Source organism: Pelodiscus sinensis, chromosome 16 (genome assembly GCF_049634645.1).
Source record: "Pelodiscus sinensis isolate JC-2024 chromosome 16, ASM4963464v1, whole genome shotgun sequence".
Lineage (NCBI taxonomy): Eukaryota > Metazoa > Chordata > Testudines > Trionychidae > Pelodiscus > Pelodiscus sinensis.
The window spans coordinates 31,395,812-31,517,707 of record NC_134726.1 but is presented as its reverse complement, the minus strand read 5'-3'; the positions used below and the strand labels follow the sequence as shown (position 1 = coordinate 31,517,707).

Below are 121,896 nucleotides of genomic sequence, written 5' to 3'. Positions count from 1 at the left end.
GTGGCTTTGTAAAGCCAAGCTAAGAAATGCCTGTTTCCAGACCCTTTCACTGTCAGCTGCTCTGAGTCTCTCTCCCCTGCACGCTGCTTTGGCTGCCCCAGGAGCTAAGCCCCAGGATGTGTCCAGCGGCTTCCTGGAGCTTCTCACTGCAGCTCCCCCAAATGTTGCACAAAAAGCTGCTTCTACAGCTGGGGAACAGCCTGGCTGAGCACACCCTCTCCCTGCCTCCTGGCTGCACCTCCCCAGCTTCCGGCTACACAGGGGCAGGTAACTGGATGGGACTAGAACAAGAGCCTTTTGTGTAGGACATTCTGGTGAGCAGGACCACGTGGGGGCCGATGGCCTGCGTAGGGCAGCCCTCAGCCAACCGAGCTGCTACTAGGAGCCAGCTGCTTTAGCAAGGCTATTGCTGCTTCAGAGGAACTCTTGCCTCTGCCCCGCGCTGCCTGTATTTTAGTGTCAGGAGGAAAAGGAAAAGGCTGCACACTCACCACAGCAGGTTAAAAGCCATTTGTGGCTTTTCCCATGAGATCAGGTAGTACTGGCTGGGGGGAGGGGGCACCTCTAACAGCACCAGGCACATGAGGTGCTAGGCCACAGCAGGCAGGCCCTTAGAGCAGCGTTTCTTAAACTTAAACACCAATGAACACCAAACTTTTTTTTTAAATGAGGAACACCAAGGATTTTTTTGAGCCCCCCCCCCCCCAAAGTCAGGGAAATGGCCTTTTAGGGCAGCCATTTTTAATTCTGTTCTCCACAGCACACCTCCAACTGCCAACATGGTTTACAAAACACTGCCTTGAGTGCTTTGAATTGAAGCCCTCATTTGAAGGGAGTTTTGCAGAAGTGAACAGCCACACAAGTCTCTGCACTGACTCAAAACCTGCCTCTGCATTTGAGGGTGTAGCTGCTCTAACAAGAGACACAGGATACTACAGGCTTAAAGCTTGGAATGAAACCCTGCCCTGGTGCTTCTGGGGGTGGAGGAGAGACCGTATCACACAGTCATTCTTCCTCTAGACTCCTGCTCTTACTGAGGGGTAGTGGTGTCAGTAACTTAAATAATCCTGTGGTACCCTTAGTGATTAATCAAAATCTTTATAGTATCATGAGCTTTTGTGGGCAAAAACCTAGTTCTGACCTGTGTGCACAGCACATTGCATTAGGGTGTGCACCCCAGGGAATTTTTTTTTTAAAGCAAACATTTATTGAATACTCAGAGGACATTATTTTTATTCAAACAAAGAAACTAAAAAAACTAAACTTAAACTTAAAAAATACAAACTTAAGCATGGGGGGCAATGGGAGGGCAGCCAACAGGAAGCAGAGCTGGTCAGCTGTTAGACCTTGCAAAAGGAACAGGCAACAAGCCAGAGCCAATCAAACTTCTTCACCCTCACATCAATGCCCTAAACCAATAAACCTTAACACTAGGCTGCTGTACCCTGCTCCCACCTGGCTGGGAGTTTCCCCTCTAGCATGAGTTCTCTGCTCAGAACAGTTGGTCCAGGACCCACTGGATGCAAGCCAAGGTCAAGTGAAGGGGGGCTTAAAGCACTCTTTGCAGAGCTGGCAGTACCAGTGATTGCTTTGGGGTGATGAGAGGGGATGTGGTTGTGCATTACAGATGGATGTTGGCCTCTAGCTAGAGGCCATGTCAGAGAATCAACAATTAGGCATTAAGGGCAGAACAGGTGACTACACGGCCATCACCACCTGCTCATGCTGAGCAACATGGTGGCCTTACTGGCACATACACATGGCTGAGTTGGCATTACTCCCACATCTAAGCTTTGCCATGTGTTTGACTAGACAACATGACAGCTTGGAGTGTTTCCCCTGCAGGTGAGACTTACCTAGTGGCCTTCCTACTCTTCTACAGCCATTGGGTGTGCTTGCACACGGAGTCCACCTCCAACAAGGCAATAGTACCCTTCTCCCCTCCATCCTATCACTGACCTAAATAGTCTTTTAGACTCCTAAAGGCAAAACAGAAGGTCTTAAGCAGCTGGACAAAAGCACAAGGATACAATGAGGTCTAGTCCAGGCAGTTACTTGGGTAGCAGAGCTGGATTCTACTTAGGACTCCTTCTGGGCCTTGAAGGTTCTCCATAGCCAAGGGCAGGTCTGAACAGAAGCAAGATAGGCTCAGTGTTAGGCTGGTCTGTTAACGACCCAGCCTCCTGTCTGCACAGCGCACCCAGCAATGTGTTCCACTGAGCTCCTGCAGACCATGTGTTGTCCTCTCCAGCCCTTTGTTGCTAACACTTGTCATTGGGGGGGGGGGGGGGGGGGCAGGGTATTCACACCCCTGAGCAACAAGACATAGCATAGACATTGACTTCATGTGTTCTGACCCCCAGCAGGATGAGTTGGTGGTATCTGCTATTTAGCAAGTTTGCATGAAACTTGCCATTTCTGTGTGCCAACCCCTCTATCTTGGTCCTAAATAAAGGCAACTCTAGCTACCAGAGCCCATTCCGACTGCATGTTGCAGAAAAACAAACCACAGAATCACAGTCACAAACAAAGTGCTCACCAGTTTCCTCATTTCCAAATGCAGGTTTTTATTTGTCTGTTTCTCCACTTCAAGCTAGTTAAGTTATACAAATGGCACTTACAAAAAATAAAAAACCAAAACTGTTAACAAAATTTCAGAATGAGATGTTTCCAAAGCCACGACACCCGAGAAAGGAGACTGAAAAATTCTTGATCTACTGTCACATGGAAGAAGCCCAAGTAGGAGTTACATGGGTCAAACCGCAGCGAGAAGTGGGGAAAGGAGGAACACCGTGGATGCAAAGCCAGCAAGCAGGATGTGCCAAGTCTCAGGATTTCAGCAGGCCACTTGTTTCTTTAGAGGTTCTAGAATCCACTTTGGGGACAGTTTTTTTTTTTTTAACCTTACAAGTCTGACATTTAAGATCACCCCTGAATTTGAAAGAAAAGATGAACCCAGAGTAGAGTCCAGACATCAAAATGAGAGCAGAGATAATGGTCAGGAGCCCATCCCATCCCCACTCAGATTGGGGGCTGCAGTTGCTCTCTGAAGAGAGTTTAGCACCAAGCTCCTATGGTAAGAGCCCATATATTGGCAACAAGGTTTTAAGGCTGATAACCCCACCCCCACCCCACCTTGCTACTAGCCACTGGTAGCGGCCCTTTGTTTTGGCACAAATGTGAAGCCACAAGCACCAGGCATGGTTCAAAGCTTAGCAAGGCATGGAAATTGGGATGGACCCATTGAAGCCCATGGCTGGAAAGCAATCTGTAGTGGTGATGCAGCACCTTAAGAGTTGGAATACACCCACCTATCTTGTTTCCCTCCCCCCCAAAGCTGGAACATCAGGTTGGCCAAGCACAAAAAAAGGCTACTTGGGTGGTCAGAGAGAGTAGAACTCCACCCCCGGGGAAGCCTCAAAGGGTAAAGTGCCTTCTGATACCCTGAAGAGACGTTTAGCATCATCTATTACAAATGCACACATTGTTATAACTCTAATGCAGACGACAGCGGATAACATAGTGCCACGGAGAGCATATATAAATAGACATTTAAAAAACACTGTTTTGGTCCTTTCTGCTTCCAGTAACATCGCTAAGTGTTCATGCCATCAATGCAGACGTAAGCACTTGGGTCAGAGAAACCAACTAGTCCTCCTGCCCCTGCCGAGGTGGCAGAGAGGAAATAGCTGCATCAGACCTACACTCTACAAATGGGCATTACACACTTCACCGCCATGCTGCTGGGTGGTGAGGGGCTGAGATTCCAGTAGGGCATGAGAGAAGAAATGAACAAATACCACTGTGCAAAAGTTGCTAATAAGGTTTCTACTCTAAACTGAGATTTGCAATTTTTGCTTCCAGCCACTGTCCAGGGAATGAGAAGTGTCAGCCAGTTTACATGGCTCCTGTAGCCCTGAAGACTTAATTCTTGGTCAGGCAAAAAAGACCCACAGATATGGCAGCTGCTGGGGCACAGTCCTGCTGTGTGCCAGGCTCCCTCGCCTCCTCCTGAAGACACTGGGAAAGGAAAAGGTTCCAAGCTCCAACAGCTTGCTCACCACAAGGTACCCTGTTCAAATTCCACCAACCCTTTTGAACAGCCACAGGGGAAAAAAGATTCCCTACCTGGCTGGCAGAAGCTTTGTCATGGTTGTACATGGTGGCAAGCCAGAGGGTCGCTACTAGTTTAGCTCGGGGAATCCAGCCACAGTATCTGTTTATAGCCAGGAAAAACCCTGTCCCCTTCCAGGAATCTGGGATTAGTACTAAGGCAGTTTCATGAGCCTCTCAGCTGCACTTCAGTGAGAAGTGCTAAACCTGCTGAAAAAAGCACCTTCAACATTTTGAAGCACAAATGGGGCAGAAGGTAAATTCCATTGACAAAGCCAGGACTCCTATTGATGGGTGTCTGAAGCTTTCTAGACTGGCCGGCCCTAGGAGAGTTTCTAGATGGCCCACCTGCCTGTCTTTCAAGTTCCGAGAGCGAAGCTTGCCAATCCTGCAGCTGAATTCTGGGCTGCAGGCTGAAGCCAGCCCTTTGATTGCAAGGGGGGGGGGGGGGGGGGAAGAGGGAGGGGCAGACGAGCTAGATTACCTCTTCTGCCCCCCACTTGGGACCAAAGTGATTTATCGGTCAAACCAAATGGAGAAAGAGAAAAGGTTCCCCCCCCCCCCCTCCCCAAATGCTTGGAACTATTGAGATTTTAATCATAGCAGAAACAGGGATTCAAAGTAACCCATCCTCCCTCCCTTGATCTGAGCAAACATCATGGGTCTTGGGCACTAGCAGATTCTCCAGCTTTGTTCAAGCTAGTCTTTGCTGGATAAAAGCATGGATTTCGCCAGTGGACAAGAGAGCAGAGGTGATCTTATTCCCTTTAAGTTTAGGGGAAGAGAGAGGACGACATAGGTGATGCTCAGAGCTAGGGTGGAGAATGGCAACTAGTTTCCAAGCCCAACACAAACCCAAGGAAAGACACCACTAGCTCTAGAGAGACAGGTTGCATTTTTCCCTACGTTATATCCAGTTTTAAGAGTTAAGGAAGACCAACCTCCAACAAGTGACATTGGATTCTATGGCAGGAGGGAGCAGCAAGCCAGTCTGAAAAATCCTTTACAGAGAAAAGAGAAACCAAACAAAAAAAATTGGCAAGGGTGGAGCTAAAGTGCATTTAATATTCCCAGAGAGTGGAGGGGTCGATTGCGTCGGTGGAAGCCTTGAGGACGCCAGCATGGTCACCCTTCAGGTATTTGCCGTTGGTTTTGATAGCCACTTTGTTATAGTCGCAGAACTCAAAGAAGAAGTCCACGGGTGTATCGCTGCTGCTGGTGACAGAGGACTCGCTCCCCACCATCCAGTACTTCCCAGTGGAATCTGCAGAGAGTGTGAGGACAGAGAAGAAGAGCCACGACCTAAATGAGTGACATCTGGAATAAGGACGTTCAATCAACTAAGTGAATAGTCAATGCCAAGGTACATTTCAAAAGCAGGGAGCACAGGGCCAGCAGGGGGCACTGTTTGAGCCCTGCTCTTGCTACATTTCAAAGGCAGAAGCGCCACAAGTTCCCTGCTGAGCCCCTGCCCATGGAGATGGTGCTGGGGGGGGAGGAGGGGGGTTGGCTTTTAAGACTACTTCCCCTCCCCCCCCCCCCCCCCGCACCAGCTCCTGCTCCCCTCCCTTGCTGCTCTGCGACAGAGGCAGTGGGGGGGGGGGGGGGGAAGAGAAGTGACCAGTTGAATATCAGATAAGCATATTTATCAGATAGTTAGTCGCTTACATCCCTAGTCTGGAATAGACACCAGAGGGTAGAGAACACTTGTCCCCCACACCCATGATATGCTGGGGACAGTGGAGAGCCCCCAATGCAAGCTTTTCCCTTTGTGCCAGTTACTAAGCTGAATGGAGAGGGGTGTGTGGTGAAGTCTCAGACTGGGTGGGGGAGCATTACAATCCCCACGGAGCTGTGATCCACCGTGCTGGAGTGAGAGAAGGCTCTGTGGTAGCCAGCTCCTTGGAAAGGGGGCTCAGTTTAGAGATCAGGTGAATATCCACAGACCTTTCGGACATTGGAAAGGCAACCCAGTTTTGCAGCTCAAGGCCAGCCTGCTTGTTTCCTGTGCTTGCTTCCTGACCCTGGATTCTGACAACTTAGGGCAGACACAAGACCCCCAAGGCTCAGCAGTCATTGCGATCGTGGGGAGGAGCAGCAGCTAGGCAACCCAACACTCAACTCAGCATCTTGCTCCTAGTGACTCCAGCCCAAGTTCATCGGCAGGGACCAACTCGCCCCCATCCAGAGGCAAATGCAAGCTCATGGGCAACCGAGGCTAGCGAGCAGGCTGCCTGAGTGACCCTCCGGACATCATAACTAAGGTGTGGTCTCTCCAGGTCAGTGTTCATTAGTATTTTCCACCCTGTGGAGGTGATGTGCCTGCATCACCTCCATATTGGCGCACATAAAATTTGTGGGGCAGGCATGGGGCAAGGGGCTCAGTGTAGGAGGGGGCTCTGGGCCGGAGTTGGTGTATAAGAGCAGGGTGCAGGCTCTGGGCACGGGCTTTGGGGTTGTCAGGGGCGGAGTGGGGAGAAAAATGAGGACATTAGGGGCAGGCAGGTGCTCTGAGCTGGGGAGCTCAGGGTGGGGCTTGGACTTACCTGGGTGGCTCCCCGGTGGGATGGTGAGGAAGGGCCGCTTTCCTTCAGCTGCTGCAGCTTCAGAGTTTGGGGGGGGAGGAGGGGGAGGGAAGGGAGGGAGAAAGTTTCCCCTTGCTGCAGCCATGAGGCTCTGGGCAGCACTTAATGGGAAGCTGTGCAACTTGTTGGGGGGATGGACTTACCTCAGGACAGGGTAGTTTTGCTACCTGTGCTTGGGTAGCTAGAATTTATGGGATGTGCCAATTTAATGGTAGCCACGCTTTGATTAGCTGCAGAGGGAGCACACGGCTCTCCTAGTCAAGGTTTTGTGCAATCAGCACACGCCTCACTTCCATTTGCCTGAGCTTTATGTGCATACCACTTTAAATACCAGTAGGGGGGAAAGCCTGCCACTGGTTTCTGGGTGCAGTCTGGCAACCCTGCACAGGGGTACGACTAAAATTGTCTCACTGGCCAAGTGTAGAACCCAAATGGGATGCAGGTGGCCCACCACTACGCTAACTGAATGTGGTCCAAACGGTCTGGTTGCTGGCGCTGTTGCCAGTCTCCAGGAGGCCAAGGACTAGTGGGAACACAGAGCCGTCCCTCAGCCCTGCGGCAGAGCATTTACAAGAGCAAGGAGGTTTAGGCTTTATGGATGATTGACTCAAATGCACCAGAATTGCCACTGCTTAGGTTGGTCACAGAGAAACCAGAGCCGAGCACAAAGAAGTCTCCTTGACTGAGGCCACTCCAGCCAAGTAGAAAGCCAATTGTCACTACAGCACTAGCTCTAGGCTACTGTACCCCTTTTCAGGAGCCTGAGTTTCCTTGCATATCCCCCATTTACATTAAAAAACCACAACTGTTACATAAGTGTGTCACAGCACACTCTCACCGAGTAATTCAGTACTCATTTTTATCATGCAATGATAAAATAGATAGCAGTGTAAGCTAATCATGGTACAAGGTTCTCATCCATATTGATTTTGCTAGCACTTTTTAATATAGCCTGTTGTAAAACTAAACAGTAATCTAGATGTACTCACGGCAGACTACTCCCAGGAATGATACCCGATTGCTTTCTAAAGCACTGGTTCTCAGCCAGATCTGACTGCTTAACTTTGTAATTCTAGGGGGCCTAACCACAGAAGAGAGTCATCCAAAAAGCCTAGGTATTTTGCTCTATGGAAGGGTGCCAGTGTCTTGGTCTGTGCTGTTGGCGTTCAGAGGTGTGAACCCTTAGGTGAGTATCACAGCTAACAACGCTCATGGAAGATCGTTTGGTCACATGTTACCATATGAAGAGCAGGTGGACCAAGGCTGCATGCTAGCAGGACTGACCTTTGATATTGTATGCACCATCATTGAACTCCAGTTGAAAGACATCATAGGAGGAACGGTTGCAGTCCAAGGTCCCAGTCACCTTCCGGCAGCCAATGAAGCCGTGTTCCCCACGAAGGACAATAATTGGCCGGTTAATCAGCTTCATCACAAAGTGTTCTGTCTCACCTGCCCAGCAGAAAGGTGGAGGGAAGGGGGGTTAGGTACCTGGCTAATTAACACGAGAGGTGTGCCATGGAGATCCCGCTTGGGGGTCCCCACCCACCATCACCTACCCCTGCCCTTTAAGATGTTCCAAGCTAGCCTTTCACAGTTTTAGATTAGACGGGATGGGTTACAGCCGCCAAGGGAATTCACGTCAAACCAGTTTATCTCCTCCAGTCTGGTCCACCAGAACCAGGGGAGGAGACAGCCACCCTGGAGATTTCTCTTGCTCACCACCTTCATGCTGAAACACGCAAGGGAGGGCAGCACAGAATACCCCAAGCAACAAGGTCCAAGGTTTATAGCTCTCCCGGCATCATCCCCAGCCTTGGTTTCCCAGAAATCACTAGGCTACTGAGGCCAAGGCAACCTCACCTGCTGCCTCAACAGTGGCTGCGAGCTGCCCGTTCTTCTTCGCCGTGACATACTTGCCATTCGCTGCCTTCAGGGTGATGCGCTTGTCGCACCACTCGATGTCGAAGTAGCAGCTGGCGTTCCTGCAGCAGCCAAGAGAGCAAACAAGCCATTGGGAAGGCAGGAGCCACATGGGGGGAGGAAGGGAGAAGAGACCATTCTCCTCCAGACAGAAGAGCAGCATGTAGCTTGGGGCCCACAGAAGAGCCTATTCTGCAAAGGCTTATGCAGCCAGCCAGGCCAGCTGATGCTGCGATAAGTCCACCAAGCCTCCCAGCATCTTTTTCAGGCTGATAATCCCCACCACCTATTGGGCAATTTAGGTCTGAACGGCCAGCAGTTAGCAGAGCAGACTATAATCTTGGCAATGGGCTACGTTCACCTTCATTCAGCTCACTGAGCCCTGGTAATGGCAGGCTCAATTAAGCTCATCCCTAGACATTGGCTTCCATTTTCTTTAAACAGGGCAAAAGCCTTGGCATGTCCCAAACAGCAGCTATTTAGGTTTTCCTTGTGTGCCCAGGAAGATGTTCTGGGTAGGGGGAAAGGGAGCAGGCATCTTTGCAGATCTACTTTAGGTTTCCAGACTAGACATAAGACTCCAGAATCTCCATTCTGTTGGGGCACTCAAAATGAATGGATGCCCCAAGGTCCAGATGCCGTTTAAAGATTATGAAATCAAAGGGGATTCCTTCAAGCAGTGCTTGAAGACTAACTGGAAGTGGATAACAGGGATGGCTGGTCCATTGTGTTACTAGGAGAGGTTTCTAGAGTGCTGTTACAGAATCTCAGGCTCACTTGCCTAGAGATTTTAGTTCCTCTGTCTAAATTCTCCCCTGAAGTCAGAACGACCCTCCTGCTAGGAGAGTGATGTTCCTTGGCACGTGAGGGAGGCCACATCCCCTTGGATGCTGGTTACAAAGGGCAATGAAACACTTATCCATGAATCCCATGGCCTAGAGTGTTGCCTGCAAGGCCGGCTGTGGCCCTTCACTAGGGCCCAGAGTCCTCCAGCTTTGTGCAGGGTTTAAATCAGTCTGATGTGACTAGCCAAAGTAGTGCAATGTCCCACTTGATGCACCAACACTCATTTTTGGCAAGGGTGGATCATATGGCCAAATGCACCACTATTTATCAGGCCTAGCTTCAGACACACCAAGACTCTGCTGCACAGATATGGATGAAGCCTGCTGCATGGAGTCTTGGGGCACAAGGAAAGGGACACAGGATGTTGGGATCTTGCTTGGAAAGGTGGGAATGCCCAATTTTTTTTTGGGGGGGGGGGGGAATGGAGTAGGGCCTGTGCAGATGGCACAGCTGTTAGAGGACCTAACAGTGGTCATTCTCTGGAATGCCAGCTGTGCTACAAGGGCATGCACGCAGCCTAATCAGGACTATATTTATAAGCAATAAGGTATCTGGGGTGGGGGAACTTATGGCCCATGGGCTAGGTCTAGCCAGTGAGGCTGAGGGTGCTCCATCCCCCACACTCCACCTCCTGCCCAGACCCCCCCACCCTACATACCCTGCTTCCCAGCAGCACCCTCCTGCACAATGAATCCCTCATTTGAGCCTGCTCCCAGAGCCCTGTGGGGCTAGTAGATTGAGCCCCAGGTCCCCCAGAAGAGTTGGTCTGACCTTGGGAATAAGACCTGAGCCTTGACGTCTCTTCTCCCTCCCTCCCCTCCCCCCCACCACCACATGGGGCTGGAGCTTCTCCCCTCTCCCCCCCCACTCCTTGGTTGGGGGCCAGACCATAGAGTGATTTTCATCTCACCCCCAGCCCTTGACTGATTTTTCCATGGGTCAGTGGCCCCGACTCAAAAAGATTCCCCACCCCAACCTGTAATTTACATCCAATGTTCACATAAAACCATCAGAGGATTATTCATTCCTGTTGGCCTCTGAAGCGCCTTATTACAGCCTCCTCTGAAGTTTGGCAAGGTGACTGCTTCAGCTACCACCTGGTGGTCTCTATACGTAACAATGGACAACAGTTACTATTTGCCTCCACCCCTCCAAAAAGGCCATTTAGACCAAGTCATTTAAAGGCGACGCCTGCAGAGGGTTGAGGCCTTCACCTAAAGAGGCCTCTTTACCAGGCATGGTATGGCCACCCTCGTAGGGCCATGCACCCTCACCTCAGCAGCATATTTTGCCTGTGCGCCCCTCGAATGCATCTGTAGTTGCAAATGAAGACACCGGCATTTCAGCCTCCCATGGGGGTGGACAATCTTGGGGGTTACCAGTTGTTTTGTTAGACCCTGGATCTGGCATTTCCACCCCCACATTGGGATCTCAGAGCTGCCTTAGAACAGCCGTGTACGCAGGGTGCCACAATTCTACACACAAGACAAGAGCTTTGGATTCTTCAGCCCCAGAGACATCCACCAAGCAGAATGCCCTGCCTACTTCAAGAGATTTCAGACTTACTTTGCTGAGGCAGTGGACTGTATCCCGCCGTTGGAGGTGAGGGTCCAGTATTTCCCAGTATAGGTCCTGAAGGCACACTTCTTGGTGTCCTTGTTAATCTCCAGTTGGAAGGTTTCCTGGTCAGTCTCCTCATCCTGATTGGCTGAAAGGTCCATCCCTAGAGGAGAAAGTCAGGAAGTTCGTCTGGTGGCATGGAGCTCCCTCTCTCTGAGACTGGCCCCACCCCCAACAACCTAGTCCAGCTCAGACTGGACAAAGGAGCAAGCAAATGCGAGGACAGCCCCTCACGCAGAAGTGTAACGTGTTTAAGATCCTTCCACGTTATAATTGAATCAGCAGCAAGGTAGAAAGTTGGGCACATTCTACTGAAAAATTCTGCAGCCATTTGCATATACTTAAGTGAATCCCCCCCGGCTGGGCTAGTCCAGAGTGCATAGGCTTTCTGCAAAACAGACAAAGATTTTTATCTGGATGCTAAAGAAGTTTGGAGCCAAAGAACAGTTTGGCTAAGCCTGCAATAATCCCCCAAAATCACGCACGCCTCTCAGCCTGTCAGATGAAAACTAGAGTGAAGTTACAATTGGCTCCTAGATGTTCCATGTGTAAGAGATTAGAGCTAAACTATTCAATCCACACCCTAGTATAAGATTAGTCTCTCCCATCTGACTTTCCACCACATCTGTAGCGTTAGTGAGTGCACGTTTTAGTCAAGCTGCAGTATGGATGAAACAGACATTTACTGTACAAGGGAGGACAGAATTCAGGTTAGGCTCAGAATTGGAGTCATTGTGGTCAGAACAGGCAAAAAGGTTTTCAGGGAGGCCACAGAATTTGGGACCTGGTCACAGGCTGCACTTTTCTATTATATTATTGGAGGGGATGTGGGGTCTGGGACAGAGTTTGGGTTAGGGGTGTCAGCGTGTAGCCCAGTTTCTATCAGTACATTTTGTTGACCACAAATACTTTCTCCCCTTCCCCCTCCCCGGCTGTTTCTGTATCAGAGGCAGCAGCACAGAGGGTGAAGGGGGCAAGCTGGAGCGGATATGCGTGCGGAGCTGGCTTTCAGGCAGGCACATTTCAGCTCTGCAGACCTATCTACCCCCACACAGGCAGCAGCACGGGGTGACAGGGGGCACCCCAGGAGCAGGGCCAGGAGTGCACTGGCTGCCAGCTCTGCCCCCGCAGGGACTACTGAATAGTTGTGTAACTGCTAAGATTTAATGTGATTACATGATTCAATTACACGATATTGAAAACATCCCTAGTTTGGGTGCAGGAGGGAGCTCTGAGTAGGGCTTGTGGTGCAGGAAGGAGTTCTGCTCTGGTATAAAGGTTGGGGTGCAAGGGAGGTCCCAGGTGCAGGATCTGGCTGGCAACCTAGGCAACTCCTGACTGGAAGTGCCCTCAGGCTGCCCGCATGCCATGGTGGCCCTATATCTGTGTGCCCTGGGGGAGGAAGGGAGTGACCATACCTGCAAACAGTACCAATAGAAACTGGCCAATGGGAGCGTGGACTATGGTGCTGAGGGCTGGGGCAGTGCAGAAACATGTTTGCCAGCAGCCTCAAGCTAAGGTGCTTCCCATGAGCCGACTGCCTGAGCACCCCACAGGGCAGTGGGACATGTTCCTCTGGCCTGGAGGAAGACATTTGGTGGGCCAGACACAGCTCAATGGGCTGTATTTTGCTCACCCTGGTCCTATCCTGTAACACTACATAGATGGGACAAGACACTACCTACTCTTCCATGCCTGCTGGAAAAGGTCAAGAATTTCAACTGGCCTAGATTAGCCTAGTATCCTGCCCTGTTTTAAAACTAGAAGTTCAGCATACTGCTTAGAGACTCCCCCTCTGCATTTCACCCTAGAGCCAACTCTCCAGCCTACTCCTCTCCCACTGCACTTCCCCACACCTGCCTGTACCTCCCCCGTAGTTCTAACCATGCTGCTTGTACCTCCCCCGTAGTTCTAACCACACTATCTGGCCTATCATGCTAGTCGCCCTGCTGCTGTGCCTGTGCAAAAGTGCACTGCTTTCCCTCCTGTACACTGCTACCCACACACAGCTAGCTGCCCTAGCACCCACACTCAGCGAGTCTGGCCCTGTGCGATACCGAGAGGCCGTACTTACATCTGACCACAGGCATTTATCCTCAAGAAAAATCTGCTGAGTCAATACATGCGTGGGCCAAGTATCTCTGCATGGAAAGAGAAACTCACCAAGCTTGGCAGCTTTTTTCCTAAAAATACTTCTGGGATGTGAGTCACAAGCAGCACTTTGGAGCCAAAGCCAACCCCAGAGTAAGATTCCAGGGTCATACTTCAGAGAGCTTAGCAACCTACCACTTATTTCTATTCCTGGAACCTGCCACTCTCCATTGGGCTTTGGACTCAGAACTACGGGGAGAACGGTTGAAGCGAATGCTTGTGAGCGAGGGGAACAATCAGGCGGCCGCAAACAGACAGGGTTTTTCCAGGACAAGAATGGAAACGGCGGGTTATGGACAAGTGACTTGCCATTAGCAAGAATGGAGGAGTGCTGAACCAGACAAAGATTCTAGAGCTGAGTTGAAGTGGGAGCATTCGGTGTAACTTCTGTGGCACATGTTTTAAAGGGCCACTGCCTAGCAAAGCCAAGCCAGCATTAAGTTCTGTTCATAGTTCACTTTAATCGGATAAAGTAGAATATTTTGTAAGACTTTCTACTCACTCAGTGTTGATGTTGGAGGGTCTGAACAGAACTGCTCTCACCTCCCAGTTCAAAGCCTGCCAGTTGCACAAGTTAATGGTGTTAGCAGAGCTAAACTGAAGACTTTCAGAGCTGGAAGGACACAGCATGCCTTCAAATGCACAGGCCAACTGACCAGAATTTTTCAATAGTCTTCTGTCTCTTGCTACCTTGAGGGTTACACAGTAGTTGGTAGAGTTTTCCTTGATAGGTCATGTGGTAGCCAAATACAAAGGTTAAAAACCCCACTAGAGTCTAGATAGAAGAGAACAGGGCTAGACCATGGTCTATGGAAGTTTAGCGTTGGGCCCATCTTGTCTGATCTCAGGTTGAAGGAATTTCGCTTTGTGAAAAGCTGATGGGTGCAGTGTTAGAGATAAACAAGCCCTGGTAGCAGTTGAGATACTTCTGAGCAATCACATGAATTCATTAGCTAAATGACGACGCCAGTGAGGTCTGATCTACAACTGATTAACTGGAATAAGCACAGCGCTTTGCTTACCTGCACGTTTCACTTTTGTATTTACCTGGCTTTGTTATCCATAATCTAAATTAGCTTCCTATCACTTATCCAGGCACGTTTCTGTCGTTTCACTAGTGTGGCTGCCCACAGCCAGAGAATGCAAAATGCTGCACACAGTGAGGAGCAGTTTGAGCCCCCCCCCCCCCCCCCAGGGGATTCCACTTGATGTCCATGCTCTGGTCTAGCTTCCAAGCTCTGTTCTGCACAGCTCTCATCTTGCAGGTGTCTCAGGGCCCCCCTTTGGTTCCCTGAATTCTGGAGCCTTGTGGGAACTAGTCCAGTCCCCGGCTTAAGGGAAACTAGCTTGTGAGGTGGTTTTGCAGATCAGAGTAGCTTGAGCACAGCAATGCACTGGCTGGAGAAATCCTTCAGGGTTTAGAGTGACTTTAGCCTGATTGAGCTGATGTGAAGGGGCCCAGAAGAATCAGCATCTTCAGCTCTGCTCCCTAAAACCAGGGCACTTGTGGTGCACCTGCTATCCAAACCTACCTCACTCACCGTGACCGACGTAGCCACATCCAATGCTGTGCACAGCACAATTCCATGCACACCAAGCAGACCGAATACCAGGCATTCGGCGCTGGTGGGTAGGAACCCACCTATTCCAAGAGGAAGCTGTGGGGTATGGATGTAAATTTTTTTATGGTGCTGGCTGCATGAATCTGTTTTGCCAGCTGATTAGCAGAGCCAGATGGGAACATCTCAGGAAAGAGGGGGTTGGCTCCAGAAAGAGAGCTCTACCAGGTTATGGGACAGTGTCTTTTAATCAGATAACTTCTAGGAGGAGAGAGGCAGGGTCCTGACTGGATAAGTGTTTTAGGCAAGGACTCTCACACTCCCCAGCTGTAAGCCTACCTTTGAACAGGAAACAGGACACAGATTGTCCTTCCTTAACACTACCCCCTTCGCCTGCAATTTTCCATGCCTGCCATTTGGCGTTTGTGCCTCTGTGCTCAGGGCTAATAGAAGCAGCTGGGGCTCACTCACATCTGGCAGTCTACTTGAATAAGCCTATACATAGTGGCCACACACTGAGGAAGGCAGTGAGTCAGAGGCTGGCTCTGGCTGGTTTCCCCCTTTCAGGGAAGGAGGGGCAGAAAATAAGGCCTCACACAACCAATGAATGAATGAGACTGTACAAGATCGGAGGAACAGGAAAAGCTTGGCTTGAGCATAGTCCTTGAGGACAGTTATCCCTTTAACTCCAACTTGCAGTTTGGGGGGTGCTGCCCGCTCTCCTAGAACACCCCCCTCTCAACCAAAGTGTGAAGGACACAGTGTGTCTTAGATAACTGACATCATGGCTCTCCCTGCTAGCGGCCATCTGAATGGAAGGAGTTTTGGTTTCCTGCTAAGTTCCATGGGATTTCTCAGTTCCATTTGATAAAGCAGAAACATTTAAGGTTTTAGTTTCCCCCTCCACACTAGAAGGGGATGTCCTCTTCCACACCAAGGCTATGGCTACACACGCAGCTTCTTGTGCAAGTATGCCTGCTTTTGCGTAAGAATCTGCAGAGCATCCACACTGCCCCGCCCGCTCTTGCACGAGGAAATTTACAGTACGGTGTGGTAAGAGAGGGCTTCTTGCGCAAGAGCTACTCTAACAGGTGTAAGCCCTCTTGCGCAAGCGGGCAGTGTGGATGCTCAGCAGGGATTTCCTGCACAAGAAAGCCCTATGGCTAAAATGGCCACCAGAGCTTCCTTGCGCAAGAGCGCGTCCACACTGCCATGGGCGCTCTTGCGCAAAAGCACAGCTCGCACATGGCAGTGTGTACGTTTTCTTGTGCAAGACTTCTTGCACAAGAACCCTTGCACAAGATGTTCTTGCATAGAAGCCGCAACGAGTGTAGACATAGCCCAAGTGTTTTAATTTAGGAATTGTTGGGCATTTGGCTGTGAGTAGTTTACATGGAAGACTTAATACAACGATTGGGGAATTGTTCATTCAAAGGTATTTTGACCAAAAAAAAAAAAAAAAAAAAAAAAAAAAACACCACCACACACCTTCCACTGGTTCTATTCACAGGGATGATCCTATTCCAGCAACAGAGTCCCCTGCCACGGCTTCTGTTTCACAGACAGACAGACCAGCACAAAACCGCAGTGAGCAGCCTTCCTACAGCTGAGTAGCCAGAGGAAACTGCATGGAGAAGCCTGCTCTCTCTAGGTCTAGGCCCTCTGTTTAGCATTCTACATTTGACCAGTTCTTCTCGATCCAATAGGATTCAGCCCACAGAGGCCACTTGCTGCCAAACAAAGCGTCAATCTAGCTGACCTGGGAGTAGAGGGAAGGTCATGTGTATACAATAGTCCCCACTGCCAATTCCCATGGACAGGGGGTGAAGCCAGCAGGAATGCCCCTCCCCCCCCCCCCCCCCCCCCACAACACACACCTCCCACCCACTCCTTTCCATTATGGAACAAACCAAGCAGAATGCTGTAGACTGTTACGGAGTAGGCAATGGTAAAAGAGGAAGCCAATGCTTGATCTACTGCAGGTTGTTCCGTTTCTAGAAAGAAACCTCAGTCTGAGAGACCTGCCATAGAAAACCACTTGCGTATTGACAGTGATTGTCCATTCTTTAAAGCAGTTTCTGGACCAGAACTATAACACATTGCAACATTTCATACATTTGCAGAGGACAGTTGGCTGCAATTTTTTGTAAAGCTCCAAGCCTGGATTAAGTGCCAATTTGCCGCACCTTGTATTCCAGCTTGGGGACGGGCTACGTTTTGTCCGCACCCAGAATGGAATTGGGCCTCAGACCAGCTGAATCAAATCTCTTCTTGGTTCAGCTACACATGTTCCACTAAACGTGCATTTCACCTATACGTTGCATCCTGCAGAACCAGCATGGAGATCCTTTTAAGAGGATGCCTTCTATGGGGAAAGCTGAGCACTACAAGTTCTCTCCGAAGGATCAGAACCATTTGTCCAATGTGTGTTCTGACAGTCATGCTGCAGTGCAAGACCAGGAAGACAGACTGACCTTGTCTGTAGAATCTTATTGGATACACATCTTATGTGTAGGCTAAATTAAGGGCTTCAAGGACGAAGCCACCAGAGTTTAGTGGTAAGTGAGCCAACGTATCCCAATTCCCAGTCACTCACCTGCTCCAAGACCCATGTGCCACCATTTCACTCTTTAGAAGTGGGCTGCATTATGTCATAAGGTTGTTTTGGTGGCATCTCTGGAGGAATGGAGTTATCCTACACTGATTTCTATGCAAGTGCTAGAGAGATATTGATTAATTGAGGGGGGGGGGGGGGGGGGGGGGGGGAGGTGTGCACAAGATTTTGGAAAGAGGTCGAAGGCTCCACTCTCCCATGATATTAATGAGATGGCAGGGTCTGGAATGGAGGTTGGGTGCAGAAGGGAGCTTGGGCTAAGGGACTGGAGTGCAGGAGAGAGACTGGAGTCGGAGGGGGGTACAGGTATAAGAGGGGACAGAGGGGTTAGGTTATGTTCAGTGGGGGAGGGGGGGCAGAGAGGTGGGGCAAGAAGGCTGGGGTGCCAGAAGCAGGCTGTGGCCAAGAGACTTACTTACCAGCTGCCTAACTAGCCTGCCTGAAGAGCTTAAAAGGTTTCCCAGCCAGCCTGGCCAGCCATGTGCTTCATGAATAACTGAGCAGGGGAGGGGCATGCGTGATTTTTTTTTTTTAGCTGCCTGTTATTCTAGCATGCAACTCCCATTGGCCGGTTTCTGCCAGAAACTGGACAATGGGAATGTGCTGAAGGCAGGGTGGCTCCTAAATCTTCCCCCCTCCTTCCCGTTTTAAAACCGAAACAGAGCCCTACCCGGGGCTCCCCATCGCTTCCGTGGGCCAGATCTGGTAGCTTGGTGGGCTATATTTTGCTCATGCCTGATCGAGACAATCAGATTAGAAGATGGCCACTGCTCAATGCTTTGAGCCTTTAACTCCCCCCCCCCCCCCTTTCTCCCTCCAACCTGGCAGGTTCTAGGTAAGCTAGATTCCACCTAGACGAAGGGAAGCAGTCTGCACGCATGCCAGCTCCTTCGCTACAAGCACACTTCAGCTTGGACTGGATGACTGCAGGAACAGGAGGCCAACAAGAAGCAGAGTCCCAACTCCTGAACTAAATATGGAAATCCAGCCCCCTTCCCATGTCTCAGACCTGGGACATCAGTTGGTAGCTACAAGACATTTCACATTTGAAAGGCTAGAAAGAAAGGCACCTTCTTTCCACTCTCCCCCATTTTCTGGAATTTAGCTGCCACCAGCACGGGCCATTCCACAGCTTGCCTCTGAGCAGTGGAAGGCACCCCGGGCCAGTGCACAGTGGTGGGAGTCAGCAGACCCCGCCACCCCATTCTCTGCTACTCCCCACATCTTGCCTAGAAGTTGAAAGTTATTCCAGCTCAGGCCGATGTTCCTCCATGAGCTTCAATCCAGCCAGCCTGAAGTGAGGAGGGAGTCAGGATCGCACCGGCTCAGCTAGTCTGAGATCTAGGCCAGTCAAGCTCTAGCATGGCCCACCACATATGCTGCTGCAGCCATTGGCATTTAAAATAGCAGGGCTATGCCTACACTGGCACATTCTCATGCAAAAAAAAAAAAAAAAAAAACCCACCTCTTGTGGAAGAGTTCTGCAAAAACTCTTCCAGAAGAGCGCATCTACACTGGCATGTGCTTTTGCGCAAGAGCATCAATGCCAGTGTAGACGCTCTCTTGCGCAAGAGCTCTCTGACGGCCATTTTAACCATAGGGCTTTCCTGCGCAAGAAATTCACATTGCCTGTCTACACTGGCTTCTTCTGGAAAAGCTCAGCGTAAGAAGCCCTGGTTTTATACATTAGAACATCAGCGTACTTGCACAAGAACACATGGCCAGCGTAGACAGGCAGCAAGTTTTTGCGCAAGAGCGGCTGCTCTGGCCCAAGATCGTGCCATTGTAGACACAGCTCAGTATTGGTTCAAGTTCCATAGAGCTCCCAGCTGCAGTTGGAGATGTGCTTGGAGTCATTCTGCACACTCCTATCTTGCCACTGGGGATCTAGGCTTTGAAGGACCCTATTACCAGCTGGGAGAAGAGAAGGAAAGGGAGCTACTAAGAGCTGCCAGTTCAGAACAGAGCAGTCCACAATCCTCTAACAAGTGATTGAAGGGGACCGTGTCCTGTGCACTGCATCTCAAGCGGCAGGCACATCTGACCTGCCACTACAGTGTTGGTGTCTGATGGGAAATGTTAGTGCACATCAGTGCTCCCAGGGAGCACTGTTCTTGGCAGCCTTTCATCTAAAGTCAGTCATTGGGAGGGATGCTTTACTCTGTTTGGGGAAGACACTGCTGGATTGGATTGAAGAGGAAAAAAAGCAAGACATGCAAGGAGCTAGACTACCCCTCCACTGGTGCCTGCTTCATCTTTCACCCTGTGGGAGCAGAATGCTGCTAGTCTGCTCTTGGGAGAAGGGTTCCAAATGCCACTTCTTTAGATCTGCTCTTTTCTGGTCAGAGAAATAGGCTATGCCTTGTCCTCCTCCAGCTGCCCTTACAAACATCTGCTTACATGCACTGACCTACACACACTGACCAGGCCTTTTCAGAACGTGGTCTGAGATCACTGAACTTCAAAGAGTCATCTAACCCTTTACCTTAGAGTTAACTTGAAAGAGTCACGGTTTCCCCATCCCTACCTCCTAAGCAGAGGTGGGATCTGCACCGAAAACTGGAATGTAGGGGAAATTGTCAATTAGTCCCATTTTCAGAGCCAAACAGCTAGCTAGTCACCATGAAATCGTACTGAAGAGGGGGTCCAGCTTCCCATGCACTACGGCTCAGTGGGGAACCACCTGCAGGGGTACTTGGCCAAGAAAAATAGTAGGAAAAGTTTGTCCCATTCCCAGCTGGAGACTAAAGTGGGAATGATTAAGCAAGTCTTGAGACTATGGTACAGGTTTTTACCATTCATGGATCCATAAAGAAGTTCAGTGGAGGTGCAGACTCCTTTGGATGTCTCAGTCTGCAGACTCCCAGGGATCTGTGGGCCACAGGATGGAAAAAAACCACTATCTAGTCGATCAAAGCACTGGCTGCCCAGAACCCACATTCCCCCCCCCCCCCCCGCTACCATTCTGAGACTCAGCTAGCCACTTCATAGTCCCTTGAGGCTCTCCCTAACAGGTACAGCACCAGATGTGGCACAGGATCCTAGGCCAACAGGGAACAGCTCTGGCCGTGGGAAAGGAGAAAAGGGTCTCTGAAGCCCCTTCCCCAGATGCCAGGCTGGAGTTAGGTTACACAGACTCAGCAGAAAGGAATGCAATTACACGCCAGCAGAACAATGCTTCAAAGGGCTGTAACTAAGACTGAACAGGAGGTTTGGAGGGCACAGCCATGCAAAATTAGAGAAATGTTGCATGGTCAAGTATCTCAAGCACCAAACAGACTTAGCAGCTGGCTATGGGGAAGAGGGTGGGGGAAAACTACACCAAGAAGTCATCTCCTTTCCCACAAAGGACTGGCTAACTGTAGGGATATAATCATTCACCTTTGGCCAGCTGGGACGTCTCCACACTGATCAAGACTAGAAAGACCCCCACCTTCTAGAGGCTCTGGAATGTAAAGAGAAGCTGAAAGTTCTTCCCCCACATGGGAGAGATTCCAGGAACATATGGCTGAGTCAGCAGTCAGAGGGTTTTACTGTCATCACAGGCAGGCAAATATAGTAACATTAGATGCCTTCGGGCTCACATCCTAGTAAATTCTACATCCCTGTCCATTGCTCGGGATAGCACACAGACAGTTTATGAATCCCCCAGAGACCCCACTTGGTGTCTAGGAGTGGCTTTTGACTTTCCACATAAATCAGCAAGTTCAGTTTCCTGCATTACTAAGGCTGCTTTCTGGACAACAGCTTTATGCACTCATTAAGCACTGTGGGAGGAAGACAGCAGATGAACAGGAAGCCAGAGCAAGGCAATTGTTGCTTTGAGCCAGATGTGCTTAGAGGTGAAAGATCAGAAGCCCAACTACCAGGTAGTTTTGCCTAATCACCTCCCAACCCTTACCCCTCCTGAAGGGTCTATGCCTGGTAAGACAAAAGGCATAAGACATCAAGGCTGAGAAGAGATGGGCTTGATTGCTGCTCACACCTTAAATTTGGCAGTCTGCCTGATTCCATCAAGACAGAAGCAATCCCATTATGTTGAAAGTTTTCAGTTGTGTTATCCCAGAAGTCTCTGCAAAAATCATTACCCTCAAACTTTAATTACTGCTCTTCCTACATTTCCAGTAGGAAATCAGCATGACTCCTCCTAACCTTGATGGAGCTGCTAATTAAAGATCAAGGCACAAGGGAGAAGTGAATAGGGAAAGAGGACCAAGAACTAATCTTTGGGGAACTCCAGTGGATAGAGAGTTGGAGCTGCTTCAGGACAAAGCTATGTTGCTTGGAGAAGTTCTTGCCTTTGGCCAGATGGATGCAGTAGCCCTGTGGGAGATGTTGCAAGGGGGAGGAGAGAGTGTGTGTGTGTGTGAAGTAGTGAACATTACCCCAAGTGATGCTGCTACTCTTGATCATGGCCAGACAAACCGGGGGAGGGAGGGTGCTACATCAACCCAGGATGTGGAATGAGTAGAGGCAAGGGAAAGTTATCCATCTTGGGCGATTTATTTTTGAAGTTGGAGTGTGGCAAGTTCCACAGTGAAAAATCTGGTGGAGAAAAGAGTAGAGTTGGAGGAGCTGGCAGAAGATGAGAAAAAAGTCTGTCACTTCCTTGTCTTAAGGAGGAGTCTTCTCTATCTAAAGTTTGGCAAGGAAGAGTCTGGGAAGGCAGAAGACTGGAGTATATTAAAGGGGACAGGAGCATGCCACATTCTTTAGAAACCAGGAGTCAGTAAGAGGTGGTAAGTCTGTGTGGCACTATAAAGATCTCTGGTGAGGACTCCCCATATTACTTTGGTGCAGAAGACTACAGGCAGTCCCCGGGTTACGTACAAGATAGGGACTGTAGGTTTGTTCTTAAGTTGAATCTGTATGTAAGTCGGAACTGGCGTCCAGATTCAGCCGCTGCTGAAACTGACCGCCAGTTCTGACTTACATACAGATTCAACTTAAGAACCCCAAGTCAGCTGCTGCTGAAACTGATCAGCAGCTGATTCCAGGAAGCCCCAGGGCAGAGCAACTGTGCCTCGGGCTTCCTGTAGTCAGCGCTGGTCAGTTTCAGCAACGGCTGACTTGGGGACGTCTGGGGCAGAGCAGCTGGGGTGCTGCTGGGTTGCTCCAGTAGCACCGCTCCTCGGCGCTACTGGACCAACCCAGCAGCACCTCAGCTGCTCTGCCCCAGGAGTCCTGATTCAGCCACTGCTGAAACTGACCAGCAGTGGCTGAATCAGGATGCCTGGGGCAGAGCAGTTGGGGTGCTGCCGGGTTGGTCCAGTAGTGCCCAGAGCAGCGCTGCAGGACCAACCAGCAGCGCCCCAGCTGCTCTGCCCCAGGGTCCACAACAAAAGCCTGGTCTCCTGGGGGGGCACACTAGCTGCACCCCCCCCCCAGCAGACCAGGGACACAGGGAGCAAAGCGGCAGCAAGGGGGGGGTGCCTCGCCTCTGAGGCTTTGCTCTGGCGCCGGACGCTTTGCTCCCAGTGCCCCTGGTTTGCTGGGGACCATCTCCAGCAGACCAGGGACACTGCGAGCGAACCCGCAGCAGCGGCGGGGTCCCCCGCTTCTGATCTGCGTAAGTCGGGGACTGCCTGTACATAGTTTGGTGACATTTTGGAGCTAGCAGGAGTGGTCTGTATTTTGCTGCATTACAATAAATTTCAATGAAGAGAATTCACACCCTTAGAAGCACAGTAATTGAGAGATGTTCCTATCTGGGTTGGACAGAACAACAGAATCCTCCTGTCACCATCAAGGCATCTTTGGGCCAGCATTCTTAAGCGTCAGCTCCATTAACAGTGAAGCAATACAACTCTTCCCCCTGCATCAGGAATATTAAGTTACAAAAGAATTCTCTCAGCCCCCAAACACTTTTTGCTGTAGCTCCCCCCAGGGAAGGCAGCTGTGGAAACTGACAGGAAGAAAAGCCAGACTTGGCTCGGGAGAAGGATTCCTAATTCCCTAGCTGCCACGCTTTCCAACTGCTGCCATCAGAACAGGCTAGAGAGATTAACCTCTCAGTACCACAGGGAGGCCTAAACTCTGCCATGAAATGCGCTTGTACAGTCACAGGGTCAAACAGGTCTTCCAATATCATTCTCAATGGTGAAGTATTCCAGCAGCAACACCCTTTCCTCTGCCCTGAGCCTAGTATGCAAGTGGTGTTGAGTGACAGATACCTGCTGTGGCTGCCAGAGAGATTCAGAACCCTGAACTAAGTTACCTCTAGACACAAGGATGAGGTAGAGCTCAGATATTTCCTGAAGGAACCCATTTCACTGCTCTGGAAGTAGATTCAAGATGTAGCACCTTATAATGAGGTACACATGGTAAGCAGCATTCAGACACGAGTCCCATTCTACACAGACTGAAGCAACCTCTTCCTTTCTGTAGCTTGTTATCTGTAGCGCAAGTTATTACAGGACGGCGACAAATAGAAATCCTGAAAGGTGTGTAAGGGAAAGCAATACCCAACAGAGGGACAGAATTACATGTGCACACCTGCCTTTAGTCTCCCCCCCGCCATAGCTCACCTGTCAGCAACATAGGCTAGAGCTGAGGATTTGGTACACAGGAGGCAGTTTAAGTTACTGCCCAGTGCTTAGAGAGGTGAAGCTAAAGGTGCAAGTGAAGCAAGAGGCACTACATAGCAATTCCTATATATGTACTGAAACTAGCACTCTAGGATATTTAATAGGGAGGGCATTAGTCCACTAAATAGTCTGCAAACGCTTAAGACACCTCTACACCCTCAAGAGCTTAAGGCTTGCCTATACAGGGTTAGCAAAGTTTAACCAATGGTGTTATTTTAAGCCAGTGCAAAAGGCTGTGTCGGTGCCTACTGATTTATAACCAGACTTGTTTAATTGGGTTTAAACCAGTTCCTAATCTAAGTCAGTCATAACTAAAATGAGGGCGTCCACCCAGGGTTTACCTAAACCAGTTTAGTGGGTGTTGACCTAGAACTGAAAGGGCTATCTAAACAAGACAAGAGTATTCTCAATACTGCAGGTAAAGGACTGAGGCAGAGGCCAGGTCTACACTAGACCTGGAAAGTGGGATTAAAAGTATGCAACTCTAGCTAGAGTCAGCAGACCTTGGCACCATCTGTCTTTGCCTCCCATTGGCTTTCCTTACTATCCCTCCCCCCCCAGCATTTGATTTAGCAGGTCTTTACTAGACCAGCTAAATCAAATGCCATAGGATCACTTTCTAGTGCCACAAATGAGACCCCCAGTATCCCAAAAGAGCTATTCCATGTCTTTTGAAGAAAGTAAAGTGCTGCATAGTCCTGTCTTTTAAGACTAACAAGAGGGACCCCTTTTTGAACACACCCCTTATTTTAAAATAACGGGTTTGCTATGCCAACATCCCTGTATGCCTCATTTCCAAAAAGTCCCTTACTCCTTGTGGATAGTGGGTTATTTTGAAATAAGTGCTGCATAGACAGCGCTAAATTTCTAAATAAGCTATTTTGAAATAAGCTACACAATTTGAGCTACGCGGCGTAGCTTTCAAGCTATGGGTGCAGCATAGAAACACTAAGCGACTAGCATCCCAGAGCCTTGTGAATGCAGTTGCTGGCTCTGCCAGGCATCTCCCAAATCCTAGTCTAGTGTCTTAACCACAAGGCAGAGGATCGTCCCTGAAGGGTTATTTACAGACTAAGCCGGTGAGTCCCAAAGCCCCACTAAGACATGCTGTTCTATTGTTATAAGCAGTTTCTCCAATGTTGCAGGTTTGCTAGTCCCAACTGAGAATAAGCCACCTCAGTAATGTTAGTGCTGTACAGATCAGAATGTCTGACTCATTGAGTCAGACTTCAGGGGACCATCGTGGGGCCCCATCTGGACAAAGTTTTAAGTGGCTTGAAAGTCTTGAAGTTGGGGTATCAAACAAAATGCTAGGAGACATGCAACCTGCAGGAGCAGCAGGCCTGCCACCACCTGGAAGTGCCGCGTGTTGCTCGCAGGGCGGGGACAGAGCGGAGGCAGCTTGGTGCGCTCCCCTGCTCCCAGGCTCTAATTGGCCATGGGGTAGGGGAGCAAGGGACATCACCTCCCATGCCAGGGGCATGGGCACCTTGGGGGAACTTGTGGTGGAGGCAAAGGCATTCCTGGTTCCCCACCCCCAGACAATGTTGGCCCCACCCCTTCTGCTCAATGTCCCACCCCTTCCTGTGAGGCCTGGGGCCACATAAAAAATTTCCAAAGTGGCACCCAGCAAAAAATTATTGCACACTCCCGCCTTAGAGTCTTAGCAGATGGGTGTTATTTAACGCAAAGTTCCAGTTCCCTGGCCTGTGACTAGAGAGCAGGAACTAGGCTAGCCTCTAACCTTTACAGGTCAATACCACGAACACTTGCTTACTTAATGGCCACAGTATAAACACTGCCTTTATGCAGTGCTTCCCATGTGCCAATGTCTGGGCCCTTAAGAACCCAAAGTAAGCTTCTGAAGGCATCAGTGAGGATGAACCCTTTTTACACATGGCGTGCCTGTTAAGCCATTGACTGAAGTTAGACTGTGTCTACACAGACCACACCCCCTGCAAGTCTAAAAGCCCAGGTCAATTGACTCGGGCTCCTAGGAGTGGATTAAAAATAGAAGCACACATTCCCATTCAAGCCAAAACCCAGTCTCTGAAACTCAGCAGGAGGGACAAGTCTAGGCACCAGCCCAAGCATTTACACTATTTAGCCCATAGCGTGAACCCAGTCCCTTGAACCAAGCTCTGAGGCTAGCTGCCGTTGACTGTTTTCTGTGCAGGCAGGGATGCACCTGTGTGACAGTAGCAAATTGAATCTAGGTCTCTTCAGTCCTATGCTGCAGCAGCAAAGCAAGTCAATCATGTAACCAAAGCAGTTTGCAGACAGACCAAAGGAATCCAGACCTTCAGTAGGGGATGCTTACAGCTAAAAACTGCAGCCACACACCCAAGTAGAAAGGCCCATTTGTGGCCAAAGAGCCTCTCTCCCCGATGGAGAAACTCGAGTGCTCGCAGTGCTATGGCATTTTACCCTGGAATAGATCAGGCAGATGTGCACACACTATCTGGTATATTGTTACATGGATGTAACCAGCATGCCAGCGTATGGCTTCAGGGCTAATTTAACCCAGATTATAACCACCTGTTTCCCACCTCTGCCCAACAGCTTTAAGCAGTCATTGCTGCAGGTCTGCCAGCAGAGCTAGAGGTGTATAGGAAAGAGCTGCCAAAGCTGATGGGGAGGGGGGAAGGGGGAAGGGGGAGGGGGAGGGGGAGAAATGAATTCAGGAGCCCAGAACCACCATCTCACCTGGGCCAAGACACAGGGCACTTGTGAATCTGAAGACATTTGACATTGGCTTCCACTTCCCTTTCATCTGAACTTCACTCCAGCTCTTCAGGCTGCACACCTCACTGTCTGGCTGTGGATGCAGAAGGTGCTGACTGGCCAGTGCACTCCACTGCTTTGCTTGGACACAGACCCTGGTTGCTTTGGGGTTCTTGCCAGGAAGCCTCCCCCCTTACGGTAGCACTACACCCCAAACTAGTTTACTAAAATGTCTCTGGGTAGCTCAGCCATTGCATCTCATGTCCCACACTGGTTAACTAGGAGTCTCCCTTCAAGAGCAGACAGTGTATTGGCGCTAAGCGTAAACTGCTGGTAAATAGATGGTGACCTAAGCAGGCTTTGAAGAAACAAGGTCTGCTAAGGGTTGGCTACTGCAGCACCTAAAGAGCCCTGTCCTGGTAGTTGCTGTCCCCACTATACTGGGGAGGCAAGAGTCAGAAATCTCTATGGAATTCAATCCCCCTTCCACACAAGCAGCAGAGGTATAGAACATTTAAAGGCTAAAACACAGTGTGGGGTGGTGGTTGGGGACACAATATGAGCCAGGAATCAGCTGTCCTGGCTCATGCCAGGTCCCCCCAGCTGCGCTTCTGATTTTGAAATGTATTAAGAACCAGCAGGCTCTTAATACATTTAAAGAGCAGAGGTGCAGCATCTGGGACTGCACCCGGTCCCCACTACCTCCCTTGCTCCCCACAGAGACAGTGCTGCGGGGCTCCTGCTCCTCTCCCACCTTGCTGCCTCAAGGGGAAATGTGACTAGTCGAGGGACTAGTGGACTCTCTCATTAGCAGATAAGCAAAAGCTTATTGGTTAGTTGACTAGTAGCTTACATCCCTATCCCCTACCTCTCTCATCCTTCCTGCTTCTGGCAGGCTGCCTGTAAGTTTGCTTGATGTTCAAGTCAAGCCACATGCAAATCAGTGTCTTGCTCTGACATTTGGGATAACTATCCCTCAATGTATTAGTGTCCCCCAGTCCCCCCCCCCCACACACACACACTAGCTTGGTTGGGTCAGGGGAGGAAGGAGAAGGAAGAATAGAAGACAATCACTAATATCATCAGGGCATCTGATCACCCCTGTGTCTAAAAGTTACACAGGGAAGTAGAGTCCTGCCCAAAAGCCTGCCCACCAAAGAAGACCATCTGGCAAATGCTCAAGGCAAGGGGCCTAGTTCCCACACAGTAACAAAGCCAACATCCACTCCAAACAGTTATGCGGCTCAGTAGAGAAAAAAGGTGTTTATCTTGTAAGCCACATTTTATTTCTAACCTGATATTCTAGTCTGACCTTGATGAGGCTCACATACACAAATATATTAACATAACCTCACTCTCCCATCTCCTAGATGGGTTTGTTTCCTAGATAAACCAGCTGCTTTCGTGGCCTTGGCAAGCTTCCCAGGTAACAAGTAGACTTCCTGATCACATCCTTGTCTGGGCTCTCATCTGCTCCTAGCCAGACCTGGAGTATCAGGAAGCAGTTACCTGGGCATACTCTCTCCAAAGACTTTGTAAATCCAGTAAGAATCCAACAAATCTAGATTATCCTCAACAAGGCTCTAAGGTCACTTTTTTCATGCTGCCTGTTTAGGTCTAAGTTTCCTGCTGATCCAGCCATGACAGCTTCAACATCCAAGGTACATTCCTAAATCCTGACTGGGAAAGATGACTGTCTGTGGCTCCTCAAGCAAGCAAGTTTTAAATTCATCTCCAGGAAAGATCTGAAGCACCCAAAGAGGTGGTGAATCAGAGTTGCCCTTAGTCATCACACTAAACTAGCATCCCTGTTGTACATCCCCACTTCAGCCTTCCCCTAGGTTAGTGAAGGAGGTTCAGGACTTCATTCCAGTTCTCTACTGGAGTAGAGTGGCAACAGAAGCCAAGCAATCTCTGCATGTGTTGGGCCTGAGACTGCAATGGCTTCTGCTCCTCAATTGCAACTCTTTGGTAGTGCATGTGCACTATCTGAACACAGGAACGCCTCTGGACTGCCTGTGGGATTAGTCTTTCCTTCCTTCCCTCCCTCCAGAAAACTAGACACCAGGATCCTTTTTGCAGAGGGGCCCTTTTAGTGCCTCATTCTTATTTAGGCCAGGCAGAGTCCAATTACTAAAGAGATCCCACTCACAAGGGGGCAGATGCTAGCTAGTCTGTCCTCACACCAAACTCCATATTTGGAAGGGGGGGGGGGTGTCCAGTTGAAAGAACTTTTGTCCACCACCCACAGCTGGTGGTGGTGGTGTGGGAAACAAATCAGACCAACAGAGTGCTGTCTCCACACTGAAAGGGACAAGGGAGGACAGCAAGACCCCAATGAGTACAGTTGAAGTATAGACCTTCCATGGCCAGTATCAAGTATTCATTTAGGCTGCAACTCCCATAGGCTTTTAAAAAGCCTCAGTCTCCAAAGGATCCTCTCCTCCCCAGGATCAGACAGTAGAGGCAGGCTTATCAGCCAGTAGGTGAAAGGGCTGTCTAGGAAAGTCTCCCTAGGGCATGTGGTTTTAGGTTTGTTTGTAATTAACCTTGGAACAGAGTGGTTCTACTGCAGGGGGAGAGAGGAGCCAGCAAGGGACCAAAAGAACAAGCAAGTTGTGCCCCAGCTGAGCCTAAAGAGAAGCAGCAACTCCACAACTGCTGGTTGCTGCTGCTGGCTAGGATTAACAAAGCGGAAACCGCTTCCCTGCCTGAAACTGTACTTAAAGGAGAGATCATATTGCAGCTAATTGCTCCACTGCTATCCCTGACAGCCCGGAGCAGTTTGCTATTTCTTTCTCCTTTAAGAAGGGGAATGAATGAAGCTAATGCAAGAATCCAGATTGGGGTCCATCTGGACCCATGAACCAAATCCTTTTCCTCCCCATCCCAGAGATTTGGGTTTTGGCTTTCTACACGTGCCAGAACTATCCTCATGGGACAACTCTGGTGGGTTGCCAGGAACTCAAGGATGCTCCGCTTAATTCACGGAGATTTATGCCCTCGATCCTGGCTTCCCCTGCAGCCACTTCAAAATGAAGCATCAGACCCAGAAGAGAGGTGCAATAGGGACTCAATGCCCTATCAACTTGCTAAACGGGGTCATTTGACCAATGCCCACCACACAAGATGGAGCCCACAGACTCTTTCACTCCATCCAAACTAGAGGGAAGTCTCCTTTGAGGGAAGGAACTTGAATGCTGAACAGACACATACCCCCTTACTGGGAAGGCTCCTCAAAACCTTCAGGCAGCTCAGCCACACTGCTTGCACTACTAAACACCTCGACACATGCCACACCCTGAAGAGGAGCAATGTTATTTCCACCAGTGCTGCAGGCGCCTTGCTCTACACTTCCTTGGCTTGTAGCAAGGAAGAATTCCCTCCGCAGCCTGTTTGACCACTGTTGAATACTTCTCCAACCCTCCACCCCCATACCACCCCTCCCAACATCTGGATTTCCAATCCCAAATATCCAGCCTTTTGTCATGCTGGAGCAACAGCCCCCCTCCTCCTTCCCCTCCAGCTTAGCTTAGCAATAGCCATTCTTTCTGAACCACAAGTCCGCCCTTGTTCTCCCCATCCCCCCATCCTCTGGCTGGACAAATACTAAATATCAGCCAAGAGGGCCATTTGATGTTTATTTTTGGGAGCAGAACGTGGTGGTTGATTAAGTCCTAGAGGGAAGGCAGTGAATTCCCTGTCGCAGCCTGCGGAGCCGAAGACAACCATTACAGACACTTCAAGTGAGGGGAGGTAGGAATTCTGGTGTTCCACACAACCATTTTGATGGTAGCTCACAGAAGGATTTAAATCAGATCCATTCCCCAGCCTTCCTGCACAAATGGGAAGCCAAGCCACTAGCATGCAGCGGAAGGTCTGTATGGCAAAGCCAGGCAGTTGGTTGTAAGAGGTAGGAAGCCAGTCTTATATGTGAGAGTTTTGCTTCATTTCAGTATTCTCTCAGACTGCAGGGAGAAGGGGGAATCATTCTGTAAACCCCCCCCTTTTGTTAGATGCCTTCAGCAACCAGCAATTAGGTTGGTGCTTGCCAAAGGCGCAGGATGGGACTGAAATTAGATGCTTAACAGCACTGCTGTGTGTGCTGACACTTTTCCATTGAACAGTGAGCGCACATGGAGCTCCACCATGGCCAGAGATACCGCCAGTCCATGAAATTCACACGGTCCTTCCCCTCCCCCCCACCAAATCATGCATAAAGCTGGTCACCACGCTACTCTATTAAAAGAGAAAACTCGGGCTTCCAAGGGGGGAGGGAAGAGCTCAGCGGGACCGGCCAAAGCAGCAGCCGGCCAAGGCAATGCGCTCTTTGTGTGAACTGAATGTAGGTCATGTTTTCCCTGCACAACCCAAAAAAATAATCACCCGCTCCACACCGCGTTTCAGCAAAGCCCTTATATAAACCCGGCCAAGACCTGACTGCAGCGAGCAAGCAAGGCCGTAGGACCCCCCCAAGGGACGTTTATGAAACACCCTAGGAGGGCTGTGTGCACCAGGGGAGCCAGGCCCCGAGCGGCAGGGCTAGGGACATGGCTTCTCCAGGCAATTCCGCAGCGGTCCAGGAGAGGTGGGGGGGAAGGAAGGTGGGACGCAGCCCACCGATCGGGCATTTTCTCGCACAAGAGGGGGGGGATGTTGGCGTGAGGCCGCAGCTGGAGGAAAGTTGCCGCCTGGGCTCGGTTGCAGCCACGACCGGGGCTGCAGAACGAAGGCAACCGGGGGCCACCACGAAACTCCTGCCCCGCTCTGGGGCCGCCCAGCCAGGGGGTGCTGCTGCACCGCATGCCCAGCCCCCCAGGGTGCTGCGGGCCGGGGGGGGGACCGAGAGGGGGGGGAGATGGCCCTTACCTTGCCGGGTGGACACGTTCCTCTCGTTGCCGGCTGTCAGGACCACCTGCGGGCAGCTCTGCTCCAGCACGAAGAGCTCGTCCTTGCCCACCTTGGTGCTCTTGCCCGCCTTGAGGGTGCCGCTGGGCCCGGAGGGGGCCAGGTAGCGCCCCTCGCCGTCGCGGAAGGCCACCTTGCCGGACCTGAACTCCAGCGTGTAGCCGGTGCCCTTCTCGGGCTGCTCCACCAGCCGGCCGTCGTGGCGCAGGAAGCGGTGGTCGCAGGTCTGCACGCTGTAGCGCTGGTCCTGGAAGACCAGGGTGATGAGGGAGTCCACCCCCCAGGGCACGTCGCGGTCCACGGCCATCTCCTCCTGGCGGGCGCTGAGGTGGGCGTAGCGCTTCCTGGTGAGGCTGTAGATGTTCACCTGCGGGTGCATGGCGATGTGCACGCTCCACTTCTCGGCCGGCGACACGGCCTGGGCGAAGCAGGAGATGCGGTCCTCGGTGCCGCCGAAGAAGCGGCGGTGGGGCTCGGACTGCAGCGACCAGCGCCCGTCGTCGTGGGCCAGGATGACGAAGCGGCAGTCGGCGGCCGGCTGCTCGTGGTCGCAGCTCACGTTGCCGTCCTTGTCGGCCGCCAGGTAGCGGCCCAGGTGGCTGCGCAGGAAGACCACGTTGGAGTCGTCGCCGTCCTGCTCCAGCGTCCAGATCTGCTTCTTCTTCATGCTGGGCGCCGAGGCGTTCACCTTGAAGCCGAAGGCCTCCGCCGTCAGGTACTTGTTGCCGCAGTTGATGAGCCCGAACTGGATCTGCAGCGGCGCCGCGGTCCCGTTGGCGGTCATGCTGGCGCGGCGAGAGACGCGCGTCCACACACACACACAGGGGGCTGCTGCTGCGGCTTCTCTCCGCCCCCCCTCCCCGGCCTTTGTTCCGCTGGACCGCGCGGAGCCGCCGCCCCCCCCGCTCGGCAGCCGCACAAAGCCTGCTCCGCCAGCCGAGCCCAGCTGCAGCCTATATAGAGAGGTCCGGGCTGCGCTGCCAGCTCCGCCTCCAATTGCGCCTCCGGCAGGGGGGAGCGAGCGCGCCGCAGCCACTGACAATTGGAGGGAGGAAGGGAGGTTCGTTCTATCCCCCTTACACACACACACACACACACACACACACACTAACCCCCTTCCACACACACACACACACACACACACACTAACCCCCTTCCACACACACACACACACACACACACACACACACTAACCCCCTTCCACACACACACACACACACACACACACTAACCCCCTTACACACACACACACACACACACACACACACACACTAACCCCCTTCCACACACACACACACACACACACGCGCGCGCGCGCTGCAGGGGACGGACCCCACGGGGAACCCACCTGGTCTGTTCCGCCCCAACCAGCTCCTTCATTCTCCGCCCTCCCCGCTCTGCTCGGGGCCGGGTGGGTTTGGTTTGATCGAGGGAGCGGAGATGAGTGGCTTGATGCGATGGGTATAAAAGAGCAACAATAGGCAAGGCAGATCTGTTGGGTGTCCATAGGCAGCCCAGGGAAATGAGCCGTGGATGTAATAGAGCTTCGGGTCTCACAAGGCTGGTCTAATCGTTGGGATTTCGCATTGGAACGGTAATCAAACCCAAGCAGTTCTACAGGGGATCACATCACATTGGTTCATTTCTTCAGTGGATGGGTAAGAGCCCTGCAAATCTGCAGATATCCGCAGATGTCAGTGCGGATATTCCTGGCTCATTTTTGCAGATATGGATGTGGATACAAATGTTGTATCTAGAATCCTGCAAATTTGTGGATATATGCTTTATATGCGCAGGTATCCACATCCACGAATGTCAGTGCGGATATGTGCAGCTAATTTTTGAGAATACTGATGCAGCTACAAATTTTGTGTCATCCCAGGCCTCTATGTATGGGCCATGTCTTGCATTTCTTTTTTTGGGGGGGGGAAGGGGGAGAGTTGGGTCCTGGTCCCTGGTTTTTAACATATGAATAATAGGGAGGTAAATTCCTGGTTAAAATGTTTGCTGGTTAAACACTATGGCTACGTCTAGACTGGAATGATTTTCTGGAAATGCTTTTAACGGAAAAGTTTTCCGTTAAAAGCATTTTTGGAAAAGAGTGTCTAGATTGGCACGGACGCTTTTCCGCAAAAGCACTTTTTGCGGAAAAGCATCCGTGGCCAATCTAGATGCGCTTTTGTGCAAAAAAACCCCCGATCGCCATTTTTGCGATTGGGGCTTTTTTGCGCAAAACAAATTTCAGCTGTCTACACTGGCCCTTTTGCGCAAAAGTTTTTCGGAAAAAGACTTTTGCCCGAACGGGAGCAGCATAGTATTTCCGCAAAAGCACTAACAATCTTACATGAGATCGTCAGTGTTCTTGCAGAAATTCAAGCAGCCAGTGTAGACAGCTGGCAAGTTTTTCCGAAAAAGCGGCTGATTTTCCGGAAAAACTGGCCAGTCTAGACACAGCCTATGTTTAACCAGTTAACCCTGGAGCAGCCCTCTGCCCCCAGTATTTCGCAGCAGGTCCAGCTGGGCAAAAGCAACCTCACCCACAGTGCGATAAGACAGGCCAGGCCTAGCCCACCACACCGGGAGCGGGGGCTGATTCTGTCGGACAGGACTTTCTGTACTGCAGGCAGGGGCTGTTCCAGCTGGGCAAAGCCCCCAGTTAACCAGTTACAGGGTAAGCATGCCATAAGGCTGATGCTTACCAGGTAACCAGTTAATCCTTTACATTCCCAATGAATTAACTATTCTTTGGGTTCTTGGCCCAGCATTATTAAGGCCCATATTTTCCACTGGTGCATGGGCGCTTCGGCGATGCTGCTGTTTGTAATTACTCAAGAGAGATTTCTAGAGTCCGTGGCCTGGAGAAAAATAAATACAACTCTGCCGAAGAGTGAAATTTCACTGGCAAACTAGACATCCAAACAAACTATGAGCCTCAAAGAGTTCCAGCTTGTTGCGTTTCCTTGAATTTTTCCATTGGGTGTGGAGGGTCTGAGTTATCTCTTTTAACTTGGGATTTTGGTCCCCCAAAATCAACTGTCGTCCTGGAATGGCTTGGATCTTGGAGGAGGCACCAGGGGCCAGAGGCTCTCTACACCAGCTCTGAAGTCCTCTGTTTTGCTAGTCTACATGCCATGATTTTTTTGTCCACAAATCCTTTGGGGATTTCCCTTCATCAGAGAGGTTCTGCACTTGGAAGGGAAGGTTCAGGCTGCATTAAGTTGCACTGTTTCTGCCCATAGTTTGGGGAGGGGGAAAAGTCTGCACGAGCCAGGCTAGTTCTGCCCTGCCTCATCCCACTGCCTTCCACCCCTCTGTGCTGAAACCCCCCTGGAAGAATTGAAGAGACAGGGAGGAATGTTAAAAGCAGGCAAAACTCCCCCAGGCTCCCATCTACAACCCAATGAGGAGGCAACCCAGGGCTTTGAGAGAGTCGTCAGAAACCAGCATTCCCCAGATCTGAAATAACATTTCCAGAGAGTGGGGGAATTAAGTGGGGGGGTGTGGTGACTTTCCTTACATCAGGAGTCCCTTGCTAGGCCCCTCAGTTGTCTGGTGGCTCAGTGGCACCTCATAGTCCCCCACCCCCATGAATTCTGTGGAGGGAACTATAGCTCTGCTCAGGTCATTCTGTTCATGACACCCTCAGAGCTAGCCTGGGTATGATTACAGCCTTAATCCTCCCAAATGTTCACTCAGGCAGATAGTCCCACTTATCTACCTTTGCCCCCACCCCTCACCCCCATCCAGGTTGCGCTTCCGGATATACCAAACCCCCTTTGTGCTGCTCTAGCATTATGAAAGGATCACAAAATGGGCTCAAATGCCCCCCTGAGAATGCTTCTTGTTCAGGGAGACTTCCTGGCAGGTATGGAGGTGGCACTCTTCCCTAGCCCCCGCTTCCAGCCGCTGGGATAGGGCATGCCCAGGATGCACTGCACTATGGATATCTTCTGTTTCCCTGGCCCTGTAGTAGGGATATAAAATCCTGTTTAATTGGTTTACCTGTTAAACAAATTTGCTTCGTCTAGACTGGAATGATTTTCCAGAAATGCGCGTCTAGATTGGCACGGACGCTTTTCCGCATAAGCACTTTTTGTAGAAAAGCGTCCGTGGCCAATCTAGACGCACTTTTCCCCAAAAAAGGCCTGATCGCCATTTTCACTATCGGGGCTTTTTTGCGGAAAACAAATATAGGCTGTCTACACTGGCCCTTTTGCGCAAAAGTTTTGTGCAAAAGGACTTTTGCCCGAACGGAAGCAGCATAGTATTTCCGCAAAAACACTGACAATCTTACATGAGATCATCAGTGCTTTTGCGGAAATTCAAGCGGCCAGTGTAGACAGCTGGCAAGTTTTTCCGGAAAAGCGACTGATTTTCTGGAAAAACTGGCCAGTCTAGACACAGCCATTGATTAACCGGTTAACCAATTAATAGGAAGGGTGGAATGGGGTTGCAGGCTCCCACTGGTTAATCTTAACCAGTAAGCCTCACCCATTAAACGAGTTAAACATTAGTTAAACATTCACATCCCTACCATGTAGGGGACTTTAAGGCTGTACCAGCATATGGAGAGTGGGGGGTGTTGAACAGACTGTTGGCCCCAGAGTACAAGGGGGGCAAAGGTCACATATAGCTATCTAACTGCTCCTCGCCACCCCCCCTTCCAGTGTACCTGACCCAAATGAAGAAGCTGAGTAACTGAGAAACCACGCCCCATAAGGGGCACAGATCCAAGTCAGAGCTTTTGGGTCAAATTCTGCTTTTGGATGGGCTATTCCTACCAGTCAGTGCCGCTGCCAAAGAGGGTTCTGTTGAGGCAGCATGGACGTCAATTTATGAGTTATTCCAGATTTGCCCTCCAAGCATTTCCATGCAGATTTTGGCCCAAATATAGATGCATTTTTAATTCGGGGGAAATAAGTGTTCTGGCCCTATTAAGTACACCCACCACTGAGTAATACACAGATTCATTTTATTTAGTGAACCCTCCCTTCTCTTGTCTTAAAGTGGTAAACATCGACATTTCTTTTACAGGGAATCTACATTACTTCTTTCAAGTACCTAAAAGGATGTTATAAGGAGGAGGGAGAAAAATTGTTCTCCTTGGCCTCTGGGGATGGGACAAAAAGCAGTGGATTAAATTGCAGCAAGGGAGGTTTAGGTTGGACATTAGGAAAAACTTCCTAGCTGTCAGGCTGGTTAAACACTGGAATAAATTGCCTATGGGGATTGTGGAATCTCCATCACTGGAGATATTTAAGAGCAGGTTAGACAGATTCCTGTCAGGGATGATCTAGATGGTGCTTGGTCCTGCCGTGAGGGCAGGGGACAGGAGTCGATGACCTCTCAAGGTCCCTTCCAGTTCTAGGATTCTCACCAATCTCGTTGACATTTGGATCCAGGACTGGCCACAGACTTTTCTGGGCCCGGGGCAATGTGGGAGGTGGCTAGGCTCTGCCCTGAAAGTGGAGGGCCTCCGGTGGAAGGGGTGGGGCCGGGGGCTAGCTTCCCTCGGCCTACTCTCAGTGTCACCAGGACTTAGCTGCATTCGGCTCCAGTGGCAATTTAAAGGGCCCAGGGCTCCAGTGTCTGCTGCTACTGTGGTAGTGGTGTCCTGGAGCCCTGAGTCCTTTTAAATTCCTGAGCCCCAGGATAACTTCCCCCTTTGCTACTTCCCACTGTCAGCAGTCTTGTTTGGACCCATTACTGGTCTATCAGTACCATGGTGGCTTTAGGGCCCCATCAGACCCTTCTACTCTTTGAGGAAGGAAGAGGAAAACCATTCCTTTGGTCCAAACAATGACAAAGGCCCCTCCCTCTGACACTGAAGAAACCTCCAAAGTACTTAGGCTCCTGTCACTGCTTTCTGGTGAAGTTAGGCGCTTATATATCTTTGAGAATCTGGGCTTCTGTGGCTTGGGAAGCAGGAGAATGTGTAGTAGAAAGAGATGAGGCCAGTGTTCCTTGTAAACTGAGTGCTTGGACAGCTGCCCAAAAGTGATTTAAATGCCATCCAGCTGATTAACAGAGTGCCCACAGCATGTGTTTCTACTGGTGGTGCATATCAACACATGCCTCGCAGCACATAACAAAACTTATTCTGCACATGGATGGAAATAATTAACGAACATCAATCAAGACCAAGGGAAAGCTGCTCATTATCTTCCTCTAAACCTGCCAAAATCTGCTCCAGCCTTCTGCTCTCTGTTCTCAACCCCTTTGGCAGGGCTACTCAACTGTGGAAGCCCTGAAGCCACAGTGATACTCACAGCACATGATGAGGGCTGCAACTTAAGTGTGGTTGCATATACATGCCAATAGATATGCAAATAGATGCAAATAGCTTATTTTACACGGGCATGAATACTAAAATTAAGGCAAGACTACATAACACACTGGCCCCATTTAAGTCAGTTCTGTGATATTATAAAATGCAATATTTACCCAATTTCCACCCTATGACAGCACTTGTAATGAGCAATGACTGTCCAGGAATTTAACTACTAAAGACATATCAACAGAAGACCATTATATTGACTCACCATTGCGGAGCGTGTTCCCAGTGGAGGCTATGTTCAAAGGATCCCACCCGCAGGCCTCATGTTGAGCCCTGCGTAAACCCAAACCGCACCATAGGCTGCAAACAAATGGGCCGCGTGTGGCCCCCAGGCCGTGTGTTGAATAGCCCTGTCTTAAAGGATAGGGCACTGCCTCCTGAGTAGTGGGCAGTAGGTCTGGCCCTTCTCTGAACTTCCAGTGATTCCAGCTGCGGGTTAAATCCAGTATACATATGAAGGCCCAGTGTCTCTGTGTGTCCCTTTACATCCTGGTATCCACCTGGCAGCACAACTCACCTCATTTTGCCTGGGGTCAGTGCAGGCAACCCCCATTTGTCTCATGTTTGTATGACTAAAATGTTTAATAATTTTGGGGCCCTGATTCATTCATAAGGTGCCAGAGCTGTGGCCAACCCTACAGTGAACCTGGAATGGACTTTGAGGTAATAACATCACTAGAAGCCAGTGAATTTTGCAGGGGGTCTGGTTTTTCTGCAACACCGTGCACAGCTTGGTTCACTTCAGGAATTGTTTACATGGATAGAATGATAGACGTTTAATGGACTATCCACTGTATATGCATATTGTTGCACATCTCTCAGCTTAGACAATGAAACTGAACTAGTCAGTTCAACTTTCTATTTTTTGATCAGTGACACAATTCTCAAGGGGTATTGAACTTGTAGGCTTTGGCACCAAAAAGTACAGACCTCTTTTCACTATAGCTAAAGGAGAATTCTTTTAATTGTAAATAGCAGATTTTTGTCCTCACGAGAGCCAGCCCGTAGAAAGACACGATCAGATTCACTATGCTAGTCTATTATGATTTATCTGGTGTTGCTTGGTCCTTAACTCAAATAAGTGTTGTTTTTCTTCATTTAAATTGTTCTGGGGTGGGGCTGGGAATGAGGGGTTCAGTATGTAGGCTGCCCTGGGGAGAAAGGACTATCTCAACCCTCTGTCACCGCAGCAGCTTGGATCCAGATGAGAAGCATCTCTCCATGGCCTCCACAGCTGCAACGGGCACAGCCAGGGAAGGGATCCGTGTCCTCTGACTGGGGGACAGACAGACACACAAATTTTAGGCAACCTCTCTGAAGCACAAGTAGATAGTTGTCCCTTTCACCACCCCTGCCTAATGGGGTTATAGCTGTCTCGGTCTCCATCTCTGGCCTCTTGCTTCTCCCTGTGGTCATTCAACAGTATAACTGCCCCTCCTACCAGACCCGCCCTTTCCATTTTCTGAGAAACAATCAAATTCTACCCACATCCTATTATCCGGGCCCTGACGTTGCTTTCCGTTACAATAAGAGGAAGCTGCCTACCAAATTTGGTGGCCCTAGCGCTCACTGTTCAGGAGGAGTTCTTGAACACAGATGGACGGACAGACAGATGCACATTTCTAAAATGTATAGTAAGCTCAATGCTGATGTCCCAAACCTTGTCAGCCATTTGGCTCACTCATTTAACCTCTGTGACTTAAATACATTTATATTAACATCCCGCAGCAATGTTTCCCCAGGAGGGGGGCAAACTCTGGAAGGTGCACACAGTGGAAGACTGTCATGGCTCCTTCCCCACTCTGGCACGATAAATGCAGGAGTGGGGGCCAGCAAAAGTACCCAAAAACCTTATCTACCAGGCTTTGGTATAAAACTTCCCCCCAAAATCTTAACAACCTAGATTTTGGGGATAAAATCCCATTGCTACCACCCAAGTACTCATAAAAAAATCAGGGGAGAGATCACTTGGGAAATCTCACCCCTAAAGTACAAACCAGGACACAAAAATTAACCAATGCCAGGTTAAGAAAAGAAAAGAGAAAGAACTTTTATTAGCAGTTATTCCTGTTGCAAGCATAATGACTAGATGGAAAAGTCACAAAGTAATATACTCATGGAGGAGAAACCCACCATGGGCCAGGAGCTTAGTTACAAAAGAGAGCAAAAAGCATTTTCAAATGCACAGACAACAGATCCCATTTCCCAAACCATAAAACAATAAAACCTAACGGATTTATCTAAACTTTACCCTACTTACAGAAGAGTGAAGAGTCTACTCTTGGAGGGAGACATTCTGTCTATCCCCCTCAGTAGATGGAGAGAAACTGCCCCAGAGACAAAGGAGGGAAGAACCCAAAAATTCCTTTGTCCCAGTTTGAAATTCCTACCTACATTTCTATTGGCTGCCTGCCACCTGGTTTAGGTAAGGGACATAGTTAACCTTTTAGTCCTCAGGATGCTAGCTAACCCTCATGATCATGACAGAGACTGATAGGGCTTTTTGCATGAGAAAGCAGCTTGTCCTCCCCCCCTTCCACCCTTCCATGCTTTAGAGAGAAGCCACTAAGGCACAGTCTCTTCTTGTGTCAGTATTCCAACATGTTGCCATGGTGCCAATGTTGATTTGGAGTTCACGCAGCAGATACAAACCTGGGGCCTGCTCCTGTTCCCATTGAAGTGACTGACAAGACCCCTGGACCAGGCCACCAAGCAGTTTGCCCATCCCGATTAAACATCCTACTAGCAGTCACTTCAGGCACGCTCTGCAATCACTGTAATCACGTTATTGTGTCCTGTGTCAGCGCTTTGCTGAGCGGCCGAGCAGGGCACAGAGAAAGGAAGACCCATCCCAGTCTTTCTCTTCAGGCTGCAGTGAGTGAACCATAAGGTTTAAAGCATGGGTTCCCAAACTGGGGGGGGCGCGAGGCAACCCAGCCCCCCTATCGATCCTCCCCCTCCCCCCAAGTTGTGCTGCCATTTTTGTTTTTTGGCCCTGGTCAGTTCCTTTTTTTTTTTTTGCTCAACAAGTTTTGCTGCTATTGGAGGGGGGGTCGTGAGGGTTTCTCAAAAATCAAAAAGGGGGCGTGATGCCAAAAAGTTTGGGAACCACTGGTTTAAAGTAAAGCCCAATTTTGTCACCCTTCTCCCTTTACGGGAAGGTTTACTAAAAGCCAAGGAGGTACGGGGACCGAAAAAGGTTGGGAACCCCTGATCTAGAGGGTCTATACAAAATTGAACCCTGGAAGATCAACTGATGGAAGGAGATTGAAATGAGGTATGTAGTCAGCGTCAATCTTCCATGTAGTGTAGACATGCCCGAATGATCTTTTCCTGCTCACAATGGCAGTTTTGCTATTTACTGGTCTCCATGGGCATGTCTACTCTGCACCTCACACAGGTCAGCCATGGAATATCTAACTGCAGCATAGGCATACACCTTTGGGAATATGGCTTCAATGGACAACCTATGAGCCAGATCCTGAATGCTGATGAGAACTTCCCGCACCTTCAATTCCCAGCAAAGCCAGTGGAAGCTTAACCGTGCCCCTCACCTTGCAGGGACTGGTCTGGTTTTTTATCCAGTCACTTCCCTCTTCCCTCTTACCTTGTGATGAGCCTCTGCTCGCTTTTACTTTCACCAATGTGTTCCTGTTCCAGGCCCTCGTGTTAAAGCCTGCTGTGACTTCATGTCCACATGGGAAACAGCTTCTTTGAAGTAGTCCAGGACTGGGCTAGCAGGCTCCTCTACAGCATTGCAACTATTTGTAGGAATTCTTGTGGACCTCTGGACAGTGAGTGCTGTGCGTCTCTTGGCCTTCTTCTGTGATCCGGTAGCAAACTAACCCACAGATGATTGCCTTGCACCAGCCTCCACTCAAAAAGTGATGTGCTGCCAACCTTCTAACAGTGTCATGTGTTATATCCTGGGGCAACTCCTCTCCCTGTTCCTGGCAATTCCCATAGCATCGCCTTACTCCCCTCCTGCCAAATCTGTATACTCTATATTCTCCTCCCCCTCCTCCCCAAAATTCCCTTCCACATGCTGCTTCCAACGCAGTACCTCCCAACGCCTCATGCATCTCCCTTCCTCGCTGAGGCTCCTACAGGTTGCTTGCCTACAAGAATTAAATTAAGGGGAAGTGGTGATGGTGTGGGGAAGCATCATTGCCTCCTGCGAGGCTGTCGCAGTGAGATCTCACCCCACTACGTACCCCATTTCAATCTCCTTCCATCCATCTCTGGCTGATGGTTGGGAGATTGTCGTGTGGTCTCTGGCTATGGGGAGGAGAGTAGGTCTCCTTTAGTGTGGACAGTTGGGGAATGTGGGGGGGCATTAGGTCTTTGAGCTGGGTTGGTCTCCCCTGACTGCTGGAGGTCTTCCCTCACTGGTGCAGGGAATGGGGAGAGACCTCCCAGGCTGGTTCAAGAGTCTTTGAGGCCTTCATGTCCTTTGGCTGGTGGGTGCAGGATACGGATGTCAACGGGTAGCTGGTTATCCAGCAAGCATCACCCTTACTGGTAGCGGTACCTGGGAGCAGCCCCCTGCCCACGGCTTAACTGATTCACTGGGATTCTACATCGCTAGAGCAGGAACGTTGTCGTGTCTCCCTACAGATCCTAATCTGGGATCTGAGCAGAGCAAGGTGGCTACAGGATTCCTGTTCAGTGCAGCGCTCAGCCCAGTGCCTCGGTTCCCCCTCCTCATGCCTCGCCAGAACAGCTGGCGGGGGGATCACGGTTGTGAGAATTCTGCAGGGTGCATGCCACGGGTGTACCTCCACACCCTCGTGCACAAGAAGAGAGGTCCCCTTGCTGCAGTCGTGCCATGCTCCCGGCAATAGTGAGCCCACTTGGATGTTTGGAGAAGCAGATCCGGCCTCAGTGTTTCAAGGAAGGTTGGGAGCAGTTTTGTGCCACCTTCCCCCCCCACCCATGGAGATGTTGCCGGTTCTTCTATGACATGGAACACTGTGCCCGGGGCTGGCCTAAGGATTGCGGTGAGAGGGCTCCTTGGGGATATGCTGATCCATTTGATCTTCAGAGCATGTGTCCGGGGAGCTCTTTAGTCTCCCACACTCCCCACTCTACACATGCTTTAGCTACTGCTCTGTTTACATCCAGGCTCTCTGCAAAGACCCAAAACTAAGGTGCTGTTACCAAGTGGCTTGCAGGAGCCAACTCTGTCCAGCTCATTGGTAGCTGCTGCCTTTCCTCTGTCTCAAGTCATATTTGTGACTTCCTGCGGCAGAGCAATGCGGAGCAAGGGTTTCCTGTCAGACTAAACGCCTGTGCAGCTGCTCACAGCCCACTTGAGGTTGATGTGAAAGCTGACAGGCTGGGGGGAGCTGCAAGGTGTGAAGCTAATCTGATTTGAAACTCACTAACTTGCTGATTGCAAAGTCAGGGCTGGGGAGAGGACAGCAGGTGAACTAGATTTCATAGCCCAGTCCAGCACTTGCCTTGGGAGAAAAACAAGGGTCCCCTCTGATCCAGCCTGACAAGTGAGGGCAAGTGGGACCAATTCTGGCTTAGACTCCAGGGGCCAGGTGCTGGCTTCTGCTGCAGCCTCTTTGCACTGTTCTCATAGCACAAAGGGGCTGTAGCTAGCCTAACCAGCAAGCTGTGCAGTCCCTCAAGCTCCGTCTATAATGCAGCCTTCTTCTGCAAAAGCTTATGCAAATGAAGCATGGAGTAGACTATCCCTGCACTTCATTTGCATAATTAATTAGCAGCTGTTTTCACACAAGAGGCTTTTGCTCAAAAAGGAGCGGTGTAGACGGTCCTTTTTGCGCAAAAACTCCTCTTGCGTAAGCGCCGTTCTTCCTCATTTTTTCAGGAAGAATGGCTCTTGCGCAAAAACAGCTGCTAATTAATTATGCAAATGAAGCACGGCGAGATTCTACTCTGCGCTTCATTTGCATAAGCTTTTGCGGAAGAAGGCTACAGTATAGATGTAGCCTCAGTGTCAGGGGTGGGAAACCTCCAGCCTGCAGGCCAGACACTGTTCATCAGGAATAGCCACTGGTGAGCCGCCAGATGCTTTGTGTACCTGAGTGTCCCCAGGCATGACCACTTGTAGCTCCCAGTGCCTGCAGTTTGCAATTCCCAGCCTTGGGAGCTGCAGGAACCAGCGAGGGCCAGGCCACCTCTTCCTGCAGCTCCCATTGGCCAGGAGCGGCAAACAGTGACCACTGAGAGCTGTGAGGTGTCGGGCCTGCAGGCACTCAGGTAAACAAAGTGTTGAATGGCCCGCCTTACCTGGGTGGCACGGAGCTGGTAACTCTGGCCCATGCCACTTGCACCCTCCTTTCCTCCCTGCTCAGTGTGTGGCCAAGAAAAAGGAGCCAGGCCACGGTGCTTTGCAGTACAGCCATCCCCACATGGCCCCTCGGGAGTCACAGCAGTGAGCACAAGTTACAGAAGCCCTGAGGCTGCTCTATATTATGTGAGACTGAAACATCCCTCAGGATCAAGGGGACATAAACAGTCTCTTAGCCCCACAGCATCAGGTGGGCTTAGTGTCACCTTGCCACCTACCCACATGTGCACCAAGCAGAGCTCAGCCACAGCTAAGGACTCAATGGGCACCGTGAAACGTCCTCATGATGGGAATGGGAGTTTTGCCCTTGACTGCATGAGAACAAGACCAGAGGCTCAATGATATTTCATGGCTCATTGGTAGCTCATTTTATTTATAGCTCTCAGAGCACTTACTGATATACGCCAAGGTATTGCTAGCCTTACCTGGGGGGGTGATCCGCCATGTAGGAAGCCCGCTGCACAGCAGTAAGGGTAAGGTGAAGTTTTTGGATGGCACCAGGCTAAACATGTACTCCTATGAAAAGGGCCATGTGAACTTCCAGGCCCTTGCATAGCAGATAGTACCCTGATGTTTAAGAAAACTCCCACTCTGCAAACAGTATACTACTCCATCCTATGTTGGTTGTTTCCCATGGAATGTGTTTCAGAGAAGAATGTAAGGAGATCATAAAATCTTCCCCCAAACACTTCCAAGAGAAGCTCCACAACCTCATCTTCCACTGATTCACCCCAGGGACCATCTACATTCTTCCCAATATACATAACCAAGGGGACCCAGCAAATCCATCATACCTGGCCATGACACGCTTACTGAAGGAATATTAGGACTCAGAGAAACTATCCTCCAACCATTTACCACCCACATAGCCAGCTTCTGCCAGGATGGAACTAACTCCCTCCAGAAACTCTGGAGCTGTGTCTAGACTGGCAAGTTTTTCCGCAAAATCATTTGATTTTGTGGAAAAACTTGCCATCTGTCTACACTGGCCGCTTGAATTTCCGCAAGAACACTGACGATCTCATGTAAGATTGTCAGTGTTCTTGCGGAAATACTACGCTGCTCCCGTTCGGGCAAAAGTCTTTTTCCAAAAGACTTTTGCGCAAAAGGGCCAGTGTAGACAGCACAGTAGTGTTTTCTGCAAAAAAGCCCCGATCGCGAAAATGGCGATCGGGGCTTTTTTGCGGAAAACTGCGTCTAGATTGGCCACGGACGCTTTTCCGCAAAAAGTGCTTTTGCAGAAAAGCATCCTGCCAATCTAGACGCGATTTTCCCGAAAATGCTTTTAACGGAAATCTTTTCCGTTAAAAGCATTTCCGGAAAATCATGCCAGTGTAGACGTAGCCTGGCGCATTAACAACCTCTCTCCAAACACCATCTTGGCCACCATAGCCATCAACATCCCTCACAACAATAACATCACTGTCTTCCTCAGATATCTACAAGGCTATCCACTCAAAACTCATTCACTTCATCCTCACCCAGAACAACTTTACATTCAGCAACAAGCACAACCAAACCATGGGAACAGCCATGCCTATTAGGGTAGCCAGTCTCTTCATGGACCATCTTGAGGGAGAATTGCTGGACAAGTGCACCATGAAATCAGTGATACACTGGAGATATGTCGGTGATCTTTTCATCCTCTGGAGAGATGACCTGAACTCCTTCCTAGAACTGCACCACAATTTCAACAACCAACACCCTTTCATCCATCAAGGGGCGATAGCTTTGTCAGTGGGAGTGTGTCTCTTGCTGACAAAGTGCTGTCCACACCGGTAATTTTCCTCAATAAAACTTTTGTTGATCAAGGGTATGAAGCCACTGGTCCCCAACTAACATACGTTTCACCTGGAAAAGTGTGGTGCGGCCACTATTATGTTGGCAGGCAATGCTTACCTGCCAACATAACTAATGCCTCTCTTTGGGGGTAGTTTAATTATGACAGCAGGAGAGTTCTCTCCTGCTGGCAAAAAGCAGCTACATGGGAGACCTCACAGCAATATAGATATATTGGTACCAGCATTCCCTCTAAGCTGTGCACCTGTGCAGCTGCTCAGGCGAGAGTCAAATGCTGCCCAGTTGATTAGCAGAGCGCCCACAACTAGGTTTCTGTTTCTACTTGTGGTGCATATTCACACAAGCTTTGGTGCACATAGAAAGAATTTATTCTGCACATGGATAGAAAAGATTAGAGGGAACATTGACCTGTACAGCTGTGCCCCATGGTTTAAAAAACGTGATCTTAATAAAAGACACTGGATTTATCGCTTACAATAACAATCTGATATCTATTAACCCTTTTCTGTTCTTTGACTTCAGAGGTGTTAACTTCACCTTGAATGGAGTGTTACTACTTATGTTAAGCAACCTATTCCATCTTATAGTAGCTGTGAAACTCAGAATGCCTTTCAAAACTTTGATAGAAATGTAGCCGTGTTAGTCTGGTGTAGCTGAAACACAATACAGGACTATGTAGCACTTTAAAGACTAACAAGATGGTTTATTAGATGATGAGCTTTCGTGGGCCAGACCCACTTGGGGTCTGGCCCACGAAAGCTCATCATCTAATAAACCATCTTGTTAGTCTTTAAAGTGCTACATAATCCTGTATTTTGTTTCAAAACTTTCTCTTTCTTAGCCACAGAAGTTGGTCCAAGAAAAGATATTACCTCACCTGCCTTGTCTCTCAGAGAAGATATGTTTTTAGGGGAAACATTTTGATAGCTCATTCCAAAGGCTATGAAATAGAGGGAAATGTGTTTCTTATAGTGACTGTCTCAATGATCAGCTAACATCCTTTAGAAGCAGAGGAGGAAAAGTGGTTAGCTTATTTCCTTTAATTAGCCTTGACAAAGGACAGTTGTAGCCACAGCTGGAGGAAGTGTGTATGTGCATATGGGGAGGAGAGGCAGACAGAGAGAACACACAGGGCTGGCGTGGGCATGTGTGAGCTCACACTCTACCTTCAGCATGCTACCTTTCAGACTAACCAAGAAGAAATGGAGATCAAGCTATCTTACTAGGGAAGGGAAGGTGGGGGAGCTTTTGAGCTTTCATTAAGAATATGTGTTTGGGGGGAGTCCTTCTGGTCTCCTTTAGTGACTCAGATGCTCTGCTCCTGATCTCATTCCAGTTCAATGCTCTTGGCTTCTGCAGAGTTCTTCTTTTTTTACACTTGTGTTAGTCGGATCAAAAACAGCCCCCTTGGGCTTGTCCACATTAAGAACACAGCCAGGGTTACTACCACATTTAAACATGGGTGCTGCAATCAGGCTTCTAATGCCGTGTTGACAGGGGTATTTTTTCCTTTATAACCCTTGGTTCCCAGTTTGCTGGCTTTTAAACACTGATAAAGTTTTACAGAAATTGATATTACCTAGCTTTTGTGTGGTGCTTTTCATCCGTGGATTTCAAAGACACTGATGATCATCACTCATGAGAAAACTGAGGCTCAGAGGCAAAATGTCTGTCATTCAGCATGTCTGTGACCAAGCTGGGAAGAGAATCTATTTCTTCTCCGTTCCAGTCCAGTGCGCTAGTGCCTAAGCCATACTGACTCTCCAGCCAGTCTCATGACATGCTAGAGTGTAGGGAAGTATTATTATCGTTTTTATCAATGAAAAACACAGAGGCAACGGGGTGATTAAATGACTTACCCAAGAACACACAAAAACCCGGTGGCAGAGTCAGGGCCAGAGTAGCACTCACTGGCTCTGCTTGCCAGCTTGATATGTTAGGGCACTGGAGACTATGGGTTAAGGATGTTAACTAGCGGTTAATTTACTAGTTGACTAGTCAATGGAATTTCCATCGACTACTCGACTAGTTGATAGGCACTTCTGCATTCCTCCGTTGAAATAGGGTCTCTTGTACATTTCAAAGGAGGAATGCGGAACTCCGCATGCAGCCTGGGGCCAGTGGGAGCTCTTGTGCATTTCAAAGCAGAAACACCCTCATGGAGCCTAGGGTCAGTGGGGGACTCAGAGTCTCCTGCTGACCCCGGGCTCCATGCTGAGCTGCCGTTTTGAAATGGCACGCAGAGCCTAAGGTCCACTGGGGACTCCCCAGATGATCCTGGGCTCCACGTGGCATTTCAGCAGAACCTAGGATCAGTTGGGGACTCCCCAGCTGATCCCGGGTTCCACAGAAATGCCGCGCGGAGCCCGGGATCAGCTGGAGTCCAAAGCTGATCCTGGGCTCTGCTTGGTGTTGCAACTTTGAAATTCTGAGGCAGCGTTTCAAAGAAGCATTTCAAAGTGCTGCACGGCTGATCTTGGGATCAGCTGTGCGGCACTGCCGCTTTGAAATAGCCCTTCCTTGCCCCCCTTTGCTGCCTCTATCTGATAGAAGCAGCAAGGGAGAAAGGGGATCGACTAGTCAACTAGTCAATTGACTATCCAATAAGCATTTGCTTATCGGATAATCGACTAGTCCTTAACATCCCTACTATGGGTTTGTCTTCATTGGGGATTATTGCTGCACTGTAAGAATGAGAACAAGGTAGGTTTGCATTAGCGCAAGCCCTTCTTTGTGGAGCATTTACACTAGAGGTTTGCACCAATGGGAATCCATCAGTGCCAAAATCCCTTTTGCAGTCTAGCCCTGCCACTGATCTATGGCATGCTCATAAGAACAGCCATACTGGGTCTAACCCAGTATCCTGTGTGCTGACGGTGGCCAATACCAGATGTCCCAGAGGGAGGGATCACAACAGGTAATCCTCACGTGATCACTCCCCTGTCTTCCACTTCTGGAGAAACAGAGGCTAGGGACACCATTCCTACCCATCCTGGCTAATAGCTATTGATGGACCTAACCTCCATGAATCTATATAGCTCTTTTTGATCCCTGTTAAAGTTCTAGCCTTCACTGCATCCTCTGGCAAGGAGTTCCACAGGTTGACTGTGCGCTGAGTGAAGAAAAACGTAATCAGAGAACTATCCACAATGACTCCAAGATCTCTCTCTTGAGTAGTTATAGCCAAATTAGTTCCCATCATATTGTATATATAGTTGGGATTATGTTTTCCAATGTGCATTACTTTACATTTATCAACATTACATTTCATTTGCTATTTTGTTGCCCAATCACTTAGTTTGGTTGGATTTTTGTGAAGCTCTTCACAGTCTGCTTTGGTCTTAACTATCTTGAGCAGTTTGGCATCATCTGCAAATTTTGCCACCTCACTGTTTACCCCTTTCTCTAGATCATTTATAAATAAGTTGAATAGGATGGGTCCCGGGACAGACCCTTGGCGGACCCCACTAGTTACCTCTGTCCACTTGGAAAACTTACCGTTTATTCCTACCCTTTGATTCCTGTCTTTTAACCAGTTATCAATCCATGAAAGGACTTTCCATCTTATCCCATGACAACTTACTTTACTGAAGAGCCTTTGGTGAGGAACCTTGTCAAAGGCTTTCTGGAAATCTAAGCACACTATATCCACTGGAGCCCTCTTGTCCACATATTTGTTGACCCCCTCAAAGAACACTGTTCAGCATAATGTTTTCAGCCATGCTGTCAGACGCCTTTCAGAACAGTTCCTTGGGAGTCAGCCTGAGATACAGGACCGATGGGAAACTGTTCAACCTGCGAAGACTCCAGGCTGTCACCAAGATAAAGGAGACTGTGCTACGAGACCTCCTTTTTGCTGACGACTGCGCCCTGAATGCTGGATCAGAGCAGGAAATGCAAGCCAGCATGGACAAATTCACAGCAGCATGTGACAACTTCAGCCTGCTCATCAACACAAAGAAAACCGAAGTGATGCACCAGCCAGCTCCGAAAGTCCAACATCAAGAGCCCACCATCACAGTGAAGGGACAAAAGCTGCAAGCAGTGGACCAATTTACATACCTTGGCAGCACCCTCTCCCGCGTAGTGACAATTGACATCGAGGTCAACTGCAGAATCGCCAAGGCAAGCTCTGCATTCGGCAGACTGCTGACCAAAGTGTGGGACCGCCGTGGAATAAGCCTTGCTACAAAGCTTAAAGTCTATCGAGCAGTAATGTTAACTACCCTGATGTATGCCAGTGAGACTTGGACTGTATACAGGAGGCACGCTAGGCAACTGAACCACTTTCACACGATTTGTCTCCGCAGACTTCTGAGGATCCGGTGGCAGGACAAGGTGCCAGACACAGAAGTCCTTTTTAGAGCAGGCCTGCCATCAGTTCACACCCTGCTGATGAAAGCCCAGACACGCTGGGCTGGCCATGTTGCAAGGATGCCAGACCATCGCATCCCTAAACAGCTCTTCTATGGTGAGCTGTTTCAAGGGAAGCGATCGCACGGGGGACAAAAGAAGCGATACAAAGATACGCTTAAAGCCTCTCTCAAGTCCCTGGATATCGACACCACCTCCTGGGAGACCCTGGCACAAGACCGATCGACATGGCGCATGCTGATCCACCAAGGCTGTCAAACATCTGAAGCCAGAAGGACAACCATAGCACAAGAGAAGCGAGCACTCCGTAAAGCCAGAGTTGCAAACGCTGCAACAGTGGTGCCTACACATGTCTGCCCGACATGTGGCAGAACATTTCGTGCCCGCATTGGCCTTATCAGCCATTTGCGGACACACCGTGGACAGCCCACAACTCGTTAGATGTCAAGGTCCTCTTCGAACACGATGGACGAACATCAAGGCAAGATTTCCCTTTACAGAAACCATGTTGACTTTCTCCCAACAAATTATATTCATCCATGTGTCTGACAATTTTGTTCTTTACTGAAGTTTCAACCGGTGCTTTTTTTGTGACAATACGCACCGATACGGTATACCGGCACTTTTTTTTGGGAGCACTCGTACCATGCTGCTTTCCCCCCGGCACAGCCCCCAGGCCTGGGAGCACTTGCACTGTGCTATTTTCCCCTGGCGGAAAGGCGGTGCACGACTTAACTGGGCTGCATGGGGGTGGGGGGCCAGAAAAGCGGTGCATGGCTTAGCTGGGCCGGCAGGTGGGGGGGTGAAAAGCAGCCTGTGGCTCCACTGATGGGGCAGAAAAGCAGCACATGGCTCAGCTGGGCTGTGTGGGTGGCAAAGTGGTGCGTAGCTCAGCTGAACTGGGGGGCAGAAAAGGGGCGGGCGGCTCAGCTGAGCTGGGGGGCAGAAAAGGGGCGGGCGGCTCAGCTGAGCTGGGGGGCAGAAAAGAGGCGGGCGGCTCAGCTGAGCTGGGGGGGCAGAAAAGGGGCGGGCGGCTCAGCTGAGTTGGGGGGCAGAAAAGCGGTGGGCAGCTCAGCTGGGTTGAGGGGTGTAGAAAAGCAGTGGGCGGCTTAGCTAGGCTGGGGGGGGCAGAAAAGCGGCACGTAGCTTAGCTGGGCTGGGAGGGGGGCTGAAAAATGGTGCACAGCTCTGCTGGGCTGGGGGGCTCAGGGAACCGACACATTGCTCAGCTGGGCTTCAGCACGGTGTGAGTGCCCCAGAGCCAGCTGGGAAATGAGTACGGGCATTTTTTTTTTAATAAAAAAAGCACTGGTTTCAACTAATTTGCCCAGTATTGACATTAGACTTACCAGTCTCTAATTGCCAGGATCACCTCTAGAGCCCTTTTTAAAAATTGCCGTTATGTTAGCTCTCTTCCAGTCATTAGGCACAGAAGCTGATTTAAAGGATAGGTTACAAACCACAGTTAATAGTTCTGCAATTTCACATTTGAGTTCTTTCAGAACTCCTGAGTGAATGCCATCTGGACCCAGTGACTTGTTACGGTTAAGTTTATCAATTTGTCTCAAAACCTCTTCTAATGACACCTCAATCTGGGGCAATTCCTCAGATTTGTCACCTAAGAAGAGTGGCTCAGGTTTGGGAACCTCCCCAATATCCTCAGCCATGAAGACTGAAGAAAGAAGTCATTTAGCTTCTCTGCTATGACTTTATCATCTTTGAGGGCTCCTTTAGCATCTTGATTATCCCAGGGCCCCACTGGTTGTTTAGCCATCTTCCTGTTTCTGATGTACTTAAAAAACATTTTACTATTACTTTTTGAGTTATTGGCTAATTGTTCTTCAAGCTCCTTTTTGGCTTTTCTTATTATATTTTTACACTTAATTTGACAAAGTTCACGGTCCTTAGGATTTGACTTCCACTTCTTCAAAGATATCTTTTTATCTGTCACTGGTTCTTTTCCCTGGTTGTTAAGCCACGGTGGCACTTTTTTGGTTCTCTTACTGTGTTTTTTAATTTGGAGTATACATTTAAGTTGGGCCTTTATTATGGTGTCTTTCTCCTTCTGCTATCCTTCTGCCTCTGCCCTAGAGACCTGTGATGCTTTCTTAAGACCATGTCTATACTGGCAGATGTAAAGCACTGGTAGTTACAGCACTGCTCACAGAGCACTGAGGGAAACCGCTGTTGTGTGTCCACACTGTGCCGCTTGTAATGGTGGGGCATGTCCACATTAGCAGCTCTTGCAACACCACAGAGAGCAGTGCATTATGGAAGCTATCCCTCCGTGCAACTGGCTGCAGGGTGCTTTGGGAAGGGTTTGCAATGCCGCATAGGGCAGCCAGCATCACATGATACAAGTTCCCAATCCCATGGCCCCATGGCCATCCTGCTATATTGACACTTGCTTTTCTCCAGAAGTTGGGGGAAGGAGGGAGAGTGTGACGGTGTGTGTGTATGCAGAGTGGAGACAGTGTATTTTGGGGGAAGTCAACATGCCGTCTTGTAAATTCAGACAGTAGCAGGAAACAACCCCTCCTTAGGGCAGGAGGAGGGGGAATCTCTGACATCTCAGCCTCCCCAGCCTCCCTCCCTGGCTCTTCGTTCAGCCTCTCTCTCTCTCTCACTCACACACACACATACGCCTGCCTCTGTGTTCAATAGCACAAGCATTTCATCCGGAGCAAATCAGCACAACATACAGGCTGTCCAAAAGGGAGCCCTGAAAGGGGACGTGTGCATGCTTGCAGGGGAGACAGGCAACTTCCACAAACAATGAGCAGAGGGGACTTGAGGGATTATGGGCCATTTCTGGAGGACAGTCCGAATGCAACAAACAATTCAACAGTCCACACTGGCCCCCCAGCGCTATACCCAGAGCACAGTAAGCTCTATGCTTCTTGTCAAGGTGGTTTCCTTAGAGTGCAACAACTGCAGATTTAGTGCTCATTAAGTGCCTTGCTAGAGAGGACACCTCAGGTATTATGGTGCTGGGAGCTGATTTACGGTGCAGTAACTTGCCAGGAAGGACTTGGCCTTAGTCCCAATTCTGCAGCCCAGACTCATGCAAAATAACCAAGCTCCCACATCTCAGCCTGTGGGTGCACAGCCGCCGTGGGTGACCTCCTCTCACCCTCCTGCAGAACAGTTAAGTTGGCCTTGCTGCCCAGTGCTTTGGGGGAATTTAATGTACCAGTTCCCAAGATGCACTGCAGCTACTTGGCTGACAATTGGCAGTTGCCCTGGTCTAATTATGCCTTTAATCGTTGGAATAAAGAAGGCACAAGCAGAAACACAAAAACCCAACAAAAGCTGACCCACTAATATGAGGGTTGGAGCAGCAAGGCCTTTGAGATGCAAATTGTACCCCAGAAGGTTTTCCCTCCCTGAAGGCTTTTCCATGGGGTTGCCTGCAGGGCTGTGTCGTTTCTCACTGCATCAGCCAGCTCATCAGGGCCAGGCAGTGTGGGGAGGTTGCAGAGGAATTCAGCCTGCCCTTATCTCTCTGCAGTCAGAGTCTTGCAAGGCCAATAGCCTTGTGGTTAGGGGGTAGGCCTGTCAGGCACTGGCTGCTATTGCTGGCTTGGCCACAGGCTTCCTGTGTGACCTGAGATGATATGCATGCAAGGTCTGGTTGGCCCTGAGTTTTTTACCAGTAGAAGTGTGGCAGTGGAAGAGAGGGGCAATTCTGTGCTAGTGTCCTTAGGTAGATGGTCAAGGCTGCAGTGGGAGCTGCTCCCTCCTCAGACCTTGTGCCTTTCTCAGGATGGAATTTCATAGCTTTCACTCTCAGGCTATATCTACACTACGAGTTTTCTCTTGGCAAAAAATATGCAAATGAGAAACTCATTTGCATGCATTGTGATCTAATTTGCATATTTTCTGCCAATCCATTTTTGCGCTGGGCTTTTTGTGCAAAACCAAGCAGTGTGGATGGGGGTTTTTTTTGCGCAAAACCCCCTTTTCCCGCAAGATCCTTATGCCCCAAAAAAGGAGGCATACCGAGTCCCTCATTAGCGTATTTTTTGCCGAGAAAACTCGTAGTGTAGATGTAGCCTCAGAGCAAGCCCTGGGCTACATCGGTACCTCACTGTCTGACCGAGTTCAGGACCTGCAGGTTTTCCCCATGGGAGTCTGTGACCAGCGGGGAGTACAAAGACCAAACGGCTTTCTTGAAACCAGGCCCTTGTTTATTTTAGCAACAGGGGCACAGCAATTGGAGGAAAAGGGTTTGAAACCAATGAAAGTCCTTCCCCTCCACAGCTACCTTGTCCAAAGTCCTATCAGGTGAGGGGACTCTGCTTCTCCAGTCACCCCTTCCAGGTTACTGCATCCTGTGTCTCATCTGGGTCCAGCCTCAAATAACTACTGCCCTTCTCTTGAAAGAGGGTCCCTTCAGTCCTGCTAGAAGCTCTTTTGACTGCGGACAGGTCTACAGTCCACGCGGCAGGTTGACTTAAGGTACACATCTCCAGCTACATAAATAAGGTAGCTGCTGTGGCGTATGTCTAGACTACATGCCTCTGCCAGCAGAAGCATGTAAATTAGATATACCAACACAGTCAATGAAGCGGGGATTTAAATCTCTCCCACTTCATTAGAATAAAAATGGCCGCCGCGTTGTGCCGGCTCAGCAGTTTGTCGGCTCAAAGCGACAGTCAAGATGGGGATTGGTCATCAAGGAAAGCCGTTGTCGACCGATCCCTTATGCCTCCTGAAACGAGGTTTACAGGATCGGTCGACAACGGCTTTCCTTGCTGACCAATCCCCCGTCTTGACTGTTGCTTTGAGCCGACAAACAGCTGAGCCGGCACAACGCGGTGGCCATTTTTATTCTAATGAAGCAGGGGATATTTAAATCCCTGTTTCATTGACTATGCCGGTATGTCTAATTTACATGCCTCTGCCAGATTTCTCCCCTATGAAATCTGTATAGTACAGAGTAAAAGCACACAAAACACTGGATTTCACCGGGGGGAGATCAGATTTCATGGTCTGTGGCATGTTTTTCATGGGCATGAATTTGGTAGGGCTCAACTCCCCCCCTCCCCAAGGACCTCAAGATACGCCCCCTGCGCAGTTCAGGGAGCAAGACAGTGGCTGTGGACTGGTGCCCTGGTAGTGGCTGGCATTCCTATTAGACCCCCGCTTTTTGGATTGGTTTTCCACTTCCACAGCCAGCTGGCTGTTTACACAGCTCCTGTCTTTGTGGCATATTCAATACCGCCTCCATGGTGAAAGCAGCCAGATCAGGGCCTGTCCTGCAGCCTGGGCTAGCCCTGCCTCTCGGCCCTACCACACCCTGGGGAGGAACAAAAGGGGGAACCAGAGCTATAAAATATACATGGATTTTATAAAGGGCTGAGCTGAAGGAAAAGGCAGCAGGTGGCTGAGATGAGCGAGCAGCCAGCCCTTCTGCAAAGAGAGCACTGTTTCTTCTTGCTTCACTCCCACCCACCGCCCCCCACGCCATGTTCCAAATCTGCCTCGCTCCCCTCAGACAAACGGGATAATCATCTTATCAACTCATCAGCCAAAAGCGCAGGCTAGAATCCCAACCCCTCCCACTCCAGTTGTAATTCCCAGCTCTGAACTGACCCCCATGTCCTCGGATCTGAGTCAGAGCTCATGGCGACTGGGAAAGTTTCCTTCTTCCTTGTGGAGGGGGCCTGGAATAGTCCCAGAAGTGGTGCGGTATTGACCCAAAGTGTCAGAAATCTCCCCAGAACCGCTGACCTAATGAGATGTTAACATCACAGAATCCCCAGCTCACCCTGAACCCAGGGCTGCCCAGAGGGGGGAGAAGTGGGGCAATTTGCCCCAGGCCCTGGGCCCCACAGGGGCCCCCACGAGAATGTCTGAAGTCTGAGACAGGGAGTTCCAGGAAGAGACCCCTGAAATTGCTTTGCCCCAGACCCCCTGAATCCTCTGGGCGGCCCTGCCTGAACCCCAAACCCTGCCATAAATCTCATAGGGAGCTAAACTCCGCCATTCTGTCCTGTCGAGCTAGCTGGCGTGTGGGAGCGTGTTTGCTATCTAGGGCAATGGCCACACAGGGCATTTCCATCCTAAACGCTGCTCTCTGGGAGTGACGGACCCACAGAACTTCGTTCTGAGCTAAAAGTCGGCATGTGAGACTCGGAGCAAGGAAGGAGAGCGTTACTTTTGAACAACCGATCCAACGGAAACACATCCAAAAGCCAAACAAAACCCCCAGCCTCAGGAATGCCACGGTTCCCTGCTCTGTGTGCTTAAAACTCCAAACCCGCTTTGATTTAAACCATGACATTTCCAGGACTGTGAAAGCCATGCCAAGTGCTCCTTCCAGCGGAGAGATTACCAAAGCCCTTCCTGCACCAGGCAAGGTGAACAGCGCGGTTGCTTGGGCCCAGAAGGGTTCCTGATTCTGAGTTGTGCTGTTGTAGTGATGCAGAATACACCAAATTCTGTTCTTATTAACCTCGGGGTAGCCTTGGCGTTCTTCAGAGGTGGGCACCAGAGAGTGGCAGACACTGGCCAGGTGCAGCGCCCCGCCAGCAGCAGCACAGAAGTAAGGGTGCAACACCATTGCCTGCCAAGCTCACATTCTGCACAATCTCCCTTCAACCTCCCACTGTGGACACAGCAAGAAGCTTGGCTTAAGGTATGTTGACTTCAGCTACCTTATTTATGTAGCTGGAGACGTGTACCTTAAGTCAACCTGCCGCGTGGAGTGGAGACCTGTCCGCAGTCAAAAAAGCTTCTAGCAGGATTAAAGGGACCCTCTTTCAAGAGAAGGGCAGTAGTTATTTGGGGCTGGACCCAGATGAGACACAGGATGCCGTAACCTGGAAGGGGTGTATAGAGTTTCCATGGAGTCACACCAATGTACTGAGAACAGTTTGGTCCAGAGAATCCCACTGTTGGATGGTGGAATCTGCTTCAATCCGCAGCAGTGTCTGGCAGGTGTAGCAGGCATCAGTGCGCCCTGCCATATTGACCAGCTGACCACTCTGCTCATGTACTACAGGGTTATCCAAGAGATCAGTGTCACAGGTCTTGGTGACTGCACCTGCATTGCCCCTCTGTGGTCCAGTAAGAGCTCTGGTTCTAGGAACCCGACTCCCCAGCCACCACCTCATTTGGGTGGGGAAAAATGTTCCTTCTAATATTTTTCCATCATGTGCGGAATAAATGTTATGTGCACTAAGAGATGTGCACCACTGTGACAGAGTGCTTGCCCTGCACTGGCCCTTTAAGGGCAAAACCCCAGCCCGGAGCAGGGGCTGAGAGCAAATCCCCAGCTGAGGCAGTTCTAGCTAATAAGGGCCCAGCTGGGGGCTATATATAGGAGAGCAGACCGCTGCTTGGGGGTAGGGAGAAGGAGGGACCTGGGTGAGGGCAAAAGGCAAAGGAGGAGGCTCCTCCTCGGAGCCCAGCCCAGCCCAGCCCAAGCAAGCAAGCAAGCAAGCAAGCAAGCTCGCTCGCTCGCTCGCTTGCAGGCTGTAGTGAGGCAGCCATGGTAGGCAGGGGTAGCTGGCCCACATCCCTTTGTCAGTGAGGAGTGGCCATTACAGGCTGCAGTTTGCTCTGAGGCAGGGGCTAGATGAAGACTGACAGTGGGTCACTGAGGCAAGGTGGGTCCAGGGGAGCTGAGAGCTCCCTCCGAGGAGAATAGGGTGCCCTGGCAAAGAGAGGACCCTGGGGTGTGAGTGGAGTAAACAACCACCCCTGGAAAGGGGATTTGGGCACTGCTGGAGGGGGCTGTGTCTGGAAGAGGAGGCTGTGACCAAGGAGAAATGCAGGGGGACACCACCTAGAGAGAGAGGCATCCAATGAGAGCTAATTCCCAGGATGGCCGGCTGGGGGTGCCAGGGAGGTGAGGCTGCCCCCCAACAACAATCAATAGAAACACATGCTGCCAGATGTGGGAGGCTGTGGGCACTCTGCTAATCAGCTGGGTGGCAGTGGAATTGCTAATGGGTGGCTGCCATCTTACAGGGAACACCGGAGGCGAGGTGCATCTCTTCCCCTCCCCCCAGTGCAGAGTATTTCTAGGCTGTTCAGATCCCTATCAGAATTCCCCAACAAGTCAAACTGTCTTCCCCCTCCTGCTTAGCCTTCCTTCCTCTGCAGCTATAAGCAGCATAATTGCCCATTGTTGAAAGTTACCACATGACTCTTTCTGAGCAAGCAGATTTTTTCTTATGGTGAAAGCATTAAGCACAACCAAAGAACCAGCATGCATGCTAATCTGCCAGGGGTGGGGAACCTCAGGTCTGGGGCCAGATCTGGCTCCTGACTTGCCAGGATCTGGCCCCTGAGGCTCAGGGATTCCCCCCAGCATGGGGGAGTCTGTGCTGGCACTCCCCCCCTCCCCACCCCACACCATTGCATTACAGGACTAGAGCACACAAAATCTACTAGCTCCCCTAGGCTCTGGCATGTGAAGGGAATGTGGGGAATGTCTCTCTCCTTATAACCCTGTGTCTAGACTACATCTCTCTTTCGAAAGAGGGATGTAAACTAGACATATCAAAATTGCAAAGGAAGCTGGGATTTGAATTTCCTGTGCTGCATTTGCATAATTGTGTCACAGCATTTTTTTGAAAAACGCTATTTTGGAAGTGAAACTACAGTCTAGATGCGGTTCGTTCGAAAAGAAAAGCCTTTTTCGAAAGATCCTGTAAACCTCATTTTTTTGAGGCATCAGGGGCCATGCCAGTGCGGGGTTTTTTGTTTTTGTTTCTCACTTGAGTGCGGCCCCCAACTCAGAAAAGTTTCCCCATCCTTGTAATATGCTTACCAGAGACCACCCCAAATCCATGAGGGCTCTGGTAGGTGGTCAGTCCTTCACCCCCACACAGGCGCTTTCCGGGGGTTACAAGTTCCTAACACCTTTGGCTGAGAATAAGAACTCCCCGCCCCCTCCCTCCCATGAAGCTGCAAGATTCTCCTTTATGCCATTTGGGCCTTTGATCCTGGGAACAGGCACTTCATAGACAAAGGCACCTTCTCAGGATGAAGCTTCAGAACGCTGAGTTCTTGCATACCTGGAAGGGATACATCTGCAGACATCCTCCCTCCTGCTAGAGATTTCCTGGGAGACCCACTTACCTTCAAATGTACACATTGTTCCAACCAGGCCTTTGATGCTCATAGCACTTCCCAGGGCTTCCATCAACCCTGTCTCTCCCCCTAGCACTCCCACAACAAAGCCATAGCTGTCACAATAGGAACAAAGGGCCAGACTTTCAGTAACAGCTGGGTAAATCTGGAGTCACTCCACTCACTTGGGAGGATTAACTCCAGCTTTACACTGGCATGAAGGAGATGAGAATGTGACCCAAAGACCCTTAAGGCACCTGGCTCATTGAGCTCACCTTCCCAGTACAACCATGTAAGGAGGGATATTTACGCAGTGCTGGTAAAAGCCCAATCAGTTTCTGTTTGCAGTGGCTCATGTGACAGTCTGACTAGACCTGTCACATCAGGGCAGCTGGGTTGTCTCTCCCATCACAAGGGCACAGCCACATGATGTGGATGACTCTCTTGCAATAAGTTCAGAGAGAAACATTCTTCAAGGTCCCCCGGTCACTGTCAAACCCGAGCTACAGGGCCTGCTTTCACTGCAGGCTTCCGCTCAGGTCTCATCCAACCCCTCATGGTACAACCGGCGCAGTGCTGTGGCTTGACATGGAAAATCCCAGGGCTTGTGAATTTTTTCCAGGCATGGAAGCAAAGTTTGGCCGTGGACAGCAACCTAAAGGAACCTGCCCATCAGCCGGTGAAGATGTGGTACATTTGGGAAGCGTGGGCTCTGTAGTGGATCCACCCCCTCTCACTAGGAGGTGCAATGAATGTGTTAGTGCTTAGCTCAATACTCACGGGTGAGGTTGCATGTTGGCAAATTAAGACCCCATCAGAATTCAATACACTGGAAATTAGCGGGGGTTGGCACCAGATGAAGATTCTGGCATTGAGCTAGCTCTGCTCTAGGAAATGTCTGTTTCCAGTGGGTGAAATCTTGTAGACTATAAACAATCCAAATTCTCACTGCAGCCCCAAGGCATAGGCTAGGGAACCGGACAGCACTCTGTGGGCCAAACAGGCCTGGCTAACACCTCCCTGTGCAGCCCAGCCAGCACAGGGCAGCATCTGCCAGCCAGTGGAAGGGGGCTAGACTGTATATTCCCCACTGGGCTCTGAGTCCTGCTGTGCCCAGGAAAATGCCTCAGTGCCTCTGCTTGGCAATGCAGCTCCACTCCGGCTCCTGGGAAGACCAAGGACATAATTAGGTCCCAAAACTGCTAAAGGCAGGAAAGGGAGGATGAAGATGGAGGGAGCAATGTTTGCGGATGGCAAGGAATTACTTTGCTCAGGCAAGAGCAGAGGGGAATTGTGAGGAAGCCCCACAGGCTAGAACAGACCCATGGGCTGAATTCCACCCTCAGGAACTCCCATGCAATCCTCTTCATTTTCAGGGGGATTGCATGAGAGCCGGAAGAGACAGAAATGGACACGAGGGATGCAGAGGGGGGACTTAGCTTCTGCTTTACATAGAGAAATTAAAGGCATGGGATAGGGACAGACAAGTGAGAGGAGATTATTACTAATAGCCAGGATGGGCAGGGATGGTGTCCCTGGCCTCTTTTTGCCCGAAGCTGGGAATGAGCGACAGAGGATGGATGACGTGATGATTCCCTGTTCTGTTCATTCCCTCTGGGGCAGCTGGCACTGTGGCCACAGTCAAATGACAGGATATTGGGCCAGATGGACCTTTGGTCTGACCCCGTATAGCTGTTCGTATGTTCTAGTAGGGCAGGGGAAACAATGAGAAGGCCACCTAGAGCCACATTTTAACACCATGTATAATTAACTTGTGGAACTCACTGCTGTGGGAGGTAATGAAAACAAGTGCCTCGTTAAGGGTGCGTCTACACAGCACCCTCAACTCTAAATAAGATTCACAATTTGCACTATGCAAATTGCATAGTTTATTTCGATTCTATTTTGAAATAGTTTATTTTGAAATGGGGCACATCTACACAGGGACAAATTTTGAAATAACGCACTATTCCAAAATAGCACCCCCATTATTTAAAAAAAATATTTTGAAATAATGGGCGGCTTGTAAGACGCGGGGTAGCTATTTCGGGATACTTCCATTAGCCCAAAATAGCCGCACACTAGATGTACCCAAAGGGTAGATAGTGGATAGATGTTTATAAGAGGAAAATAATTAGTGAGGATGCAATTACAAAAGCTATTCCTCCTCCTGCTGCTGGGCATCCAGCAATCACTAGGTGGGGTGGGGAAGAAACATTCCTCTGTGGTAGAGAACTGGAGAGCCAACCTCAGGAGCACTGTGGGTTTTGCTTCTGCTTTTGAAGTCCCCTGGTCTAATGTGGGGTGCTTGCTAGAAAGATCATCGGTGTATTCTGAAGATGGGTGGGTAACTAGACTTTGCTTTGCCTGTAATCCAGCCCTCATTTGCTCTGGTGAGGCAGTGACGCAAGGAGCCTGATTTTAGCAGGGGATGGGCAGAGGAGCGAGGTTTGTTTCCCTTGCTGCTGAGAGAGAACACAAGTTGGAGTGTCTTCCCCAAACAATGCCCCATTCAGCTGTGCTCCAGCGCCATGGCAGCAGCATTGCAAGCTCCATAAACCGAGCAGCTGCTCCTGCTACCATGGGGCCTTCTAGAGGCAGCAGTGCTCAGAGCAGGAGACAGCAGCACAGGTGGGCATAGGAGCCTGCAGCAGTTGCACCTGCCAAGAGGCAGCCTGAGGGTGACAGGTGTCCTTCCATCGCTACTGGGCAGGCCTTTCCCCTCCACAACCATCACGCAGCTCTAACACCCTGCTCTGTCTCATTGCTGCTGTCTGACCCATGAGCTGGCCTGGGGAGCACAAGCAGGTGCTCCTGGGTTCTTTCCCAGGCAAAGTGCCCACTGATGTACCAGATGGATACAGGGGCATCTCATCACGAGTGAGCCTGGCTGAGCATCTCTGTGACCTCACATGGGATAAAGTCTGGCTGAGTGGGATACACAGAGCAGGTGGCTGAGCCCCAGCCAAAAGGAGGGGGTAATAATGAGGGAGTGGATTTCAGTATGATCATCAGCTTCTCCATCCATTACCAGAGTCCCGTTAAGCCAGCTGGCTGGCTTGTGCCCTGGCAGGCCTGGGGTGGGGAAAAGGCCTTTGCTCCAAAGCTGAATCTAGTGGCTGCACCGTGCTTCCTCCACCAGTGGCAGAAATGATGGGGGACTCCATGATCGAGTCACTGATACCTCCCCAGCCTGCTCAGCCCGTGACATCTCCTGGGCTACAGGCCCAGCAGGGTTCAGGGAACTCACGAGAGCTCTGCTTTACGGGGTGTGCAATGCAACCTTGGTGCAGACTCAGAAGCCTGCTCTTGCCTGGGGATAGCACCCCTGCCTTCGTGCCTCTGCCTCAGGGAAGAGCGGGCAGGATTGGGCCCAAAGGAAAAGAGCCAGAGAAGCCCAGTAGAAACTTGGCTGGTGCTGAGCTAGTTTAGATGGGAGGTGGCCAGAGACGGAGGGGAAGGGCGGCAGGATAAGCCCCTCGGAGGTATCAAGCTCCCTGCTGCTTCGTTCCTGGGCTGTTAACATCGGAGAGGCTTAGAGCTGAAAGTGAACTTGCTTCATCAAAAGGGGTTGATGGAGGTTGTAGCTCCGCATTTATACACACACAGGGGAGGGCCTCCTCGCTGCATGCACCTCCCCCTCTTGAGCCTCCTGATCCTTGAGCCCACTAAGCCATGCCCTCTTGTGCAGCCAACTAGGAAAACCCAGCAGGGTGCTACTGGGAGTGTCCACAGGCCCGGTGTCCTCCATACCCCAGAACCTGCACCCCCTGGCCACAGAGGATGTGTCCACCAGCCACCATGAACCTTGCCCCGGAGCCCAGCGCCTCCCCCTCCCCCCCAAACTGCCCAAGGGGATGGCGCTCTTGCTCATATCTGTGGCTGCTGGCAACAAAGGGCCTTTTCTCCCTCCCTGGAGTTTTCCCACTTCATTGTCCTGCAGATCCCGGCAGTACCTGGCTCTCCTTTATCTCCGGCTCCAGATGGACAGCTCCATTGTCACCAATGAAAAGAGTCCATTTGTCAGCATTAAAACCAGGGCCTCTCAGATTCCTGTCCCACCTCCCACCCACTCTCCCTCCTTCCTCCGTCCCAAGCCAGCCCTCTGGGCTGGCTTCCACAACTCTGGTTCCTCTTCTTCTCCCTGTGGCTTTGTTGCTCCTTTTTCAAATGTTTCTGGTTGTGAAAACATGTGTACGCCCCGAGCACACTGCAGGGAACACAGACCACTTACGGAGAATGTGTGCACACCACGTGCAGCACATACACGTACACACAGCTTGCTCATGCTTTGCTGCAGTGGTGGGCAACCTGCGGTCCACAGGCTGAATGTGGCCCATCGGGGTTCTATATGTGGCCTACAAGATATTTTATTTTATCTGCAGGTTTGCTAGATTCCACTGGTTTCCATCCATGAAGGGTTTTTTCCTAAGGTTGCCAGATACTTTCACAAAAAACCCCAAACATGGCGGGGGAAAATATTGGTTGAGGAAAAAAAAGGGGGGGGGGACCAAATTTGTTGAGCAAAAAAAAAAAAAATTCCCCCGCTCTCCCCACCCCTGCCAGATTGTCGCTGCCAGCTTTCCGTCCAAGAAAAACAGAAAATGCCGGACATTTTACATGTCCGGTATTTTCTGTTTTTTTTTTTTACTGAACAGAAGATGTAATTACCAGACTGTCCGGGTGAAAACTGGACACATGGCAACCCAATTTTTCCTAATGGGGTTAAAGTGACATGCACATGAAGCAAGCTCACGTGAAGTGAGGTGCATGTTGATTGCATGCAGCATTGGCTGTGAGAGCCGCGCGCTCCCTCTGCATCCAATCAAAGTGCTGCTACGGTTCAATCGGCACAGCACGCAAATTCGAGGTACACAAGCGCAGTGAGCAAAACTCCCCTATCCCGGGAGGCCGTCTTGGTTACAACAATCTTGAGGCCCATTGAGATGGAAGACCACTCCTGTGGTGCATTCGCTAGCCCAAGTCGTGCTTTGCTGCTCTCCTGGCTTGGATACTGAAATCGAAGAGAAAGATGGGACTCTTAAGTAAGTGTTTCCAAACCAAAATGCTGTGCGTGCTTCTGCAGGGATAACCATAGAATCAAAATACATAGGCCAGTATGCACTTGTGCACACGCAAGCACGCAGCCATGCACATGCAAGCACACCTGCTCAGACACAGAGGTGATTATTTTATAGAAAATGCACCCAGCCACACACACACACAAGTGCGCGCACTCACGCGCACACACACACACACACACAGATGTAGAAGGGCGAGCGTAGATAGACACTCCTAAAGGGGTGCTTACGGGGAGAGGAAGGATGGTCCTGTAGTCCCTCAGAGCTGTTCCTGGCTCTGCTGTGAATATTCATGCTCAACACTCAACAACTCTGCCTCTCGTCTTGTCCAGCTGCGCTAGCGCTGGTTCGTTATGTGAATGCCAGCCGCATGCAGATTGGGTGGGATGGATATGAGGAGCGGGGGAGGGGGAAGGATATTTGTGATAAATACAGTGTCAGCTGCAATGCAAACCCAGCTGCTGGCGTATAACAAAGGGCTTTTATGGGCGAACGTGAAGCGAGGTGAATTTTGTCCTGAAGTGACTTGAGATCCCCCAAAGAATTTCTGGCTGCTAATGTGCAGTGGTATTTTCTTTAAGCCTGTAAAACTCGCTGGCAGCAGCAACAGCCTTTCTGAGGACCAGCTGTGCCACTGCTGCCCTCCGTTGCCTCAGGCTGGGCCGGCTCATTGTGTGCAGAGTTCCCAGACACATCTTGAGGGCGTGGAGGGGAAGGAAATGGGGCTGCCTCTCCCACAGGATACTCCGGTGCTTCCACTAACACTGCATTTCCTCCGCATGCACAGCCCCTCCCCCTGCCACTTCAGCGCCTACCGGCAGGCAGAGCTTTCCCTGCAGTCGCTGACGTGCTGCTCCATCACATCCTAAAACGGACATGTCTGAAGATCCTAGCTGGAGGGTCTAGTCTGAGCATCACTCACTGCTCCTATGACTGTTGTGTGAGTAAAGGCGCAACCTACATTTAGACAGGGCCTCTTCTCCGCTAGGATCTCAGAACTGCCTGGGGACAGCGTAGGCCGGTGGGTCGGAATTGGGAGAGTTGGGTTCGGGTTGCAGCTCTCCCCGCAGACTCACTGTGTTACCGTAAGTAAGTTCTTTAACCACTCTGGGAGTTATGCTGTCATCATGAAGCCTGGTGGTGCCCATGGACGGAAACACAAAGAGAGAGCGTAGATAGGAGTCATCGCCTGAGTATCACGCAGCATGCTGGATTTGGGTCTTTTGGACAAACATTGCAATCCAAGGCCAACATTTTCCAAAGTGGGTGTCAACAGTTAGGCACCTAGGGTTGCCAGATGGTTTCAACAAAGATATCGGACACACTTGACATTACATCACAATCTACATTCTACATTCCATCTCATTCCATCACATCACAATCTACGTTCCATCTCATTTAGAAAATACCGGACATTTCTATTTTCTCACTTATGTTTTCTCAATTTGTTTCCCGAACAGAAAGCTCAAATCCTAGACTGTCCAGTTCAAAAAGCGGACACCTGGCAACCCTATAGGCACCATGGCGTTTCCTGAGCACCGCGCTACCACCATCCCTGAGCCCACGGCCGTCCCTAGGGGGACATGGGACCTGGGGGACCCCGCCCCCAGTGCCCCAGGCAAAAGGTCCAGGGCAACCCCCCTGTCCCTCAGGATCCCCATCCTGCATTCGCTCACTGCAGCAGTGGGAGCTGGAGAGGCCCAGCAGCCTGCTCCAACCTGCCCCACCGCCCTCCCAGCCCGCTCGGCCACTTCTCTGCAGCGGCGGGAAGCACCGCGCCCTGGAGCCAGGGTTGGAGCACTCCACTTCCTGCTGCGGCTGAGAAGCCGCATGCAGCGGGCCAGGAGAGAGCAGCGGAGTGAGGTGGAGCAGGTTTCTGGGCCGCTCCGGATCCTGCCGCCGCGGTGGGTGGGTGGGACTCCTGCTGCCCGCACAGCCCGGCCCTGAGGTAATCCCCAGGCCCAGTCCCTGACGGTTGAGGGTGGCCACCGTTGCCTCCTCCCAAAGCTTGGGGTTTGGGGTGGCCGCCCTGAACTGTCCTATGGAGGGGATGGCCCTGCCTGAGCCTGGTCTGTGCCTGCAGGGGGGTCCGCTCCCTGACTCCACCAGCCCCACTCACACGAGCGCTCCCCTCGCTCTATGAGGCCCTGCTGTGCATCTGCAGATAAGCCACAGGCCCATTCCGTGCCCCCAAGCCCTCCAAGCCTCACCCAGGGCGTGTCCAGCCCATTTCATGGGACACCCTCTCCATTCCCAGCTCTGCCGTTCCCACAGGCACAGGGCGCCACAGCTTACGGCTCGGATCCCTGCTCTGCTCCACCCGCAGCGCTCACCCCAGAGCAGAGAGTCACGCAACCGCGAGCAGGTAGAAGCATTGGAACCAGTCAGTGATGTGCAACAGCACAGCGTCTAGAGGCAGGGCTTCACTGGCAAGATGCTCTCTGTCCCATGAAGATTAAGCTCACCCAACGTCTTTCTGCTAAAGTTTCACAGCCCGACCGGCACTGCTCCTCTACTCCTAAGACAAGCATGCTGGTTGCTTGTCCCCTAGGTCAGTAGTTCTCTCCCAGGGGACCAGGGTCCCCTGGGACCATGAGAAGCTTCTAGGGGGGTTGCCAAGCAAGGTCAGCATTAGACTCACTGGGGTCCAAGGCAGAGACCTGAAGCCCCACTGCATGGGGCTGAAGCCTGGCAGGGCCATATTAACTCTGCTGGGAAACTGGGGCTGGTAGATGTTGTGGGCTCCAGGGTGGGAGCAAAATGAGGGACTTTGTGTGTGAGAGGAGGTTGCTGGAGACCAGGGTGAGGGTGCAGGCTCTGGGCAGGAAGTAGGGTGCAGAAGTGGGGTGGGGGTGGTGAGATGGGGTGGGGTCTGAGCAGGAGGTAGGATGCAAGAGGAGGCTGGAGGAAAGGTTGGGAGATAAGTTGGATGGTAGAGGGGGCAGGTGATTGGGGTGCTTATGTAGCACAGCTCCTGGGGTGAGTGGGGGGGACAGGCAGCTCCATGTGGCCCTGCCTCCACTCCCATTGGCTGCGATTCCCAGCCAATGGGAGTGGAGGGGGTGGAGCCTCCAGGTGAGCGCTGCTAGTGGCCTCTTGCGCGGCTCCAGGCAGAGGAGGGGGAATAGCGGCATGCTGAGCCATTTCCCCTCTCACCCCACCAGGAAGCGCCACAGCCACATGGGGGCTTTAGTGGCTGCATCACAGCCCTGGACTAAGGGGGCCTCTGGACTGCAGCCTCTAAAGGCCCTTTCATAATCTGGCCCTGAAGCCTGGGGCCTTGTGCCCTGCCACAAGGGATTGAAGTTGAACCCGGAGCATCTCAGCTTCATGGGGCCTGTGCAATTGCCCTGCTTGGCTTTTATATGCAGAAATCCAGTTGCAGCAGCACAGCTGGGCCATGGAGTGTGTATAGCATGTTGGGGGAGGGGGCTCAGAGAGGAAAAGGCTGCGAGCCCCTGCCTGGGGGAAGGATAGTCTGTCTGCTGGCGTGCTCCTGATATACCAGACTAATTCTCCGTGCCTCGTCGGAACCAGTACATCCCCCTCCCCCGTGGCGTGTTCCTTCCCGTCTCTTGTGGGCTTCACCATCTTGCTTAGCTGGTGGCTCCTGATGCAAAAAAACTTGATTGTAGGATACACGATGGCCAGCTAAGGAGACAGTGTCTTCTACCCACTGCCTGAACAGAACCGGTGTGTTGTCCACTGGTGACCCTGCCTTAAGAACCTAGTTTTTAGCGGGGATAGGTAACGCCTTAGATGTCCCCTGTGCATACATCGGGTGAGTACATACAGCGAATGCAATACTGGCTGTTGGTACTAGAGACCCCACCCCGTAGCACACTGTTATGGAGACATCAGACTGAGTGGATGCCTGGAAACCCCCGTGTATCCATTATGCCAAGTACTGTTCTAAACCATTATCTAGTCGTGGTGCACACCACATTTGCTTTTCCCAAAGGGCAGGGACAGCACAGTGATCTGCATGGCTCCCCCTGGGCTGACAGCATCCGAACAGCTCCCCTCTAGCACGGAAACGGCCCATGTGCCGGGGGCAGTCCAGGTCTGCCTCCAAGAAAAACAGGCGTGCTGCAGCACTGTGGCTTTGGCAGGTCCATCACCCCCGTAGCTTTCTAGCACTGTGACTCTTCGTGAGTTAGATAACTCCTTAACCCAGAGGCAGGAATATGAGGCCAGCAGAGCTCTCAGCGGCTGAGTCACACGCACCCTTCACTGCACCTTTCTTGGCAGAGGTTGCCGTCTTCACGCATGGGAAAGCCCCTGGATGCAGACTGTCTTGAATAATCAGGGATGATTCATGCGATTGTACGTGTATGTAGCTCTATCGCCATCTCTGCATCTACAGAGCACTTAGAAAAATCAGCCATAAAACTAATCTATCTCAGTCTAGAACATAAGAACATAAGAACGGCCACACTGGGTCAGACCAAAGGTCTATCCAGGCCAGTATCCTGTCTGCCAACAGTGGCCAATGCCAGGTGCCCCAGAGGGCGTGAACTGAACAGGTAATGATCAAACGAGCTCTCTCCTGCCATCCGTCTCCACTCTCTGAGGGTATGTCTACACTACCCCACTAGTTCGAACTAGCGGGGGTAATGTAGTCATCCGCAGTTGCAAATGAAGCCCGGGAAATTCAAATCCCGGGCTTCATTTGCAACTGCGGATGACTACATTACCCCCGCTAGTTCGAACTAGCGGGGTAGTGTAGACATACCCTGACAAACAGAGGCTAGGGACACCATTCCTTACCCATCCTGGCTAATAGCCGTTAATGGACTTAACCTCCATGAATTTATCTAGTTCTCTTTTAAACCCTGTTATAGTCCTCACCTTAACAACCTCCTCAGGCAAGGAGTTCCACAGGTTGACTTAATGACAGTGGTGCTGTTGCCCTCATAGAACAGCCTCTCCTGGAGACTCAGAGAGCTACAGTGCAAAAGTCACTTTTCTACCACTGTCCTATTTGCACCTCCAAGGACTGCCAGCAAGAAAGTGTCAGGACCTGCTATTTCTAATGTAAAGAACAAGGAGGAAAAGTGTGTGAAATAATGGCAGGAGGCTTTTTAGTGCAGAGTGTGTGTGTGTGTGTGTGTGTGTGTGTGTGTGTGTGTGTGTGTGTGTGTGTTAGCTTTGCTGTTCACCTTTATGATCAGAGATCCAGAACATACTGGAGAATGAAAGGAAATTATTGGATCAGGAAAATACAAACTAAGACATAGAAGGAAATGGACTTCTGGAGCTCAGAAGGGTGTTTTATTTCCTCTTTGCTGAAGCTTGCTGATTACCTAGGATCTTCCTTTATTTGCCCATTGCCCCTGAGGAGCAGGGTATCAGGCAGCAGAAATGGAACGTCTGCTGGAAACAGCCGGGATATCAACCATCCACCTTCCCTTGGCTTGGAGATGGCCTGGAAGCAGGTTTCCCAATGACAGCGCCAACATTTGGATCTAGTCCCAAACTTCTGTAAAGCTCTAGGAGTCTGGCTAGGTCTTTCCCTGGAGTGAGCAACCTGGGTTAGACAGCATCATACCTGAAAGCAAGCAGGGTGAGCAATGATTCCCTTCACTTGGGATGGAGCAGGGGGGTTACACCTGAGCCTTTCAACCTAATCCAATCCCAGGGGAGAGAGCTCAAAGCTGGGCAGCTAATGAGAGACCGTAGCTAGCCAGCCTTCCCAGCCCCATGATAAACAGTAATGCGCTGTAATTGTCCTCCAGAGCTCAGTGGCAGAAACAGCACAAAACATTCCCTGCACCAACTCAGCTCACAAAACAGCAGTGGTGACTGGTGGGGGAAGACACGGGCAGGAACAGAAGCATCCAGCTCAGCTCCACCGGGAGGCTGGGGTAAGAGGATGGGTGTGGCAATCCAGAATGAGGGGCGTGCTATTGCTGCTGTTTAGGCTGGACTTGATTTCTGGGTGCTTGCCCCAGGCAGGGGTGTGTCCTCTTGGCATGTGCCCTAGTGCAGTGGTTCCCAACCTTTTCAAGCATACAGACTGCTTTTCAATCAATTAAAAATTCACTGACCCCTCCCCCTCCTCTGGTGGAGGAAAAAAAAAGAAAAAGGAAAAGAAAAGTTAAGGAGAGAAAAAAAAAAGAAAAAAAAGTAAGGATCAGGCCTACCATGGTGGGCCCAATCCTTATTTTTAAACTTTCCACGGACCCCCTGCAGTACCGTCGTGGACCACCAGGGGTCCACAGATCACAAGTTGGGAACCGCTGCAGTGGGCTGTGAATGAAGCAAAGGAGGCCCGGGGCACCCCGGGATCCAGAAGTTGACAAGAAGATTCCCCACCAGATGCTCCCCCAAAGAAACCAGAGACACCAGGGTCTGCTTTGTGCTTCCAGATTGTAAGTGACTCGCAAACGATGAACAGGGAAAACCATGTGAGTGAGGTCAGTGACCCTGCTAACCCCTCTTCCCCCACCCTCTTTGCCTTCTGGGCTAAGGTGACATATGGCTCATTACCGGCCGCTGGGTTATTTAGGATAATCCATCATTTTCTGACACCTGCCCGGGATCCTTTGTGGGCAAGGTCATTCCTGATGGGCCTTGCTCACATCAACCTTAAATCCAGGAGTCACTGCGAGGTCCAGCCCATCTGGCTGTTTGGCTGTCCTGGCTGCATTAAGTGGCTAGCTGGTGATCCTGAGGGACATCCCCAGAGCGGGAAAACAGCCTCTTTGGAGGTTGATTAAAAAGCATGTTCCCCTGCCCTGGGGCAGCTAGAGACCGTGGCTGGGATGGGGCCAGGGACATTCAGGCATTTAGGCACCTAACTCCCACTGGGTTCAATTTGGGCCTTCAGGACGGATCCAAAGCTCTTGGAAGTCAGTGGAAAGACGCCTTTTGACCACAGCGGAGATTAGATCAAGTGCTTAGTGGTGGGCAGAGCCCTTACCTGCTGCTTCTCCTACCTTCTGCCTTTTCTCTCTTGGCAACCAGTTGGACTCTACTCTCTGGCCTTGCTGCCGCTCCAGGCAGAGGAATCATTCTAGACACCTGAGATGTTTTCACCTCTGGGGTGTAGCTGTTACACTAGGGCTACGTCTACATTGGCCCCTTTTCCGGAAGGGGCATGGTAATTTTTGAAATCGCAATAGGGAAATGCGCGGGGGATTTAAATATCCCCCGCAGCATTTAAATAAAAATGTCCGCCGCTTTTTTCCGGCTTTTAGAAAAGCCGGAAAAGAGCGTCTACACTGGCCCCGATCCTCCGGAAAAAAAGCCCTTTGAAGTAGGAATAAGATCCTCCGGAAAAGGGCTTTTTTTCCGGAGGATCGGGGCCAGTGTAGACGCTCTTTTCCGGCTTTTCTAAAAGCCGGAAAAAAGAGGCGGACATTTTTATTTAAATGCCGCGGGGGATATTTAAATCCCCCGCGCATTTCCCTATTGCGATTTCAAAAATTACCATGCCCCTTCCGGAAAAGGGGCCAATGTAGACGTAGCCTAGGAGCGGTGAAGCTCAGAAAAGCCATTCCATGTGATGCCATGGGCACCCCATCACTAGCATCTGCCTCTGATTTGGATCCAGGCTTTTGGGTGAAAGAGAGGCCATTTGTCAGAGCCAAGGTACATAAGGCTGGTCTAGCCCTGCCTCAAAAGCATTTTCAACCGTACCCAGCATCGGAGAAGAGGTCCGTGCCCCAACACCCACTTGACATGTGGAGGGACTGAGGCATGGATTGTTTCAGTGACTTGCTCAAGGTCAGATAAGAACATAAGAATGGCCACACTGGGTCAGACCAAAGGTCCATCCAGCCCAGTATCCTGTCTGCCAACAGTGGCCAGTACCAGATGCACCAGAGGGAGGGTTCACAACAGGTAACCCTCATGTGATCCCTCCCCTGTCTCCTACTTCCAGAGAAATAGAGGCTAGGGACACCATTCCAATTGTGGAAGAAAACAAGCTTTCACTCTACCTATCCTAGCTAATACCCGTTGATGGACCTAACCTTCATGAATCTATCTAGCTCTTTTTTGAACCTTTTTAAAGTTCTAGCCTTCACTGCATCCTCTGGCAAGGAGTTCCACAGGTTGACTGTGAGCTGAGTGAAGAAAAACTTCCTTTTGTTTTAAACCTGCTGCCTATTAATTTCATTTGGTGACCCCTAGTTCTTATACTGTAGGAATAAGTAAATAACTTTTCCTTGTTCACTTTTTCCACTGCAGTCATTATTTTATAGACCTCTATCATATCCCCCCTTAGTCTCCTCTTTTCTAAGCTGAAAATAGGAAGCTTATGCCAGAGGTGCAGGAACAGACCCTGTGAATCCTGCCTGCCAGGCTGCTCTCACCACTAGACAGTCCTTCCTCCTAATAAAGCAACCCACTTGGAAAAGAAACCATGGGACTGACACATACCAGTCTGTTCCCCTTTTTTTCTTATGATGTGATCTTGCCTCCCTTCTACAAGGACGACCCGGTTGTGCAGCAGGAAACAAGTTCAGTTAGGCATCGGTGATTTGCTTTGTGGTGTCTTGGGTCCTCCAAAGATAGGAAAGAAGTCAGCATTCCTTATGCCAAAACTAACAGGTAGTGGCCAGGAGAGGGACTCCTGCCTGCTCACCCTGGCCTGCCCTCTCTAGAGCTTGGGGGAAGGAATGGCTGAGGGAAGGAAACCCCGAAGTCAAGCTGACACGGAGAGTCTGATTCTGCATGCATCAGAAATGAACTGAATTACTAGTGAGCTTCCATTTCCCTCATGCAGACGGGTCCCAGCCGCGGGCACTTGAAGGGTTAACTTTGGCCACACATTCATAGCTTGCCAGGCCAAGAAGGTTATTGAAGCTGACTGTGAATTGAGAGTGACCGAGTGTGGGATGGCTCCGCTTTCCTCTGCACTCAGAAATTCCTCCAACGTGCCAGGGATCAAGGTGCTTGTTCTGCTGCTGAATGGTCCTGGCTTCTCCTGTTTTCCTTCCCTGACTTCTGCTTATGCAGGGCATTAATGGTTTGTGATAATAACACGCCCCAAACCTCTGCACACGAAGCCCCAAACCTCTGCGCACGAAGCGGCTGCTTAGACACTCACACCAAGTCTCCGATGAGGAGTCTTAACCTCCTGTCCAAAGAGTCGTGTCCACAGCCAACAGTGTCCCGTTGGCAGGGGCAGAGCTCAAAAGGGCAGCACTGCGGGCCCTAGAGCTGGGATCTCCCCCTCAGACCCCATGCTGGGCTTGGTGGCTGCCAAGCCTGGGAACTGAGCTCCGTTTGGTTTCCTTGCTCCAGGCAGGAGTTTTGTTGGAGAAGATCCTTGGGGCAGTGGCACTTGCCTTGTGCACTCCATGTGAAAAATGTCCAGGCCCGATGCCTGCCAACCAAGCCAGATGTCTATCCCCAATTGGGGAGGGGGGGTGTATGTGTGTGGACACGTGCGTATCCGTTTGGATTCGCGTGTGCCCATGAAGTGGTGCTTGTCTTCCCGTCTCTGCGTGCATGTGTCACATCTCTGTGTGCACGTCCCTCCTGTCTCTGCATGCACGTGTCACATCTCTGTGCGCATCTCTGCCTCTCTTGTGGCTGGGGACGTTTCTCAGTGCAGCAGTGAGGTGTCTGGGCGTTTATGTGTTAGCGTGGGGGAGGGGGAAGGACATGCTCAGACTCCGTCACAAAAACGTGGAGCCTTCTGAAGCGACGGACGCCCCTCTCCGCCAACCAAAGCCCGAGCCCTGGACTGTGGGACCAATGAGAGCTGCAGCAACGGCCCCGGTGCAAAGGCAAGGGAGGGAGAAGTCTCCAGCTGGGGCTGGCTTATTCTGGGGAGAGCTGTGGTAATCAGCGAGGTCTGGTGGGGCGCAGCTGGATTCTAGCCCCCCCCTTCTCCTGCTGGGAGGGCTGAGTGGGGGCTGCTCTGCCCAGAACTGGGTCTGAAACCAGGGACCGCGCTCCTCCCCCACCCTCCTGCAAGATGCAGGGCCATTCAGAAGCCTGGAGAAACGCTAAGACCGGCCAATTTCACGCTCCACCAGCTCCTCCCGGCCGCTTGTCAAAGAGAATCTCTCCCCCTCCCGTCTGACAGCATCTGGCACTCATTATCCAAATCCACCCCAGGCTGTCAGCAGGGGATGGAGACCCCCACAGCATCTCAGCCCCGGTGATCTCAGCTCTCTCAAGCAGTCGCTCACGAATGGGGGGAGGGGAGACCAGCCTGCCAACAGAGGTGCCAAGGGGGAGGCAAAGGAGACAACTGGCCCGGGGCCCGGTGATCCAAAATGGCTGAGGCCCCCCGCTGCTGCTGTGGTGGTGGCGGCAGCCGGAGCCACGGGCCCTTTAAATCCCCGCTGGAGCCCCGCTTGGCCCACTCTGGACAGAGCTGAGGGCTGCTGGGGGAGGCTAGCTCCCAGCCCCGCCCTTTCCACATGAGGCTCCGCCCCTTCTGGGAGCACAGAGCCACCCCCTGCCTTGCTTAGGGGCTGGGTGAGTCTGTCGACCTCACTAGGTGGGATACATCACCCTGACCCTCCCCTTCCCTTCGGGGTCCTTGTCCCACCTAGGGTGCCAACTCTGACAGACACTATTCCAGAGATTTCCCCCACCCCCCGTAATATAATGTCATTTTCTTAAACTCTCCTATTTCAATCTCCCAGATTGCTTTCAAGAGTCACTAGGAGCTGAATGCCAATTCCAGGAGTCCCCAGGCCAATCCTGGAGGGATGGCAACCCTAGTCCCACTCCTTGTGACTCTGCTCTGCCTCTTTTTAGCTTTGCCACAGCCTTGGCACCCAAGTGCGATCTCTAAGGGCCACCGTCCTTCCCCTCCCCCCAGGGCATGAGGACGGCAGTGGGGTTGGGTGACCCTCAGATGTGCTGAGCCTCCTTCCTGCTCACAGCTCTCAGTACCTCCCAGGCCTATTGTCCGGCTGCAGAAGTCCTACAAAGCCGGGTTAGAAAAGGGTCTCAGGTTTTTTGTTACATGGGCCAGTGAGGGATGGAAGAGCAATAGAAAAAAACCTCGCCAACCCCCTGTCTCTCTGCCATAGATGTTCACGCTTACCCCATCCCTGGTCACACATGCAGCTGGGAAGCTCTGGCAACCAGACAGCTGGGAATCCCTGGAGTCTGGCTTCTCGCAGCTGGTGTTTGCTCGCTGGCAGCGGCTGAATGACAGAGGGGAGAGGCAGGAAATCAGCCATCAATTTGGGGTTTCGTAAACGAAAATGTTGTCCCAAAGAACAAAAGAAAACCAGCTCCTGTGGCACTGGTAGCCTGAGACAGGGCGCTGGTCCTGGAAACAATGGTGTAGCTCATCACAGGGTACAGGGGTCAGTCCTTGAAAGCTAGCACCACTTGGGGCTGTGGTCATATCCTGTGAGCAAGGTTGGCATAAGAGGTAGGGCCTGGTGGTTGCTCTCCCAGGGCGTTTACACTAGGAAATTATTTCGAAATAACTAAATAATAACTCCTGAAATAACAAAATCGAAATAGCGTGTCCATGCTACGGGGAAGCCTCATGATTAATCCGAGGCAGGATCCATTTACTGTGGACTTGCTACCTCGACTTAGAGCCCCAGGAAGCACTGGGGAGTAATTACTTTGAATGACTCTGGGGGAGTAGTTATTTTGAAATAGCAGCAGCGGCGCATCCACATGACCGCTATGTCAAAATAAGAGTCACTCCCCGAGGAAAGCAGGAGTACAGATTTAGAAAGAAACAGCCCGTTATTTCAAAATAACAAGCTTGGTAGTGTGGACGCTCTGCTTATTATTTTGAAATAAGGGGGGTTATTTTGAAATAACTCCCTAGTGTAGACCAGGCCTAGCGACCACAAGGCAAACAGGGAATTGTTTTTTCTGGGGGTAGTTTCTGTAAACCAGTCTACCACATTGCACCGCACGCAGGGGCTGCTCCTGCTGGGTACCTGTTAACTGGTTACCCATTTACATCCTGGTTTTCTGGAATGCTGCAGGCCCTTCAAGCTGTCCCTGGAGGAGAAGGGCACGATAGTCCCCTGTCAGCTGGCCTAGACATGCCCACAGCTCCTGCAAAGAGCTAAGAGGCACCTGAGTGCTCCCGACTCATTTAACCAGGAGGGGAGGATGCTCAGAGAGAGGCCCCTGTCCTGTGAGGATGAGAAGCAACCAGAGCTGGACCAAGTGTGTTGGGATCCTGAAGAAGAGCAGTTCAAGGGTCAGGTTCCAGGCTGCTTCAGCACTGGCCTCCAGGTTGCTAAGATGCAGCCCTGAAATAGAAGGGGAGAGACCAGAGACTCCTTTGGGATTTCTGCTCTCTCCTGAGCTACAGCAACCTCACACACTCAGCTCTTCCCTGTGCAACTTCCATCCTCTCCAGCCAAGCTCCTGGGGTTGCAGGTCCTTGCCCAAAGCGGTTCTAATGGAAGATGCGGTTTGGCACCATCTCTTGTGACAGTAATTTGTCAGTGCCTGTGTAGCATGGATGGGTCCTTGGGCAGTGTCCTTCCCTCTCTGGTCTGCTTTAGCTCCTGAAATGCTAGAGACACTGGACTTCCCATAAATGAAGTACTAGCTGTAGAAACAGGGTCCTTCCTTCCATTTAGAGCAGGGAAGACCCCCGAGGGTGAAACTCTTGGGTATATATCAAATCTCAGGGAGGGCCCATAACTCTGCTTCAGCTGGTCCCAGATAACTACTCGCATCCTGGGGGATGGTTTCACATTGCTGGTGTAACCATCACCAGGCGGATTTGAACCTGGGACCTCTGGAACCTCTACTCTAAAAGCCAGCTAGTTCCCAGCCCATGTTGTAGAGGTCTCTTGGTCTTAACTGTTGCTGTGGTCTAGGTGCCACTGCATGGGACAGTGAACCATACTAGGTGTGTGGGTTACACTGGCACCAGCACGACTCTTGAGTTCTGCTTCCCCACTCAGAGGTGATGAGGGACCCGTCTGTCCTGTCCCTAGTCTCGCTGTATTACACACTCTGGGGGTACACACATGGCAGTCGTGGCAGTGCACGGGCTGTTCTGCCTGACTGTCCAAGCCCGCTGGTCTCTTGCTGGGATATTACATTGCACTCCTGTACGTTGCTGCTGAATGAACCGTGGGAAGCTGAAAGGGAAAAATGTAAATAAAGGATGAACCGGCTGGGTCTGTCAGCTCCTCTGAGCTATGCAGCTCTCCCTGCCTGACTCCCCTAGCACAGCCAGTGGCATCCACTGTTCTGAAGGCCTCTCTGAAGAACTATGTTTAGAAGAACTTTAAAAAACAGCAAGGATTTTCTTCTCCCCTGCCCAGTGACACAAGGCTTTCCGTTCAAATCTGCCAGAGCCGGGTGATGGGTAGTGTTGTTGTAGCTGTGTCAGTCCCAGGGTATTAGAGAGACAAGACGGCTGACGTAATATCTGTTGCGCTTTCGGGAAGAAGAGCTCTGTGCTGGCACAAAAGCGTGTCTTTCTCACCATAAAAGATGTTACCTCACCCACCTTGTCTCTCTAAGAACCAGCTGAGGCAGAATTCCTGTCACATCCTCATGTTGGCCAATGTTCTGGTGAACCTGGGCCAGGATAAGAGGAAACCCAGACTCCAGCAAACCTCACACTGACATTGATGTGCCGTGTCTGGGGAACGTGTGTATCATCTTAGCTTGCTAACAAAACCTAATTGTCACAGGAGGGCATCTGTTTTTGTGCCTGCTGTTTTGCCAGGCCACTTGGATAACTTTTACAGTCACCAATTGGGTGTTTGTATTTAGGCAGCTAAGTGGTTTAAATTGTGCCCACAAAATAATCATAGGTATCAAATTGTGTCTGTAAATTTCAAGTGCTCAAAAGGAGGCCAAGATTTGACAATCTGGGCCTAAAACTTTCTCTCTCACTCTCATGCTCTGCCACCTTTCTATTTTCTATCTGTAACCTTACTGGAATGGATGGTGGTGAATGCGACACCAAAAAGACCATAACAGAAGGGCTGGTGTTGAACCAGGATTGTCTGGAAGAGGCCAGTCTGAACGGGAGCCGCAAGGAGAGATGGAAAAGCTGTTCTGTTGTTAAGATCAGACAGTTTTCTTCCTCTGGAGGATCCGGCCTTTTTAGGCCTGGCGGGGTTAGAAATGGGATCCAGAACCATTCGCGTCTACACGGCTGGCTCACATCTGTGCCTGACGGGTAGGGAGCAGAAGCCACATTGCAGCTCTGTGGGAGTCTAAATGGAATGACTTGGAAGGTCTCCATTCTTAAAGAGTGAGAGGTGGCACTAATTACCATGGTTACCGGCCACTTCAGCCAGGGCCAGCTTTAGGCCGATTCCCCCGAATCGGGCCCCGCACTTAAGAGGGGGGCCTCACCCCGGGCACGCGGCGCATGTGCGGCCCCGGCCCCACCAATTGGGCCCCGCACTTCCTAAAGCCGGCCCTGACCTCAGCAGAGGCCAAGGACTGATTGGACAGCAGAAAAAGACATAGCAGTTCAGACCTGAGGCACATGGGCAGTACGGGGCCCGGAAAGCTTCCTTTCTCTGGCCAGTTGGATGCGTAAATAGTCAGAGTCTTTAAGATGCTCAGACCTGGCCTACATTCACCCCCCCGGCCCACATCCTGCTGATAAGCACTGCAGCCAATCCGGGGTAACTCCAGTGAAGTCCGGAGTTACTGCAGCCTCACCACTGCAAAAGGGGGGACGGGACACTATGTCCCCACAACTCTCCCTTGATGTGGAGTCCTACCCCGGCCGCACCCCGGGGCTGAGCTCTGTTGAAATCCTGTTGCAGGCTCTTCAGACCCAGCAATGCCTGGGTGCGGTATCTAGAGGGTGGCACCATCCCCAGCACTGGCCGGGCTGGATCAGTTATAGTCAGCGGGAAGCAGAAAGTTGGTGTTATAGGGAAGCAATGGAGAATGGCGAGGGGGGAGGAGGGACCATGGCCCAGGAGAGTGAAAGAGGAGCCGTAGCACAGCCGGGGAAGGGGAGGGGCTCTGAGGCTAGGAGTGAATGGAAAGGGGAGTTTCTCTTGTTGCACATTCTCAGTTCAACCCTGGCCAGGCGCTGCTTAGCACACGCCTGGAGCACATAAAACCGGAGTGACAGGCGCAGCAGTAACAAGGAGCTGGGGGAAGGGTGCCTCCCCCCTCCCCCGCTCCTCGGGGCCGGCCTGGCTTTTCACGGTGGGGCTGTCAACCAGGCTGTGCCTCTGAGCAACTGGCTATTGAAAGACACACTGGCGGGGAGGGGGAAGCGAATACAGCATCATTCAGGGGCGGGGTGGCTGGGTTGGGGCCAAGGAGAGCCCCCGGGGATAGGAAGAATGTGGGGGAGGGTGGGGCAGGCGGAGAAACTGAAGTCCAGCTGGGAGCGGCCCTTCTCGGCCTCCGGCTCAAGAGGCTGCTGCAGCTGGGGGAGGCCACTGCACATGCTCGGAACCACGTTGTGTCTCCAACGAGACCTGCGTAGTGGCCTGACTTGGGGGGGGAAGAGGTAGGGGGGTAGGAGGAGGCTTGTTTCCTCAGGCTGTGGCACATCCAGAGGACTAGGCTCTGGGGGTGCAAGCCAACAACCAGTATCACACTACAGGGCTCCCTTTCAGCCACAGAAGTTTCCCTTAGTAGCGGATGGCTGGTCCAGGGAACTCGGGCTGGAAATTTCTGCCTAGGGACAAGGGCTGCCACACCCTAACTTCTATTCTGCAGCATGCTGGGCACCTGACCCGGTTCTCCTGCATCTAGTAAGGCACAATGAGCATCTTGGGGCTCAGAGTAGAGCTGCCCCATCCGGAGAGTCCTGCTGCAGACTCATAGGCAGAGAATGACCTTGGCAGCTGCTTTGGGAACGTGGCCAGGTGCAAACGCCCCTCCTGCTCTCCATGGTAATCCTGGTTCTAGTCACTGAAGTGGAGAGGATGGAGGCAGTTCTAACCCCAGCGCTCCTGTTCAGCTCATTCAAAGGGTTGTTACATGGACCGTAGAATAGGGCATTGGTGGGAGCTCTTCGTGGCAGGCTCAAGGGGAAGGGGACAGTATGGTCAGTTGTGTTGCATCCCTTGCCCTAGCTGCTGTGATTGAAAAGCTGGTGCCTCCATCTCCCTCCCTCTCCTCTCCCTGTTCCAGGGCCCCTCCTGCTGCCACAGGGCAGGTCAGACACAAAGCCCCGTTGGGCTTCGTGTGTATCCATGGGCTGCAGCACCCGGCGTCTATTTCCATTGGTCAGCAGCATGTGATGGACGGGTTGCCTACCGACTAATCAAGCACCAACCACAACAGCAGGTGCTGAGCTACCAGTGGAGATGTTCACTGTGGACCCGCAGCCAGGCAGCGTGAGGAGACGGCATCGAACTCCTCTCCTGTCCTATGCAGGGCGGAGCCCCACCCTCTCCGAGCAAACCACAGGCAGCATGAGGGGCCGGCTGCACCGTGGTCGGAGGGCAACACAGCTCAGGACCATTGAGATGCCGCGCTCCTCTCTTCCCGACGCAGTGCGTCCTTGCCCCCGCCCCTTCTGCTCAGAATGTGGAACCCCTTGTCCTAGAAGCTTCACAGTCCTGCCGGGGAGCTTGTATGTCAGGGGTGGGCAACATGCAGCTCGAGGGCTGCACACGGCCCCTCAGGGTTCTAGGTGTGGCCTGCGAGACACCCCATTGCCCATGCACAGAGTTGCCAGATTCCGCTCGTTTCCATCCGTGTATTTTCCCCTCGCTGGTGTTACCAAGGTGACACACACACAACACAACGGCACGTCAGGTGAGGTGGCAAACCGTCGTCGTTACGACAATCTTGCAGCCCACTGAGAAGGAGGAGGGCCACTCGCAGGCCTACTCACTAGCCTAGGTTGCCCATCATGGCTGTAAGGCATGTCCCTGCACTGATCCTCACTCAGTTGTGCAATTGGCCCTCCTCTTCCCTCCCGCCGGTTTAGCAGCTGTGCTCAGAGGGCCGTGCACATACCAAGGACTTAATTCTGGGCTGACTCCGCTCCATGGAAGTCACTGGCTGTGGAGAATTTGGCCCTTGTGGCTTCGCTGTGGGCTTCATGTCTTCACTTGTGACCCTGCTAGGGTGCAACGGTGAGGAATATTTTACCCTCCAGGGGAACACATGGGCCTTTTTGCGTGGGTAGCGCCCACGCAACCTCATGTGCTACAGTGTCCAGACCCAAGCCGCCATTTGCTGGGCTGGACCGTTGTTGTCGTGCTGCTCTGGCTCTCAGGACACGTCCCAGATGCTTGGCTTCAGCCCTGCCGTAGTTCATGCCTGGGGTAGGCCTGCAGTTGGTTTCAGGTCTGCCTTTAGGAGTGCTGGCCTCGGCTGGAGGGAGCCGGGCCAGGAGAGGCTAGGAGGGACAGCGTCACCTGCTTGCTATTGAAGCCAGCCTGGGCTCTGTGGGAACCTGCCAGCAGAACATCTGACTCCTGGGTCCTACACCCCAGCCAGCTCCAGCCCTCCCCCACGGATCAAGGCAGCACCCTCCCCTCCAGGCTTCACTGCAGTCACAGAGCCTGCTTTCCCCCCATAGGACCTGGGGAATGAATTGGATGTGTAGCTTATCTGGCAACCCATCTGCTCCCCTGGGCAATAGCCCCTCAGGGCCACAGTGAGGTTCCTTCCCAGCTTGGTAGCTCTGGCAGGGAGCGTTTGGCAGGCTTGTGTTGTGTGCATCTCAACACTGCCACCTAGCAGCCCGAGTCCGCAGCGCAGCTCCCTGGCAGGGCATTTTCTCTGCAGCACCAAGGTGGGAAATTGACCAGAGGGATTCATGGATCACACAGCACCCGTGTGGGGCCCCATCCTGAGCCCACTCAAGCCAGCAAAGCACCCAGGGACTTGACTGGTGCTAGGTCGGGGCCGTCCCAAGAACCTTGGGGATTTCCCAGGCCGCGAGAGGCGTGCAACCAACAGCCCAGCTGGGAGGGCTGACCCCTTCCGCAGCTTTGCAGAACTCACCCTTCCGCTGCCTTGGCTCAGATGAGGTGCCCTTAGAGGCAGGGGATGGGTGGGTCCCATTGCACAGGGCCCCATGGGAATTCTGGGCTGCTGCAAGCTCGGGAGAAGCCTGAGACTGGGGTCTCATTTATACCAGGCCATTTTGGCCCTTGGAGCAACTCACAACAAAAGTGGCTTAAAAAACCCTTTGCTCCCCACTCCCGAAGGCAAACCAGCACCCCTGGTTGGTTTGCATCTCTGGCAGACATGCCCCCCCCCCACCCTGTATGTTCATAACCATGAGCTTTTGGTGAAGGTAGAATTGAGGGAGGCAAACCCCCCAGCCCTGCTCCAGCAGGCAGCACTACACGATTCCGCATCTGGACCAGCAAACACATGGCACCCTGGTGGGAAGGGTGAGAAAGCTCATTGTGCACATGGGCTCGTGAATTTTCACGGTGCTCGTGCAGGGCTCCAATGGGGATGTGGGGATGTTTTAGGAAACAGGACAGAGGAGGCAGGCTCCTCTCCCTGTCCAGCCTCATCCTCCGAAAGGGCTAGATGGAGGAAGTGTCCACTGGACCAGGGAGCAGAGAGAACAAAGGGGATGAGGCCTTGCTCCGGAGAGTCAGGCTTGGCAAACTGGGGCTTCAGGAAGAGAACGAGTCAGTCGGACGCTGCTGGCTTTTGCAGCCAGGAGTTTTCTGGGCTCTGGAGGAAGCCGGGTGCTCTGCTCAGCTTCCTCACCCGGCAGCCACAGGACCTGCTTGTGCTGGAGTTGCTGTTACCTTGGGACTGTTACTCGGATGGATCCCAGCGAAGGGTGAAATTCCACCTGGTCTGAGGGCCGCTGCATGGGCGTAGCGTGGCGGGGAAGGAGGGAGCCCTGCTGGGCTGACATTAGTACAGGGCAGGACAGCTCAGGCTGGGCAGCTGCAGTGTGGGGCAGGGCGCATCTCTTCGAAGGAGCGGCCACCACTAGCATGCCCAGGAGTAAGCTGGCAACACCAGCTGCATTCGGGAGACACCCAGGGGCGAGTGCAAAGCTAGATGAGAGCTGGCACCTCCCTTTGCTCTGTAGAGTGGTGGCTAGGGATATAAAATGATGATTAATTGGTTAACCCATTAATTGATTAAAGGGAGGGCGTGGGGGGCTGGAGTGGTACCCCTGCCACAGACAGAGGCTGCTCTGGCCAGGCTGGAGCGCTCCCCCGCCCAGTCCAGCCCCCACCAGTTAACTGGAACCAGTAAGCCTCACCCATTAAGGGCAAAAGAGGTTGCCCCATTTGGCTCCACTATGTGCCTCTAGCAGAAGGGTGGATCTCCTGTGGGTCGTGGTAGCAATCACCTCCCCCAAGGCCCTCCAGCACCAGGCAGAAGGGGCAGCACCCCCATCCCGGCTCAAAGCAGAATTGATGCAATCTGCACCCCTCTGCTCCTGCACCATCACAGCATTGTCACCTTGAGCAGTAATCCCTCCTCCCCGCCCCCAGCTCCAATCTCCAGCTGTCTCTGACAAGCTTTGTTGGGCAGCGCTTGATGAATAATATTAGCATCTAAATGACTTACCCATTAGGGCCTCCATCAGCAAATGGGGCAAGGAGGTCGCACCTTTATGGTTCTTATTGTTTTCCTGAAGACTTTCCCCCCCTTCTCTTAAGATAACAATAGAAAATTGGCTTATATGTCCCTTTATCTCCCCAAAGGCTAGAATGGGGGGCGGGCAGTGTCAGGAATGCAAAACGTCTGAAGATGGGACCATTTCCTGCACCACCAAAACAGAAACCCCCTGAGGTTTCTATTCAGCCTGCAATAAACAGACTCATACCAGAGCCAGCCTTCTAAACAGGCTGGTTTCCTTCTCCCTGTCTCAGATAGGGAAACTGGAGCACCCCGCCAGCTGCCAGTGGCAAAGCCAAGAATAAAATCCAGGTCTCCGAATTTGCAGCCTAGTGCTCTCCCCACAGGGCAGCACTGCCCCTCGGTGAACTGGATCTCTCTAGCTTCTGGGAAGGGCAGCTGCTCTCTCCCCACCCCTTCCATCCCAGGAGAATGCTTCTCTTTCATGGCTCCCACCACCCCAGGAATAGGGGTTTATGTAGCAGTCTGCCTGCCCTCCCTGCAGGGGGGCTCCGCCAGTGGCTCTGCTAGCTCCAGTTTACTCAAGGCTCCTTGCTCTGGGGAAGGAGATGGGAGATGGGAGCACCTCTGTGACCTTGCCCCGCTCACTGCTCCTGAACCCCACTCATGGTGATGAGATGCCAAACCTCCCCCCCTCATTTCCACTGCCCAAGGGCTGTCAAATAAAATCTGCCATTACCAGTGGCCAAGCAGAAAGACGGCAGGTCCTGGGGGGCTGGAGAAGCGGGGTACCTCCCGGGGCTGAGGGAGGGGAGGTCTCATACAGAGGCAGACTGTGCTGGTTCTGGTCTGTGGACAGACAGGCTTTCAGCCCTGCCCACCGTCCTCATGGCGTCGCTCACCAGCACGGCGCTTGGTTTGGAGGTTGAGAAGCCGCTGCTTGTCCTAGCCAGGCTGTCCCACAACTCAGGGAGCTCCTGGGCTCGCCAGGACTGAAAACCAGGCCCGAGGTGGGCACCTGAAAAGGGAGACACCCAAAAGGAGGAAGTTTGGAAATTTGTCTGTAAGCCGCTCACCAGCTGTGCTAGTTGTGGTGCATTGAAACCAGCTGGGACTTTCACTGGGGGCGAGCGCCTCTCTCCGTACCGCACTGCACCCATTGGGTGCTATCATTTGCCTGGTCTGCACGAGAGCCTTTCCCTCCAGACATGGCAGAGCTGAGACTTGATTGGGCCGGCCCCTCTTTGGTTGGAGTGCCACCTTGCCCAGGTGTAAATGATGATACCAGGTACAAAGCAGGGAACCAGACCTATTTCCTTGTCACCTCTTGGGCATAGTTCTGGCACCATATCCAGCAGCATTAGCCAGCAAAGGGGGCAGCGGACAGTCACTCTGGAAAGGGGATCATGACTATTTTCCCTAATGGACCACACCTAGATCACTCTCACTTTACTGACACATCCTCTCCTGGAGAAGTCCCTGCTTGCCTCAGGATGTCAGGCAGACATCCGGGACAGATCTGTCCGATCAGCAGCTCCCACAGGAAGCCTAGGGATGAAGTGGGTTCCCCTGAGAGGGAGTTTCCCATATGGGATGCACCTGGAGCTAAGCACCCAACATTAGGCTCCATGGTTAGGTGGGCACCGCAGCGGTCGGTTCTGGGGACTTCACTTCAGGTGCTCACCTCTGCAGCCTGTTGATTCAGGAGATTAAAATCAGAGACCGGATGGGACCAGGCTCTGACGAATCCCCGATCATTGCGAAATAGTCCTGCCCCATTTCCACCTGGCACGTGAAGGTTACAGGTGTGGCCAAGCACTCCCAGGAAATTGAAAAACTCCTCCCCTGCCTCTCCTTCATCTGTAAACCTCAACCCATCACCCAAGTCTTGGCATAGTCCGTTCGTGTAATCAGCTGTGAGGAAATTCGCAGCAGCGGGGTGGGGCTGCCTCACGTCAGGGTTGCCAAGAACCCAAACTGACCTGGTTTATTTATTAGGTTTCCTCCCTCCCTCCCTCTCCCCCCACCTCCACCCAAGGGCCTGGCAGCAGCCAGCACACGGCCTGGGCCAGGCCCTTTTCCGACTCATTCCTGCTGCAGTGTGTCATCAGAGGTGGCTGGCGGCCTGCCTGGTAGGACTCGCCCGGTGCGGGTCCGGCTGCTGCATGGCAGCATTGAGTGAGTGTGCAGTGTTTTTACAGCTGCTGCATGGACGTCTGGACAGGCATCAGGCAAGTCAGTACTGCCACGTTCCAGGCTGTACGGCTTCCTTCTCTGGGTGCATGAGAACAGAGGCCTCATCTCAGCTACAGATCACTTGCCCAGGGCTGATAGTCTCTCCCTGGAGAGTACATCAGCATCCTTCTGTTCCTGCCTCTCTGAAGTACGTGGGATACACGTGAGGGTCGGCCCCGGATGGAGCTGAGCCCTTCAGAACTTGGCGGTTGTTCACATCCGCACCTGCAGGAGCCAGATCCCCCACACTTCCTAATACGTTTCTCTCTCGATGATCCACTGAACTGGACGCCTTGATCCTGGGTGTGGGGCTGAGGTGGAGCAATGGATTCAAAAGTCTCACTCTATTGTGCTTGCTGTGTCTGTCTGTCCGTCCAGAGCATGGGTTCCCAAACTGGGGGGGGGTGCCCCCCTGGAGGTGTGTGAAGAAATTCCAGGGGCGGGGGCGAGGCAACCCAGCCCCCCCTTCATCTATTCCCCCCCCCCTCAAGTTTTGCTGCTATTTTTGTTTTTCTGCCCCGGTCAATTCCTTTTTTTTTCCCCCTCAACAAGTTTTGCTGCATGAGGGTTTCTCAAAAATAAAAAAGGGGGCGTGATGCCAAAAAGTTTGGGAACCATTGGTCCAGAGCGAGAGACTGCTGGCTTCCCAGCTGGAAGCCACCGCCGAGTTGAGCGCAGCAGCCTGTGGCTTGAGAAACAAGAGGATTTGGGGGAGAAACAGGACGGGGTGTGTGAGAGAGTTAGGAGCAACGTGAGGATGACTGAGTCCTAAGTCCTCTCCTAGCTACAACCATACAGCCCCAGTGAGATTACAGGGCTACAAACAAGGGCAAAGTCTTGAGAGAAAGCAGCCGTCTCCCCAGTCCACTAGTCCATCTCGCTGTCCTTGCTTTCCCTTTGCCCCCAAACGCTGGCTCTGGGACTGCTCTCCCCATCCCAACCCCCTCCCCCCATGAGGGGAGATGGCCCCCACTGGGCAGCTTGCAGAACAAACCCCTTGTGATCATTCACCGTTTGGGTGCCACTGTTTAGAAAACCTGCTGAAGACAATTAACAGCTACAATAGATTTGGGCCACACTAGGGGCTGGCTTGGCCCCCCCCACTCCCGTGAGCATTCAGGCCTTTGATGCTCGGAGATGCCATCGGAGCAATTTCCTAGGCTTTTTATCACGCCGGTGAATCATTTATTGGGGCTGCGCAGCCTTTTTACAAAGCCAAGGCCCATAAAACGCAGTGATTATTAAACCCTCCAGCTCGGTACCGCCCAGAACTCGGGGTTAATCAGTGAGCCAGGCAGAGGGCTGTGCTTGCAGACTTTCTCTCCAGGGCTGTGTGCATGGCACGAGTGGGGTGGAGGATACAGGGTGAGCCTAGTGATGGAGACCCTCCCTGTCATGTAGGCCTGTTACCGAAATGGGATCTGTTCCTGTAAAGACGGGGCAGAGTCCAAGGGGATCGGGCTGAGCTAGTGAATTTGATTGGAGACCTGGGGTGACACTCTGGTGCCAGTGACATCAAAGGCAGAACTCCCAATGACTGTCCCCCTAAATGCTATTCCAGACCAGCTGCCTGTCACTTCCCCTCTCCATGCTCCCCACCCCTTCACCTAGCTAGGCCTGTTCAACTAAGTTCTTCAGGGCAGGAGCTGGCTCTGACGATGTGTACAAGTAGGTTCCAACAATAGGCCCCAACTTCACTAGGAGCATCGAGGAGCTATCGGAATATAAAGGGAAGAATTTCAAAGCCAGGCTCTCCCCCAATGGCCCCCTATGCCTCTAGAGAGGGAGGAAGGGGACTCTAAGGTAAAGCACTTGGACAGAAGAAGCAAGGCACAGGAATTTTGCCTCCCTCTTTCAGCAAACCACCCCCCAGCGAGCCGCTCTGTGGCTCTGACGTGCCGCGATCCCGCAGGCGCCGAATGTGCTTCCCCCACGCTCTCTCCGTAGGTTTTCTCGTCACGTCCACAGCTGGGTTTGCTCATACCCCTCTACGGGGCTGTCTCCTGCGGCCCCGCAGCGGCGGGAGTGCTACTTGTCCCTCTCCCGCCAGAGGGCTTTCCCAAAGAGGTCGCTGAGGGTAAGTAACGTGTGGGGATTTACCCAGCGGATACTGGGCAGTGATGGAGGATTTACTGTTGCTCATGTCCGCTCAACCGCCAAGGCCTGCCTGAGCCTAGCGCTGTTCTCTGCTGGTCCCATCCTCCCCTGGGATTAGACAGCCAAAACCAGGCCCGCTCCTTGTAAACAGATAGGGCATGTGCTGGGTACATCTGAGGAGCAATGATGCAGGGGTCCCATTGACTCCCAGCTGCAGAACTGTAGGTCACACAGCCAGTGGGGGGCAAATTTGCCATCCTGAGCCAGTTAACCTTGCTGCCTTCTGGCAGAGAGGCTGGTCCCTGGGCAGCCTTCCCTCTCTCAGCACCGCCCACGGCCCTCATTTCTCTCTCCTGACAAGGCAAATGGGCTGCCCAGAGACAGTCAGCAGAAGGGGGAGAGCGGGAGATTCCTGGCTGACTTCAAAGGGCCCCCTGGGCTAGATGAAGAATGGCTGAGTTACAGTCCTGGGTTCACTCCAGGGTTAATTGCCAAGTAATCAACAGGACCAGGACCCAAGGAAGCGTCAGGGCAGGGCTGAGTGCAGATGGCTGGTGCCTATCTTTGCTGGCTGCGCTGTTACAGGATTATCAGTCACCCTGGGCAACCGCAGGCCTGCACCTTGCTTGGAAGATGTGAGGCCTGACTGGGCTGTGGGCAGCTGGGGCCTCCAGGTGTCTGCTCCTTGGAATGGTTGCAAATCCAGATCAATAGCCGCAGCAGGTGTGGTTTCCCTTCCCCCCCCCCCCCCCCCCTCTCTCTATCCCAGCCTCTCGCCCACAACATCTGAAAAGTTGGGGCGACATGCTTTAGGCTCTCTGCTTGGCTTTAGCCCAGGAAGTGTGATGCACGCCAAGGTTCACAAGGCTGCTCCCAGGGCAGACAGCACCTCTGCCTCCCTCCTCCTGACTTCCTCAGCTAGTTTCCACACTCTACAGTCCTGTTATGAGTGAGGTCTTGGGCATTTGCTCCTGTGACCGAATCCCAGGCAAGGCGGCTCACTTGGGAATTCTCACCCAGTGGCTCTCATGAGAAGCAGTCGCTAGCCCAATGCATGTGCAGAGCTCTTCCCAAACATCATCCAATTGGTCCTGGGCCGGAGCTATTCTCTCCCTTGTACTAGGGGGGAAACTGAGGCATGGAGGTGGGAAGGCCTGGCCCAAGGTCACTGAAAGCCAGGCTCAGGTCTAGTGGAGCTGTAGTGTAGACAAGGTTCAGTTGTCTTGACAGCTGGGCCATCTAGTGGAGGTTACACAACATGCCGGTGAAACTCCCTGAGCTCAGCTGAGTCTGGTCTACTGTGAAGGGGCTGGAAAGCGGTCCAGCTCGTATGACTCCTGCCCCAGGCTGGTAGCCTGCCCTATCCCCTGTTCACTACAGTTCTATTCCTTGGGCCTGTTCCCTGCTGGGGCAAATGTGGAGTTTGTCCTTTCCCCGTTCCGATGGTAATTGGCCTCTCTTGCAACTGCCCCTAAGGGCCACCTCACGGGTGTGGAATCGCTGTGGCAGACACCCCCTTCTGCCCAGCCGTGGTAAGCTCCAGTGGCAGAGCTCCTGCAGTGGTAACAGCACCAGGGATATTCCCCTGGCATGGGCTTAAACCCACCCTGCAGCCCTGTTGGGTCAGCCTAGCTCAAGCGATGATGAGTCAGGCCCTATGCACCAGCAAAACCCTAGTGTAAACCAGAGGTGGCGCTAGGCAGAAGCAGACTAAGCAGTTGCTTCAGGCCCCCTTTAAGCTGCGCAGGGCCCTATTAATTATTAGTATGTGTTGTGTTGTGGGAGGGATATTCCTGCTTAGGACCCCTAATGGGCTAGCATCCCCCCGGGTGTAGATAAGATCGGGCCTGGTATGAGTGTGGTTGGAGCTACCTGGTGACACTTCTGCAGCTCTGTTGCTAGAAACCCAGGAGAGGATATTTGCATGTTCTGGGAGGGGCTAAATAAATCCAGAACCCATATAAGGAAGAAAAGTCTCAGAACTCCTGGGCACCACCCCCAGCTCCAGCACTGACTCACCGGGTGACCTTGGGGAAGTCACTTGACTTAACTCCTGCACAGAGTTAAGGTCACAGAGGCAGATCAGTCAGATTCATTTTTTACCAAAAGGCTTTGAGGCTGGAAAGTGCTCGGTAAGCCCAAAGCGCTCTCAGGCTAGGGGAGTGAGCCCTATCGGATCTGCCAGGACCGAAGCAATTAGACAGCACTTGTCTGGAAAGAGCTGCAAAAGCACATTGCATGGGGATGGTGACATGTGGGTTGCGGGAGGCAAGATACACATCCACTGTTGTGCTATTTGTGTCAAGAACTGCCATGAATCCCCCCTCCAGCCCCAGGTCCCTCCACAATATAGGGCCAGAGTGGTCAGTGCCCAGCACTTTGTGCTGTGGGTTACTCCCCTGCAAAGCGCAACCACCACCAGCTGTGCCAGTGAGCAATGGCTTCTAGCTGGTAGCCTTTGATGGGCCCTTGCCACAGCCGTAAACGGCCACGTGAGGCACTGAGGAATCAAGCTTTGCAGCAGTGCATGCGGTTTGCTCAGTAACGGTCTGTGCTGTGCTGGGAAGAGGCAGACCTCTAGGCAAGTGCTCAGTGCTAATTGCTATTCGTTTATTAGAAAGGCTCCCATGCTACAGGGTTTCCCTCTGGATCCGGCCGGGAGCTGCCTCAAAGTCGGTGTCTCTGGGACCCTGGTGTGAACCCGTCTCTCACTAGCACACTGCCCCTCCGGAGCCACGCATGGCAGCGAGCCTGGAGCTAAAGCTGGGCTCAGTGGGGTGAGGGTTTGTCTTCTCGCCCCTCCTTGCAATGACTCTCATGCTTTCCCAGATCTCTGGCTGCTGCAGCATCCTTGGCAAAGGCAGGAGCCACTCTGGACATAATCATTGAGAGGCAAGGCCAGAGGCATTTCGAAAGAGGCAGGGCCACACCTCTCCATCCCTGCCCCTCCCCCCCAGCCCTCGAAAGGGGAAGTTGGGGGAGGAAATTGCTGCTGACTGAGCTGTGAGCGCTGGTCAGACTTTGGATGACTAAGTTTGGCAGTGCTACCTGCAGGCTGCTTTTCCTTTTATGGAGGATTTGCGAGAGCCAGTCGAGAGAGGCTCCTACAGAATCAGTAGGATCCACCCTGCCTTTGCGATACAGGAACCGGCCTGCATGAGCTCCCTGCTTCTTGTGCTCGAGTCAGGGTGTGGTGTGGTTCCCCCTTTGCACCACTCTCCATGTGTGTGGACTAAAGGGCTGTGTGCACGGAGGATGTGTCACCGTACAGCAGGCGTGAGTGGGTAGGCGCATTCCGTAGGAGTCTCCCATGTTTGCTTTGGGGTGGGGAGTATGCATAAGTATGGATCTGGTGTGTGAATGAGGATTGTGGTGCGAGGGTACGTTCAAGGGAAGGTGTGGGGGTGTACAGTACTTTGGTGTGCCTGTTTGAAGTGAGTTGTGTGTGCACAGGCGTGTGCATTTCGGGATGAGTGTTGGGTGCAGTGTGTGTGTTTCTGGGTCTAAATGGTGCATTTTGGAAAGAACATGTACATACGGGGGTGTACCCACTGTACCTGCACACAGGGAAAGTCCTGGCATTTGGCCTCTGGTCCTGCCTGAACATTTATATGAGTGGTTTTCAGCCAGCGGTATATATACGTATACCCCTGGATGTATGCAGAGGTCTTCCAGGGAGTACATCCGCACATCTAGCTTTTACAACAGGCTACAAAACACTAGCAAAGTGAGTGCAAACTAACATTTCATACAATGACTTGTTTGTGCTGCTCTGTATGCCACAGCACTGAAATGTTAAGTATAATATTGATATGCCAGTTGATTTATTTTATAAAAAGGTGGTAAAAATGAGAAAGTGACCCATTTTTCAGTACTACTGTGCGGTGACACTTTTACGACAAGCACAACAGCAGATGCATGAAGCGTGTCGCACACAATAGCTTATGTCCTAATAAAATTGTTAGTCTTTAAGGTGCCACTGGATTCTGTGTTAGTCTGTGTCCACAAAAACAACACAGCTGCCTCTGAAACCTGGAAGACTTTTGTATTTGTATGTCTGATTTTGTAAGCAAGGTGTTTTTAAGCATGGTAAAACTTGAGGAGGGGGGGGATGTAACACTGGACAGATCAACTTCCTGGAAGGGATGCAATAGTCTGGAAAGAGTGAGACCCATTGCAGCATACTTGCATTCAAGCAGCCCCACAGCCTGAGTTCCGGGCTGAGTCAGCTGACACAGGCCAGCTGCAGGTAGTTAATTACACTGGAGACCTACCCACTGCTTGAGTGCACCTTTTGTCCTTGAGCAGATGTGTATTCCCATGGGAAGAAAGGATACAGATAATAAGTCTCACCTCCCTTTATCACGGCACACTGCATTTATAACAGCTGGACACTGGGATACTATTAAGTCTGCATTGGTACTTTATAGCTCTGTAACTTTCTGGCTCAGGGGTGTGAGTCCCCCCACTTCCTCCAGTGCAGCAAGTTACAGCGCTGTAAAGCAGTAAAGCGCCAGTGTGAACCAGGCGCTCAGCGCTCTCAGGGCTGTTAGCTACTCCCTTCGTGGAGGTGGTTGGGCATTGGGAGAGCTGTCTGCCAGCCCTCATGCCGTGGCCACGTAGTAGACAAAACCTGAGTGTCCTCAAACCTCATTGATTTCAGAATCAGGCCTTAAATGAAGAAGGCAAGTGGGACTAGACTCTAAGAGTTCTGAATGTCTTTTCATTGAGGTTTTCAATGCTGGGTACCAAAAATCACTAGTGCCCCAGGGTGCCTCAGTTTCCCCTGGTCTAAAAGTTGTGGCACACTATAGTAACCTAACTCAGTGTTTGGGAGACTTTTGACTGCAAAGTCCTCAGAGGTGTTGTCCTTAGTCCTTCTCATTATCTGCTCTAGAGCCTTATTGCTTGTTTGTGGGGGTGGTCAAGATGTATTCACCCCAGGATATTAGAGAGATAAAGTGGGTGAGGTAATGTCTTTTAGTCCTGCATGTCAAAGGGGCTTTTGGGCACAATGTGCAAAAAGACTAGCGCCCTGGCCCAAAAACTTTTTCCTCGGAGACAGGCCTGACCCCACATCCCCAGACCCGAACGCCCCTGATCTTTGGGGAGGTTTGGACCCCTATTATCCGACTGCTGCGGTGCAAACCGGATCATCCCTTCTCTATGCCACAGTGAGGCTTTGTCCTGTTCTAAAGGTAGCCCTCCAGGAAGAAAGATGAAATCGCATTGCCAGTGCTGGGCCTGAGGGGGGAGAGGGGGGGCTGGGGGATGGAGATTTCGCTCCTAAGCGCTGGCTCTCAGTGCCCCTCGACCTGCCTCCTCCCAGAGCCGGGCTCTTGGCTTTGTTGGCTTTTTACCCTGTCTCTCAAAGCTGGCAGGAGGGAGGGAATGTTCTCAGACTCTCGGTGCTGGCCCGGTTCATGGGTTCCAGCAAGCGTGGACGGGGACGTGGGAGGAAAAAAGAAAACATTGCAGCGCTGCAGAGGGAAGGTTAGAGACAGGCAGAGCAAGAAGGAGAGAGAGCAGGAACTGGGTGCATTGGCAGAGTTAGCACCCAGGGCGGGGGGGAGCCCAGGAGAGGGGACAGCCCAGCTCTGGAAAGTCCCAGGGAGCTCAGATAGGAAAGAGAAATGAAAGGTGCACGTTTTCATGGGCCGGGCGAGGCGCACCAAACCCTCTCCACCCCCAGGTCCAGGGTGCAGCTACTCAACTCTCCCCGCCTGCCACTTTTCCCTCCCTATCTTCCCCCCAGCAGCGGGTGGGTTGGGACCAGGCTCCTCCTGTCCTGTCCTGCATTCCTTGCATTCTCCTCCTCTCCTTCCCCCCCACCCCAGGGGAAGCTCTCACAAATGTATCCATTTATGGCCAGGAGGTTAGGTCAAGTGGGCAGGGTTAGAGCAGAACAGGGCTCCTAGGGAAGTGGGGAACCGGGCTTGGTGGGGGTGGGGAGAAAGCTGCACTCCTGGGGAAGACAGGGAACCTGGAAAAGGAGGGGGGAGGGATACTGGGGAAAGAGGGAAGAAAACAATTAGCTATCCTAGGGCTCACGAGAACTCTCTCCCCTGGCCGAAGGCGATTTGAATGCAAGGCATGTCCAAAGGACTGTCCGGCCAAGGGACATCTCAAAATTTCCCTCCCTGCCTATGGCTCATGTCAACATGCTACATGCAAATCCGTCGGCACACAAAACCCAGCAAGCTCAGGCCTTGCTTGCTTTGCAATCTCAGCCTCCGGGGCAGCTGCTCTGGTGCGAAACTCTTGTGTACACACGACTTACAACTGCACGGCCTGCCTTGCCTCGGTGTGCGAGCAGAGTGAGCGCCACTCCCCGTGCACAAGGCCGCTATGCAAGGTGCAGCTAACGCACTGAGGAAGATCCAGACCCTCTGAGCTGTTCAGGCACCTGACTCCTACCAGCAGCAAGAGTTCGGCACCTAAATGCCTTTGAGGACCTGGACCTAAAAGCCTCATGGAGACAAAACCTTCCAGGGGGCAGCTTGTGAGAAGGGAGAGGATCCCTTGAGGGTTGTCTCCATGCCTTAGGGCAGGCTGTCACTTTGGCGTCTGCCTCCTGGGCCTTGAATGAGGGAGGCTGAGCTGGCTGGGGACTGCAGATACTTTGCTCCGGACAGAGAGCCCTAGGGAGCATCCCCCTCCTCCTCCAGCACCCTCTGTGGCTTCCAGCACAAGCCTGGTACCAGAGCAGGGCAGAAAGTTAGTCAACGCCCCCCGCCAGCTGGAAGGGCCCATGTTAACGGGCCTAGCCCATCCGTGGCGCTTGAGCAGATGCTGGAGAACCCGGTACCCAGGAAAGGGATGCTGTGCTTTATGCAGTTAAAGGCTGCACATGTCAAGCCGGCTGCGCTAATGCTGGAGTAGGGTCAGCCCCACAAAGCCCCAGAGAAGCAGTAGCTGCCTGCCCACACCCTTCACAATCTGCAGGAGCTGAGATACGGAGCAGGGACCATTTTCCAGCAGCTCCCATTAACTTGGGAGGGGGGGGGAGGAACGTAGGAGAGAGAGTGCACCAGCTTAAGGCAGGGCTGCATCCCTGGGCAGTCGGTGAAGGGAGGGCTGGGGGAGGCAAGCTCCCAGCCCCGCCCCTTTGTCTTTGGCCCCGCCTCCGCAACTCCCATCACCCCAGGGAGGGAGGAGAGCCAGTAGGGTGTGCGCCCCAGCCTCCCCATCCCCAGAGCACAGGGAGGGCAGGCGCTGGGGGCAGCAATACTCCACCTCCAGTACGCCCTCAGCAGGCGCTCCAGGGGCAGAGTGTGGGCGGGGCCAAGCTGCGGGTTTGGGACGGCAGACCCTTCCCCCACCTAGCCTACCCGCAGCCCATGGCTGCCTCTGATCCCACCGCACGGGCACGGGTGCAGGGAAGATGTGGACAGGACGAGATGAATCAAAGGTGGCTTCTCAGGATGAAATGTCCCCATTCCTTTGAATCATTTTTGTAATGATTCATCCCGTGGCAAGCAGCCTTGGCAAGGATTCAGCTGGGGGGGGTGAGGGGGGCCTGATGTCACCATGATTTATACATACCCCAGGGTGTCGCTAAAAGGAAGAGGCCTGAAATAATCCCAACACTGCAGTCCGGGGGCAGACAGAAATGAATTCAACGGGATGCATGTGGCCCCTGGTTCTTTTCCTTGTTGCTCTTGGCAGCGTGTGGATGCTTGAATACAAGGTGTGCGGGGAGGGGAACAGAGAGAGGCTAGCCGAGGCCTTGTCCACACTGCAGCTGCCCCCGCCCCCATGCAAATCCCTTATGTAGACATCCCCCGTCCTGGTTCTCCTCTCCCTGGCAGGGCTGTGCAAGGGGAGCAAAAGCTGAGAAGCTCCCTGGCAAGTAGGATTGCCAGATGGTTTCAACAAAAATACCAGACACACTTGAAATTACATCACAATCTACATTCCTTTTCATTCCATTACATCACAATCTACATTCTACATTCCATCTCATTCCATTACATCACAATCTACATTCTACATTCCATCTCATTCCATTACATCACAATCTACATTCTACAAAAAACAGGACTATGTAGCACTTTAAAGACTAACAAGATGGTTTATTAGGTGATGAGCTTTCGTGGGCCAGACCCACTTCCTCAGATCAAATAGTGGAAGAAAATTGTCACAACCATATATACCAAAGGATACAATTTTAAAAAATGAACACATATGAAAAGGACCAATCAAATTTCAGAACAGAAGGGATATGGGGGGGGGGGAGTAAATGTCTGTGAGCTAATTATATTAGAGGTGATAATTGGGGAAGCTATCTTTGTAATGGGTAAGATAATTAATGTCTTTGTTTAAACCTAAGTGTAAAGTGTTGAATTTAAGCATGAATGACAGTTCAGAGGATTCTCTTTCAAGTGTGGTCTGAAAAGGTCTTTGAAGCAGGGTGCAGGTAATCAAGTCGTTGAGACAATGTCCTTTCTGGTTGAAATGGCAAGAAACTGTTTTTTCTTTGTGATCCTGTCTAATATCTGTTTTGTGGGCATTGATCCTTTGGCGAAGTGTCTGAGACGTCTGTCCAATGTACATAGCAGACGGACACTTTCGGCACATGATAGCATAAATTATATTCCATTACATCACAATCTACATTCCATCTTATTTAGAAAATACCGGACATTTCTATTTTCTCAATTTGTTTCCCGAACAGAAAACTCAAATACTGGGCTGTCCGATTCAAAACCGGACACCTGGCAACCCTACTGGCAAGCACTGAAGAGCTCTCACTCCGGCCACAGTATTTCAGCCCCCTTCAGCACTTCGGTTTAATTTCTACAGTATAACACACCTTCAAATCTGTCCCTCTGCTGCAGCCTGCTCCAGGGGCCCTACAGGATCACCCTCCACCGGCTGTCTTCCTAGCCTGCTCCCTGCAGGATTACACCCTGCAGGCCTTTGGCCAGAGCCTCACATTTAAACTAGATGCTTCCCCCTATGCCAGGGACTCCCCCGGAAGCCTTCCTACAAACTGGCCACCCTCCAGCCCCATCGAGCTACGTGCTGGGTTTTATTTCATCCCTCTATAGAGTTTAAGGCCAGAAGAGACCCTGAGATCATCTCGTTCAACCAGGGAGGCTGACAGAATTGCCGGGCCCCATGGCAATCTGAGGGGAGCCTAGTTCTGTTCAAGACAGCCGGGCCTCTGGTGAAAGGGGCAGGCTGGCCTCTCCCCACCAGCCCGTTAGCACCACCTGGAGCACACTGCCGGGGACTCCGGCAGCTATTTAAAGGGCCCTGGGCCCCGGCTCCTGGAGTAGCAGTGGCTGCAGCCAGGAATCCCAAGCCCTTTTGCATCACCAGGCCCCTTTCGTCCTGACAGTGGACCTGAGTTCAACCTCCTGAATAGCCCAGGCCATAAAACTTCACCCAGATAACCTACATGGAGCCCAATGACTTTAGCTGAGGGGTGAGCAATGAGGGGCCCACTGGCCAGACACAGTTCCCCAGGGTTAGCTCCTGGCAGGCTGCTGGGTGCTTTATTTACCTGCATGTCCACAGGCAAAGCCGTGGTTTGCTGTTGCCGGCCAATGGGAGCTGCGGGCTTGGTCACTGCTTCCTACCTCCAACCAAGCATCTAAGAAAAGGCCTTTTCTGTAGCACCTCCCGGCACTGGTCCACCCCCGTCCAACGCCCTGGCCCCAGCTGTGGCCAAGCTCGGCTGTGTCACAGGAAGGGAATAAACATCAAAAACAAACCAAGCAACTCAATGGCCAATTGCTCATCTGGGGGAAGGACTCCTTGGGGACACCCTGAAGCCACCAGAGCCGACAGCCTCTGCAGGCCCCTGAGCAGGTGGGGGCGACCGGCTCCTTGCAAGGGGCAGGGTTGAGAGCAGCTGGTCCTCAATGCTGCCCTGTTGGCAGGCCTGCCAGAAACATGAGATTTGATTATTGTCACTGTGTTACTGCAGAGCTGGTAGTTATGAGCAATCTGTGCTCTCTGTTCCTTAGGAAGGGGATAATCACGACAGCTCCCTTGATTCACAGATTTCAAAACCAGGAGGGACTACCACAACCCAAGACTCCCAGACAAGCCTCCTTCACAGCAGGAAGGTTTGCCAGATGGTTGAAACAAAAATACCGAATACTAACCCCCCCCCCCAAAAAAAAACACTGGGAAAAAATTCTGTTGAAGGGGAAAAAAAGGGGGAGGAGGGGAGACCAAAGTTGTTGAGCAACTTGTTGACTCCAAGGACTTATTAAGCCAAATAAAATAAAATAAAATAAAACAGCATTAAAATAGCATGTCCCCTTTAAGAGTGAGTGCAGGGAACAGGGGAGTGGTTGAGCACTAAGACCCAGGGGAATCTAGATCTTTTGGCCAGCAGCCATTTTGTGCCGGCAGCCTTGCGGAACAAGGTAAGCATGGGGGCTGGAGGTGTTGGGGGTCAGGGGGAGATGTGGGGAGGGGGGAGGCCAGTTGCTGAGTGTTTGTAGGGTTGCCAGGTGCCCGGCATTTTCGCCTCCTGGCCGGGGAAAAATTCAGGAAATACCGGACATCTCAGGTGTCCGGTATTCTCTGAATGTTTGTACCGAACAGGAGGCGAAAATACTGGACTGTCCAGGTGAATACCGGACACCTGGCAACCCTACACACAGGCCACAGACTTTCTCCAAGAAACTGGAGTAAATCAAATTTTTAGAAAGCTCTTTAATCTCTCTTGAAAGGCCAAGCAAAGGGAAACCCACCATCTCCTCTGGTTAGCTGTTCCACAGTTTAGTTACCCCCATGCCTGGGACACTGAGCCTTAGTCCTTGTCTACACTGGCATGTTTTGTCACCAAAGACTGCCTTTTAGTGAGAAAACAGTGAGAGTGTACACACTACAATGTGGCCTTTGTCAGGAAAAACACTCAGTTTTAGCAACAAAAAACTTCCAGCCCTGTGAGACTTTTGTCTTTTCCCCTCCCTTTATTGTCAACAAAAAGCCAGCGTGGACTCTGCTGTTTGTTTTGTTGAGAGAAATGGCTTCTGCCAGGATCCCACAATGCCTGCCTTGGTGATTGTGCTCAGTGTTTTGTGATCTCTGCTGCCCTGCAGACATAAAGCCCTCCCCTTTCCAAGCTCCAGGAAGTATCTGACAGCTGAGTGAGCTGCTCTGTTTGGAGAACAAACAAAGAGCAAATCATTGGAATGCTCCTGTTCAGCCCTGCTAGGAACATAGCAGCAAGAAGAATGCTGCTGCCGGGGGAGGGCTGGAGAGACAGCTGTGCTGCTCTGACATTCCTCACTACGGAGAGCTTATAGAGCTACAAGGGAATCCCAAGCAGCACAGGGGTTAGCTCTGCCTTACTACAATACTGTCCTGTGGGATGTTTACCCACATTGCTTTGCTCTGTCAGTCAACAGGGGAGCTAGCAATGTGGCCATGAAATGTCAACAATAGGAGGAAGAACTTCCAGCCATTGGCTCTTGTTATGCTGTTGTCAGCCAGGTTGAAAACCTCTTACCACCTATCTCCTTTCCATGAGTTAGGTCCTATTCATAGAGGTCAAGTCACTGCTCAGTCTTGTCTTTGGTAAGCTCAATATGTTGCACTCCTGAAGCCTCACATCATAGAACTTGTTCTGGAGCCTGCGGACTATTTTTGTGACCCTCTTGCAAAAACTCTCTCCAGCATTTCCTCGTCTTCCTTGAAGGGGGGAGGCCAAAACTGGGCAGGGTCTTCTAAAAATAGTCACTTCCCTGCGCCTACTTATGTGCATCCTGTGACCATATTAGCCCTTTTTGCCACAGTGTTGCACTGAGAACTCAGGTCAAAGTTGTGACGATCACAGAGGTCCCTTTGGGACTATCCCCTGAAGTGCTGATCATACCACTGAACCCAGCTTCTCTGCCCTCTGCAGCTCTCCACCACCCTGTCCTGCTGGGCCAGATGCTCTGATCGCCCCCAGCCAAGGCACAGAGTTGGGGTAACAGCCGCCCAGCAGAGTAACAGAAACAATGTACTAACTCAACTCTGGGAGGGCTCAACTACAGAGCTTTGACAGCATCCAGGAACACAGCCCCAAAGAAGGGACCAAAATCCCAAATAAATTTGACTTACTCTGAATAAAAGTTTTATACCAAGAATAAAACTCTGCCCTCCTGCCCGCCTCCCTCCCCCCCCCCCCCCCCCCGGAAACTGTTATTTACACAGGGGTTAATAAGAAACAAAAGTGTTTTATGTATGCTGACAGTCCCAAAGGGATCTCTGTGATCAAACCCATCATAAAAGTGACCCATGACCCCTCCCCAAGGTCCTTCCGAGGTGTAACCAGGTGATTCACGTCATTCTGTAACTATAACCTGTCTCTTCATTATTCACCACTCCATCGGCCGCTGTGCCATCTGCAAACTTGATCAGCAAAGAAGCAGTGGTTCCTCACCGGGCAAGTGGCCCAATTAACACGCAATTAACCCTGTGACATCTTTGGGGTCATAGAGGTAGTATTGAATGTGACCCACAATAGGTGGAAAACCACTGGTAGATCATTGAGAAAAGCATTATTTAGTGTTGGACCAAGGACCAATCTCTGGGGGACCCCATTAGAAACCTCCCCACTCATTGATACCTCCCTGTAAACAATTTCATTTTGAGATCTGTCAGTGAGCATGACAGGATGGGCAAAGGAGGCAGTTGCCCTGGGGCCTGATGAGTCAAAGGAGCCCAGAGCACCAGGTCCCCTTGAATTGCCGCTGGAGTCCCACGTCAGGTACTCCCCATGGCTCTGAGTGTGTGTGCATGCGTGCATGCATGCCGTGGTCTGGTGAAGCTCAGGGCTGAGTGCCCTCGGCCCCGCCCCTTCTGCATGAGGCCCCATCCCCTCTGGGGACACAGAGCCGGCCCTCCCCACACCTTGTTCCAGGGCCTGCAGTGGCTGTCGGCCCCGCTGATAACATGTGCTTTTGAATCAAACCATCATTGCTACTAGGCCAGATGCCTTGGAGAAATCCAGAACAATAGCAACACAGTTGTCTTTACCAACCAGACCACCAGGTTTTTCTGACAAAACTACGAGGACACTTGATCCCTCCCTTCACTTCATCATCTGGGGGGCAGCTGGTCAGTCACAGATGAACACTCGGCCCAACATCCAGCCTGCGACCCTACTCCTTTGAAGTCAATAACATTGCACTGGCTTGAGTGAGGGAGAATCGGACTCCTAACGGAGCTAAAACCCAAGCCACGGACATTGGTCCTGAACTTCCACACCGCTTGGGTTCTGATTCAGGCCCCTCCCTCACTAAACTATACTCAACTCAAAGTCTTCTTAATAAACAGAAGCAACCTCCACACTAGATGCTCCCAGGTGGACTGTGCTGAGTGAGCCAGGTGCTTTGGATTCCTATGGCCGCATAGACCAAGATACTGAAGTAAATAAGGAAAAAGTTTGATATTCCCAGGTAATTAGTGGATGCTAATTACAGACCAGCCTCATGAGAATCAATTATTCACTGGGTGTCCTCTATTAAGGTGTGTCCCTCTCATAAGTCACTTTTCATAAGACACTGCCCTGCTCCTCCTTTCTAGAAACTGAAGACTTCCCATGCAGGGCAGTATTGGCAAGGCATGACCATGTTTACAGATAGGGCACCAAGCAACCAGTAGGCACTTTCATCAGGGCTTGGCTCTGTACAGCTGCTGATGTGAGCGATTTGCTTGAGGGCAGGGCTTGGTTAACCAAAGGTCAAGAAAGAGAGAGTCAGGGAAAGACAGACTTTGGTTTTATGTCACCAAGACTGGCCTTTGCTCCCCCCTTTTTTTTTTTTGCAATGTACCAGTGATGGAAATATCACTGTAATCCTAATATTGCTGGCGTCAGGTTTATCAAAGATCTGTTTTTCAGCATGTATGCTCCTTCTCTGTGCCTGACCGACAGCAAATATAGCAAATGGGGTTATACTGAAACGGACAGATCAATATCAGGACCCAGCCTTCTAAACCTGAGAGTGGCTTCTGGAAGCCACCTGTTGAAAAAAACAAACAAAAAAAACCCGAAGGCAGAGTAGCTCATTTTCGACTAGATGATTGTATTCCTTGAGAAAGAGGTAGGGCAAAAGGATTTCTTTTGTTCTTGCACAGGAAACATGCCCGTTGGTGGCTCCATGCATTCCCATTGTTTGATCATAAATGGTAGTTTGTGGACCATGTCCTAAGCCCTGGTCTTTCATATGCCATTGCATAGTCTTCAGAAAATGGCTGTGTTCTCATTTTGCAGGTGCAAAGATTTATCTGCCCATATGCATCAGCTGCCCGCTTTACAAATGCAAACACTGGGTCACGCCCACTTTCATGGGCATGCTCAAATGTAAGCACTAAACTGGAAAATGTGGTTCTGCCACCGCCCAGTAGGAGCACTGGGGCAAACAGCCTCATTAGTTCTAAGCTGCAGATTAACGAGTCAATAAATGGTATTGTATAACAGGGTGGCCTGCGTTAGCAGAGGAGTAGAATTGATGACCCCACAAGAACTGTCTATTTCTCTAAGCCCAGCTTTCCCTAGCATTTTTTGCTACTGAAAACTAGACAGGAAAAGTGCCAGGCACACTGTGTCCCTGGCAAACTAACACGACAGTTCCAAGTTCATGGGAATGGCCCTTCATCATTAAGGACTTTTGTCAAGGATCCAAGACTTTGGTTTCATGTCACCAAGACTGTTCTTTGCACCCTTTTTGCAATGTACCAATGATGGAAAGATCGCTGTAGTCCTGATACTGCTGGTGTCATGTTTATCGAAGATCTGTTTTTCAGTGTGTACGCTCCCCACAGGAGATATTTGTTTCCCATGGTGGTCGGTGCGGGGATTCGACTTTTAGCTCAAACAGTAGAATTGTGTGTCTTTAACTCAGAAGCTCCTGAGTTCAGTCCCCGCTAATGGACAGGGTTATGCATGTTAACATTCATTCCAATGTGCTGGTGCACAGCTCTGGTATAATGATTAGTAGTAGTGTAATGATCTGATTAGGACTATTGCTAGTCCTCATTCTGGAGTGTCCAAAGCCTTCGCGCTGATGGATAAATGGAGCTAATGCCAGCATATCCGTTCTCTCAGCTGTATCAGTGAAACTAAGTCTGGTGGGTATATGAATGAACCTAACCAGAACGCTGGTAATGACCCTCCTTTGGGTCTATCAATGGTGATCTCGTCTGTCCCATTGTGTGAAATATCCTGCCAAGGAAAATAGGTCCCAGGAAGGAATGTGGAAACAATGGATCAGTTCCTTTGGCGGGAGATCTATAATGGGGGTTAGTGTGGTGTGGCTGAAACCCATGGGACAGCAGCTTTACATACAAATGGATGAAACAGTTCAGAGGAAATAAGCAGTGATTTCACCCTTCTCTCAAAGCTCAAACTGGACTTGGGCTGAACTTTTTCTGATGGTGGAAATAGTTTGTGGAATGTTTCTTTCATGTTTACTTTTCAGTTTACCTTTCGGTGTCATGCCTCACTGACCTGGAGATGCCCAAATACCTCCATAAAAGCTGTAAGTGGAAGGGAAACATTTACTTATTGGAGAGAGAGCACAGTCTAGAACAGAGGTGGGCAATAATTTTTAATGGGGGGGGGCACTCCAAGATTTTGGCAAGTGGTCAAGGGCCACATTTCTACCAAGGGAATGCAGGGTCTGGGACAGAGATTGGGTGCAGAAGGGAGCTCAGGGTACGGTACTAGGGTGCAAAAGGGGGCGTGGGGTCTGAGAGGGAGTTTGGGTGAAGGAGGGGGTTGTGATCTGCGACAGAGGCTTGGGTTACAGACTCCAGAATGGGTGCAGAAGATTCTGGCCTGGGGGAGGGACTCTGGGGGGGATGCAGGGTCTGGGAGGGAGTTGTGACCTGGGCGAAGGAGGTGAGAGGGTTTGGATGGAGGCCTGAGCAGGTAGTTGTTGGGGAGAATGTGGGTGCTAGAGGCAGGCTCTGGCTGGGAGGTGCTTACCTAGGTGGCTCCCAGCCAGCAGTCCTGCAGAAACCTGAAGGCTGCAGTCACAAGCTGCTCCACATGGCTTTTCTCCCAGTAGGACGGCAGGAAGGGAGAGAGGAGGCTTCACTGGCTGCCCCTGCTGCCCACAAAATTTCTCATCTCTTATTGGTTGGAAAAGCTGCAGTAGCTGCACTGTTCTTACGGGTCCCAACGAGGCAGTTGCGGGCTGGATCCAGTGGCGTAGCGGGCCAGACCTAGCCCACTAGCTGCCTCTTGCCCATCACCTGGTCTAGTAGCTAGAAATAAGACAGTAGAAATAAGACAGAGTGGGGAGGAGAAGTTGGGTTCTAGTCCAGTTGTGATGTGCTGTGTCACATTGGGCAAATCCCTTAACTCTCCTGTACCTCATCTGTGATTGAGGGCTAATATTTACCTATCGTACCGAGACTAGGAACTTTGGACTAGATTCCAAAAGTACATGCCTAGTCCCACAGATTTCAACGGGAGTTAGACACATAAATACCTCGGAAGACCGGGCCCTTTGTGATGGTCACTCAGCTCTGTACCAGAACTTCATAGGATGTGTCTATACTGCACCATAACTCGAAATAAGATATGCAAGTTGATACGTAAATTGCATATCTTATTTTGATGCTATTTTGAAATATTCCGAAACATCCCTTCCTCCTCATGGAATAAGGTCTACGAGGACGTCGGAATAGCGAGCCTGAAATAACAGGATTGCTGTGAAGATGCAGGTTAGCTATTTTGGGATACTCTAGTGTCCCAAAATAGTGTTGCAGAGTAGACGTAGCCATAGAGAAAGCAACGGGGATAGAACTCACTCCTAAGAGTACAGGCCACAACCACTGGATCAGCTGTTGCCAATATGACACACAGCTGGGCAGTTCTAATTCCATGCAGTGATCTGATACGCCGTTCAAGCATTGCTGCTGCTATCAGTGACTAATAATTATGACTAATAAATGGTATTTCTTATCGCAATCAGAATCAGGAAGTCTGGGGAACCCACAAGAAAACTTGTTCTAAGTAACTTTTGCAGTGTGGTTTTTCAGGCCCAAGAAGTTTGCTAGGCTTGAATAAAGTATGGCTCTACATCATCAGTTTTGGGTTCTCTCCAACCAAGGCCACTGAGTCCCTTTTAGGTAGAACTCTGCAAATCCATAGCTATTGACTTTATGTCCACTGTATACACTGCTCATTTGTGTGGATACAGTTGCGGATACACATTTTTATCAAGAACCGTTCATTTGTGGATATCCACTTTATATGCATTAGTATCTGGATGCAGATATCCGCAGATCGTTTTTGCAGATGCAGCTATGGATAAGAATTTTGTATCTGCACAGGGCTCTACTTTTAGGTTCATCTACCAGTACAGGCAGTCCCCGGGTTACATGGATCCGACTTACATCAGATCCCTACTTACAAACGGGGTGAGGCAACCTTGCACTAGCTGCTTCCCCCCAGCAGACCAGGGAGACACGAAGCTAGCGCCCCTCCCCAGCAGACCAGGGAGACGCGGAGCGGCTTTTCTCAGCAGACACCTCAGCTTGAGAATAAAGGACTGAGGAGAGTGAGGTGTGGGAGAATAAAACTGAGCTCTGGAGAAATGTTTGGCTAGAGTTTCCTCTACAATATGTACCAGTTCTGACTTACATACAAATTCAACTTAAGAACAAACCTACAGTCCCTATCTTGTACGTAACCCGGGGACTGCCTGTAGTTTATACCAGAGAGAGGTTAAGAGAGTGTTCCAATGCTTTACAACAACAGAGCCCTCTTTGATGAATGAATATCTGTTCAACCCTCAGAGTATTTCCTATTATTGTATTTACAAGTGAAAATAATTCTGAAAGAACTAGACAGAATTCACAGAAGAGGATATTGGCGGGAGGGGAATTCAATCAATCCAAAACCAACCTCTGAGTCATTTTTGTATTGATCTTCAATGATAAAATGTTCCCACTTCTATGCCATGTGATGCCCCGTTTTAAGATTCACCTTTCGTATTCCCAGAACGGGTAGGCTCCCCACAATACAGAGTGAAGTTGACTGAAAAGGCCTCTTCCCCAGGCTGCTGCTTGGAATACAGTCATTTTCATGTCCATTATCATGACAGATTTAGTGTGTTCTACAGGGAGGCATCTGTCTGCCACAGACCGTTTAGCTGAGCATTTTTTAAACAATCTCTGCCTTATTGTGATTTTTCATCTTCTCTTATCTTTTTTATTCTGGCTTCCCCTTTGCTGTTTTTACCCTCTAGCAAGGGGAATAATTGTAGCCCTAAGGGGTCAGATTCTGTCTAATTTGCAGTCATTTCCTCGCTGCATGCACCAGGTGTACATGCATTTAATTCAGAACAGTGCAAAAACTAACTAGAGAATCCAAAAATATTTATTCACATTGAAAAACAAGTCCACTTTGATCAGTTTCATGCTCCTTTGCTCGTTTGCGTTACTCATGTGTTCCAGACTGAGTATATAACGTGATCTATGTATCCAGCCAGACGAGACTAATTTCTGACTACACAATACTTGTAATGAACAGCTCGTTAACAGTCTATTGACCAATAATTATTCAGCGACACCATCCAATTAGTAATTTGAGTAATGAGAAAGCGCAAGACATTTGTGTACAAAAAAAGAGACTGAAGATGACAAATAAACTCTCCTTTGTGATTTGTTCACCCAGTGCTAGTTTGGGTCCTCCACTTACTGCTGTAAAAGCAAAGCTCCATTGTGGCTGGACGTTAAGGCCACTGGAAAATCCAGATCTGAGTCTTCTTCCACGGAGTCCTGTCTTTCAGCTTCTCCTTTTTCCAACTGTGTTACAGGCTGAGGGGCCCTTTACCTTCAGAAGCCAAGGCAGATTTTGTTAAGTAACACTTTTTCTCTGATACAAACAAAACCCTGCATGGCATTATGTGTGCCCATATGAATAGGGCTCAGACTAGAAAAATGGAGCATCCTGTCAACTGCTAAAAGACCCTGCGTCACCTGGATCCTACGTACCTGTGAGCAGTTATAAGGACATATAAATATGGGGGATGCAATGTGACTGACACTGGTTTTACTGGCTGGCTGTTTCCCAGCCTTTGGATTTTCATGGTCTCACATTGTGACTCTTCTTGAGTTTTTGGATTGTACCATGGGGTTCTCAACCTGGGAGTGGGGAGTCGGGAGTAGGTCGAAGCAGCTCCCAACTTTCCCTTTCCTTATGCGAGGGATGCTCCCAAACCTAGTCTCAGTTGTAACATAGGGTCAAAATGTGGAAAAGACTGGGGAGCACTGAGCTGAGCAGCTGTTTCTCTGAAAATAAAAGCGCCATTCACCCAAGTCAATAGCACTCGATGTTTTTCTGCTGTCCCCCTTCTTTTCCCTTCCCCCTCCACCAAACTTAGAGTTTATCAACCTAGGAGAGAAGCTGCCCCACCCCCCTACGCCGCCATCTCCCCCGGAGTCATGGTGAAACCACAAAGGCAGGCGGAACGAGCACATAGTGTGCAGTTCATGCGGCAAAATGGGGAGGCGGGGGGGGGATCCAGCAGCCAATTCTGAGAGGGGAAAAGGAGGAAGAGGTGTATTTTTCATGTCGGTTCCTGGCAAATGCAAGGCTTGTCAAGCAAGGGAGGGGGGGGTGCTTCAGCTGGTCTGTGGTTTCCTGTTTCCGTTAACCCATTCTTTGAGAGTGCCTCAGAGTCAGACCCTATTGGCCAGGCAGGGTTGCAACCAGGTTTTGCCATTTAAGGCGTATTTCCTGGACCTGTTAGGAAACAGGCTCCTGCTGACAGAGCGGCTGGTTAGGTGTGTGTGACGACAGCTTGCACCAATTTAGAGTCATGCTCCTTTAGATGCAACTGTCAGTTAAAGCAAAAGGACCCCCGGTCCTCATCAAACACCTCAGAACTCTGTCTGGAATACGTTACAATGGAACCTGGTTCATATGGCAACAGACGTGATTTTTTAAAAAAGGGGTGTGGGGGTGTGGAATGTATTTCCTCTTGTGATGGGCTGCCCTCCACGCCGGAGTGGACCAGAGACGTGTTTCCACAGCCTCTGCTTTGCCTAAACGTTGCCCAACCCAGGCAGCGGGCTGCAATACAAGCTAAGTGTGATAGAGTCCAGTGTCTCACCCTGACGCTCTTCCTGCACTTAATCCTTTGCAAATGCTAAAGTAGCTGGGTGTGAATTGGGCCTGGGTGAGTGTCTGCTGGTGAGGGATGCATGGCTAAGGCTGGGAAGGAGGGGAGAGAGGAATCAGGAGAGATGGTGGTTCTCTTTGAGAACCACCATGAAAGCAAAACCAAGGCATATGCTCTGGTTCTATTTCATGCACTTCTGACGGCACTCGGCTAGATCTAGTTACACTCATATTCCAGGCAGTGACTTGGCTGCTGTGGTCCATTGAGAATAAGGCCCTGGGGCTGGACTTTAAAAATAGACAGGCAAGCGCTGGCTTGGGCACAGCCTGCACGGCCTTGACAAACTGTTGGGAAGCCTCCGAAGCACCCAAACCGCTGGGCAGGAGGGCCTGTGACCAGGGCCAGCCCGAGCCATTTTGGTGCCCCGGGCCCATGGCGCCACCCCAGGCGCACGGCGCATGCGCAGGCCTGCCCCTACGGTGCATGGGCAGGTGCACGGCGCATGCGCTGCCTGGCCACCACCGCTGGGCGGGCCGTGCCTGGCCGTGCAGGGCCCCGCGGCCGCGGGGTAACGGCACTGCGGGGGTTAACGCAGCCCCCACTCTGGGCGGCCACTGCAACCCACCGGGAGCTGAGCGCATGGCGCCTGATGGCAGCTATAAGGGGCGCCGCGCACCCCATACAGCTACCATCAGGCGCCCCCCATCGGTTGGCGCCCCAGGCAGCTTCCTGGCTCGCCCACCCCTTAGTCCGGCCCTGCCTGTGACACAGGGCTTCTCCTCAGGCCCAGTAGCGGATGGGATTAGATCAGTTCTCCTGGCCACCGTGGTCCATGGGGTTAGCTAACCAGCCGTGCAAGCTGTGGATTGGGGCCCTTGGCTGGAGGGAGCATGTGCGGAGCGTGCGAGCCTTCCTGCGCCAGGTGGAATGGAAAGCTGCTGCAACAGCCACTGCAGGTATGTGGTCTAACCGGAAGGCGGGTTTTATACAAGGAGCACAGAGCGCGCACCTGGGGGTTGTCAATGTGCCACCCAAAGTCACCTTGAACTTTCCTCCACCTGCAATGCAGGGTTTGTTGCCTAGAGCAGGCAGGCTGTGTGATCACCCCAGCATGCAGCAGGCTCCCCAAGGCGATTGCCGAGAGACTCCCCAGCTATGGCCTCCAAGGAGCAGCTCCCTCACAGCACCATCCAGGTTTGTCTACACTTGACAGTTTAAAGTGCAGCTGTGGCATGAGCACTCTCCCAGCACTCTGTGTAAACCACCTCCATGAGCAGCAAGTCAACAGCCACCATGGGCCCCTAGGCAAAGTGGGGGAGGTCAGCTCTGTGCACTTGGAAGGGGTGGGGTCTTGGGTGGAAGGGGTGGGGCCTCTGGAGGAAGGGGCGGAGTATCAGGCAGAAGGGGCAGGGCCTCAGGTGGAAGGGGCGGGGCCTTGGGCAGTCAGACGTTAGCACCGCCCTGATGGTGTCATCCTCCCCAACTCTCAGAGCTGCGTGGAGTGGTGCTCTGGTGGAAATTCAAAGGGACACAGGGCTCCGCCCCTTTGAATCTCTGGGCCCCAGGGTCATTGTCCCCTTTGAACCGCTCCATCAACAAGCCTGTCCATGAGAGGAGCAGCCAACAGTGCTGGGCACACGGCTCCTGGTGCTATAGCCTGGTTCACGCTGGTGCCGTGGAGGGGGGGTTGTTTTTTTCACATCCCTGAGCCAGAACGTTACCACGCTGTAAAGTGCCAGTGCAGACTAAGCCTTAGTGTCTTTCTCCTCCTGCTCAGAACTTGATGGGCTTTTTTGATTTGTATGGAACAGGACACAGAAAAAGAAATGACAGTGAGTGCACGTCCTGCCCTCCACTGCAGACGGTGCATTAGGCCCCCAGCATGCAGACAACATCGGCTGGTTTTACCAAGGGCTTTGTTGAACGTGGTTGGGCAGACACACTCACGTGCAGGTGGATGCCCTGTAGCTGGAGTCATTGGCTGTGACTACCCTAGCATGGCGGTTGTAGTGTCAATGGGACTAGGGGAGTCTGACCAACATGTTTGCCTTCCCTGCTCAGATCCTGCCCCGTTATTATCAGCACAATGCTTGGCCTTCTACAGCAGCGCAACTTTCTCCGCCACGGGGCTGGGTGGCTGACTTCAGCAATCCGGATCCTAGCTGCAGCACAAAGGAAGAGGCCTGGAAGTCACTTCCATAACCCTGCAGGGCTCCGCCAGGGCGCCAAGGGGAAGGAGTCTAGTGTGAGGACACAAATACCTCCTCTGCACTTTCTCTGGGGACATGAGTCCTGCCATAAAACTAAGGCTGGGGAAGTGGCTGCATAAACCAGCCAAACGTTCAATATTGTGGACGCACCAGCGTGAAATAACTAGGGGTATGTCTACACTACCCCCCTAGTTCGAACTAGGCGGGTAGTGTAGACATATCCTAGGAGAGGAGGGACGAAGGATTGCCAAGGGGAGGGGAAGGATCTGGTGCTTTTAGACAGAGGGAGCCAAGGGCAGGAGCGGGGCAGCATGGAGCCTGGGCAGGCATGCACTGTCGTGCATTGAATCTTGGGGCGTGCCCGTTGGCGTGGGGTTCATTTGCAACTGACCTTCCACAGGAAAATCAAAGGTGCAGCCCCGCAGGGTGAATCTAAGTTGAATTTCTCCCCTTGCACTCCTCCAGCTTTTCATATTTGTTCATTTTTTTAATTGTATCCTTTGGTATATATGGTTGTGACTACTTTCTTCCACTATTTGATCTGAGGAAGTGGGTCTGGCCCACGAAAGCTCATCATCTAATAAACCATCTTGTTAGTCTTTAAAGTGCTACATTGTCCTGCATTTTGCTTCAACTACCCCAGACTAACACGGCTACATTTCTATCACTATTCTCCAGCTCCCAGGCATTCGTTCAGTTCTGGCCTTCCCAGGTCAGGAAAGACCTGGGCAAAAGGCCTGTGTGGAAGGAGCATATGAGCTCAGTCCATGGGCATCGGTATCAGAGGCAGGGGAAGGAAATGCCTTCCCAAACTGCCCGCCCAGCCCCACCCACACTCCACCTCAGCTCCCACATCTCCCCCGGTCTCCCAGAGCTGCCTAGGCTTTAGCCCCACGGAGGCTGGGGCTGTGCGGCTAGGGCTGGGCACTGCCCATGCTCCGGGGACAGGTGCGGCCGCCTGCTGACCATCCTCCAAGGCTGTGCTCTGGCTGTGGCCACTCACCAGCCACCCTCCTGCCGTGCTCTGGCCAAGGCTGGGGAAGGCTAGAGCCACATGCCACCTCCCCCCCCATGCTCCCGGGCTGGGGGGAGGCTGCGGCCACACACCACCCCCTGAGGGAGACATGGCCTGCTCCCACAGTGGGGAGGGGTGGCCGTGGCATCCCCCAGAGCCCTGAGCTGCAGCGATGAGGCTCAGGAAGCGGGGGCAGGGCTGGGGACTTGCTTCCCCCAGCTCTAGCATCATGCACTGCCCATGGGTCAGTCCCATTCCGAGTGGCTGCTGACACTCACAGGCGCCAAGCTCCTTTCCCTTTCCCAGTCAGGGCTGAGTCACATTAGCAGGCAGCATGGGGGTAGCTTGCACTGCTGCTGCCCGTACTGAGGAAAGGGCCTTTCTCCCCACAGCTGACAGGCTGGCAGCTTGAGGCTCCTGTTCTCAAAAGGCAGCTCCCCCTTGGGTGTGAGCCCTCTCTGGGCAGAAGGCCAGCACAAGGTCAATGCAGCAATGGAACCCAGAGCAGGGGCGGGCAAGATACGGCCCACGGGCTGGTTCCGGCCCGCCAAGCCTTTCAATACGGCCCGCAGACCCTCAGGCAGGGAGCAGCCCCAGGGCTCAGAGCAGCTGCTCCATGTGCCTCTCTGCACCTGGGGGAAGAGGGAAGCTTCACGCGCTGCCCCCGCCCCAGCACAATCTCTCAGCTCCCATTGGCCAGCTCTCATGGGCTGCCCCGTCCCCTGCGCAATCTCTCAGCTCCCATTGGCCAGCTCTCCTGGGCTGCCCCATCCCTTGCACAATCTCTCAGCTCCCATTGGCCAGCTCTCCTGGGCTGCCCCGTCCCCTGCGCAATCTCTCAGCTCCCATTGGCCAGCTCTCATGGGCTGCCCCGTCCCCTGCGCAATCTCTCAGCTCCCATTGGCCAGCTCTCATGGGCTGCCCCGTCCCCTGCGCAATCTCTCAGCTCCCATTGGCCAGCTCTCATGGGCTGCCCCGTCCCCTGCGCAATCTCTCAGCTCCCATTGGCCAGCTCTCCTGGGCTGCCCCATCCCTTGCACAATCTCTCAGCTCCCATTGGCCAGCTCTCCTGGGCTGCCCCGTCCCCTGCGCAATCTCTCAGCTCCCATTGGCCAGCTCTCCTGGGCTGCCCCGTCCCCTGCGCAATCTCTCAGCTCCCATTGGCCAGCTCTCATGGGCTGCCCCGTCCCCTGCGCAATCTCTCAGCTCCCATTGGCCAGCTCTCATGGGCTGCCCCGTCCCCTGCGCAATCTCTCAGCTCCCATTGGCCAGCTCTCATGGGCTGCCCCGTCCCCTGCGCAATCTCTCAGCTCCCATTGGCCAGCTCTCATGGGCTGCCCCGTCCCCTGCGCAATCTCTCAGCTCCCATTGGCCAGCTCTCCTAGGCTGCCCCATCCCCTGCGCAATCTCTCAGCTCCCATTGGCCAGCTCTCATGGGCTGCCCTGTCCCTGTGCAATCTCTCAGCTTGTGCTGGGGACTGGGGTGACATGTGAAGCCTCCTTCCCCTTCCAGAAAGGCATATGGAGCAGCCAGCCCCTCTGAGCTCTGGAGCTGCAGCAAGCAGGGAACCTGCCTGAGGGTCTGGCCAGAACCACCTAGTTAAGTGCCTCCTAGTCATAGCCTGCCTCTGGCACCTCAGCCCCTCCTGCACCCCAACTACCTGCCCAAGGTCACCATCCCCTCCTACTCCAGGTCACCACCAAAACACTCTGCACCTCCCCTCTGCCCCAAGTCACAACTCCCTCCCAGACCCTGCACCCCCTCCTACACTCCTCTCCCCATCCAGAATCCTCTCTGCACCCATTCCCTCTCCTGGATCCTGCACCCCATCCCCTGCTCCAGATCACACACCCCTCCTTCACCCTATCTCCCTCTCAGACCCCACGCTCCCTCCTGCACCCCTACCCCAAGCTCCCTTCTGCACCCAACCTGCATCCCAGACCCTGCACCTCCTCCATTAGAAATCTGCAGCCCTTGACCACTTAACAAAATCTTGATGTGCCCCCATCAAAAATTATCACCCACTCCTGACCCAGAGCAAGCCCCACATTGGAAACAGTTTCTGCTAGATGCCAGAGCAAGCCACTCTCATACCATGGAGGCGCTCTTCTGCTGCTCTGGGTATATCATCACCTCCACTGCAGCAAACCACAGGGAGCTAGCGGTGTATACACACCCTGACAGCCTTTGACAAAGAGCTCTGGAGACCAAAGCATCTTGGGCTTATGTAGGACTTAAGTGGAGCTGGGTCCTCTCCCCAGTGTTGACTGTCACTTTGTGTACACACACAGGGCACATCTATGGATCATTCTCTCCGGGATCACAGGTGATGGGACTTTATCACACGTGTGCAGGGCATATAATTGACACACACTGAACTCATCCCTTATGTGCACACACAGATTATAGCTGTGGTGTCCAACCAGTTATGAAGCAGTAGCCACTATAGTGGCTACTGGTATAGCAAATTAGCCACACTCAACTGGACAAATAGCCAGATGTGGCTAATAGCTAGCCTGTTGGACACCACAGAATTATACCATCTGCGCATGCAGATATTGGTGCAGAGAGCTGTGCATCATAGGGTGGTTGTGCAAAGCTGCTCGTGCACAAATGGAGGCTGGGTCTTAGACCCTGTCTTACTGCACCGGAAATCGATGTTCTAGTGTTCAATTTAGTGTGTCTAATAAGGACCCACTAAATCAAATGCTGAAGGTGCCCTTGGTATTCCATGATTCATGAGGCATAAGGGAATGGGAGCGTTTGCTTCCGTTGCCCTCCCACTGTAGCGAGGGTGCCAAGCTCAGTTTAAGGCAGGGCTACTCAACTTTGTATGCCCCAGGGGCCACAATGATACTCACATCACATGCCCAGAAACACAAGTGTGGTTGCATATACATGCAAATATATATGCAAGTATATGCAAATAGCTTCTTTCACACTGATGGGCATGAATACAAAGATTAAGGCAAGACTACACAATACGCAAGCCCCATTTAAGTCAGTTCTGCTGATATTAATGAAATGCAATATTTACCTGATTCTCACCCATATGACAGCACTTTTAATGAGCAATGACAGTCCAGGAATTTAACTACTAAAACACATATCAACAGAAGACCATTATATTGACTCGCTGTTGTGGAGCATGTTCCCAGTGGAGGCCATGTTCAAAAGATCCCACCAACGGGCCGTGTGTTGAGCCCCACGTAAACCCAAACTGCACCGCGGGGCTGTCTGTTGAAAAGCCCTGGTTTACATAGCTGGAGTTATAGATTTGTTGGCGCATAAGCTTTCCTGGGCAAAGACCCACTTTGTCGGATTCATCTGTGACATGCATCTGACAAAGTGGGCCTTTGCCCACGCAAGCTTATGCTCCAATACATTTGTTAGTCTATTAGGGTATGTCTACACTACCACCATAGTTCGAACTAGGGTGGTAATGTAGGCAACCGGAGTTGCAAATGAAGCCCGGGATTTGAATTTCCCGGGCTTCATTTGCATAAAGCCAGGCACCGCGGCATGTAGATTAGGCTACCCGACATAGTAAAATGAAGCGGCGATTTAAATAATCGCCGCTTCATTTAAATTTACATGGCTGCCGCGCTGATCAGCTGTTTGTCGGCTCAGCGCGATAGTCTGGACACGTGGGTGTCGACATCAAAGGTATTTGTCGACCACCCAGGTAAACCTCATCCCAGGAGGTTTACCTGGGTGGTCAACAAATACCTTTGATGTCGACACCCGCGCGTCCAGACTATCGCGCTGAGCCGACAAACAGCTGATCAGCTGTTTGTCGGCTCAGCGCGGCAGCCATGTAAATTTAAATGAAGCGGCGATTATTTAAATCGCCGCTTCATTTTCCTATGTCGGGTAGCCTAATCTACATGCCTCTGGCGACAGAGGCATGTAGTCTAGACGTACCCTAAGATTCAGACTAACATGGCTACCACTCTGATAGCTGGAGTTGCGTACCTTAAATTGACCTTCCAGCTGTAGCATGGACCTAGCCCTAGAGCAGAATGACTCTAAAACTCACTAAAGAAATGGGAAAAGGACAGTTAGCTAAACCCTCTAGAACTGGGGAAAAAACAAAACAAAATAAAACAAGTGGCAAATCTGCTGGGACTCTTATTTATAACTGCATGTTATCTGAATGTGAAAGCCTCTTTACTAATCCCCAGATGAAAAAATTAGACCCATATCTGGTGGCGAACAGGATATAATATGCTAATGGATCAATTAACACAAGAGGTTAATTGGTTTTGTTTTCTACTGAGATCTTATCTTCTGCTAGAAAGAATGCATGAAATAAGCCAAAGCAGACTCTGTATGAAGTGCAAGATAGGAACTGCTAGGGACATAATCTGCAACGAATGATAATAAAATGCAGTTGTTTTGCTTTAGCAACATAATATTGATGTCTAGACCAGGGTGGAGAATCTTTTTAAGGTCCAGGGCCACTGACCTATGGAAAAATCAGCTGGGAGCCACACACACATCAGAAGCAAAACAAACAAAAAGCAAAAAAAGCAAAAAAACTCCTCACTGATGTGGCCCCTGACTGAGGAGAAAGACACTCCTCACATTCCCCTCACACACTGGAGCCCCGGGGGCATCCCACTTAGTAGATTTTGTGTGCTACAGCCCTGGGGTGGGACAGCAGGGGGGTGGAGTGCCAGCCCCTGCTCCTCTATGCTAGGGAGTGGGACTTGAGCCTTGGGGGCTGGATCCAGGCAAGCCAGGGCCACATCCATCCCCCAAGCCTTAGTTTTCCCACCCCTGTTCTAGACACACACAATCTATAATAGGACAGATTTATTTAATCCCAGAATTTGTTTGCTAAATGGACCATTAGATTGTCTTGGACTGCATTCAAATACATAGCAGACCCACTACGAACTCCATGGGAATTTTGCTGTTGACTTCATCTGGAACAGCACTGGGGTTCTTTGGAGCAGTGTTGCCCACAGAGAATCAGGCCTGATTCTGTTCTCACTAGTGTAGCTCCAGTGATTTCAGTGATTCAGCCCCAAGTACACCGAGTTAAGAAAAATGTCCATGTACCTGGCCCAGGATAAAAGACCCACCCCTTTCCTAGAGAGAGCCTTGTCTGTGTGCTGCTTATAGAAAACGAGAAAAACTTAAAAAACAACAAGTAGTCTGGTAGCACTTTATAGACTAGCAAAACATGTCGATGGTATCATGAGCTTTCATGGGCACAACACCAGATCACACGAAAAGCTCATGATACCATCGACATGTTTTGTTAGTCTTTAAAGTGCTACCAGACTACTTGCTGTTTTTTAAGTTTTTCCTGTTACAGGCTAACTCGGCTACCCCTCTGAAACTATAGGAAACAAAGTTACAGTACAGGCATTAAGAGGTGTTAGGGGGAGATCAGTATAATTGGTTCCAGTAAAGAGGACAAATTGGTGCGCACTGAATAGTCCCAAAGGATTTCTTTCAAAAGAGGGATACTAAGGGACTGAATGCAGGACCGGGACACAGTAACGCCTACATTCCATTCCTCTGTCACTGACCTTGTGGCCTCAGGCAAGTCACTTATGGGGAAATTTTCAGAGGCAGAAGGGGAGTTAGGCACTCAACTCGCATTGACTGTTAAGTGTGAGTTGGGAACCTGCCTGCCCTTTATGCCTTTGTTATCCTTCCCCCTTTAACTGCTCTGTGCCTCAATTTCCCCATCTGTAAAATGGGGTTAGCAATAGTGTCCTGCTCCACAGGGTGGTGACTAAGCGGACAGCTTTTCATGGCAGTTGAGTATGACCAGCTCCTCTTGCCATCAATGGCAAGTGCATGTGTCCAGCACCTCTGGAAATCATACTATATAGTCGAGTGCTTCAGTATAGACTTAGATGCCTAGCTGTGGGCACTAAGATTTGAAAAGGTTGGTAGTAGTCACTTGCCCAAATTCAATGGGCGGGGCCAGGAAGAGAGACCAGCTATCCCAAGTTCCCATCCTTTGTACAAACCACTAAGCCATCCTTCCTTCCCCTATCCTGAGTTAATTGAAGATGAAAACCACCACATCAAAATCATAATAATGCTTATCAGTTGTACAGCTGGGTATATTTTTCAGCTCTGCACCGCTATTTCCCCATCTATACAATGAAGGTAATGCTTGTTCCTTAAGCCTTCCAACAGTCCTGTGAGGTCATCGCGTCATCCTTGCAAAGGACTTTAAGATCCTCAGAGGGAAGGGGCTAAGAGGACCTTTGTTAGTGTCAACAGGCTGAGATGAAATTAGACTGAATCCCATTTTGAACATTCCTATAGCTGCTTCATTTCCCCTGGACACAGAAAGTCATCAGAAAACGCCATCCCCCATTATAAGGTTTTTTACAAAACAATTTGCAAAATAATGGAAAAAAATGTAAAAGATACTGTATGAGATGAAATAATCAAGTTTCACATCTGTGTTAAATACGTTTTAAGGGGCACGTAACAAATCAGTGGATATTGTACCATATGGGAAAGTCTTCTAAGCAGATTGTAGTTTAACCCTGATTGGGGAGAGGCAGGGTTTGAGTTTCAGGCTGAATCACTGGGGTTCCAGGAAGCTGACATATTCCAAAAGAATAGGGGTGCCGGCTATTTAGCATTATCCTTTCGTTCTCTCATTCCTCCTGTTTCTAGATAGAGGGATGTCCCCTGAAACTCGGGGTCAGGCTAGAGTGAGGGGAAATTTACTGGCATAATTATGCTGGACTAGGAGGGCCTTTTTCTGATTTAGCTTATACCACTTCCAAAGTGACATAAGCTACACTGAAAAAGGGCACTGCAGAAAGTATCCAGGTGAAGAGTTAAACTAGTGAAATCTAGTGGTGTGAGTCTACTGGTATGATTACGCAGGTAAATTTCCCCATGAAGACAAGCCTAAGGATTCTATTCGTAGTCCTCATCATTGGTTGCTCTCAAGGCCAGCAAGGGCTGGATGCTGTCCAGGAAGCCCACAGAACCCCTAGTTTCACTTGTCAGTGATCTTTTCTTGCTAATGGAAGAACAGAGCTCATTGCAGTCCCATCTGGTAGCAGCTCTTAAGGACTGGAATGAAGGGAAAACAGTAAATAATGGTGCCCCCCAGATCTAAATATGTTAGAGTTTCTCATCCATATTTAAACCCCTTCATTTTTTTCTGAAAAGGGATGAAGATAAAAACATATTTGCAAAGGGGATTCCTCACCTGTGAGAATGCAGCTCTCCTGAGTTGGGTAAATGGCTATCACGCCGGACCAAACATTTGTGGTTGCCCATCTCTATTAATGAGCTAGAATAAGGGGTAAACAGCACAGTGATGGAATTCACAGGCGGTGCTAACGTGAGAGACGCTCCAAACACCAGAGAGGACAGAGAAGCTGTCTAAAAGGCCCTAATGGATTAGAAAGGGGGTGGGGGACAGCGAGTGACAAAATGAGATTCAGCTGGGGGAACTATATAAGCTGTTACATCTAGGCTATGTCTACACTGGAAAAGTTTTCCATTAAAAGCATTTTCGGAAAAGCGCGTCTAGATTGGCAGGACGCTTTTCCGCAAAAGCACTTTTTGCGGAAAAGCGTCCGTGGCCAATCTAGACGCGCTTTTCCGCAAAAAAGCCCCGATCGCCATTTTTGCGATCGGGGCTTTTTTGCGGAAAACAAATCTCTGCTGTCTACACTGGCCCTTTTGCACAAAAGTTTTTCGGAAAAAGACTTCTGCCCGAACGGGAGCAGCATAGTATTTCCGCAAAAGCACTGACAATCTTACATGAGATCGTCAGTGCTTTTGCGGAAATTCAAGTGGCCAGTGTAGACAACTGGCAAATTTTTCCGCAAAAGCAGATGATTTTGTGGAAAAACTGGCCAGTCTAGACACAGCCCTAGGGTGGGGGGTTAACACAATTGCAGAAGATCTGCTTTCATATTGGTGCGAATCAAGAGTGACTCCGCTGGAGTCAAGATTATTTCACGGGTGTGAAACCGCTTTAAAGAGCCAAGCCCAGCTCTTCCATGGGAAAAAGAAACCAGAGAGGCCTTAGGGCTGAAAGACACACAGGGCGGAGGATGGTGAGTTAAACATGTATGAGCTTTCAAATGTGTTATTGCAGCCAAAACCTAAACCCTGCCTATGCAGACGCGTCATGTCACAGAGGGGATAGTCCCGTCCTCCCAGCTTACCGTTCTGTGAGGGTAGCTGAATACACCACAGTACCACAAAGGCACTGAGCAATCACAGTGACTTCTCAGAGGATCACACTGAGGCACTGGTGTTTGAATAGATAAAGTGATGCCTCAGGGGAACGATAATAGTCTATAAATACTAGAAGGAGAGGAGTTTTCTGGAGTGGCACAGCGGATATAAAGAAATTAGTAAGGAAAAATATGACTGTCCCTGCAAAGCTACAGGGTAGACTCCTTAGAATATTGAATAGTCTACCCTATGTCTGAAGCAAAATGCAGGACAATGTAGCACTTTAAAGACTAACAAGATGGTTTATTAGATGATGAGCTTTCGTGGGCCAGACCCACTTCCTCAGATCAAATAGTGGAAGAAAATAGTCACAACCATATATACCAAAGGATACAATTAAAAAAAACGAACACATATGAAAAGGACAAATCACATTGCAGAACAGGAGGGAGATGCGGGGTGGGGGGAAGGAAGGAAGGTAAGTGTCTGTGAATTGATGATATTAGAGGTGGGGAGAGTGGGATGTTTGTGAGTTAATGGTATTAGAGGTGATAATTGGGGAAGCTATCTTGATAATGGGTAAGATAGTTCAAGTGTTTGTTCATTCCTTTTTGGAGAGTGTCGAATTTTAACATGAATGACAGTTCAGAGGATTCCCTTTCAAGTGCAGATATAAAAGGTCTTTGTAGCAGAATGCAGGTGGTTAAGTCATTGAGGGTACGTCTACACTACAGCGCTAATTCGAACTAACGCATCTAGAACTAAAAACTAGTTCGAATTAGCGTTTTGCTAATTCGAACTAGCATGTCCACATTAAGTGGACCCTGAAGCGGGGTTAAGGATGGCCGGAAGCAGTGCCGGCAGGGCATCAGAGGAGGACTTAGAGCGTGGAGATGCTGTCTCGGGCTAGCCGAGGGCTGTGCTTAAAGGGACCCGACCCCCACCCCAGATAGACAGTTCTCAGGGGTGCCCCGCTTGCAAACCAGTCCTGGCTTGGAGTGCCCGGAGTACACTGGGCACATCACAGCACTCGGCCATCAGACCGGCTGCACTTGCCGCAGGCTGCCATCTGGGGAGAGGGGACAATTGGGGGGCTGCAGGAGAGCTTCCACCCCCAGAAGCCCACAGAGCCAACCCAGTCCTCCCCATCAGGGGCTCGTGCCCCATTCCTCCCTCACCTCCTTCCACTTACCCTTCCCTAGCCCCTTTTCTTGATGTACAAAATAAAGGACAATTGTGTTCAAAAATGGAATCTGTCTTTATTGAACAAAACTGGGGGAGACTGGGAAAAGGAGGTGGGAGAGGGGAAGAGAGAGGCTGGGAGAGGGGAGGGCAACTACAATGATCAGGGGTTGGGAACAGGTCCCATATGAAGAGACTGGGACTTCTCAGCTTAGAAAAGAGGAGACGGAGGGGGGACAGGATAGAGGTCTCTAAAAGCAGGAGTTGGGTGGAGAGGGTGCATACAGAAAAGTTCTTCATTAGTTCCCATAAAGAAGGAGTAGAGGACTCCAAAGGAAAGGAATGGGTAGCAGGCTTCAAACTAGTAACAGAAAGTTGTTCTTCACAAAGCAAAGAGTCAACCTGTGGAACTCCTTGCTGCAGGAGGCTGTGAAGGCTACAACTAGAACAGAGTTTAAAGGGAAGTGAGATCAAGTCATGGAGGTTGGGTCCATGGAGTGGTATTAGCCAGGGGGTAGGAGTGGTGTCCCTGCCCAAAGTTTGTGGAAGGCTGGAGAGGGATGGCACGAGACAAATGGCTTGGTCACTGTCTCCGGTCCATTCCCTCCAGGGTCCCTAGGGTTGTCCGCTGTCGGCAGACAGGCTACTGGGCTAGATGGACCTTTGGTCTGACCCAGGACGGCCACTGTAAGCTCAGGGCTCAGGGTTGGGGGTCTCAGTGGACCCCCTTGATTTTCATGCACACCTGCTCCTGGGTGGCCAGGCTGGCAGCTCTCCTGCCCTAGCCGGCCACCTTCCTGTGCCTAGTGCGGAG

General features: G+C 51.3%; 1 protein-coding gene and 2 long non-coding RNA genes across 4 annotated transcripts; 2 read left to right on the top strand and 1 right to left on the bottom strand.

The window, feature by feature from the left end:
* Positions 1-2,542: 2,542 nt before the first annotated feature.
* On the bottom strand, positions 2,543-32,591 carry FSCN1 (fascin actin-bundling protein 1). Its single transcript, XM_006112917.3, has 5 exons — positions 31,592-32,591; positions 11,034-11,190; positions 8,562-8,683; positions 7,983-8,150; positions 2,543-5,377 (listed from the first exon to the last, which is right to left on the bottom strand). Exons 1-5 carry the CDS (start codon positions 32,412-32,414, stop codon positions 5,175-5,177), a joined length of 1,473 nt encoding a protein of 490 aa, XP_006112979.1. The 5' UTR covers positions 32,415-32,591; the 3' UTR covers positions 2,543-5,174.
* Positions 32,592-39,576: 6,985 nt separating this feature from the next.
* LOC142818551 (uncharacterized) lies at positions 39,577-41,874 on the top strand. Of its 2 annotated transcripts, none has more exons than XR_012896061.1 (2): positions 39,577-40,841; positions 41,628-41,874. It is a non-coding gene; the product is annotated as an uncharacterized LOC142818551 (long non-coding RNA). The 2 variants fall into 2 exon arrangements; XR_012896062.1 differs by lacking the exon at positions 39,577-40,841 and adding an exon at positions 40,864-41,244.
* Positions 41,875-109,017: 67,143 nt separating this feature from the next.
* On the top strand, positions 109,018-111,479 carry LOC142818550 (uncharacterized). The gene is made up of 3 exons (XR_012896060.1): positions 109,018-109,443; positions 109,557-109,681; positions 110,549-111,479. It is a non-coding gene; the product is annotated as an uncharacterized LOC142818550 (long non-coding RNA).
* Positions 111,480-121,896: the final 10,417 nt, after the last annotated feature.

What these genes read in the sequence shown, in the direction of transcription:
- FSCN1 (XM_006112917.3), bottom strand. Translation starts at nt 32,414, where the DNA reads ATGACCGCCAACGGGACCGCGGCGCCGCTGCAGATCCAGTTCGGGCTC. An exon ending in GAACGTGTCCACCCGGCAAG is followed by an intron (nt 11,191 to 31,591) that starts GTAAGGGCCATC and finishes TTTCTCCTCTAG; the next exon opens with GGATGGACCTTTCAGCCAAT. An exon ending in CAGTCCACTGCCTCAGCAAA is followed by an intron (nt 8,684 to 11,033) that starts GTAAGTCTGAAA and finishes TGGCTGCTGCAG; the next exon opens with GAACGCCAGCTGCTACTTCG.